Genomic DNA, 120,715 nt, shown 5'->3' on the forward strand with positions numbered 1-120,715 from the left:
GGGATCAAGTCCCATATCTCCATGCAGGGAGCCTGCTTCTCCCTCTGCCTGTGTCTCTGCCTCTCTCATGAATAGCTAAATAAAATCTATTTTCTATAAATCTTATTTATTTATTCATAGATACAGAGAGAGAGGCAGAGACACAGGCAGAGGGAGAAGCAGGCCCCATGTGGGACTCGATCCCGGGTCTCCAGGATCACACCCCGGGCTGCAGGCAGCGCCAATCCGCTGTGCCACCGGGGCTGCCCCAACTAAATAAAATCTTAAAAAAAAAAAAAAAAAAAAGTAGTATCCCGGGGGAAAAAAAAAAAAAACCTAAAGAATGATTTTGGTCTTTTTCTTGTAGAATCCATTCTTCTTCTTTTCTTCCTTTTTTTTTTTTTTTTTTTTTTGTAGAATCCATTCTTGTAACTAAGTTAAAAAAACAAAGCAAAACATAATACCAATCTAAGCTTCCCCCGCTCCCCAAAGCAGCCCGAAGTCACTGGATCCGCGGCCACGTAGGAGCCTCCGGCGGCGCCGAGGCTGGAGTCCCCGGGGACAGGCGGAGGCGGGGCCGCGCGCGTGCGCTCTCGTCCTCCAGGTCTGGGCAGGAGCCCGGTCCCGAGGAGCGGTCGGTCCGTCCCTCGAGGACAGGTTGCCCCGGCGCTGCGGGCCCGCTTCCCGGGGCGGGCGGGGCGGGGCGGGGCGCGGCTGCGGCTCCTCCCCTGCTCGGCTGCGGCGGGGGGCGGGCGCCGGCGGAGGGGGCGGCGGCTGCGGCGGGGAGCGCCCGGGGAGGGCCCGGAGTCTTTCCACGTTTGCAAGCGCCGCGGCGCGCCCAGCTCCGACCCGGCCCCGCGAGCTCCGCGCGCCCTCGCCGCCCCCGCGCCCCCCGCGCCCCCCGCGCCCCCCGCGCCCTCCTCGCCCCCGCGATGGCGCCCAGGGCCCGGGGCCGACGGCCGCCGCCGCCGCCGCTGCTGCTGCTGCTGCTCTGGGTGACCGGGCAGGCGGCGCCCGTGGCGGGCCTGGGCCTGGACGCGGAGCTGCAGGTCGAGCGGCGCTCGGTGCCCGACGAGTGCCCGCGCACCGTGCGCAGCGGCGACTTCGTGCGCTACCACTACGTGGGCACGTTCCCCGACGGCCAGAAGTTCGACTCCAGGTACCGGCCTCCGCCGCAGCGGCGCCCGCCCCCCGCTCCCCGCTCCCCGCTCCCCGCCCCCCGCTCCCCGGGCAGGCCCGTCCCTCCCGCCGGCCCTCCCCCGGCCCCGCCCCCGCGAGCCCCGCGCCCCTCCTTCCCCCGCCTCCCTCCACCTCTCGGGTGACCCTACCTGCGCGGCCCTGGTCCGCCCGCCCGGGCCCGAGCCTCGCATAGGGCCGGGCTCGGAGGGCTTGGAACACGTCCCGGCCTTCCTGTCCTGCCAGCGCGGCCACACAGGGCGGAATGGCCCCTCTGCAAACACCCCCCCCACCCCAAGAGTGAATGTTGATGTCTGTCTGCCACCTCCCTTTACGGGCCCCTCCGCGGGCCCCCTGAGCCAGGTGATGCCTGGTCGCAGTACGGGATGATGATGCCGATGACGGTGGTGATGAGCTGCTGATGACAGAGCATTAACGTCTGTGGAGCTATTGCCCTGAGCCAGGGTAGCGAGTGCTCTCCCTACAATGAACTTATTCAGTTCTTACAACAGATCCCTTAGTTCTGTTGCCACTGAGGTGACTTGAGGCCAGTGGGGCTAAGGAACTTGTTTGAGTGGAGGCCGCGACCGGAAGACCCTGACAGTCCAGGCCAGAGCCTGTGCCTGCTGGTACTACTGCCCTTCGCTTCTTGGCTCTTGGGCTTGGGGTGGTCCAGAGCAGGTCTCTCAGCTTTGCCCCAGGGGCCCTGGACTATGCCCAGGATTCCTTCTCTCTCTGCCCCAAGATCACACACCAGTACCTGTCCCCAGCCTCTCTCCAGTTGAGCGTTAGGGTTAGGAGACCTCTTCCGCCAGCTACCCTCTGCTCTCCTCCCCGAGGCTTTGTTACCAACCCAGGTCTGTGCCTGCGCGTCTCTCCATCAGTGACCAGTCTAGGCAAAGACACCGTTTGTTGAGCCTCTGCTGTGTGCCCTCCGCTGACCTAGGCTCACTCCAGAAGTTATCTTCCTAAAGATTCTTGTCGCCTCTCTTGCCTTTTTTGGAAATTCCAGACAATGAATATCCAAAAGCTGTTTAGCATGCTAAGTGATACATAGCAAGTGCTTAGAAATGGTCTGTTGTTTCAGTTGTCTTTTTTTTTTTTTAAAGATTTTCTTTATTTTTTTCAAGAAACAGAGAGGCAGAGACACAGGCAGAGGGAGAAGCAGGCTCCATGCAGGAAGCCAGAGGTGGGACTCGATCCCAGGTCTCCAGGGTAACACCCTGGGCCGAAGGCCGTACTAAACCGCTGAGCCACTCGGGCTACCCCCTCTGTTGCTTTTTTAGAACAGCTTTTTTAAATATTTTTTTTTTAATTTTTTTATTTATTTATTTATGATAGGCACACAGTGAGAGAGAGAGAGAGGCAGAGACACAGGCAGAGGGAGAAGCAGGCTCCATGCACCGGGAGCCCGATGTGGGATTCGATCCCGGGTCTCCAGGATCGCGCCCTGGGCCAAAGGCAGGCGCCAAACCGCTGCGCCACCCAGGGATCCCTAGAACAGCTTTATGTATCATTCACATGCCATACAGTTCACCCATTTAAGGCATACAGTTTGGTGGTTTTTAGTATATTCATAGATTTGTGCAACTATCACAACTATCTAATTCTAGAAAATTCTCATCACTCCAAAAATGCTGGACCCATTAGCACTCACTCCCCTCCCCTCCATCAGTCACCACTAATCTACTTTAGATCTTTATGTGGAATCATAATTTCTGGTGTTTTGTATCTGGCTTTTTTCTGTTAACGTGATATTTTCAGGGTTCATCCATGTACCAGTACTGCATTCCTTTTTCTGGTTATATAATATTCCGCTGTGTGACTGTGCCATATATTGTTTGTCCACCAGTTGATGGTCATTTGCATTGCTTATACTTTTTGGCCAATGAACATTTATGTACCGGGTTTTGTGGGGATATATGCTTTTCTTTCTGTTGGATATGTACCTAGCAGTGGAATTGCTGGGTCCTATGGTAATTGTTTAATTTTTTAAGGAACTGCCAAACTGTATTCCAAAGTGGCTTCACCGTTTTACACTTTCATCGCCAACGTATGAGTGAGTGGTCCTAGTTCTCCACATTCTCCCCCAACAACTGTATAATTGTCTATCTTTTTTATTCTAGCTCTAGCTATCCTAGTGGTGAGCAGTGGTGTCTCGTTGTGGTTTTGGTTCACATTTCCCTCATGACTAAAGATGCTGAGCATCTTTTTGTGTGTTTATTGGCCATTTGTATACCTTGTTTTATTTGCTTCTTTAGTTAGAAATAAGGAAGCATTTCCTGCTTGTGCTGTTGGTAATTAATAATTCCCACTAAAACACGCTGTGTGATTGTTTTCTACCCTCTAGTTGTGGCAGCCACTGTGAGGCAGTGTGGGACAATGGAAGACATTATCACTACCATCCATTCAGCAAATGTGTGTGTAGTGTCTGCCCCAGAAGATGGTATCTTTCCCTGTCCCTACAGCTTATAGTCCAATTACATAATGTGATATGTACAGAAACAATAATAGCGTACACTTTGGTCTCTCATGTAGAGTTTACACAGTTTTTACCGTGTACCTTTTGATGTATGAATCCATTTACTCTCAAATTCATTTAACCTCACAAGACAATGAAGGAGGTACGTCAACAACAAATGAAGAAACCAAGGCTCAGGAAGTTCAAGTAATGTGCTCAAAGGACCTGGCTACTAAGTTGTAGAGTGAGGCTTTGAATTTAGGCAGTGTAGCACCAGTCTATGGTTTGAGGTTCATGGTCGGTGCATATATATATATATATAATGAAAGAAAGGCAAGGAGCTGTGGAAACACACAGAAAGCTTAACTATTTGTCGTAAGGGGTTGGAGAGAGGGAGAGTGGTCAAGATGGAGTTCTAGGATTGCAAGGATAAGACCTGAAGATGATTAAAACTGACCAGGGCTGGAGTGCCTGGGTGGCACAGGTGGTTAAACTTCTGATTCTTGGTTTCAGCTCAGGTCCTGATCTCAGGGTCAGGAGATGGAGCCTCACATAGGGCTCCACGTTCAGCTTGGAGTTGATTTGAGATTCTTTTTCCCTGTCCCTAAGCCCCTCTTACGCATGCTCTGTCTCTAAAATAAATCTTTTTTAAAAAATTTAAAAATAAAAAAAAAGGGGGATCCCTGGGTGGCTCAGTGGTTTAGCACCTGCCTTTGGCTCAGGGTGCGATCCTGGAGTCCCAGGATCGAGTCCCGTGTTGGGCTCCCGGCATGGACCCTGCTTCTCCCTCTGCCTGTGTCTCTACCTCTCTCTCTCTCTCTTTGTCTATCATGAATAAATAAATAAATCTTAAAAAAAAAAATTTGACCAGGGCTGAGCTGAGAGGTGAAGGCTGTAGAGGGAAGAAATGATGTGCTGGTGGAAGGAAGAGCCAATGTAGAGGCCTGGCAGTGGGAGCGTTGTGTTGGAGGATGTGAAAGCTGTTCACTATGGCCTGAGTTTAGAGTGAGAGTAGGAGAGTGACCAACAGGGTAAAGGAGAGGCCAGAGGAGGCTGGAGAGGAAGACTTGGGCCCAACTTTGAGAGATCTTTTCTGCTTGGCTCTGGAATTTGGATTTTATCTAGGAAAAGGGAAAGCCATTGAAGGATTTTATTTTATTTTTTTAAGATTTTATTTATTCATGATAGACATAGAGAGAGAGAGGCAGAGACACAGGCAGAGGGACTCCATACCGGGAGCCCGACGTGGGACTCAATCCCGGGACTCCAGGATCGCGCCCTGGGCGGAAGGCAGGCACTAAACTGCTGAGCCACCCAGGGATCCCCATTAAAGGATTTTAATCAGGGGGTTGAGAGATCAGACTTTTCTGTGGCTTCAGTGTGGACAACTGAGTGGAAAGGGCAGGACACACAGTAGGTGTTTTACTAGCATGAGTTTTCCTCTAGGGCCTCCATTCCTTTGGGAATTTATGAAGCATGAAGGCACAACTATTCTATTCCTGCCTGAAGGGCTTAGGGGAGGAGAAATCTAAGGTATTTTGAGTTCTGGCTGCTGATTTGGAGGTTTTGCTCAGAAGAAAACAGCTGTCACCTTGACCAGAGTCATAAGCCACAAAGAGCTTTTCCTCTCATAGAGCTTTCTTCCTGAGTCTCTGCCTGGCATTTGGGAGCAGTTAGTATCTTTTCAGCTTTTGGACATTTGCACTTGCCAGGAGGCCCAGCCCGATAGTTCTTGGCCACTGCCTTGGACCTGGTTTCATTTTATTTTGGAGCCTCCATGGCCTTGTTAAAATGCTCCTGTGGCTGCTGCTCCAGACGGAAAACAGCAGCTTCCCAGCTACAGTTTCCAGGGGGCTCCTGCTCCCACTATCCAGCTCTTGGGAGCTCTTTGTCAGCCATTCCCGATTCAGCTTTTTTAGGAGTTCCATAGGGTTCCTAGCAAGAAGGGCAAGGGGGGCAGTCTGGACAGTCTTTCTGTTTGCTCTATCTTCCTTCTAATGACTGAAGTTGAATGTGTTCCTGTTAGCAGGCAGAGCTAGCATCCGGTCAGCATATTCACAGCCTCCAGGCTTGTCAGCAAGACCCTCAAGGTCCTGGTGGTCAGTGAATATTATTGTGTGCCTACCACATGCCTTGTTGGGTTGGATGCTCCAACACAGTGGTGTTCAAACTATACATGCATCACAGTCACCTGGAGAGCTTGTGCTACACAGTTCCTGAATCAGTAGGTCTGGGTGGGGCCTGAGAATATATTTGGCTTTTCTAAGTTCCCAGGGGATGCTTTTGCTGCCGGTCTGAGGACCACACTCAGAACTATTGCTCTAAAACAATCAAAGACTTATGAACAGAGGTCTGCTTAACTTTATATGTGTATTTAGTCATTTATTCATTCAACAAATATTTGTTGAGTATGTACTGTCAACAGCTGGTGGGTATTGGGGAAAGGGGTGTTAAGGCTCACCCCTTCTGCAGGATTGGTTCTGAGAAGAGCCAGGGAGCTGGGCAGCACCCCCGATGGAGAAGTTAAGTAGTAACAGGGAGACTGGCCCGGTGGTGACATGGCTTACTTAGGCGAGGCGCTTTTACCATGTGAATCTGCATAGCAGCTCCTCCTATGGAAAAGCTACATGGGGGATCCCTGGGTGGCTCAGTGGTTGAGCGCCTGCCTTCGGCCCAGGGTGTGATCCTGGAGTCCCGGATCGAGTCCCAAATCGGGCTCCCTGCAGGGAGCCTGCTTCTCTCTTTGCCTCTCTCTCTGTGTCTCATGAATGAATAAATAAATAAAATCTTAAAAAAAGAAAAGAAAAGGTATGTGATAAAAGGGAAGTTGCTGCTTGTCTGTTAGTCCAGTGTGGCTCTGCCAACTTTAGGAAAACAGCCTAGCCTCCAGGCAGTTCTTACTAGGGTATCTTGAGGCCATTGGCATGCTTACTAAACACCCTGCAGGGGCACCTGGGTGGCTCAGTTGGTTAAACATCCGAGCCCTGGTTTTAGCTCAGGTCATAATCTCATAGGTGGTGAGATGAAGCCCTGTGTTGAGCCTGGTTGCTTGGGATATTTTTTCCCCCTCCCTCCCCCTCCTCCTCTGTTGCCACCCCCCATGCTTGCACGCTCTCTCTTTTTCTCAAATAAATAAATAAATAAATAAATAAAATTTTAAAGCCTGCTGTCTTTAAAACAACAGCAACAAAACACCTTGTGAAGACTCAATGGCATTGCTTTTATTTTATTATTTATTCATGAAAGACACACACACACACACAGAGAGAGGCAGAGACACAGGCAGAGAGAGAAGCAGGCTCCACGCAGGGAGCCCGATGTGAGACTCGATCCCAGGACTCCAGGATCACGCCCTGGGCCAAAGGCAGGCGCTCAACCGCTGAGCCACCCAGGGATCCCCAGGCATTGCTTTGAATATTCAATTGTGGGTCATTGCGAGCGACTGCGCATTCATATTGAGTATTTAATTTGGTTATATTTTACTGGCTGAGAACTTATGTAGAATAAGATCTATAAAGATCTTTTAAAAGATATTTTAACTTGTGCAGCTGCTGAAAAACGAAGATCCACTACGGCATTAGAATGATTTCACTTTGCTTTGCAGTTTTTCTCATAATGATATCTTAATGTGCCAAAGACCATCGAGGCCAAGGGCTCGCATCTCGGAGCCTGATCCTCTGTGGAGTTAGAATGGATGTGTTTCCCTCCTCTGCTCTTACTCCTTCCTCTCTTCTCTCTCACCTTCTTTCTCTTTTTTAAAAAATTTATTTATTTATGATAGTCACAGAGAGAGAGAGAGGCAGAGACACAGGGAGAAGCAGGCTTCATGCACCGGGAGCCCGACATGGGATTCGATCCCGGGTCTCCAGGATCGCGCACTTGGGCCAAAGGCAGGCGCCAAACCGCTGCGCCATCTAGGGATCCCTCGCCCTTTTTCTCTATTGCAACGTTCTTCTTTCCAGCTGGTAGCCCATAGCTAGTTTGCCACTTCATTATGGACTTGCGTTTTCCGCTTGCCATGGCTCATTAGCAGCTGGACGAGGTGGTGGTTTGGGGGAAACAGTCTGGGAAGCCCAGAGTCACCTGTGAGAGAACGTGGTGTGGGGAGTGAGGTGGGAGCCAGAAAAGTCAGGTTTTTCAAGTCTGTACGTGAGCTCAGGCTCAGTGGTAGGACTCAGCCAGGAGCGGGTGTTGAATCTTACCTGGGTCATCTCAGAGCTGGGCTAACAGCTAGGGGGTGAGAGCCTGCTTTCGTGCATTTCATGCAGGTTTCAGTCCCATCCACTGATGGCTCTGGCAGGACCACAGGCCTGTCAAGCAGGCCCCAGGTGAGCCAGTCATCTGAGTTGGCCTGAGACGGGACCAACTCTCAGGCACCCCAAAGATGGTTCCCATGCCCAGTGAGCTGCCTCTTTATTTTTTTTATTTATTTTTATATTTTTTAAAGATTTTATTTACTTATTCATGATAGACATAGAGAGAGAGAGAGAGAGAGAGAGAGGCAGAGACACAGGCAGAGGGAGAAGCAGGCTCCATACCGGGACCCCGACATAGGACTCGATCCCGGGACTCCAGGATCGCGCCCTGGGCTAAAGGCAGGCGCTAAACAGCCCTGAGCCACTCAGGGATCCCGAGCTGCCTCTTTATTACTTTGCTTCCCAGCTGTTAGGAATTCTCAAAACATGGCAGTCTCTTTAATGTTCAAAGAATGAATTCAGTCTAATGTATGGCATCATGAATACAATTAACGATACTGTACTGTATACCAGAAATTTAACTATACTTTATTTATACTTGAAATTTACTGTCAGGGTAAACCTTAATTTACTATTAGGGTAAACCTCACCACAAAAAGAAAGAAAATGGTAACTGTGTGAGGATATGTTAATTAGCTTGATTGTGCTGATTATTTCACACTGTATAAATGTATCATACACATATACATATATCAAAATACCAGATTATACTCTTTAACTATATGCAATTTTTATTTGTCAATTATACCTCAATAAAGATGGTGGGAAAGTATTGTATTAACATTTATTTGTCTAACCTGATTCTAAAACTGGCATATAGGGCAAGCTGATGTGTCCTCTCATCGCTGATCAGGACTTCAGTTCTAACCTCAGGGCAGTTTTCTCTCCCTTCTGAAATGGCCATTTCTTTGTTGCTGGATCTGAGAATAAAATAATCTCAGCAACAAGTAGTATAAACACACATAAATTTTTGTCAAAAGTTTTAAAGTTAATTAAAAAAATAGTACCATAAAAAATAGTACCATATATTTTGCATATGTTCGGAGTTTTAAAAACCAGTTAAGTAATTCCATAAAGCTTAAAACTGTAGTCGCCAAGCTGCTAGGAGTGGGGAAGGGGCTTGGAGTGGGGTGGAGCTGTAGCTTGGATGTTTTCAAGCTCCAGGCTTCCTTCTGCCCCGGCGCCTTCCACGCTGCACCTCTGCAGGCAGGGAGGCACACGGCTCTACCTGTGGCCAGGTCTCCTTTCGCTTCCCCTAGATTCTGTTTCTTCCCTACTATCTCAGATCCTACACTTCTCTTTCCATTCCGTCTTCCCAAATGTTGTTGCCAGCACTGGTCTCCTCTGTTTCCCTAAGTTGTGTTCTTTTGTTTTTCTTTTTCGTGAAGAGGAGCATAGGAACTTGGAGAAGGAATGGGCTTTGGGGACTCTAGGGAGGAAGTACATTCAGTTTGACATATGTTCCTTTATCTTTAATTTATTTTTAATAGTTACTTATTTAGGTAATCTCTATACCCAATGTGGGGTTCAAACTCATGACCCCGAGATCAAGTTGCATGCTTTTCCAACTGAGCTAGCCAGGCTCCCCATGACATATGTCCTTTTAAAAGTTCAGGGGGATCCCTGGGTGGCTCAGCGGTTTGGCGCCTGCCTTTAGCCCAGGGCGCGATCCTGGAGTCCCGGGATCGAGTCCCATGTCGGGCTCCCGGTATGGAGCCTGCTTCTCCCTCTGCCTGTGTCTCTGCCTCTCTCTCTCTCTCTCTCTCTCTCTCTCTCTCTCTGTGTGTGTGTCTATCATAAATAAATAAATAAATCTTAAAAAAAACAAAAAACAAGTTCATCCTCGGGGTGCCTGTGTGGCTCAGTGGTTGAGCTGTCTGCCTGTGGCTTGGGTCATGATCCTGGAGACCTGGGTTCGAGTCCCATGTTGGGTTCCTCACAGGAGCCTGCCTCTCCCTCTGCCTGTGTCTCTGCCTCTCTCTCTCTGTGCCTCATGAATAAATAAATAAAAATATGAATAAATAAATGAATGATATCATGAATAAGTAATAAAGTCCTAAAAAATAAAATAAATAAAAATAAAAGTTCATCCTCACTACAGATTGAAACCTATGTTTAGAAATAGAGCCACGGGGGCGCCTGGGTGGCCCAGCTGGTTGAGCATCTGCCTTTGGCTTGGGCCCTGGTCAGGGCCTTGGGTTCCAGCCCCTGCATAGGGCTCTGCTCAGCGGAGAGGCTGCCTCTCCTTCTCCCTCTGCTCCCCCTCCCCCACTTGTGCTCTCTCTCAAATAAATAAAATCTTAAAAAAAAAAAAAAAGAAAGAAAGAAACAGAGCCACAGTATTTATGCTTCAGGAATGCAGCCACAGAGGTAGTTACTCATCCTGGGGAATAGGCTGCAATCATGTGTGCTCATGGATAGACAGTTTAATGACTTGGATATAATGGGTTTTATGTAATGTCTCCTGTCTTAGTGATCCTTGGGCTGGTAAACCTGAAGAGCATCGTCAGGGAGTGCTGCAGCCACTTCTAATCACCGCCTTGGGGCAAGGGACAGTAAAAGTGTCAGGGACAGCAATAAAAGGGTTTATAGCAGTGAATGAGCAGGGGAGAAAAATAAGCTGATGGAGAGGAAACGGGGGTGAGGGAGTGGGGGTAGGGGTGGGTGTTGAATGTGCTGGATGATTTCCATTTACCTTTCCAGGTCTCCTCTCCACTGATCCACTTGCTTTTTGCCCTGTGAGGCTACACGTGCATAGTATGGGTTATATCGACGACCCGTCTGTTGGGTTGAGCCAGGGGGGCATCACCAGGAGATCAGAGGGAGGAGGGTGAGCTGGAGATCTTTTTTTCCTGTCTCCCTACCTGTAGAGCCTCCACCATCTGTGTCCCTAGACTGGAGGTCCTAGCTAAGCTTTGTCAGGTGGCCCTGAACCACCACCTTCTCTGCCCCTGGATCCTTCAAGCCCTGGGTTGACAGTAGCACTCCTGACTTGTCCCCAGAGGTACTACATTGTCCCCTGTGTTCTCTGCACCCTGCACACTCCTTTACACTCCATTACACTTTCCTGGAGCGGCCTAGTTTGGGTGTATCATCTGTTTCTTGCAGGACGTCAGATGGGACATCTGCAAAAGGTGTAAATCAGCTAGATACTGGGACAGGCTCTATTAAGTGCTTATTCCAAAGCTTGCAGAAATGATTTTCATAACCGGTCCTGGGCTTGACGCTGTGTATGAATTTGTGCCAGTTGTGCTGATCAGCACAGATTTACTCATAGAGCACAGAATGGTTAGTTTTGCAGATGGTCAGTTTTAAGCAGGAGATAAGACTAGTCTTGCATTGAGAGTTCTCAAATATTTTTTAATAGTTTTGCATTATTTTCTTTAAATACACATTGTGTGTTTTTTTTTAACAGTTCTTTTTTTTTTTTTTTTTAATTTATTTATGATAGTCACACACACAGAGAGAGAGAGGCAGAGACACAGGCAGAGGGAGAAGCAGGCTCCATTCAGGGAGCCCGATGTAGGACTTGATCCTGGGTCTCCAGGATCTCACCCCTGCCAAAGGTGGCGCTAAACCACTGAGTCACCAGGGCTGGCCAGTTTCTCACATGTTAAATTATGACTCTTTCAGAAAGGTGTTATTTTTGTTTGTTTTTACCACTTTGCTTAGGTTGTCATAGGAAGATATTAATACTGCAAGGCAACAACAGGTTTTTTGTTTTTGTTTTTTTAAAGATTTTATTTATTTATTCATGAGAGGCACAGAGAGAGAAAGAGAGAGAGAGGCAGAGACACAGGCAGAGGGAGAGGGAGAAGCAGGCTCCATGCAGGGAGCCCGATGCGGAACTCGATCCTGGGTCTCCAGGATCACGCCCTGGGCCCAAGGCAGGTGCTAAACCACTGGGCCACCGGGGCTGCCCTTGTTTTTGTTTTTGAAAGAGAGAGAACACAAGTGGAGGGAGAGGGAGAAACAGGCTCCTCACTGAGCAGAGAGCCTAATGCTTGCGAGGCTTAATCCCAGGACCCTGGGATCCTGACCTGAGCTGAAAGTAGACGTTTAACCGACTGAGCCACCCAGGTGCCCTGGCAACAGCAGTTTTTATGTACTACCTGGGGCGGGAGGGCCATGTTGGGAGGTGAAGGGTCAGACAGACTTGGGTCCTAGCTGCTTTCCCACTTGGCTAACTTTGTGAGCTTGAGAGATTCACCTCCAAGGAGCCTGAGCATCAGAACCTACCTTGACGTTTTGTATGATTAAATGGGGTAGCGTGTGGAAAAGCTTAGTCTGCCGCCGTGCCTGACACATAATAAACATTCTCTAACTAGTAGTTATTATTAAAAACTCATTACATTTGGGAACTGTGGGATTAGGTCTTTAGCTCCATGATATCACTCTGTCCACGGGTACATTTTCACTGACTGGTTTCACTAAGGGAAGGACTAATGGTGGATCACTAAGGGAAGGATGCCAGGGTGGATCAGCGGTTGGGCATCTGCCCTTGGCTCAGGGCATGATCCGGGTCCAGGGATCTAGTCCTGCATCAGGTTCCTCGGGGAGCCTGCTTCTCCCTCTGCCTGTCTCTGCCTCTCTCTCTCTGTGTCTCTCATGAATAAAAAATAAAATAAAATAAAATCTGTTAAATTTGGGAACTGTAGGGCAGCCCGGGTGGCTCAGCAGTTTAGCGTTGCCTTTAGCCCAGGGTGTGATCCTGGAGACCTGGGATCGAGTCCCACATCGGGCTCCCTGCATGGAGCCTGCTTCTCCCTCTGCCTGTGTCTGTGCCTCTCTCTCTGTGTCTCTCATGAATAAATAAATAAAATATTTTAAAAAAAATTGGGAACTGTATTCCGGTTCCATGGATGAAAGACTTACTTATAAAGTGGTTTCCAGCCTGTGCATTGTAGCTCTTTGCACATGTTCTGAACCTGGGGTGTCTTTGAAGCTTCAAGTTCTGGTTCATTGTTGGGTGATGGTTCAGGGCATGGCAAGTCCCCAGCCGAGTGAAATTAGAGAGCTGGCATTCCAGGGGGGCAGGAGGTGGAGGGTGGAGGTGCTAAGCTGTCTTGGGCACAGAACTGACCATGTGTTTTTGTCCTCTGGCTTGCTGACCTGAACTTGGAATCTTGCTTTCTTTTCACTGACCTAGCGAAAGGAAGGCTATTAAAATGAGTTGTAAAACTTGGAGAAGGAAGCCAAAAAAGGAGCAGGCCTGAGGAAGCTGCCCTGATCAGTGGTGAAGTAGACAGTGTTGCTCTTCCAGGCTGTTGGTTAGGGAAAATGAGGAGGTAATTTACCAAGTGAGGGGCAGCACATCCTAAGGAGATAACTTTGAACAGCTCTCTTTTCTTTCTTTCTTTCTTTCTTTCTTTCTTTCTTTCTTTCTTTCTTTCTTTCTTTCTCTTATTTTATTTTATTTTTATTTTATTTTATTTTATTTTATTTTCCTATTTAAGAGAGAGAGAAATGTGAGAGGAGGGACAGAGGGAGAGAGAGAATCTCAAGAAGACTCCAAACTGAGCATGGAACCCAATATGGGGCTGCATCCTACGACCCTGAAACCACAACCTGAGCCCCAATCAGGAGTGGGACACTTAACTGACTGACTGAGCCTCCCAGGCGCCACCCCCCAACAGTTCTTAATATTTTATTACATGAATATTACATGGTCATTTTGAAAATGAAGAGAGTATTAAACCACCTGAAATCCCCTACTCCTAGATTATCATTGGTAATGTTTTTGTGTATCACCTTGTGGATTTTTTTTTTGTATGCATCTATATGTGTAAATTCAAAATCGAATTATTGTATACTGGGGCACTGTAACCTGCACTTCTCTGTTACTGTATATGTCCTTCTGTGCCAATGGATATAAATCTGGTATTTTTAAATGGCCATAGAGCATTTTATTCTATGACTTTGCCTTAAAGGCCACCGGGGCTGCCCTTGTTTTTGTTTTTGAAAGAGAGAGAACACAAGTGGAGGGAGAGGGAGAAGCAGGCTCCATGCAGGGAGCCCGATGCGGAACTCGATCCTGGGTCTCCAGGATCACGCCCTGGGCCCAAGGCAGGTGCTAAACCACTGGGCCACCGGGGCTGCCCTTGTTTTTGTTTTTGAAAGAGAGAGAACACAAGTGGAGGGAGAGGGAGAAGCAGGCTCCATGCACCGGGAGCCGACCTGGGATTCGATCCTGGGTCTCCAGGATCACGCCCTGGGCCCAAGGCAGGTGCTAAACCACTGGGCCACCGGGGCTGCCCTTGTTTTTGTTTTTGAAAGAGAGAGAACACAAGTGGAGGGAGAGGGAGAAGCAGGCTCCATGCAGGGAGCCCGATGCGGAACTCGATCCTGGGTCTCCAGGATCACGCCCTGGGCCCAAGGCAGGTGCTAAACCACTGGGCCACCGGGGCTGCCCTTGTTTTTGTTTTTGAAAGAAGGGTTATACCGATGCTTATCAAATTAGATTTGCTGGCAATATTCAAAGAAATTAAAAAATTCCAACTCTGCAAGTATAATTAGTGAAGACATTTCCTGTATCAATAACTCCTTTACAGGGTGTTTTTGCTTTCCAGTGATATCACTCTGTCCACGGGTACATTTTCACTGACTGGTTTCACTAAGGGAAGGACTAATTTATACTTTTCTTTTTCTCTACCTCTTGGGTCTTTTTTTTTTTTTTTTTTTTTTATTTTTTTATTTATTTATTTATTTTTTTTTCCTCTTGGGTCTTCAGCTATGACAGAGACTCCACTTTCAACGTGTTTGTGGGAAAAGGACAGCTGATTGCAGGGATGGACCAAGCTCTGGTTGGGATGTGTGTAAATGAGAGGCGCTTTGTGAAGATCCCCCCAAAGCTTGCCTACGGAAGTGAAGGAGTTTGTAAGTTTTTGTTCCATTTTGTCAACACATCTGCAGAAATAACCAGAACATTTATTTTTTTTAAATTTTTATTTATTTATGATAGTCACAGAGAGAGAGAGAGAGAGAGAGAGAGGGGCAGAGACATAGGCAGAGGGAGAAGCAGGCTCCATGCACCGGGAGCCCGACCTGGGATTCGATCCTGGGTCTCCAGGATCACGCCCTGGGCCAAAGGCAGGCACCAAACCGCTGTGCCACCCAGGAATCCCCTAACCAGAACATTTAAAGGGTATTCACGCCGACCAGAGAATCTTCAGAAGCTTTAAATTGAGGAAAATGAGAAGCAGTGAACATACATAGCAAAAATTTCATCTTTGGTTCATTTCTTCTAGATATTAACACAGGTGTATCGAATGTCACCCTTGTTGAGAGGAAGACAATTTTTTCTCATTTGGAGGAAAAAGGGAGGGAGCATGGTCTGTTTCTTAATTGTTTCGTGACCCCCTTGAACACCTAGGCAGCATTGTAGGTCTTTATTTGTCTGGCCTGAAAGGCAGCAGCTTCTCAAGTGTGAATTCTCTTTAATTTTTAGCTGGTGTGATCCCCCCAGATTCAGTTCTTCATTTTGATGTACTTCTGATGGATATTTGGAACTCTGATGATCAAGTTCAGGTTCACACTTATTTCAAGCCCCCCAGTTGCCCTCGGACCATCCAGGTATCTGATTTTGTAAGGTACCATTACAATGGAACGTTCTTGGATGGGACACTGTTTGATTCAAGGTAAGTGCCACCATTCATGGTAATATTGGTGAAATGCTCGTTAGTTCCTTCTATCTCACTTGCTTTCTATGCCCATGGAGACACCAGAAGAGAGACTCTTCTCAACTTCCATCAGTGCCAACTCCTTTACTTAAGGCTTTTGGTTGATGCTTCATGCTCTGTAAAGCCAGAATCAAAATTTTAATACATTTCATAGAAATGTAAGAAAAATGTTTATCTGAATAATAGTATCTTGAGAACTCGTCATTATGTGAAGGGCCCTATTTCCAAGTAGGTTGATGCATTTTTTTTTTGCATCCATTTTTATAGTTTTCCCATGGAAGGAAGAGGGAGAGGCTGAAAGTATATGAAGCTATAGAGAAGTACCAGGAGTAAGGTGCTAAGCTAGAGAACAGTGAACCCTTTGGGGTTTCCTGTTATAGTGTGTTTGGTTAGAGAGAATAGCGGGCTTAGTTTTGTGAATCACAGTGGTTTAATTACATGATTTTCATTTCTTCTAAATTTGAGGACTTCTGCTGTCTTTCTTTGGGAACGAAGACCCAAAAATGCTGGTCTTCAGGGATGGGTAGAGTTTCACTGTTGAGCTGTGTATCTAAAACCTTATTGAGAAATGAGTTGGAAACACCTTCATGGCATGGAACTTCACCCCTTTCTCATTGGCTTTCAGTCATAATCGCATGAAAACATATGACACATATGTGGGCATTGGCTGGCTGATTCCTGGAATGGATAAAGGGCTGTTGGGGATGTGTGTGGGGGAAAAGCGCATCATCACCATACCTCCTTTTCTGGCCTATGGAGAAGAAGGAGATGGTAAGTCTTTCTCATTCTTCAAGCTACTCTCATCTGTCCTTTTTTTTTTTTTTTTAATTTTACTTTTCAGTAATCTCTATATCCATTGTGAGGCTGGAACTCACAACCCTGAGATCAAGAGTCCCATGCTCTTCCTGCTAAGCCAGCCAGGCGCCCTTCATTTGTCCTTATTTTTATTGCTGTGATTAATTCAGCTTACCACATGAAACCCACCAGATATTTTTAGTCTAGACTTGCACTATCCAGTATCGTAGCCACTAGCAACATAATGGCTATTTATATTTAAATTGAAGATAAATTAAAATTAAGTAAAATCTAAAATTCTGTTCCTTAGCCACACTGCCACATTTCATGTACGTAAGAGGCACATGTTACTGAGGGCTCCTGTACTGGACAGAGCAGTTACAAAGCATTTCCATTACCATGGAAAGTTCTGTTGGGCAGTGCTAGTCCAGATCATCTACCATCTCATCACTGAATTGTGGAAACTTCTACTTATTAATGGTCATTGGCATTCATAAGTAAGCATCTGCCACTGCCTCCTAAGCTGTAACCTTGGGCACCAACCTCTCCAGCCTGTATTTTCCCATCTATGAAATGAGATTTGAACTAGAAAGTCCAAAGGTTGTAGATCTCGAGATAACAATTTAGTATATGAGGCCAGAATTGCCGTCCCCCCCGCCCGCATTTGTACCTCTGTGGTGGATTTTACCTGTGACATTAGTTCCCTGCGGACAGATGTAAAGCACAATGTGAGAAAAAAACATTAATTTGAACTAGTGTCATTTTCGCAGAGAGAAAACAGAACATTGGCTTGTAAATGGAGTTTTGCAGTTACTCATATTTTAATTTCTGGCATATTTAATCACATGGACAGGCTAACACAACAAAGAGAACTTTCTGGTATTTAAATAAACAGATATCTGTAGTTAAGAATTGAATTGGAAACATAATGCATTTAAGAAGTTTACTGACTGTGGTACCTGACTTATAATAACCCTAACATAATGTTTCCCAAGCTATGTTTGGCTCTGTATGTCTATGGATCAGGAGGAGAAAGGAGGAAATGCAGCTCAGCCTTCTTTCCTGTCCACCTCCACTTTTATTGCTGGGGATCTGCAGTTTCTTTTCCTTTTCTTTCTTTCTTTCTTTCTTTTTTTTTTTTAAGATTTTATTTATTTATTCATGAGAGACACAGAGAGAGAGGCAGAGACACAGGCAGAGAGAGAGCAGGCTCCATGCAGGGAGCCCGACATGGGACTCGATCCCGAGTCTCCAGGATCACGCCCTGGGCCGAAGGTGGCGCTAAACCCCTGGGCCACAGGGCTGCCCAGCAGTCAGTTTCTTCAAAAAAAAAAAAAAAAAAAAAAAAAAAAAAGCAGGGGTGGGGATTCCTTGCTAAGAGAAGAATAAAATTTGAAAGCAACTGCTGTAAATATGTCTTAATTCTCCCCTCATCAAGACATTGTGTTATTCTGATACTCAAGTGGTCTCATCCTTAGCCAGTGGAAGGTCATTTTCCTTGGCTCTCAAATCTTTTTGACATCATCCAGATGCATACATCATATGTAATAAAACTAGATGCCTGGCCTTATTTGAGGAATATTCTTTATTTATGTTAAATAAACAACATGTTATAAATAAACTATTTATTTTAAATATTTATTTAATACTTTAGTACTGTGCTCAGCTATCCAGGTATGACTTTATTTATTTATTTGTTTACTTGTTTATTTTAGAGAGGTTGGGGAGGGGTAGAGGGGGAGAGAGAATCTTAAGCAGGCTCCATACCCAGCGCTGAACCTGACGTGGGTCTCCATCGCACAACTCTTGAGATCATGACTGAGCCAAAACCAAGAGTCGGATGTTTAACCATCTGAACCATCCAGGCACCCCATATATATTGTATGATATGGAAATTTTATCTTGATAAAATTGTTATTAAAAAAACAGGGAAGCCCCAGTGGCTCGGCGGTTTAGTCCCGCCTTCAGCCCGGGGCGTGATCCTGGAGACCCGGGATCGAGTCCCACGTCGGGCTGCCTGCCTGGAGCCTGCTTCTCCCTCTGCCTGTGTCTCTGACTCTCTCTCTATATGTCTCTCATGAATAAATAAAATCTTTAAAAAAAAAAAAACAAAAAAAAACCCCACAAATATTTGGGATGCCTGGGTAGCTCAGCAGTTAAGCGTCTGCCTTTGGCCCATGATATGATCCGGAAGTCCCGGGATCCAGTCTCACATCGGGCCCCCTGCATGGAGTCTGTTCCTCCCTCTGCCATTGTCTCTGCCTCTCTCTCTGTCTCTCATGAATAAATAAATAAAATCTTAAAAAAAAATTTCAATTAGTATATGATAATGTTAGAAAAATTTTAAGCTCTACTTTTAAGGCTTTCTTTTTTCTAATAAATGAAAAAATACAGAAAAGTACAAGATTCATATTCTATCACACACACACACCCATACACACACTTGGAGGATTGACCACACCTTACATTCCAGAGACTGACTCAGCAGCAGTTTTCAGCAGATTTCATTGTTTCCCTGAGGTGAAGGGGGGGGGTGATGGGCTCTGCCAAAGAACCTATTGAAGGAGCTCAGGCCTGTTGTGCTGTCATTCACTTGCCGGGTCTACTCCTTTGCAAAGGTATATTGAATGGCAAGAATGTTGAGGTAGGTGGTTTGTCAGTTAACTTCCTTTATCTCAAAGTACTGAATTGAGTTATTTATTGGTTGATGTTGATCCTTGCAAGAAGAGCTAGTACCCAATAATCTCTTCAGGTAGATTATCATTTTGTGTATATTCACTAGGTCCCCACTGTTGGGAACATCCCAAAGAAGCAATACCATCCAGAAGTGGGATAAAAGGAATTTGAGGATTTATATTTTGCATTGTGGGTACCATTTTTCCTCCCTCTTAGCTAGCTTTAATTTTATTTATATCTTGTTTTAGATGCACTTAATAAATTGAATTTTTGCATTTTGCGTCTTCAAAACATTGGCTGATGGTTCCACAGAACAAGTCTGTGTAATATTCTGTAGAATCAAGTCCAAGGTTTATGAATCAAGTCCAAGGAATCAAGAATCAAGTCCAAGGAATTTATGCCTGTAAATGTCTGTGATTTGCATTTGTACACAGACAGAAACCCACAGAGGCATGTATTTGGGTTTTCATGTGGGTGCATAACCACCTACATAGAGCCTTGATTTGTCAGCACAAGCATAGAAAATACAGTCATGGTAGTCTTGTGTGTCATCAATATTGGTTTGCTCCTTTTTCTGAAGAAGTTAGGCTTCAAATTATGCCCGCCAGTGCATGGTTGGGCACCATAGACACGGTGGTGGCAGAAATAGTTGAACACCAGGGGGCCACCCAACATGTGAAAGAACGTTTATTTCCTCAGCTTGGAAGCTTTAAGGAATGAGTAACACCAACACAGTGGGAGTTGAGTTGTAGTTAAAAGCCCTTCCTAAATCTCATGTCCTGATTTCATCATCTTCCTCCATTCTACTCTAGGGAAAGACATTCCTGGACAGGCATCTCTGGTGTTTGATGTCGCTTTATTGGACCTCCATAACCCCAAGGATGGCATTTCCATTGAGAATAAGGTAGTCCCAGAAAACTGTGAGCGGCGAAGTCAAAGTGGGGACTTTCTCAGGTATCATTACAATGGCACCCTTCTGGATGGCACCTTCTTTGATTCCAGGTAAGGAAACTACTGGAGCCTTCACTCACCAGAGCATCTTATTAAAGATAGTCTACCTCTGGCTGGACCATGATCTGAACTCTGTCAATGCTGATTTGTAGTTAGTATTTTCATCTCTAGCATAGATTGTTTTCTGACATTGAATTCTTTCAGAGGCTGTTAGAACGGTCTCCTTCTTGGAGCCTGTGGGATATAAGTCTGCAGGAAAACGGGATAGACTCAGCCTACACTCCCACCATTCCTTATACCTTGTTCAACTATCCAAGTAGGGAGCCAGCTATGGGATCCAGGATGGGAAGTGGCCAGAACTGAGGTCTGGGTGGTCGGAAGAGGGGACAACAGACTTGGTGCCAGGAAAGGTGGGTTCTGGTCCCGGTGTGTGGTGACTTTGGACGGCATTTGACCTCCCTGAAATTTAGTCCTGTGCCCCTGATCCTCCCCCGCACCGCGCTCCCCCCCCCCCCCCCCCCCCCCCCCGTAATTAGCACCTTTCTCAGAGATGGTTAAAGAGATAAGGTATGTAAAGCAAGCTCTGTGAACTTCAAAGGCTGCTGGATGAGACAGGTTGAGTGCTTGTGGCTTCCTTCCTGATGCTGCAAAGGCTAATTACCATGCCTCTGTTGTTATTCAGTCCTGTTTTGCCCTTGTACAGGTGGCTGGAGCAGGCGGCAGGCAGCTTGCTATGTCTTGCTCTTTCAAGTGGCATGTGCCCTTGGGAAACCACCTCTTCAGCTTCCTGTAGAGCAAACAGGTAGAGACAGCAGCCTACCTGTCTCTCTGAGGTAATAGACTTCTGATTTCTTTAGTCATCCAAAATAGTACAGAAGAATTTTTATATGGCATTATTTTGCTTGAATTTTTTTTTAAGATTTTATTTATTTATTCATGAGAGACACACAGAGAGAGGCAGAGACACAGGCAGAGGGAGAAGCAGGCTCCCCACGGGGAGCCCGATGTGGGACTTGATCCCAGGACCCCAGGATCATGCGCTGAGGCAAAGGCAGACGCCCAACCGCTGAGCTACCCAGGCGTCCCATTTGCTTGAATAATTTATCCTTCCTGTTCTTAGGGTCTCTTCCTTTACAATTTTCATTTGATCTTTTTGGAAAAAGTAATAGTCACATGGTTCAGAATTAAAACTCAGTGTGTATTAAGATATGTCCTATTACTTGGCCCTGCCTACCTTCCATCTCCCTTTTCTCTAGCCACTTGGAATTAACTTTTCTTTCTTTCTTTCTTTCTTTCTTTCTTTCTTTCTTTCTTTCTTTCTTTCTTCCTTCCTTTCTTTTCTCTTTCTTTCTTTCTTTCTTTCTTTCTTTCTTTCTTTCTTTCTTTCTTTCTTTCTTTCTTTCTTTCTTTCTTCTTCTCCTTCCTTCCTTTCCTTTCCTTTCCTTTCCTTTCCTTTCCTTTCCTTTCCTTTCCTTTCCTTTCCTTTCCTTTCATTCATCTCTATGCCCAAAAGGGCTTGAACTCAAGACCCTGAGATCAAGAGTTGTACACTCCACCAACTGAGCCATCCAGGCACCTCTAGAATTAACCACTTTTATTAATGTTTCTTTTTTATTCTTCCACTGTGCGTTTTTTTTTTTCTAACGCAGATATACACAAATACAGATGTGTTTTTTTTTTAAGATTTATTTATTTATTTCTTCATGAGAGATAGAGAGAGAGAGAGAGAGGCAGAGACATAGGCAGAAGGAGAAATAGGCTCCCTGCAGGGAGCCGGATGCGGGACTCAATCCCAGATCCTGGGATCACGCCTGAGCCAAAGGCAGATGCTCAACCACTGAGCCACCCAGGCGTCCCAACACAAATACAGATGTTATCTTATTTTCTCCCCTTTATAGTATATAGCAGATGGAATACACCACCCTGCCTCTTCCTTTTTATTTGTCCATCTTGGGATTTTTCCATATTGATATATAGAGAGACAGCTCAGGTTTTGATCTCACAGTCATGAGTTCAAGCTCCTGGGTTGGGATATGTGCTTGCGTGGAGCCTACCTAATTAAAAAATTCATACATATACAATTTATACTGTACACATATAAGAGAGATTATTTGTTTTTTATGTCTGCATAGTGTTTTCATTGGGTGAATATTCTCAATTTATTTAACCATTCCCCTACTGATGAACATTTGAGTTGTCTTTATTTATTTATTTTTTTCTATTGCAGAAAACATTCAGTGTGTGCATGTTATTTATTACCCGTTATTTATGAGCTTGGTTCTGTCCTTTATTTCTTGGAATTCTATTTCTTTTTTTTTTAAAGATTTTATTTATTTATTCATGAGAGACATAGAGAGAGAGGCAGAGACACAGGCAGAGAGAAGCAGGCTCCATGCAGGGAGCCCGATGTGGGACTCCATCCCAGGACCCTGGGATCACGCCCTGAGCCAAAGGCAGATGCTCAACTGCTGAGCCACCCAGGCGTCCCTGGAATTCTATTTCTAATTAAAAGACCATTTTTTCTAGTGTGCACCAGATTTCTTTCCATATTAGAGGAACCACAGGGTGCCTGGGTGGCTCAGTCTGTAAAGCATCCAACTCTTGATTTTGTCTCAGACTATGATCTCAGGGTGTGAGATGGAGCCATGAATTGGACTCTGTGCTTAGCAGAGAGTCTGCTTAAGAGTCCCTGTCTCCCTCTGTCCCACCCCCCCCCCAAATAAATAAATAAAACTTTAACAAAAAAATAAAGGAGTGACAATTTTATTAGGTTTTAAAAATGCTTTCCACTTTAGTGCATTGGGATCTAGTCCATCCTAATGGCTACATAATTTTCTATTATATGGATGTGCCTTAATTTAGGTAATTAATCCCAGTTGTTTTCTTTTTTATTGTAGTTGACATACAGAGTTATATTAGCTTCAGGTGTACAACATAGTGATTTAACAATTCTACACGGTACTCAGCACTCATCATGATATGTTAGTCACCATCTGTTGTTTTCTTCCTTTTGACAGTCTAAGTAGGGCTTCAGTAATTATTTTTGCAGCTAAATCTTAACGTGTAAGATTGTTTCCTTGGGATAAATTTCTAGAAGAATCTTTGGGTCAAAGATTATGTGTATTTTTATAGTTTTTGATATACACAACCAAGCTGTCCTTGGGGAAGCTTTTATTCCCCAACACTCTAAAAGAGCTTCATTCCCTCAAACTCTCTCAACACTGAGAATCATATTTAAATAATTTTTGCCAATTTATAGGAGAAAAATGGATAGTTTTATTTTTTTAAAGATTTTATTTATTTATTTATTCATGAGAGGCACAGAGAGAGAGAGAGGCAGAGACACAGGCAGAGGGAGAAGCAGGCTCCATGCAGGGAGCCCAACGTGGGACTCGATCCCGGGTCTCCAGGATCACACCCCGGCTGCAGGCGGTGCCAAACCACTGCGCCACTGGGGCTGCCCTGTTTTTTAAAAGATTTTATTCATTTATTCATGAGAGACACAGAGAGAGGCAGAGACACAGACAGAGGAAGAAGCAGGTTCCCTACAGGGATCCTGAGGCGGAACTAGATCCCAGGACCCCGGGATCACGCCCTGAGCCAAAGGCAGACACTCAACTCCTGAGCCAGCCAGGCTCTCTTAAGTCTTCTTTTAAAGTTATTCAGAGTGCTCTACAATTCCCGGCCACTGTGCCCCTGAGGCGGTCATCCTTTGGCCGTGTTTGAGGTCATGGTGGAACGGACCAACTCTTTCACGACAGGCTTTTTGCCACCTCTGCACCAGGTGGGGGTGAGGAATGAGTGCAGGTCCCTGGGTAGCAGACGTGGCGTGTGAAGTTTTATTATTTTATTCTGGAAACATCTGGCTTTGGGGAATTGATTCCTGTCCTCACCAAACTCACAGGAATCGGATTCAATTGGCAGTTGATACAAAGGCTGGATCTCTCCACTGAGCAGAATGCTTGGGCCTCCTGCCCATGGCACTTGGGAAACCCAAGTACTCCCCAGAAGGTGGCTTGGTGAGCAGGGATTACAGTAGGAAGACTTCCTCCGGGCCCTGGTAGAGACTGCAGAGTTCAATTTTTTTTCTGTGTATGTGTTACTTTCCTGGCAATCCAAATATCCATGCCTCATATGTACAGATATTCTCTGCTTCAGATACTGGAACGTTGTCTTGTGACACATTCTTAGTTTCTAAGAAGGTCCACCTTTGATGCTTTTTTTAAATTAACTTGACATGGTTACCAAGCACAGTCCAATTTACATTAGCTACATTTCTGTGTGGCTGCGTCTTGTCTGGTGCATCCCATCCATAACCTGACCAGACCAGAGGGTTGGAGGCTTGTTTCTGGGAGTGGTTTTGTACCCAGATGCTCCCACACTGTGTGTGAGTTCTGGGGAGTGTGGGTTCCCAGGGAGCATGTTTCCAGGCTGTGTCCTCACAAACTAAGCTTCACCCTCTTCCAGGGTCTGGAATCTTCCTGCTGCCTCTCATGCCCACTAACATGCACAGCTGCTGTGGTGTCGCTTGTGAGGAACCTTTCTGTCCTTTCCTTCTTTTCCAGCTACTCACGGAACCGCACCTTTGACACATACATCGGGCAGGGCTACGTGATTGCTGGCATGGATGAAGGTCTACTTGGTGTCTGCATCGGAGAGAAGAGGAGGATTGTGGTCCCACCTCACCTCGGCTACGGAGAGGAAGGAAGAGGTGAGTGCTGGCTGCTTCCAGGCTGCTTCCAAGCAATCAGGGCTTCTTGAGAGCCAGAATGTGGAACCTGATGTCCCACTAAAGACTTGAATGTCCAAATAGCGTTGGTTTCTAGAGATGCTCTATTCTTTCCTCTTGTCCCCACTGCCCGATTTCCTCTTGGAAAATTCTTAGACCTGTGCCAAAGTTGAAAGAACTAGGAGTCAAACTCATAGATTCATCAGCTGTTAACAACTTGCTGTTTATTTTTTCTCTCTAATTACATTTTTTGTTTGTTTTTGTTGTTGAGTCATTTGAAAGTATATTGCAAACCTCTCCCCTTTTTTGTTTTTGTTTTTTTTTTAAGGTTTTTCATTTATTTATTCAAAAGAGACAGAGGTAGAGACATAGGCAGAGGGAGAATCAGGCTCCCTGCAGGGAGCCTGACACGGGACTCGATCCCAGGACTCTAGGATCACACCCTGAGCTGAAGGCAGACACCCAGCCACTGAGCCACCCAGGTGTCCTTGGTTTTTGTTTTTTAACAGTTTTATTGAGATGTAATTTATGTGTCATAAAATTTACCCATTTTAAGTGTACAATTCTGTGAGTAGTGAAGATTTATTTGTTTTAGGGAGAGAGAGAGCACGAGCAGGAGGGGCAGAGGGAGAGGGAGAGAGAATCTCAAGCCGACTTTGTGCTGGGCACGAGCCCAATGCGAGGCTCACTCTCAGAATCCTGAGATCATGACCTGAGCTGGACGCTTAGCCAACTGAGCCACCCCGGTGTCCCAATTCAGTGACTTTTAGTAAATGTGGGGAGTTGAGTTAACCATCACCTCAACCCACTTTGAGAACACTTTGTCACTCTAATAGCAACCCCCTTTTAAGCATTATACAAATGATACATGTTGACTTTAGAAAAAAGAAAGTAAGGATAACGAAAGAAAACAAAAATCTTCCATTATCCCACCAGGCAGGAATAAACATTGAAATGTGGTAGGTGGGATAGCAGCCCCAAAAGATGTCCCCGTCCTATCCCTGGAACCTGTCAATATGTTACCTTACATGGTGGAAGGGATTTTGCAGATGTGAGTAAGGTAAGGATCTTGAGATGGGGAGATCATTCTGGATCATCCAACCAGGTGGTCTTGATGTACTTACAAGAGCCTTTGTAAGAGGGAAGCAGGAGGTCAGAGGGAGGAGAAAATGCTGAGCTGCTGGCTTGGAAATTGGATGAAGGGGCCACAGGTCAAGGAATGAAGGCAGGCACAGGAAGCTGGAAAGGCGAGGAAGCAGATTCTCCCCTGATTCCTCCACGAGGAATGCGTCCCTGCCAACCTTGAATTCAGAATTCTGAATTCAAAAACCTTGAATTCAGAAAATTCTGAATTCAGAAACCTTGAATTCAGAATTCTGACCCTCCAGAGTTATGAGAATAGATCTGCATTTTTTTAAGCCACTAAATTTGTGGAAATTTGTTATACTAACAATAGGAAACTAATACAACCGTGAAGTGAAAATACACATCCACCTCCACTAATAAATACTAACAAAAATGGGATTACCTAGGGACACCTGGCTGGCTCAGTCAGAGGAGCATGTGACTCTTGATCTCAGGCTTATGAGTTTGAGCCCCACATTGGATGTAGAGATTACTAAAAAATAAACTAAAAAAATGGGATTATCTATACATATTACTTTGTAATTTTTCTCTTTACCTAATTTGTTGTGAACAAGTGTCTATGCCAACAGGTATTTTTTTATGGTTGCATAGTATTTTAAACCATATTTCCCTCTTAGGTTTTTCACTCACACATATAGGCATACTTCATTTTATTGTACTTTCCTTTATTGCGCTCCACAGATAGTATTATGGTTGGGTTTTTTTTGTTTGTTTGTTTTACAAATTGAAGTTTGTGGCGACCCTGCATCAAGCAAGCCTATCATTGCGATTTTTCCAGCACTATTTGCTTGTTCATGTCTCTGTCACATTTTGGTAATTCTTGCCATATTTCAAACTTATTCATTGTTATTATATTTGTTATGGTAGTCAGTGATCAGTGATTATGACTCTGAAAGCTCAGATGAGGGGCGCCTGGGTGCTTAGTGGTTGAGCATCTGCCTTAGGTTCAGGTCATGATCCTGGGGTTCTGAGATCGAGTCCCACATCGGGCTCCCTGCATGGAGCCTGATTCCCCCTCTGCCTATGTCTCTGCCTCTCTGTGTGTGTTTCATGCATAAATAAATAAAAATTTAAAAAAGCTCAGATGATAGTTTATATTTTGTAGCAATAAAATGCTTTTAGTTAAGGTATGTACATTGTTTTCGAGACATAATGCTATTGCACACCTAATAGACCACAGCATGGTAGAAACAAACTTTATAATATGCACTGGGAAACCAAAACAATTCACCTGACTCGCCTTATTGAACTATTCACTTTATTGCAGTGGTCTGGAACCAGACCCACAAAATCTGAGATATGCCTATATCATTTTTTGCTAACCTGCTTAGGAATAATTGATACAGTATTAATTTTGCTTTTGTATTCTTTTCACTGGTGAGCTTGTGGCTGGCCTGGCTGGCTGTACACATTAATTTTGTTCTTCTGACTACTACTGATATATGTGTCTTCAGAATTTTCTTAGTAGGGTCTATTCAGAGGATCTAGGAGGTATCAGGTTGGTTGGAAGCTAGGGTGTACCGTGGAGAAACATTTTTTTTCTCCCTGACCTAAATTTCTTTCTTTTTCTTCTTCTTCTTTTTTTTTTTTTTGAGTAAACTCTACCCCCCAGTGTAGGGTTTGAACTTACCACCCCAAGATCAAGAATCACATGCTCTCCAGGCTGAGTCAGCAGGGCACCCCATTTAATTTCTGATGTGTAAAGCCATATCAGGTCACATCTTGAGACACATTCAATAAACCTTGCTTCATTTCCTGTTTGTCTAGTGTCTTGATGCTCCTTGGTTTTATATCATGTAAACTTCTACTCAAATACATACAGAAATAGACAAATATTTTCTGAGTATTCAGGCTTTGTTATGCCCTCAGGATTAATCCTTCGTTTCTCTAAAAATAATATATTAATGGAAAACATTTGCTTAACGTTTTTTTCATTTTGGCTTTCTATCAAGTATGTGACAGAGCTCTGCAAAGAATTATATAAGGCTCTGGGAAGCATCTGAAGACTCATAAATTTTGTGGGCATGAGGCTGCTTCATCCCAAATCATATGTTGTTGTGGGGGCAGGGGCACTCTGACAAGGACCACCCAGGTGCTCTTGCACAGGGGCGGGGTGGGGGGGCACCTCTGTCTTCTTTTGATTAGTGTCTCCCTGGCCTCCTTGTGGGGTTTGCATAGGACCTAGTGCTAATCCATCAGGAACTGACCCAGAAAGGGTGTCAGGACATGGAGGACATACCATGGGGCCAAGCATGAAGTAAACAGTGAATAAATACTTGTGGAAGGAATGAAATGCTGGGCTCCCCGTGGGGTTCTCCAGCTCCATTCTTGGCATTTCATTTTGTTGAGGCCATTTTTCCCCCCACAGGGTTAGTGGAAGGAGGGAGTAGGCCTTCTGGAAAGGCTCTGGCCCACTCCGCTGCCTACTCTGTTCCACGGGGTCAGCTCTGAAATTAGAATGCTTGGCTGTGTTTACAGTCCTAATGGGGAAAACCGATTCTGTCCGAGGGATTGTGGAAGCATTGCTTCCTCACGTTCTGTTCCCCAACTTCCAGATTACCTTCTAAGCACTCTTAGATTGGGAATGTAGGGTTATCATGATAATTAAATAAATCAAAACATAGAAAGCACTTAGAAGAGTGCTTATTACTTTCTAGGCATCCATTGTGTGTGTGTGTGTGTGTGTGTGTGTGTGTGTGTCAGAGGGCAACCAAGAAATGGACACAGAGAAGTATGTGGCAGGGGTGGGGGGCGGGTGTTGGTGTATATCTATCTCTCTTTGAATTCTTCCTGTAGCTGTGCTGTTTTCTTGAACAAGTTCTATCTGAGTTGGTTTTCTTATCTGTAAAGTGCTAATGAAAGTATTATGCATCCTTGGTTATAAGTAACACTATTTTTTAAAAAGATTTATTTATTTATTTATTTATTTATTTATTTATTTATTTATTTTAAAATTTATTTTAGCACATGTGAGTGGGGGTGGGCAGTGGGGGAGGGATAGAGAGAATCTTGAGCATAGAGCACGACGGTGGGGCTCGATCCCAGGACCCATGAGATCATGACCTGAACTGACCAAGAATCGGATGCTTAACTGACCAAACCACCCATGTGCCCCCTTAGTAACACTATTTACAAAAGTTTTATATTTCAACTTCTCTGAAATGATCTGGGTGTGTTTAATCATTGGTGCATATGTTTAAGGTGTCCCCTTGCCCTTCTCCAGCCCCCTGAGAAGCTGTCATTAAATTCATGGAGCATCTGCTAATCCTGGACTTAGGGTAATACCCCACAAAGTGGCTTCAGGAATTTAATGAGAGAGTATAGGGGGCGCCTGGCTAGCTCAGTTGGTACAGCATGCAACTCCTTTTTTTTTTTTTTTTTTTAAGATTTTAAAAATTTGAGAGAGAGCACAAGCAGAGGAAGTAGAAGGCAGAGGCAGAGTGAGAGGGAGAAGGAGACTCCCTACTGAGCAGGGAGCCCAATGCGGGACTCCATCCCAGGACCCTGGGATCATGAAGAGCTAAAGGTGGATGCTTAATGGACCGAGCCACCATGTGACTCTGATCTTGGGGTTGTGAGTTTGAGCCCCCGCTGGGTGTGGAGATTACTTAAAAATAAAGTTTTATTTATTTGTTTGTTTATTAAAAGATTTTATTTATTCATGAGAGACACGGAGAGAGAGCAAGAGGCAGAGACACAGGCAGAGGGAGAAGCAGGCTCTATGCAGGGAGCCTGATGTGGGACTCGATCTCGGGTCTCAAGGATCACACCCTGGGCTGAAGGCAGTGCTAAACTGCTGAGCCACCTGGGCTGCCCTAAAAATAAAGTTTTTAAAAAATGAGAGAATGTGTGTGAAAAATACTTTGGTAAACTGTAAAATGCTATTCAGATGTGAGATAACGTTTTCAAAAGTGGAGATGATGGAAGAGAAAAATATACTAATAGTTTTTTTTTTAAGATTTTATTAATTTATTCATGAGAGACACAGTGAGAAGAGAGAGAAAGAGAGAGAGAGAGAGGCAGAGACACAGGCAGAGGGAGAAGCAGGCTCCATGCAGGGAGCCTGATGTGAGACTCAATCCTGAGACTCCAGCATCACGCCCTGGGCGGAAGGCAGGCGCTGAACCACTGAGCCACCCAGGGATCCCCTATACTAATAATTTTGTTTAGAACAGAAAAGATGTGTTATAAGAGTGTTATATGAACTGTTAGATATATTGTATCATAGAGGAGTCTATATGGGCCAATTTTGGCTGGGAGCTTTTCCCCTGTGACGTTTCTGTTAGTTTCTCTTGCACAGCAGTAGCTGTCAGCTGATTTTCTCATCTCTTAACTTCAGTGGGAGCCAGGTGAGCCTTAATTTGGCTGCGTTTAGTTTCCGCATCTGTGATGAACTTAGCTATACATCTTTCAGGTTCGGCGATCCCATGGGGCTGTAGCTCAACGTCTTTAACCATTGTTCAAACTGTGTTCTATAACTGGCTGCATGACCCTGGGCAAATCTGTGCCTCAGTTTCCCCATGAGTGTTAGGTTACTTCTAACAGCTCTTCCAGCTTCCATCTCTCAGTATTCTCTAGGTTTTTAATTTTTATTAAAGATTTTTTATTTGTTTATTCTTGAGAGACACACAGAGAGAGGCAGAGGGAGAAGCGGGCTTCCCAGGGAGCCTGATGCAAGACTCGATCCCTGAACCCCGGGATCACCACCTGAGCCAAAGGCAGACACTCAACCACTGACCCACCACCCAGGTTCCCCTCTCTAGGTTTTCCTATCGGCAGTCCCGGGAGGTTTGTGGGAACGTACCTGGTGACACTGGGGTCCCTCATTCATTGCCTGTGTCTGACCTTTAGGGAACATCCCTGGTTCGGCCGTGCTGGTGTTTGACATCCACGTGATTGACTTCCACAACCCTTCAGACTCCATCAGCATCACCTCCCACTACAAGCCCCCGGACTGCTCCGTGCTGAGTAAGAAGGGGGATTACCTCAAGTATCACTACAATGCCTCGCTTCTGGATGGGACTCTGCTGGATTCCACGTAAGGGCCCCTGGGGACAGGAGGGGAGTGAACTTGGTGGATAACAGCCATAGGCTCCCATGGTTCTCCTTTGCTCTTCATCACATACTGGTTGAGGGCGTTTCTCTCCATGCTTCCCCACTGCCTGGAGCTAGCTGATATCACTACTCAGGTGCATTATTCTACAAGTTCCCTATGAATGGTCTCACCTTGCTTCTGTGAAATTGTCTTTCTGAAAAACAGATGTCATCTTCTAACTGCTGTCTTTAAAAATTAACCCACAGCTACATTACAAACTCCATAGTCTAGCACATTAGGCTCTATTTGTCAACTCCATTCTGCTGGACTGGTCTCATCTTCTGCTAGGTGGAAGCTTTTGCCTCCTAGGTTTCCATGTGCAGTGGTGCAAGATGTGCACTGCTTAAACCCTTCTTTCCAGCCAACTTCTGCCCTGGCTAAGATGTCCTCCCTTTTCCAAGTCTTTCCTTAATTCCTAGGAAGAATCAGCTGCTCCCACTTCTGTGTCTCATGTTTTTTTTTGTTTTTGTTTTTTAAGATTTTATTTATTTATTCGTGAGAGACACAGAAAGGCAGAGACACAGGCAGAGGGAGAGGCAGGCTCCCCACAAGGAGCCCCATGTGGCATTCGATCCCGGACCTGGGGATCATGCTCTGAGCCAAAGGCAGATGCTCAATCGCTGAGCCACCCAGGCATCCCTGTGTCTCATGTTTTAAGTTATTATTTAACATAGTTATTTATTTTTAGTTATTTATTTTTGTTTCAATCTCTGTTGCTGGTCTGAATACCTTAGAGAAACCCAACATGTTTATTCATATTTTTATTCTTTACACCTAGCCCAGAGCATAACTAATGCAAAGGGAGCATTTTATAAATGTTAACTGAGATGAATCTGATATTTTATTAATAGGAATCAATAGTATAAACTAGTATCATTAGCCAGTTTGGGTAAAAAGGAGCTTTACGCTTATGTTTCTAAATCTTTATTTTTTTATTTTTTATTTTTAAAAAATTTTTATTTATTTATGATAGTCACACACACACACACACACACACACACACACACACACACAGAGGCAGAGAGACAGGCAGAGGGAGAAGCAGGCTCCATGCACCGGGAGCCCGACATGGGACTCGATCCCGGCCGGGTCTCCAGGATTGTGCCCTGGGCCAAAGGCAGGCGCTAAACTGCTGCGCCACCCAGGGATCCCCAGTTTCTGAATCTTTAGATGTAGTTGTATGTTAGTAAAATATTCTCTTCTGGGAAAGAAACATTTTCAGCCTTTCTTTATATCTCCGTATAAGTACATCCATTTTCTTACAGAGCCTGACTTAAGATTCCTAAGTTTGGGCTTGGGGAGAGAGAATGGCTTCATGTAAATAAGTATGTGTTGCTGCATTTATGCTGCGTGGGGAGGGCATTCTCTCCCTCCCGCCCCTCATTCTCTCCCTCCCACCCGCCCCTCTGCCTTCTAGTTTCAGGGGACATTGTGTGTGGCTGGTGAGAGCCAGACATGGAGTTGGAGCCCTAGGGACATGCTCTTCAGAGCATTCTCTCTGCTGCTATGAGAGCCTGTATACTAATGGATTCCTGTTTTTCATCAGATCTAGAAATGTGTTGATTATTAGATGCATCATTTTATGCATCTTTAAGATCTGCATAAAAATGCTGCCCCCAAATTAACATGATGTTAATGATAAAGTGTATCCCAATTACAGAGAGGTTAAAATGTGAAAATACATGCATTATAGAATCAATGAACTATGAGCTTCTGGGGCTCAGATATACCAGGACCTCTTTTATAGCAAACCTCCTTGCATTAGTATTAGAAGCTTTTGGGGGGCAGTGGAGAAGAAGCATGGCTTGTTGTTTGGGGGATCAAGTGACCATATGCATGTGAGAATGATCCACAAGGTTAGAGTAGTCTGTAAGGTCAATGGCTTGCTGTCCTTGCTCTTGCTAATGCCCATATTCTTATCTGGGGCTCTGACTCTGGGGCAGGGGGTCAGAGGAAACGGGGGTGGGGGTGGAAAGTGAACAAAGGAATTCCTTCCCAGTGGGTTCAGGATATGCTTCTCATATAGGGCGGGGGAATCAGCCTTCCTGCCTTCTCATGTTTGGCGGATTCACAACATTCCCAAAGAGCATCCGGGAGCCACGCAATGTTCCTTGGTCTTATCAGACTCCACCCTCTACCACGAGAGTCATTTGTGGTCCCTGTAACTATTCTGCAGAGTAACATCCGGCATCCCTGCTGGTCTGGTCTGAGTGTGGCTTCAGTATCAAGGGGAAATGGGGCCTGTGGTAGGTGTGAGGTGGGAGAGGAAGGGGGTGAGACCTGCCCCACCCCGGCCTTCCGGCCTTCCGTGGGCTCTGTAAACAGGGAGGCAGGTGCTGCTGAAGCTGGCTGCTGGGAGGAGGAAGGGGACCATGGGCGAGAGCCAGAGGGCGGCAGGTGGGGAGCAGGAAGCCTTCAGCGGCTGGGCCGTGGGAGTGTGCGGAAAGAATGAGGAGAATGTCAGAGGCAAAACTGGCAAAACAAACAAATAAATAAATAAAAATAAAATAAGTAAGAGGTTGATCTGAGGGGGAAAAAAAGAAATACTTAGTGGGGCACTCAGAGGTGACCCGGGAAAGCAGAGACATTTGCTTGGAGGATTTTCTTCATGTGTGTTTAAGTTGGCCTCAGACTTTGGTAGCGGAGAGCTAAAGGGGTTTTTGAATATTCTGGGAGACTGTGAAACAGAGTAGTCCCTGGAGAAAGGCAGTGCCAGGGTGCCTCCGCCTGCTGACAAAGAAGGAATTGTGCCCAGGCTGGAGGGCGCATCCTGCTCCCTCCCACAGGCCTTGGGCCAAGGCCTCCCGCGCCAGAGTGGACTTTGTTTTGACTTTGTCCCAGGTTAGACAGGTGCAAACCCTGGTTTGGTGTGTCGGTGCCTGATGACCAGCTTGAGGAGGCAAAGTGGCGGTAGCCCTGCACCCGGGGGAGGCTGGGGAGCCTAGAAGGGGCTGTGACCTTGGGGGGCTGTCCCTTGCATGTTGTCGCCACCTGGGAAGGGCTCCCCATGGGGCTCTGAGGAGCTTGGAGAGGCTTTTCCAGCCTGAGATTGAAGAATATCTCCATTGTTTGTCTTTAGGAGGTGGGGGAGCACACTGCGGTACGTGTGGAAACATTTATTTTCAGTAGTGACCGAGGTGATAGAGCCACCTTTGATTTATGTGGATTTCCCAGGGACCGTGGACATCCAGGGTAATTTAAATCATGGCTCAAGTTAAACTTTCAGTTATTTTCCTAACGTCAAAACCTATTACAGACGCAAGCATTTCACATACTCCCGTTTACTGAGCTCTTTGTATTTGTTCTCCCCCGTGCCAGCATGGCCCATTATTTACCACTGAGAATACCCCTGTGAGGTAGCTACTATTATCTGCAGTTTATAGATGAGGAAATGGAGGGATTTCACGGTCCAATTAAGTGGCAGAAGCAAGATTCAGACTCAGGTCTTGCTAAATCCAAAACCCAGGGTCTTAACTACAAATTTAACTTAACTTACAAATTTTTAAAATTCTCATGAAAATTCCTTACTAGGATAGTGATTAAAATATTGGGCACCTGGTGGCTCAGTCGGTTAAGCAGCTGCCTTCAGCTCAGGTCATGATCCCAGGGTCCTGGGATCAAGTCCTGCATCAGGCTTCCTGCTCAGTGGGGGGTCTGCACCTCCCTCTCCCTCTATCCTCCCCCCCACTGCGCTCCTGCTCTCTCATGCTCACTCTCTCTCTTTCTCAAATAAATAAAATATTTAAAAAAATAGAAAAGTTGTAAGAACATTACAAAAAACTTCTTTCTCCCTGGAATCATTGGGGTTGCCACCATGATATCCCGCCACCCCGAGTACTTCAGTGTACATTTCCTACAAATACAGACATTCTTCTGCATAATTTAACACATACTTCATAACCAGAGTTAACACTGATATGTTATCATCTTTAATCCTCAGACCCCACCTAAGTTTTGCTAGTTGTTCCCATAAGGTCTTTTATCCTTTATAGCAAAAGGATCTCACTCAGTATGCTCCAGTGTTCTGGAATGGCTTCTTGGTCTTCCCTTGATTTTCTTCACACTTTTGAAGATTATAGGTTCATTATTTTGCAGAGTGTTGCTCAGTTTGGGCGTGTCTGATGTTTTCTCCTGATTAGACAGGGGTTCTGTATCTTTGGCAGAAAGATCACAGAAGATATGTGTTCTTCTCATGAAAACACTCAAGGACCAGTGGGTTGTTGACCTAACCAGGGACTCCTCTGTTTCATTTTCAGGTGGAATTTAGGCAAGACGTATAATATTGTTTTGGGATCCGGACAAGTTGTGTTGGGAATGGATATGGGTCTTAGAGAGATGTGCGTTGGAGAGAAACGGACAGTGATCATTCCACCCCACCTGGGCTATGGGGAAGCTGGTGTGGGTGAGTAAGCAACAGCATTACGGAATGCTTGGGGCATATTCACAATCTGAATGTTGTGCTTTTGGGGTGCCATATTTAGAACCACAATATGCTCCTTCCATTTGTTATTATTATTTTTTAAAGATTCTACCTATTTGGGATGCCTGGGTGGCTCAGTGGTTGAGCATCTGCCTTTGGCTCGGGGCATGATCCCAGAGTCCCGGGATCGAGAAGTCCCTGCTTCTTCTATTTAAAACCCAAAGAATCAGGGCCATCTTCTCCAGTATTTTATGCTCCAGCTCTCTGGAGATGGAGGAGATAGGAAATACTAACTTATAAGAAACATACACTTTGGATCAATTTTCTCTTTTTCACATTTTTAAAATAATTGTGAGTATACTGTCTGTTAGGGGTACCTGGCTGGCTCAGTCTGTGGGGCATGTGACTCTTGATCTGAGTCGTGAGTTTGAGCCCTATATCTGGTATAGAGCTTACTTAAAAAAGAAAACAAAAACATGCCACAACTGCCTGCTAGTCCCCCTGGTCTAAGAAGAAACACAAAAAATGTGCACCCTACATGACTAAGTAATATTAATTATAAATAATTATGACATATAATAATTTCAAATAAGACATTATATATATGTGTATATATATATTCACATACTCATATAATTTCTTTTGGGCCCATTCTGTATATACTGTTCTCAGATTTGTGTTTATATCATATTTTAGCTCAGGATTTTAAGGCATGCTGTATTATTTTTAAGGTTCTGCTCTAGGATTTATTGAAAAGTTCTACAATTGTAGTCTCTATTAGTGGCTTTCAAACTTTTTTTCACCAAGACATACAGTAAGAAATACATTCCAGGGATCCCTGGGTGGCGCAGCGGTTTGGCGCCTGCCTTTGGCCCAGGGATGCGATCCTGGAGACCCGGGATCGAATCCCACATCGGGCTCCCGGTGCATGGAGCCTGCTTCTCCCTCTGCCTGTGTCTCTGCCTCTCTCTCTCTCTCTCTCTCTCTGTGTGACTATCATAAATAAATAAAAATTAAAAAAAAAAAAGAAATACATTCCATGGGGGCACCTGGGCGGCTCAGTCGGGTAAGTGTCTGACTCCTAGTTTCTGCTCAGGTCATGATCTCAGGGTCCTGAGGCGGAGCCCCGTTTGGGCTCTGCTATCAGCAGGGAGTCTGCTTGAGATTCTCTCCCTTTCCCCCTACCCCACATGTGTGTGCACACACTCTTTCTCTCTCTCTCTAAAATAGGTAAAATTTAAAAATCTTGGGGAAAAAAGACATTTTGTCTCCCCATCTGTATTACACATTAACACACAACTTATACGTAGGTACATAGACATTTAGTTTTACATATAAAGTTATTAAACTCAAGTTCCATAAAACCATACCTATCCTTTGTATGTGCAATGTACCCTTATCTATTTTATTCTTTAATTAAAAAAAAATGCTGGTTGATATCCTGTAAACGGATTTCATGACTCACTAATGGTCACCATCTACAGCTTGGAAAAAACCACTTGCTGGCTTAGAACTTTCTTGCTCTCACAAGAAATGTTCGCCATCCAGGAGGCAGCTGGAGCCCTGGTCGGGGGGGAGGTTCAGATGGGCATGCTTGCCGTCTGGTGGCACTAACACTGTCCCCTCCCCTGTTGGTGAGACAGATGGAGAAGTTCCCGGCAGTGCTGTCCTGGTGTTTGACATTGAGCTGCTGGAGCTTGTGGCCGGTCTGCCCGAGGGGTACATGTTCATATGGAATGGCGAGGTGTCCCCCAACCTCTTTGAAGAAATCGACAAGGATGGTAATGGAGAAGTCCTCCTCGAAGAGGTAACTGACTTTGAAGGAAGCAGGACTTCTAGGAGCCCGGGGAGCCTTCCTGGGGCAGGAGATCCGTTCCGAGTGTGAATGCTTATTTCTCGTGATGATGGTAACTGCACACGGTCGTGTACCACGCAGTTCTATACACACTCTCTAAACTGAAGCTCACAATTCCTCTTTGAAGAAACCGAGGCCCTGAGAGGTACAGGGCTTGATTCCAGGGCTCATAATTCAATTCTCAGTTCCTGGGTGCTCACTGTGTGCCTGCATTGTGCTGAGTGTTTTTCACATATATCATCTTGCCTGGCCCTTGTGGCAGCTGTGTAATCACCATCCCCGTTTCAGAAGAAGCAGCTGTGCCCAGAGAAGGTAAAGGACTTGCCCAGGGTCATGTCGCTACCCGTGGTTTGAGGGAGGCTACATACGCCTGTCTTGATCATCTAGATCCTGGGTGGTTTCTTCTGCAGCAAACACCCCGTCGTGGAGCGGGACAGTTAGAGTCGCCTGTCCTGTGAGACCCTGCTGAATGCCACGACTCTGCCCACCTATCTCTGCTTATTCAAGGCCATGGCTCCAGCCTTTTCCACTTTCTCTCTCATGTCAGTCACATTTTCCCAGCTACTGGATTGTTCCCATTAGCCTAAAACCATGCTATTCTTTTCCCTTCTCTTGGTGCATCTTTCCATTTCTTTTATTTTTTTGCTTCTTTTATAGCAAAAATGTCCAAACTCTTTTCAACCCACTCCTGTCAGACCTTTGTCCCTCCATGTCACTGAACCTGGTCTTGCTAAAGTGACCGGTGCCTTTCAGGTTGCTGCAGTCAGTGGTCATGTCTCATTCTCCTTGTACTTGGGCATAGCTAACTGCTTTGCAGGGTGCCTTTTCCCTGACTTCCAGACCACACATTCTTGGTGTTCCTTCTACCTCACGTCTAAGTCCTTCTCAGGAGTCTTCAGGTTGGAGTGCCCCAGCCTGAGTCCTGAGCTTGTTGTCTTCCCCACCTTATGTCACTTTTTGGGTGTTCTCACCCAGTCTCAGTGCTTTGTCATCCATAGCCCCATGGCTTCCAAACTTGTAGCCAAGACTGGAGTCCAGTCTTCTCTCTCTAGAGACAATTCATACATCTAACTGCTCACCTGATAGCTTCACTTTTGGAACCCCTGATACCTCCCTCCCCTGAACTTGCTTCACCCAAAGCCTTCCTCATCTCCTTTGATGGCAACTCTGTCCTTCCAGTTGCTCAGGCGAGAGCACTCAGTAATCTTTGACTCCTCTCTTTCTCACATAGCCTATCATAAATCCACCAGGAAGTCATTCTAGCTCCATCTTGAAAATGTATCCAGAAAAAAAAAGAAAAAAAAGAAAATGTATCCAGAACTGACCATTTCTCACTATCCATCTAACTCTGCAGCCTCGTGGTCCAGTGCCTGCTGGCTCTGGCTTGGGCCTCTATGGTCTTCCTGCTTTTGCCCTTGCCCCTCACAGCAGCTAGAATGATCCTTCTAAAACTTAAATTGGATCATGGCTTAGCTTTGTCTCACAACACTGCAGAAGCCTCTGTTTCCAAAGTCCTCACGGTGGCCTATAAAGGCCCCACAAAGATTCTCCATGACCTGCTCAGTGTAACCACCACCAGCCATGCTCCCCCCTTGGGCCTTTGCTCCAGCTGTCTGCTCAGAAGACACTTCCTGGATAACTGTTTGGCTCGTTCCCTCCCTTCAAGTCTTTGCACGAGTCTCCTTTATGCATTGGTGTTTTACCCTGACAGATGGATGGGGACCTCAACCTGCTTCCCTGCCTGTACTCTTGATCTTCCTTGCTTGGCTCTAATCTTTTGTTTTCTAGAGCATTTCACTTTCTTTTTTTTTTTTTTTTTTTTAATTTTTTTTTTTTAATTTATTTATTATAGTTACAGAGAGACAGAGAGGCAGAGACAGAAACAGGCTCCATGCAGCGGGAGCCCGATGTGGGACTCGATCCCAGGTCTCCAGGATCGCGCCCTGGGCCAAAGGCAAGCGCCAAACCACTGCGCCACCCAGGGATCCCCAGCATTTCACTTTCTAACTTAATATGTGATTTACTTATTTTTATTTATGTTCATTTCTAATTGTGTGTTTCCCAATCTGATATGCTAGAATTACAGGGGCAGGATTTTTTTTTTTTAAAGATATCAGGGAACCCTGGGTGGCGCAGCGGTTTAGCACCTGCCTTTGGCCCAGGGTGCGATCCTGGAGACCCGGGATCGAATCCCACGTCGGGCTCCTGGTACATGGAGCCTGCTTCTCCCTCTGCCTATGTCTCTGCCTCTCTCTCTCTCTCTGTGTGACTATCATAAATAAATAAAAAATTAAAAAACAAAAAGATATCTCTTGAGCAGCCCCAGTGGCCCAGCAGTTTAGCGCCGCCTTCAGCCCAGGGTGTGATCCTGGCGGCCCGGAGTTGAGTCCCACGTCGGGCTCCCTGCGTGGAGCCTGCCTCTCCCTCTGCCTTGTCTCTGCCTCTCTCTCTCTCTCTCTCTCTCTCTCTCTCTCTCATGAATAAATAAAATCTTTTAAAAATTAAAAAAAAAATAAAGTTATCTCTCTAGGATCTTGAATGGTGCTCAGCACACAGTAGACAATGTTTTTATTATATGAATGAATGAATGAGTACAGGCAGCAATGTTCTCAGAGGCTCAGGTGGTTAGATCACCCTTTGATGGAGAACTAAGTGTTGATTGGGAAAGCACGGATAGCTCTAGTCCCTGCCGTGTATTAGCTGCCTGGAACCTAGGGGCTCCTGGAGTTATTAGCCAGGGGTTTTCAACCTGCATCTAAAGAAAAAAACAGGTGGTACACCTGTAGCTCTTCTGTAGCTCACAGAATTTTTTCTGTTTTGTGAGCTCAGACCCCAAATTCTAGCCTCTGGACTCCCGATGCCCTGGGGATGCTCTCTCTGTTCGGGCTCTGTTCGGGCCCGGGTTTGGCAGCTGTGTCTCATGGTCTGTCCTGTTCCCTGTCTCTCCAGTTCTCAGAGTACATTCATGCCCAGGTGGCATCTGGCAAAGGGAAACTTGCTCCTGGTTTTGATGCTGAGATGATTGTGAAGAACATGTTCACCAACCAGGACCGGAATGGAGATGGAAAGGTCACGGCAGAAGAATTTAAACTCAAAGACCAGGAGGCCAAACATGATGAACTCTAAACCTGACTCGGGCCACTTGTGTGACACCAAGCCCCCTGTCGTGGCAGAATGAGAAGTGAGGGCGCGAGGGTCTCTCAGAAGGTGAATCGTCCACAAGTAGCAGATGGTCACATAGTACCTGGGGCATGTCAGGGATGGGTCGATACACATGGTGAGAATTTTAGGCCAAATGCCAGTGATATGAAACAAAATTGGTGCGAGGTTCTTTAGCAGGGGCTGCGTAGAGGTTGAAAAGGTTGTACTGTTTTGTGAGCCTTTCAGGTAGTTTTGTTGTTAAAGGAAAATAGTGTCATACAGAAGTAACAACCATCTTGGAGGGAACAGAAGTGTCCAGAATAGCCACATAAAGAGGATTAACTTTTTTTTTTTTTTAACTTGCTGGTGTTTTAAAAAGTGTTCTCCAGATGAGCAGAAAAGACAAGGGGCATGTCCCAGCAGTATTCCCCCAAAGCCCCCAAAACTGTATCAGTGGCCTGTATAGGCTCTGGTAATGCCCAGCTTCCACCTTCCTGCTACACACACACACACACACACACACACACACACACATGCTCTGTAGTCAGTTGTGCCTACCTATTGTGGTCTTCCAATTGGCTGAGTAACTTGAAGTTAAGAAAATTAGTGGACCAAACAAAAGGCATCGTGGGCTACGAGTAGAGCATTTGATTCTGTGTTTGCCACGCAAGATTATCTGCTTCACTGTTTCTTATTCCCATTGCTCTGTCCTCCCTGAATCTTTCGATCAGATAGATATGCACAGGGCTGGTGGCTGAGCCACGCTCCAGAGTATCTCATTATGACCGAGATGGAAATGTCACCCCAACAGGTAGATGAGCATAAACAAGGAGACATATTTCCACTCATTCAGTCCTGGAGGGGGAGGTGCTCTACAGCCCAAGGGTGTCAATCTGTGTAGAACAAGGACACTATTACCTGCCAGCCTTTCCCCATGTTATGCGGTAACCACCTTGCTGCCTTACGTCCTCTGTTCCAAGTGGTGGTGGCATCCACCCTGAAGTAATCCATGGTTTTCCTTTTGAAACTGCTTTGTTTTACTAATTTAAACTGTTTTGTACTGATGTAGCTCTGAGATAGTTCGTGAAAATGCTGTGCACTCATTCAGTGGAATAAATGTTGGAAAACGGATCTTTTCATATATAAAAAAAATTGAATAACATCAGGTTTTGTGGAGTTTTATTTGAAGGCCAAGAGGAGCCCATGAGAAAACACCTTGATTATCCCTTGAGAATTCCCTTGATTAAAAACTCGAGGACTGCATCTCGTTAATTTGAAGGCATGTAAGGTCCGGGATACAGGGGGTGCGTCAGTTGGCATCCTCCTGGCAGGAAGCACGCCCTCCTGTGGGACTTTTGAAGAGAAGCTACCTAAAGGACTTTACAGAAGGGTGGGCAGGGCTCAGAGACCTAGTAAGGAGGTCATGACACCTGTTGGAGAGCAAAATAAGAGGCCCTTCTCCCCCTGGGCCTGAAAGGTGAAGGGGAGCCACAGCCATGCCCACAACTGTGGCTGGCACCACAGCAGAGCAGTGAGGGCAGAAACACCCCATTCTCTGTCCTGTCACTGGTGCCCACTAGCTGAACCCAATCTAAAGCTGAAGGAAGAAGAGGCTAGGAGCTGGTATTCTTGGAGGCCAGCTTTTTGGGGTGCGGAGAAAAGTGGAGAATGACTATAGGGGTTGGAGTCAAAGCAAATGGAGAGTAACTGGCAAACGTATAAAGAAAAATGTATGTTTTTCTAAAAGCAGATGTTACTATTTACTCTGCAGAAGCAACCTCAGAGACTCTACGCTTCTGGAAGGCAAAGGAGATGACTGCCATGGCCTTCCTGGCTGCTGCTGTCATGGTAACTAACGTTCCATGACCTGTCTTCTACATAGCACACCGTCACTCAAGATTTTCTGTTTCATAGAATTCCTTCAGTGTACTAGATAGGTTGTAATCTAGCTAAATTGAATTGCCCTTTGGAATGCATTTGGCTTATAACACCTCATTATCCTTACACATCTCCATGAAGATAAAAACCTGATACTTATTCTCTGCCCCGGATTTTTAGTTGTTCCTGTTTGGATTTCTTCACATTTCTTCCTGTTTGGATTTCTTCAAATCCTGTTTGGATTTTCTTTGGTAGTGGAGATAGGTTGGCTGAATAAAAGATTTCTCTGAGGAAATTAAGGACTGTGGGCCCCAGAGCTTCAAGACTAGAGGGATTTTTTTTTTTGAAGATTTTATTTATTTGAGAAAGAGACAGCATTATTTATTTTGAGAGAGTGCAAGGGAACAGCAAATACCCACACACACACCAGCTGAGCAGAGTGCAGCCTCACATGGGGCTTGATCCCAGGACCCTGGGGTCATGACCTGAGCTGAAGGGAGATGCTTAACTGACTGAGCCACCCAGGTGCCCCTTGTTTTTGTTTTTAAACTCTGCTGGCCCGGCTGCTGAGCTGAAACCTTAGTCTCCTCTGGCCTTCAGACTTAGATTCAATACTGGCTCTTCTTGGGTCTCCAGCCTGACACCTGGGTTTTTGTTTTTTCCTTCTTCAGCCTTACTGAGGTGTAATAAACAAATAACATTATAAGATATTTAAAGTGTACATGATGATTTAATATAGTATGCTTACTTCTGAAAGGATTTCTCAGATGCCTGAGTGGCTCAGTGGTTGAGCGTCTGCCTTTGGCTCAGGTTGTGATCCCAGAGTCCTGGAATCGAGTCCCACATCAGGGTCCCCTCAGGGGGCCTGCTTCTCCCTCTGCCTAGGTCTCTGTGTCTCATGAATAAATAAAATCTTTAAATTCTCCCTAAAAAAAAAAAAAAAAGATCTCTCCCACTTAGCACTTCTTTTTTTTTTTGATGAGAACATTTAGGTTCTACTCTCAGCAAAGTTTAAAACTATACGATATAGGTCACTATGTTACTCATTAAGTCCTCAGACTTTATCTTATAGCTGAAAGTTTGTGCCTTATCGACCTCTATTTCTCCTATCCCCCAATAACCACTTTTGTATTCTATGACTTAAGCTTAAATTTTGTTTTAATGCCACATATAAATGATACTGTGTAGTATTTATGGTTCTCCACATGGGGGTTGTTGTTGAGTGCTACCTGGGTGCTTCCATTTTTCCTGTTGCTAAAGAGGACATTCAGTAATCTGTGACTACGTCAGAGGCTTTAATCTCTGGAAGGACCAGCTGCTCAGATGGCCTCACTTTAGAATGCTGCTCCAACACTTGTTTACATTTGCATTATGATTGTAGGTTACAGCTATGCCAGCAGGAATGTGAATGCTCATCAGGGAGCCAAATATAGGGTAGAGATGCCGCAGAGCATTTCTCTTAATCATATCTTATACTCAATTTCTGTGTTGCTGCTTGAGGCTGCTTGGATCTCTTGATAGAACGGCTGTTCACAAGCTACAGATTGTGACCACCTAACTTCTGACTTACACATATTCTGGACTTCAGGCTCTAAAGATGACGTAGGTAACTGATGCCCAGTGGGAGAGTAGAGTATCTCAGGAAACATGACATATGAGTAGGCATGTGACCGGTGTGCTTAAAACGCCACTAGGCTACCTTGCAAGCACAGGCAATCTGCATTATTTTGTTAAAACCTGGTGAGTTTTGATCTCTTATTACGGAGGAGTTTATAATATCTTTCAAAATTATTACTTAAAAGACAGAAAAAAATTTTCATTTTGGCAGGAGAGCAAAAGAGTCTATATAATAAGTGTTTACACATAGCACTTCAATGTCTTCGGTTTCTAGGAACAAGTTTGCTTTCTTTTTGTATGTATGTATGTGTATATTTGAGAGAGAGAGACAGATAGCATGAGCTGGGGTAAAGGGAAAGGGAGAGAGAATCTCAAGCAGACTCTGGGCCCAGTGCAGAGGCCAATGTGGGGCTCGATCTCACAATCCTGAGATCATGACCTGAGCCGAAACCAAGAGTCAGACTCATAACCACCTGAGCCACCCAGATGCCCCAAGGTTGCTTTCTTTGAAGTCTTTTTCCTTGGCTTTCTTGGGGATCTGCATCTTTTTATAAATCAGTAATACCACTCCTTGGGATGGCTGGATGGTGGCTCAGCAATTGAGTGTCTACCTTTGGCCCAAGGCATGATCTTGGAGTCCCAGGATTGAGTCCCACGTCAGGCTCCTGGCATGGAGCCTGCTTCTCCCTATGCCTGTGTCTTTGCCTCTCTCTCTGTATCTCTCATGAATAAATAAATAAAATCTTTTAAAAAAAAGATTAAAAAAAGAATACTGCTCCTTATTTATTGCTAGCTGCAGGTATAAAACTTTCATGCTTATTAAAATAAGCTTATTAAAATAATGTGTTTGATTCCATGTGGTCTTGGCCATTAATGTTGGAATTCTTAAGGTCAAGGCATTCCTTCCAGCTTACACTGGCCATATTCGGATCTCATTTAAATGCAGACATATAATGCATGAGTCCAGCCAAAATTTCTCCTTTAAGCTCTGGTCTATTTGTTATCTTCCCTTGTTTTCCTTACAGGCACCTCGAACTTTGCATGTCTAAAAGAGAATGCACATTCCCACTCCCTTTCCAACACCCTCCACCCAAGCCTGCTCTTCTTTCTTCCCCCACCCCCATTTGCTTAAATGAGACATCTGTGAGACCCTTCCTCCTCTCTCACCCTACACATTTAATCCAAAAGCAAGTCTTGTCATTTCTAAACCTAAACTACTGAAAATGATCCACTTCTCTCTGAATCCTACTATAATTACTAGTTCAGGGGCACTTTGGTGGCTGTCGGTTGAGCATCTGCCTTTGGCTCAGATCATGATCCTGGGGTCCTAGGATGAGTCCCACATTGGACTCTGCTCAGCAGGGAGCCTGTTTCTCTCTCTTCCTCTGCCTGTTGCTTCCTCATATGCTCTTTCTCATTCACTGTCAAATAAATAAAATCAATTAAGAAAAATTTTGAGTTCAGACTTCCGCAGCAGCGCCTTGATTCACTGGAGTGTATCTGCCTCAATGAATCTTCCACATGTCAGCTAGTGTGATCATGGCAGTCCGCTGCAGGGAGAAAAAAACCAAACTCACGACCTACAAAGCCCTGTGTCATCTGGCACCCTCACCTCCCATTCATTATTCCATTCTTCCCTTTGCTCAAAATACTACTAAACCAGTTCTCAGTTCTTTGAACTCCTAAAGTTTTTTACTCCAGACCGTTTTCCCTCTTCCTGGAATGTTTCTGCTTCAGTTCCACACATGGCTGGCTCCTTTTCCTTCAGGCTTTGGCTGAAATATTATCTCCTCAGAGCTTTCTCTGGCTACCTTATCTAAAACAGGATCCTTGTCATTTGTGTTGGTTTCTTTTTTTAAAAAAATATTTTAAGGGATCCCTGGGTGGCGCAGCGGTTTGGCGCCTGCCTTTGGCCCGGGGCGCGATCTTGGAGACCCGGGATCGAATCCCACATCGGGCTCCCGGTGCATGGAGCCTGCTTCTCCCTCTGCCTGTGTCTCTGCCTCTCTCTTTCTCTCTCTGTAACTATCATAAATAAATAAATTTTAAAAAAAATATTTTAAAAAAGATTTTATTTATTTATTCATGATAGACATAGAGAGAGAGGCAGAGAAGCAGGCTCCATGCTAGGAGCCCGAAGCGGGACTCAATCCGGGGACTCTAGGATCATGCCCCAGGCCAAAGGCAGGTGCTAAACGGCTGAGCCACCCAGGGATCCCTTGTGTTGGTTTCTTCACAGTATCTTATTTATAATAGCCTACCTCTTTTTTCTGTCTCATCCATTAGGATGGAAGCTACAAGAGGGCAGGAAGCATGTGGAATGTGTTCATTATCGTGTCTCTAGAACCTAGCCCGTAGTAAGGACTTCAATATTTGTTGGACGAGTGACTGTTCATTTAATCAGCCCTCACCTCGAGTTCAGGCCCCACTTTAGAGATGAGGAAACCAAGGCATAGAAAACTTAGAAACTTACTAAATGTGGGACACCTGGGTGGCTCAGTGGTTGAGCATCTGCCTTTCGCTCAGGTCGTGATCCTGGGGTCCTGGGATCGAGTCCTGCATTGGGCTCCCCACAGGGAGCCTGCTTCTCTCTCTGCCTGTGTCTCTGCCTCTCTCTCTCATGAATAAATCAATAAAATCTAAGAAAGATGAAGACGAAGAAGACGATGACGACGACGAAGACGACGACAAGACGAAGACGAAGAAGACGAAGACGACGACGACAAAGAAATAATTTGCTAAATGTCCTAGAGAGAATCTAAGACTCATCCAGGTTGGACGGACTTGAAGGCCTGTGACTCACACCTCAGGCATTTTTATCTTATCTATTAAAATTGTACTGAAATATTGGAATAACTATAAAACACAGCAGGACTGGTGAATCTTGAGTTAACCCTGGCCAAGTTTCAGGATTATTCAGATCCCACATATCTTTTCCTCCCTGATTCTCCATGGGGTATGCCAAAGAGAGAACCCTGAACCCAAAGTCTCGTTAAAAAAAAACCCTTTAGGGGATCCCTGGGTGGCTCAGAGGTTTAGCGCCTGCCTTTGGCCCAGGGCACGATCCTGGAGTCCCAGGATCGAGTCCCGCGTCGGGCTCCCGGCATGGAGCCTGCTTCTCCCTCCTCCTGTGTCTCTGCCTCTCTCTCTCTCTTCTATATCATAAATAAATGAATAAATCTTTAAAAAAAAACAACCCTTTAACAACCTGCCTAATCAACTCTGGTGTCTACTAAACATCCCGTGGGATGCAGAGCCCTTGCAAAACCACTCTCGAATAAACTAGTATCTCTGACAATTGTTTTTGTTTCTCAGTTTCATCAAAATCGTTCATCTCAGCAACGAAACTGCTTTACCTCATAAAGTAAACTTCAAAATTGAAAAAAAAAAAACCCACAAAAAACCTAATTGCTAATGCTAGATCCTTTAAGAGAATGTGGTAGTTGCTACACGCTGCCAGTGTTCACTAAGGCTGCAGAAGAGCTTTCCGTTTCATCCATCCATCCAGACTGTGCTTATACTTTTCTGGATGGGTCATAGCTACCAATATTGAATACTTGTGCTTAGTTGTTCTAAATGCAAATATCAAACTTAAAAGCATACAGTGGCGTTAGTGAGTACATGTCACACTCACAATGAAATATCAAGGATGTATTATTACCTTCACTTTACAGATGAGCAAGCTGGGACACAAGGTTAAATAATGTGTCCCGACCACAGCTACCGAGTGGTAGAAAGAGGATTCAAATCCAGACAGTCTGACTCTATAGCCCATTTCCTAATGGTGACACTGAACTGTTCTGAAAACTGAACTTGAACACAAATTATTTTAAGCATCAATAGAAACAGGGGCGGTGAGATGTGACAGTGTCACAGGTATGTAGTAGAAGCAGCAGGGGCCTTGGCTTGATAACCAAGTTAGATAGAGGCTAGAAGGGGCTATAGAGACTGCATGCCCTCAAGGCCTTCATTTTATAGGGAGGTGCCTGACCTATAGTCTTAGTAAAGGGTTAGGCCATGATGAGAACAGAGGTCATAACTTCAGTATTCTTTACATTTATGCCACGCACTATGCTTATTTGCAGAAGCATGCTATAATTGTAAAACAGTCAATACAGCAAACTCTAATAGCAATATGGGATAAAAAGCTATAATCAGATTAGAAATTCCCAACTCAAGCAGGGAATAGTCTACTTTTGGCCACTATAAACTCTGTTTTATTGTTTATTATAGAAAAGAGAGGTAGCAGTAGAAGATAAGAATGGGCTGCCCCAGGGAAAAGATTTTCATTGCAAGACCTTGCCTACCTGCCACATCAAATTGTACTAGAGACTGCAGACCGCACTGGATGTCCAGTACTAGTTGGAACATGCTCTGTATCACAGCTCAGATGCTTTAAGAATTAGCAGCTTGTAGACTCTGGAGTGAAATAGAGTCAGGGTCAAATTTATCAATGGCAAGTCTAAACCTTGTGGAAACCAATTATTGGGCAGCAGAAATTTGGAATGGGAAGTCAGACTGAAGACAGGAATGTTGGTTCCTAATTTAGCATACTCAGTTTTAGTTGACAGGAGACCCAGCTACACTTTGTTCCCTGCCTGTGGCCTATTTCTGAAACTCCGAGACTTAAAGTACTCTCTTTTACCGGTACTTTCAATGAGGGATAACGATTTTCCCAGTCCCCACCATTTTCTGAAGGGTTGATTCATTTCTTCTGCAACTATCTATCCTTAAACTTTTAATTTTAAGTTTAAAAATATTCACTCTAAATAGCCATTATGACCATGACACTTGGATTCATCCCACAGCCCCCCACACCCCCCAACACACACACAGGAAAAACACAGCAGGTGCTTAATAAATGTTTGTTGAATAAATGATTAATAATTTTCTTGACAGTACAATTTAAAAAGGCTTTGTGTTTCATGTGTATCATCAGTGCTTCCATACAGAACATCTTGTAATGATTAGTGACAGACATGTGGATACCAATGTTTTTTTTCAAACACTGAGTGCCAATATTTTCTGGTTAATACTGACTTTCACAAAACGAAATAACCAAACATAACACAATTTAAGGAGATGGTGATATCATCAACATAAGTCACCCAAATTACAAAAATGGCAACACTTAAAATCATGCACATTATTTCACCATTTCATAAAATTTCTTTTTAAACTTATACAAACTCTCCCAGAGTAAAAAGTTTCCTCAAAAACCTCATGATAACATTACAAAATTCACTCTGGAAATGCAGGGAGTTATTTTTCAAATTTTGGCTTTATGATTTTCTTTTTAAATCTGTTAAAAAATATAGTTGAGGAGTGTGTTGAGAGAAATGAGGAAAAAAAAGGAGCTTCCAGTTGATGGATTCAATATGTCCAAAAATACCTCAGTAACAGAGAGAAAAAACTTTAAAAGCAATAACGCATTATAAATAGAAGTCTTTCAGCAAGATGAATAGGTGAGCAGTTCTTGCATCAATTGCACCCACAGATGAGAGGTCTTCTTGAAGAATGCTTGTTTATAGAATCTTCTGTAAGATAGAGTTGGCTACATCCAATGACTCGTCTTTTACTAGAACAATGTCATAAGAGTCCATATACTTTTCTAAAAGCTCATCAACCTAATCAACAACAACAGAAAAATTAGATGGATATGCAGGAAGGAGAAGCAAATAGTTTCAGTGTTAATCTCATTGTTAGGTTCAATCTTTTGGGCAAAATGTAGTAAATTTAATTTACTTTCATAAAACTTCTGAAATGAAGAAATAATTTCAAACTTTTAAGACTCATGGACATAGAAATTATCCCACAGGGTGGCTTTACTTCCAAAGTCATTTCTCTCTAGGTAAGTGGTTCTCAACTGGGGAGACTGTGCCCAAGCAACACCTGGTAACATTGGGGACATTTTACACTCTCATGATTAAGGAACGGGAGAGGTTTCTAGTGGGGAGAGGCCAAAGAAGCCATCCCAGTACCGACAGTACACATGTGCATCCCAACTCCCTTAACTACACCAAAACAAAGGGATAAAGAGCAATCAAAATGTCTTTAACTACTTTCTCACACATGTATAATTAACAACTGTCTATTAAGTTCCACCCTTATTTTTCTTACAAGAAAATTAAATGACAGATCTATATACTTACTCTATCGTTTAGATATCCAATTTTCAGGATATGTTCAACGTTGGCTACTCCATCTGCCATTCTTATGTCCCCTTGGGAATCTCCCAGCAGAATGATGTTGCTATTGTCTTTTAGTCGATTGAAATATTCTGTGTTCTTCAAGGCACCATCATGTTTGTTAAATACATGAATTAGTTCGCCTTTAAATCCTTTTAGCACCCCCTATAAAAAAACATAAATTCTATTTGTTTCTTTTTCATATTCATGATAAGTAAGGAGGGTTTTGAGAAGTTAATGACTTTCTAGAGACTACTTTAAATGTCAAACACAATAAATTGAAAATCCAATCTTTACTTTTCATTTGATTCCTAACTGGAAATGTATATCACAATGTACTGGTTTTTTTTTTTAACATTTTTATTTATTTATTCATAGACACAGAGAGAGAGAGGCAGAGACACAGGCAGAGGGAGAAGCAGGCTCCATGCAGGGAGCCCGATGTGGGACTTGATCCTGGGTCTCCAGGATCACACCCTAGGCTGCAGGCGGCACCAAACCGCTGCGCCACTGGGTCTGCCCCTACACTGTACTGTTTTAATTAGAAGAGCCTGTTCAAATAGTATCAGTTCTAATTCTTTTTTTTTCCACCTATGGATGTTGTCTGAATTCAGAGTGGCTGCATTGAATTACATTAAACAAACTTTTTCTAATTTTAATATTAGTCTATAGCTTGGGAAGCAAGAGTTTAAGAAAAGCATATTATTTTTAAAACATGGACATGTATATAACACTAGGAGATGATGAGTCCCACAGTAGGCCTACTGAGTGACCTAGTTTAATGAATATACATTAAATAATAAACAATTACATTTACATGATTAAATATATTCAGATTTTAATAGTAATTATGAAGAATGATTTGCTGTTCTTACATTGTCATCAAAATCCATGAAATTGGACACTACTGTGATGTTTGGGTGATAAACGCCAGCTTGATGGATCACCTCCTCTAGTATATCACCAATACCAGCCGAAAATATGAACACAGGGATACCATATTCTTGAAGTTTATCAAAGAAATTCTCATACCCTTCCCTGCAAGATGGAGGTAGGAACTGATTGTTAAAGAGGAAAATATATCTCCTTTTCACCTAGAAAAAAAAAGTAAAACATGTCTACCTAATTCCATGGCTCATTTATATTCCCTTTTCAGATAATCCCGAAAAGCATGGTTATCCAAGTCTATGATAACACAAGTGCAAGTTTCTCAAACAGTCAACTCTTTGCATTCCTTTTAATTTTTTAAAAAATATTTTTATTTATTTATTCATGAGAAACACAAAGAAAGAGAGAGGCAGAGACACAGGCAGAGGGAGAAGCAGGCTCCATGCAGGGAGCCTGACGTGGGACTCAATCCCAGGTCTCCAGAATCATGCCCTGGGCCGAAGGCGGGCGCTAAACTGCTGAGCCATCTGGGCTGCCCTCCTTTTAATATTTTTAAGAGTACAAATTAGATGATTTAGATTCAAATTAAATATGGATATAAGTCTACAGTTCACAGTTTACAGCATTTAACAGCAAATAATGAACCACATCTTGAAAAACCAGACCCTGAAAAACCCATTTAGGGTGAACTGGTGAATTGGAGCACTTACTGCTTGCCATCCTGCTCAACTACTTTCTCTTAGAAAAGCAGAGGAGGTAGGAACTAAGCTGCATTCTCTTTACATCTGGCATCTCTCCTACCTAAAGTATAGCAGCTGTAGGTAATATTATCAATCTAAGTTTCTTTCCTTTTTACTCTTCCTGGGTTACAGGTTAAGCTACCTACAAAGGAATAAAATACTAGCTGTCCTCACATGCTTTCTGACATTTAATGCTTCCTCTCCTCCTCCTCCTCAGAAGTAGATCACCTTAAAATGTAGCATCATCCAAAAAAAAAAAAAAAAAAAAAAAAGAAAAAGAAAAGGAAAAAGAAAGAAAATAGAAAAAAACATGGCCTCATCATATTTACCTAATGAGTTGAAAAATGTTAGAGGTGGTAACAGAAGAAGCTTAAAATATTTTTATCTTATCATTCATGTGTTACAAATATTTTTATTGTTTGCTAAATCATATTTCCTTTCCTAGAGATAGTTTTCAAGGAAGTTTGAGAATACAGAAAGTAGATTCATGTAACTTCATAAACAGGGTACTGAGCAAAATATTTTTTTCTTGATTTATAAACCTTTTTTCTTGATTTATAAACATTCTTTTTATATTTTATGTCTTTCAAAAGTGTTGTTAAAAATTTCAAAATGGTCTTGGTTTCATAAATTTCTAACGTTGGTCTTTAATTTCTTTTAAAGTATTATTTAAGAATCTCTACACCCAACATGGGGCTTAAACTCATGACCCTGAGATCAAGAGTCATATGCTCTTCCAAATGAGCCAGCCAGGTGCCCCTACTCTTGAAATTTTCAGTGTGGAGAAAGGAAATGTAGATTAGAACTTAAATTTCGGGGTGTGTGAGTGGCTCAGTCGGTTGAGCATCTGACTCTTAACCTTAGGATTATAAGTTCAAGCCCTGTTTTGGTTCATGCTGGGCATGGAGCCTACTTAAAAAAAAAAAAAAAGTTTTTTTTTAAAATTTTATTTTGAAGATTTTATTTATTCATTCACGAGAGAGAGAGAGAGAGAGAGAGAGAAGTAGAGACACAGGCAGAGGGAGAAGCAGGCTCCATGCAGGGAGCCCGACCCAGGACTCCATCCTGCATCTCCAGGGTCACGCCCCGGGCTGCAGACGGTGCTCAAACCGCTGAGCCACCAGGGCTGCCCAAGAAGAATTTAAGCTCCATAAAGCTCTTATACCCTATACTAGGATCTAATATGTCATTCTAAATTCCTTACCTCACTCTGTTCTATGGCAGGTGGCATATTTCGGCTGTTTCTTTATGCAATATAGTTATAGATTATTTTAATAAAAATACATATATAAGTCTACAGACAATTAACAGCAAAAAACACCCAAGAAACTTACTTGAGCATAACGTCAGATTCTGCTACAATTTCTTTAAGTTTAGCTTTTGGTAAAGCCTGTTCAACAAGCAAACCATGTGATTTAGTATACCTGGAGTTTATGATGAAAGAAAAAGAATTATCAATTAAAGCAAATTAAAACTACCATTTTCATTAAAAAGCATTCTTCAGTGACAGATAATGCAGTATTTCATTCATACTTTGGACTTAAATTTCAGAAATTTAAATTCATTGCTAATGAATGTATGTCCTATGTGTCTCAAAATGTAATAGAACACGTTCTTACTGCATTTCCCAGTTCTCTCCAAAGTCTCAGTTTAAATCTGTTAATAAGATAAAGAACGGATACTACATGTAAACCTTTCCTCAGTCTACAGATAAGGAGGCATAATCATTTCTCTGATTACAAGAAGAATTAGAGCAAAGCTGTTTGTTTCACGTGTTTGTAGTCTGAATCATTGTGAAATACCTAAGTACTGAAGATGCTAACCTAGTGACAAGTTTGATATATGGATGCTTTATAATCATATCAAAACACTTATTATAATCACTGCATCTCAGTAAGAGACCTTTAGAACCTCTCCACCTGATATCCAGAAGCCCTTACACTTAGAATATTCCTAAGTGACCCTCCACTCTGGGTCTGCTCCCCTCAGGTTAGTGAACTCTGCCAAGGAAGCTTATATTATTGCTAGAAAATTCTCATTACTGGACAGTCCTTTTTTCATTATGCTGAAATCAGTCTTCTTGAAACTTGCAAGTCTACTTCCAGCTCTGTTTCCTCAGGTATGTGGCCTCAATCCAACTTTTCAACATTTTGTAGCATCAACATTAAGTGTGCAAGGTATTCAGGATAGGTCACAGTATAAGGAAGATAAATAATATCAATCTTGGTCTCTTAAGATTCTAAAACCACAGTTGTTGCTTCTCAAATAACAGCTTTCTCATTTACGTGAAATCTTCCCCAAATGGAATGGTTCCAGTTCCTGGGACTTTCTTAGTGGACTCCTCTGGCACATTCTAAGTTTGTCAACATGTCTCTTAAGAGCATTCTCTCTAGATTCAACTTTAGTGTGGTCTGCTTGGAAGGCTGCATTTCCATTAATGCAATCAATACTAGGGGGTCCATTTCTCAGCAACTATGTCCACCTGCAGGCTCCTACTCAGTTCAGTCGATTTAAATCCCAATTCATTTTCTTTACACATTCAGCTACATTTTGTCCATATACTTAAAAAAAAAAGTGCTTGTTTTTAATTTAAGGCTTAAGCACAGGATTTTAAATTTATCCACACTGACCTTCATCTTAAAAAAAAACAAGACAAGACAAATTCTAGACTGTTAGAGTGCTTAGGAAATTATAGTTCATTTTGTTATATTTAATCACTGCTCTCACTGGATAATTTATGCATTTATTATATACAGTACAGGGGGAAAAGAAGCCATTAGTTGTAACTGCAATGTTATTTTATTATATTTTTAACCCTCCCATTGCCTGATACACACTTACCATTCTACCATATAGGGATACTTCTCTTCCATGGTAAGAACAGGATCAATTTCAATAGCATAATATTTTTCCTTTAGTTGCAGTAACTAGAAATAAATGAATAACTTAATCATGAGGATGACACACTTGTCCTTCAACTGCTTAGTTTTACAGAAAGCAAAATGATGTAAACAAATGGTTTCCATTAACTGTTGTTGAAGATTAGAGCATGAGTACCTAGCTAATGCATATATCAAGTGAAGAGATCTTTGTTGATCCAGTTTACATGTAATAAAATATATCTGCAAAAAACCTCTTTTTTTAAGTACTTTCTGGTTAGCAATTCAGCAAAACTAATAATCAAATTATTAGTACAAAAAAAACCCTTTTGTTTTCATATGAAAGTATTAAATTTGATTCACCTTTGGTGTCCTGTGTGAACACAGACACAAACAGATACTCAAGGATAGAAGAGAACTGAGGCAACATTCTAGTTGATTTAAAGGAGCAAAACCTACACAAAACCAAAGTACTTTTGTTTTAATGTACAGCCGAAGTTAGGACACCAAAATATTTTGATAATCAATTAAAAGTTTTTATGTAAATTTTATTGTTTTTGTTAAAAAGTTAATTTTTTTCTTTAAAATAATGTATACTGTATATAACCCACACAATAAAACTAACATTTATTCAGTGTTTGCTATGTGTGATGTATGGTTAGAGGCACTTTATATCCACTGTTTGTGTGAATGAACCTGAAGAAATTCTCAGGCAAAAAGGCTAATGAGGTCTCCAAGTAACTCTGGATTACTGTTAGTATTTACCTTTTTTCGACATTCATCTGTAACCAGCTTACTGTTGTCAATGACATCTGAAGAGTGAAAGCAAACTAGCATTAAAAGTAATATTCTGAATGATGCTACCACTACTTTAAATGACTTACTACTTTTCTTTATTTTATTTATTTATTTATTTACGATAGTCACACAGAGAGAGAGAGAGAGAGAGAGGCAGAGACGTAGGCAGAGGGAGAAGCAGGCTCCATGCACTGGAAGCCCGACGTGGGATTCGATCCCAGGTCTCCAGGATCGCGCCCTGGGCCAAAGGCAGGTGCCAAACCGCCGTGCCACCCGGGGTTCCCAACTTTTCTTTTAAGTTTAAATGTCAAGTCCACTAGCATGGACACTACAACTCTTGGTCTAAGTGCTATAATACACGTGGCATTCCTAGAAAAATCTAATGGTTTTAAAATCTAAACTTTGTTTTGTTTTGTTACAATTTTATTCATGAGACACACACACACACACACACACACACAGAGAGAGAGAGAGAGAGAGAGAGAGAGAGAGAGAGGGAGAGAGAGAGAGGCAGAGACACAGGCAGAGAGAAGCAGGCTCCATGCAGGGAGCCCGACGTGGGACTCAATCTTGGAACTCCAGGATCACGCCCTGGGTGGAACGCAGGCACTAAACCGCTGAGCCATAAGATCTAAACTTTGGATCTAAAGCTTTTTTCCTACATTTGAGAGTACTTCATTAGAAATTCTTCAAAGAGTTACTGGGTCAAAAGGTATGATTTCTATTAGTCTTAATATAAATTATCAAAATGATTTCTCAAATTACATATGCACCTCCAGTAAATGAGAGGCCTTATACCACTGCTTCTTTGTCAAATTGAAGAGTATTATTTTTAAAATTCATTGCCAAGTTTGGAAAACAGAAAAAGTATCTTATCTGGCAACACATTTTAGCTTGATATTTATTTAATCACTCTTAAATTTATATATCAACAGCAAAAAAATCCAGTAACATTCTCAGAAAACCAGAGTGGTTGATAAATGCTATTTCTTTAGGTTAATCCAATGTTTATTTATTTATTTTTAAAAGAATCCACGGTTAAGTGGACCCTACATGTTTCTTTTTTTTTTTTTAAGGATTTTAATTATTTATTCACGATAGACACAGAGAGAGAGAGAGAGAGAGGCAGAGACACAGGCAGGAGGAGGAGCAGGCTCCACGCAGGCAGCCTGCGGGACTGCCTGCGGGACAATGTGGGACTCAATTCTGGGACTCCAGGATCACGCCCTGGGCAGAAGGCAGGTGCTTAAACCGCTGAGTCACCCAGGCTGCCCCTAATCCAATGTTTAAAATCCATGTAAATATTTCTTGAACAAATAATGAACCGACCACATTTGGAGAAAAATTTCAGAAGTCTTCAATCTGCAACCAAAACCATACTTGAAAATAGCCATTTTGGGCAGCCCAGGTGGCTCAGGGGTTTAGCGCCTGCCTTGGGCCCAGGGCCTGATCCTGGAGACCTGGGATCGAGTCCCACGTCGGGCTCCCTGCATGGAGCCTGCTTCTCCCTCTGCCTGTGTCTCTGCCTCTCTCTCTCTCTCTCATGAATAAATTAAAAAAAAAAAGAAAAAAGAAAATAGTGATTTATATAACATGGGGGGAAAAATCCTCAAAATATAAAAAGAAAAAGGCAGGTTTTCTCACTTTCAATGTCCAAACAGAAGAAAAAAACCCCAATCTCATAGATCATATAGGTACGAAAAGATCTTAAAATAAGAATTACTTTCATGAATTTGTTTATGAATGCACACTTACAATGACATGTTGGGCATCTTTTCCCTTCATAGGAAAATCTACTCAGTGTCATATCAAAGTCTGTTATTATCTGTAAAGAACGGGAGAAAGATATTATGGAACACACAGCCACCAAGGCCAGACATGTACTGCACCCTTTCTGGAGGTACAGGACTATGCTCAATCCCTGACCTGTTCCAAGCCCCCCGCCCCTCCGCCTCGTGCCTATAGGTCATTCTTTCTGCATTCTGTTTTCTAATGCAGCTCTCTATTGAGAACAGCAGCCCTATCTCCTGCAACTGCAAATTCCTGTACTGATTAACCAGATTTTATTTGGTGGCAATGCTAGGGTATCACCTTATAGTTATGTCCTGGGAATCACCTTAAATTACACAGTGATACCTTAAGTGCCCTAGCATTGTCGCCAATTAAATCTGATTAATTGATATAGAATTTTGTAGTTGCAGGTGATTGGGCTAGTGTTCTTGATAGTGTTCTTGAAAATGCTGCACAATTTCAACCCACCTGGTCAATGTACAAAAATACAGTGCAGGCAGTTAAACTCTATGAAGCTCACAATTAAAAAGAAGGACATTGTCATATACTACAACATGGGAACCTTGAGGGAACATTATGCTAAGTGAAATAAGCCACTTACAGATGGAAAAATTATGATTCCACTTATGTGAGGTATTTAAATTAGTCAAACTCATAGAAGCAGAAAATAGAATGGTGGTTGTCATTGGCCAGGGGTTGAGGCGAGAAGGAAATGAGGGGTTGCTATTCTATGGTTATACAGTTTCAGTCATACAGGGTGAGGAAATTCTAGAGATTGGCTGTATAACAATTCACATAGAATTAACAATACTATACGCTTAAACATTTATTAAGAGAATAGATTTCATATTACATGTTTTTACCATAAAAATCCCATTTGTGCAAAATAAACTATATGAAGTTCTTATACTATTACATTCATTTTTTAAAAAAGGATTTATTTATTTGAGAGAGAGGGAGAGAAAGCACATATGTGGGGGGCGGAAAGCAGAGGAAGAGACTCTCAAGCAGACTTCCTGCTGAGTGTGGAGCCCAATAGGGGACTTGATCTCAGGACCTGTGAGATAGCTAAAACCAAGAGTCAGCTTCTTAAACCAAATGAGCCACCCAGATGTCCCAAAACTATTACATTCTTGATTTAACTTGCTATTTAGGTAAACTCTAACAATGAATGAATGATACTGACACGATAGTTTACCAGTTCTTGAAACTTAGGAGAATGGGTTAAACACTTTTCTCAAAGATGTTTTAAAAACATTTAAAAAATAATTTTTTTTACTGAATATCCAGATTATTAAATTTGCATTTAAGACATCCCGCTAAAAAAAGAGAGAATTAAATAAAAAATCAGTTACCTCCTAATAAAGCACATCTTAATATGAACTTGATTTGAAATTTGAATTTGAACATTATTGTTTTATTTATTTTACTTTACTTTTTTTTTTTTTTTTTTTTTTTAAGTAGGTTCCATGCCTAGCATGAGTACAATACGGGGCTTGAACTTATTAACAACCCTGAGATCAAGACCTGAGCTGAGATCAGAGTCAGATGCTCAAACAACTGAACCACCCAGGTGCCTCAAATTTGAGTATTTTTTTAAAAGATTTTATTTATTCGTTCATGAGAGAGAGAGAGAGAGAGAGAGAGAGAGGCAGAGACACAGGCAGAGGGAGAAGCAGGCTCCATGCAGGAAGCCTGATGCGGGTTTCAGTATCAGGATTCCGGGATATTACTCAGATTTTAAGCAAAATATGAAATGAATAAGTCTCTTGAACATTAAAAATAAAGACTTAATCATAAAGACTTCTTGATAATTATTCACCTGAAGTTTGGCTGCTCCTCCCTTAATAAGACCACAGATAATTTCTTCCACTCTTGCAGGGTTCTTGATTCGAACTGAACTTCTTTGGAATTCAGGCATCTAAAAGATAAAAGGAAGTTAACGATTTTTAATCCTCTTTTCCCAGGTTCTTTTGATTCCAAGCAGAAGCTTATATTAAGATGTAAAAATGTTGAGGTATTATTTTTTTAAAAAAGCAAATCATATCAAATTACCATTTATACACATAAAAAATTTGGAAGCACATCAACAGTTTCCATCTGGAACATTCAGACAAAATTGTATTTGTAATATATTATCAGAAAGTATAATTCTTCTAATTATAAAAATCATGCATGGTTACCACAGAAATAACAGAAAAAAATATAAAAAGAAAACATGGCTAGGAATTCTACTACCTGAAGTAAACAAGTAAACATTTAAATTTATTTTCCCTTATTTTCATTTCTATGATTACAAACATGGATGTATATGCACATAGTTTATCTCATTCTCATATATTTTTTCATTTGACTTTTATTTTATTTTTTTTATGATAGGCACACAGTGAGAGAGAGAGAGAGAGAGAGAGAGAGAGGCAGAGACATAGGCAGAGGGAGAAGCAGGCTCCATGCACCGGGAGCCTGACATGGGATTCGATCCTGGGTCTCCAGGATCGCGCCTTGGGCCAAAGGCAGGCGCTAAACCGCTGCGCCACCCAGGGATCCCTTCATTTGACTTTTAAAACAATATTATTTCATACAGTTATAAAAATGAGTTTAGCAGAATTCACTAATAAAAATAAAGCCCTAGAGTGGAATGGAGAATAACTGAGCTTTGTGATAGTTTTCTTGTAAGATCTTTCTGCTTAAGGGGTGCCTGAGTAGCTCAACTGATCAAACATCCGACTCTTGAACTCAGCTCAGGTCTTGATTTCAGGTTGTGAGTTCAAGCCCTGCACTGGGCTCCACACTTGGCATGGGGCCTACTTAAAAAAAAAAAAAAACAACCAACCAAATACCTTTCTGCTTAAGATTTAGCGTACATATTTACCTCTTAAAAAAATGTAAAAAAAAAATCTTAGCAGAAAGGTAACAAATGTTACATGATTATTCCCCAGAAGTGTACCTTTATAAAGGTAATTAAAATATATTTTAAATAATTTAAGTAATTATATATATTATATATGTAAATATATTTAACTTTATATTTAAATATAAATATGTTTAACTTGAAAAAGTGCTTCAAAAAGAAAAAAGAAAAGGTGCTTCAAGATCTTTGTTACTTTATTGTATCATATCCCAAATAATTTCATTGTTCTTGGCATAAATTTTACAACAGATTTATTTCAAGTTAAGACAACTACTAAAAAGTATGAGACTACCAGCATGAGACTCTTGATCTTGGGGTCTCGAGTTCAAGATTCAAGTTGGGCATGGAGCCTACTTAAAAACAAACAAACATGTTAGAACACCTGGGCTTCGGTAGCTACTAGGCTGGTTTATTCAGGAATTAGTGCTCCTCAACAATTTAATGTTAAATATTGGTTCTTTCTTCAACCCTATCACAGAGAGAATGAAACTGATCAGAGTAAAATGCACAGGCACAGTGCTCTTACAGCATGTGTACAAGAAGACTGGGGGGAAGGAGATTATAGGGCATTTAATAGTTTCACAGTATAAGAGACATTAAGGTTATATACTGGTTTATACCCAGTAACTTTTATTTACTTTATATGCTATTATTCTGGGTATGTTACCACCGTTTTTAACATACTTTATGTGTATCACAGACATGGTTATGAAAAATTTCCTAACCTTATAGCTCTGCTCCAAGAGTGAGCTGAGTCTCTTGGAGATTATGCTGTCTCTGCATAATAGACAAAATTAGAAAATTGGAAAAAGGCTAAAATGTTTTCCTAAGACTGAAAGATAAATATGGAAGTGTATGGGAAAGAGAAATGCTAACGTTGAAATTTTCTCCATGAATGAAAGATGCTACCATACACTTAATTTAAAAAACTCATACTTAAATAGCATAGGATAACCAGCAATACAACTAGCTTTTATACAGTGATTCTTCTAAGTTAACTGGACTTTAAAGGTATCAATAGAATAATGATTAGCTAAATATTTATTTTACAGCAATTTTTCAAAAGATGATAAAAGCATATGGCACTTATTCCTACATTCCTTTTCTTCATTCATTAATCCACTAACTTGCTTAACAAATATTTACCTGTATCTACTTTGCATCAGACACTAGATGCCAGGGATATGATGATTAGCAGTTACAAGGTTTTCCTGTTGAGTTTTAGAAACCGTAGCTGTTTTGGAATATCACTTCTATAGCTCCCTTACAAATACCTTAACTAGTTAATTAGTTAAGTTCATCTCCAAACAATTAAATTCTGCTCCCCCACCTCTGCCTTAAGTGGCAGATGCATAGTAATTAGCATATATTTGACTTAATAACTAACCCATTACCAAAAGCAACAGAAGATGTTTGTCACTATATTTTCACCAAGAAAATTAAATATTTTTTCAGTGTGTCCATACTGACAAAGATGTCCTGTCTCATGCAAATCATATCCTACAATACATTAATTAATTTTTAAAAATATTTTATTTATGAGAGACACAGAGAGATAGTGGCAGAGGTACAGGCAGAGGGAGAAGCAGGCTCCACACAGGGAGCCTGACATAGGACTCAATCCCAGGACTCCAGGATTACGCCCTGGGCCGAAGGCAGGTGCTTAACCACTGAGCCACCCAGGGATCCCCTACAATACATTTAATTAAAAAAAAAAAAAAAAAAAAAAGAACAGCCATAGTTAAATAGGATAGGATAACCTGTTTCAGATGATGGATAGGAAAATATATCAAAGTTATGCTGGTTTCCACTAGGTTAACAACTATCAGATTGGATTATAATACCAATAGGGCCTGAAAGACAACCAGGGGCTGGAAGCATTGATGTACAACATGAATGTACAACAGCCATTCATTTTCTGATAAATAAGCAGTGAATACCCAAATAGCACCTGAGTGAAGTCACAGTGATAAAACAGTTGAAAGAGCAACAGAGAGCATGATAGGAAAGCAAACACAGGTACAAGAAATTTTAAAATGATAATTATAGCTATTTCGGGTTATATGGTAATATACTTACACTGCCACCCCCCCCCCCTTCCATGCTACACATACAATGTCACCAAAGTATATCATAAATACTTCTCAGCAACTTGAGATTTTGGGCATTTTACTCAAATATTTTAGAATGTAACGTAAGAAATGTATTTTTACAATACAACATGAAATGTGTCAAAGAATGTCAGAATATCAGAACATTAAGAACTATACTGCAGGCATATACATTTCATCATACATCATATACTTTTGTTACCTCCTCAGATCCCTTTTTCTGGATTCCTCTTGGAAAAAACCACACTAGTTTGGTAGTACTTAAAATAATGATACTTCAAGTCTGAAGGGCAAGTGATTTTGAGTAGTCGGAAACTTCTCAGTTCGATTACAGCAGAATTTTATGGTAAATAAACAGGGGCTAAAAATGTCCATCATGGGATCCCTGGGTGGCTCAGCGGTTTAGCGCCTGCCTTTGGCCCAGGGCGTGATCCTGGAATCCCAGGATCAAGTCCAACATGAGGCTCCCTGCATGGAGCCTGCTTCTCCCTCTGCCTCTCTGTATCTCTCATGAATAAGTAAATAAAGTTAAAAAAAAAAAAAAAGATAAAATCTTTAAAAAAAATTAGCTTTAAAAAATAAAAATAAAATAAAAATGTCCATCATTTGCAAACAAAAGAAAATAAATTCATTTTATAAAATGCTAAAGGAGCAAAGCTTTCCTGATAAGAATCAGAGCATTTTTGGTTGACTAGAGCTAAATCTGACTTAATACTAAAGATGATTAACAAAACCCTACAATACATATATTCTGGCTGTAAAATGCATTTGTGCAGATGGAATGAACTCCTAATCATTAGTCTACTTCCATCACCAAAAAGCAATGATTTCTGGGGCACTTGGGTGGCTCAGTGGTTAAGAGTCTGCCTTTGCCTCAGGGCGTGAACCTGGGATGAAGTCCTGCACTGGGCTCCCTGCATGGAGCCTGCTTCTCCTTCTGCCTGTGTCTCTGCCTCCCTCTGTGTCTCTCATGAATAAATAAAATCTTAAAAAAAAAAAAAAAAAAAGCAATGATTTCTGAAGAAGTTGATTCAAGGTTATATAGTTTTATTCACAACTCTACAACAGTATTTGATTATTTGAGATTATCTTGCAGATATATTGCGACAGGATATCACAGAGTATCTGCGTGGGATAGTCACAAAATTGTCCTAATGATGTTTACCTGTATTTCTCTGAAAATGGCTCACATAAAAATTAGTTTAAATGACCTATGGGTAGCCTGAGTGGCTCAGCGGTTTAACGCCGCCTTTTGGCCCAGGTCACGATCCTGGAGACCCGGGATCAAGTCCACATCGGGCTCCCTGCACGGAGCCTGCTTCTCCCTCTGCCTGTTTCTCTACCTCTCTCTATCTGTTTCTCATGAATAAATAAATAAAATCTTTAAAAAAAATAAATAAATGACTTAAGGATCTTTGTCTGTAGTTCTCAGGGGAAATATATATTTTTTTTGGTTTTCCGATGTTCGTATCTGGTCCAAGCAAAAGACTTCATTAACTACGTTGGTACAGAGGAGTGGGGACTACAATTTTCATGTACTTACATAAAAAGTACAGATCCAAAGCCACCTATTCAGATTGGTATGTTCACTCACATATATGGATGATTCTACAATTTATTTAGAAGATTATGCATTACTAAAGTGTAGTGATAGCCAATTCTCCCTGCCTACCACATTTTTGTCTCCCCATCTCCACATTAAGGGAGAGTAGGCCAAACTCATTCATTCAACATACAGTCATTAAGTATAAGGCAGCTCTGTAAGATACGGAAAGGTTTTGGTAAGATAAACATCTTAAACTCAAGGCACAATGTACTCTTACATGGATTGTAATACAGGAGCCCAAACAAGTAATACATTGCTCAGATGTCCAGATAAAACGTAAGAGGAACAGAAGAAACTGAGATTACTTCTGCAAGGGCCAAAAGAGGAAGAGCCAACTGAGTTAGGCTTTCAAAGAGAAGCAGGATTTGTATATGCTGAGATCATGAGCCAAAGTTCAGGGTCAAACGTGGGAAAAAGATAAATAGCTCTGCCTAGAACTTCAGTGTATGTGGTGGAGAGAGATTGTGTGTGTAAGGTATGGAAAGAGATTTGGAGCCAGATTATGAGAAGTTAAGAACATCTTTTTTTTTTTTTAAGATTTTATTTATTTATTCATGAGAGACACAGACATACACAAAGAGAGGCAGAGACACAGGCAGAGGGAGAAGCACCCTCCATGCTGGAAGCCCAATGTGGGACTCAGTCCCGGGATCATGCCCTGAGTCAAAGGCAGACGCTCAACCTCTGAGCCACCCAGGTGTCCCAAGAACAGCATCTTAAGGAGCTGCCAACTTAAAAGATATACCAACATTTTAGAAAAGCGAACTCCAATGTAAAAACTATGCAACTTAATGCAATGATAGTAAATATATATACATATATATATGTATGTGTATATATTTATGTACCATCTAGGGGCTGGTTTTCCTTCAACAGTCTCTTTGTGGGTTAACTACAGTGCTACTTACTTCCAAAGAGACATGTTAGAGATGGGACCCAAGTAACACCCATGTATATGGTAGGACATTCCTACATCACTTGTATTCGTTTTGGTTAAAAATCATCAACTCAAAAAAAAAAAAATCATCAACTCACACACACACACAAAAGTTTAAATTCATGTAACTTTACATATCAGAGATAAATTTCAGTGCTAATCATGCAATGGAAGCAGAGATCATGCTGATCTATTAAGCTGAACCAAATGAAACTGCCAACATTGGACTATTCAACATAAAAACGCACAGCAATTTCATATGTTCCATCCTAACAGCAATAACTACATCGATGGCAGCTTAATCAGCACTTTGAGGCATCTTTCACCTCCTGTCACATGCTGGATGAGGACAGCTAAGCTGAACAAGAGATTTATTAATTGTGACACAAAGCTGTTTGCATGCTAAGTCATGTTCTGGTTTTTGGGCTCAAATGAAAAGAAAACTAGAAAGAAAGAAGAAGAAAAAAATACAAGAGAAGAGAAAGAATGGCAACAAAACAACAAAGAGAAAATATAAAGTGATCATGGGGGCAGTTGTCCTCTTTAAAAGAGAGGGAAAAATTGTGATTTTTAGGATTTTACCACTGTGAATATGGAAAACAGATATAATTTTTTTCTAGACATACAAATAAATGCGATTTGCATAGTTAAAAGACTCACTAACATAACATGAAATTGACATTTACTGAGTGCTTACTGTGTGCTATTAGGCACTTTACATACTTTTTCATTAAATATGAATAAGAATATTTCATTTACAAGATGAATAAGGTATGAAAATCCAATGTATGCCATGATGACTATAGTTTATAACACTCTATTGTATAACTGAAATTTGCTAATAGAGTAGAATTTGAATGTTCTCCATGGCCCCCCACCGCCAAAAAAGGGTAAATATGTGAGGTGATGGATGTGTTAACTAGATGGGGGAGGTGATTCACAATGTATATCAAATCTCACATCATCACACTGTACACTTTAAATGTCTCACAATTTTGTTAATTATATCTCAAAAAATCTGGGAAAATATGAATAAAACACGAGTTTGGTGGTTTCATACAATTTCTTAAAGGTGAGATTGTCACCCTCATGCAAGGGTATCACAGCTCTTAGAGACTAAATTAACAGCTGAAGTCAGTTCTGACTCCAAAGGCTATATTCTTCCTTCCTCATTCCAATGGCAATAATGCAATGAACTCTAGTATTATACAAGAAGTTTTTAATTTTAAAAATTTAAACATTTGTCATTTTAATTCAGAAGTTAACGCATCTCATGCTATATAATTTGTGTTACTGCTGAGCAAGGAAAATTTAGCACAAAAAGGAATGGGATAACCATTTTACATGCTGAGAAACACTAAGACACATTGTATTTCAAGCAAAAAATTTTTTTCTAAGGTAAGGTGAAATCCAATTATACAAACAGTTGAGGTTCTATCGTGTATCAACACTGTGAAGAAAGACCTATATAAAGGTACAGTCCCATAATTAATGATCTGTTTAGAGACAAAGGTAAAAGTGGTGAAGGTTCACCATTAATAAATGGAACTGGAAATACTCAAATACCCACCATTTTCACATGTACAGCAGAATCTTGATTAGGCATTTCTTGGTTATCCAATCTTCTGGATTTCCCCAGGTGATGTCACAGTAAAAGAGAGAGAAAAAAAGTACACGTGACGTATATATATTTCAGTCTGTTCCTGTAGGTTAATGACATAGTAAGGTGGTATTTCTGGTTTGACATAAATACGAAGGCACCTCTATTTCTTACCTAAGAAGCTCAGCAAAGATTTCCTCTCTGTCTTACAAAGTTTGGAGTTAAAAATTTTGTATGAAAAATTTGCGCTCCCCTATAGGAACTTTTCTTTTTAATAGTGTTTATTTTTTTAAAGATCATTTATTTATTCATAGAGACACACAGAGAGAGAGACAGACAGACAGACAGACAGACACAGGCAGAGAGAGAAGCAGGCTCCATGCAGGGAGCCTAACATGGGATTAGGTCTCCAGGATCATGCCCTGGGCTGAAGGTGGCACTAAACCGCTGAACCACCCAGGCTGCTCTGTCAGAACTTATAAAGTGTTGGGACACCTGGGTGGCTCAGTGGTTGAGCGTTTGCCTTCAGCTCAGGGTGTGATACCGGGATCTGGGATAGAGTCCTACATCGGGCTCCTTGCATGGAGCCTGCCTCTGTCTCTGCCTCTCTCTCTGTGTCTCTCATGAATAAATTTAAAAAAAAATTAAAAAAAAATACTTATATAGCATTGATAAGATTTAAGTAAAGAGTTAAAGTGAAGTTTGTAATTGTAAGAAAAAGCTTTATTTACAAGAATATTTTATCAACATTTTCTCTAAATAAAAGGATGAAGTCTGTGGGAAAATTATGTAACATTATTACTGAATCAATGAAGGAAGATATGAATAGAACATAGAGAGAAACATGATGCACATAAGCCAAGTTTAGTCTTCAATTTTCCCATATTAAACTCTAATTTTGTGAAATGATGTGACTTCTATCTGAGTTAGTATCTGAATCTAGCAGTGTCTGGCCCAAAATAAATACGTGATAGTTTTAATTAAACAATCATTTTATGGTTTGGGTGGGATTTAAACATATCAATTTGTTAAACCAAAAGAAGTAGTTAAAAAAAATATCTCAATAAAATAAAATCTCTTATCACTATTATTTTTTCTTTTCTTCTTTTTTTTTTTTACTATTCTTTTTTTTTCATTTTTGCAGTATTGATCTTATTGAAAATTACTTACTTTTGTTCCTCAATGACTTTACTTTTATTTTAGACTAGGTAAGTAAAATTTTTTAAGAAAAGCAGTTTTTAAAAAGGGCAACTTTATTGAAATGGAAAAACAACTTTTTCTTAAGAGTTGGACATTATAGGGGTGCCTGGGTGGCTCAGGTGGCTCAGGTCAGGATCTCAGGCTTGTGAGATCGAACCTTGCAACAGGCTCTGTGCTCAGTGTGGAGTTTGCTTAAGACTCTCTGTCCCTCCCCCTGCTCTCTCTCTCTCTCTCTCAAATAAATAATCTTAAAAAAAAAGTTGGACATTAGATCTATGTTCTTTATAATTAAAATGTATTATAGCAGATACATAAAATGTTCTCAAAATCTAAAATTCATTTCTCCCCTTGCATTTTAAATGCATAAAATGGGAAATGTCTTATAAAAAGGTATTCCTGTCCCTCCCCCACCCCGCCACTCAGAAAAGCTAAGTTAATGGTCTTATAATTGATGGCATCTTAGAGCTAAGTAAGCAGTACTTCCAAATAGTAAGATAACTCAATTTTTCACATCTAAAAAAAATAATCTAGTATCTACAGAAGTATTTATTTATCTATATACTCTATATAACTCATAAGTACTTTGATCACCACCCCTAAAACGTAATTGTAGTGGTGGTTTGAGGGTTAGTAGTATTATTTTTTATTTATTTTATTATTTTATTTTATTTTATATTTTATTTTATATTTTATTTATTTATTTATTTTTTATATAGGAGCCTCCGGCCCTTGGAGGCCATGCTGGGGGCGTGGCTAGTCTTTTATTTTATTTTTTTAAGATTTTATTTATTCATGAGAGACACAGAGAGGGAGAAGCAGGCCCCATGCAGGGCATGCAAGGATTCAATCCTCGGGACTCCAGGATCACACGCTGGGCTGAAGGCGGCGCTAAACCGCTGAGCCACAGGGGCTGCCCTGGTTAGTAGCCTTTTAGAGGATTGTAGTCAAATTAAAGTAACCCTTCCTTTTTGTCAATCCTTGATCTTGAACAAAGAAGATGCCATAGAAGTTGTTTATAAATCTGTTTCTTCAGGGCACCTAGGTGGCTCAGGGGTTGAGTATATCTGCTTTTGGCTCAGGTCCCACATTGGGGTCCCTGCAAGGAACCTGCTCCTCCCTCTGCCTGTGTCTCTGCCTCTCTCTGTGTCTCTCATGAATAAATAAATAAAATCTTTTAAAAACAAACAAACAAAAAAACCCATCTGTTTCTTCATTTACAGGAACCAAAGCATACAATATGCTTATGGTTTTCCTTTGATGTTTAATATCTGAACAGGGGTCTATATTTCTCAGAAAGCACTATTTAAATAAAACCATTTTGGGACGCCGGGGTGGCTCAGTGGTAGAGCATCTATCTGCCTTTGGCTCAGGTTGTGATCCCAGGGTCCTGGGATCGAGTCCCACATCTGGCTCCCCATGGGAAGCCTGCTTCTCCCTCTGCCTGTCTCTGCCTCTCTCTCTCTCTCTGTCTCTCATGAATAAATAAATAAAATCTTAAAAAAAATCAATCAATCAATCAAACCACTTTATCAGCTTGGAAAAGAGGAAGAAGAATGTGGAAAAGTACTATAGAGTTTGCAGAACATCTGAAAAGCCCAAAGAAAAACAATTCAAGCAGTGCAGAATACATTTTAATATCTGGGGATCTCAAATCTTCTTGTTACACAGAGCCAGGCAGCCTAATTCCTGTTCCCACCACCAACAAGTTTGGCTCATTTATGGTTATGAAGAAAAATAGAAAAGAGGGGAAAAAAATCCACCGTCAGTAAGTAAAAAAGTAACTTTCTCATAGTCTCTATGTGTTTTCTTTAAACGAAACACAAAAACAAAGAGTCATCAGAAATTTGATAATGGCAAATTTTAGGGCATTATTTTTGATAAACTAATAGTTCATGGATACTATGCAAATGTCAACTGAAGGTCTTTCATTCTTCCCAATCTTCACCGGCAATCTGACCAGAATGTATCCTTGTTCGGAGATAAAGTGATCACATAAAATGATACTGTTGTTCCAAAGCAAAAATCACCCCATTGTCTCTATCATTACAAAAGTGTCAGGAGTAAGGCATAAATGCCAGCATTCTGGCACTAATCTAAGGAAGACACTGAAAATTAGGGCAGGGTATTTTTAAACCAATAGACTTGTAAACCTATACTTGGTATATAATGTTCTGGCTCACTCTGCCAGCGGTCATCTGTTGCAGATGCTTCAGGAGAAGGGCTGTTGGAAACAACACATCAAGTGTAGAAGACACATTCAAAAATAGAAAATGCCAGCCTTGGAAGTATGAACCGTCTTCATAGGAAGTTTTGAAGTTTTAAAGTCTTTGGAATTTTTCATGTCGACTAGAAAGCGTGGAAATGGGAAAAGAATTACTGTGTGTGCTTTCACTATGAGGTTAAGTGTTCATTACACAGAATATGTAGGACAAAGCTAAAGACGGAAGCAAGAGGTAAGAACTTGACTGGAATAGCACAAAGTTGTTAACAGAAAAGTTTTAGCGATTGTGGTATCTATCTCCTTCTGAGATCATTAACTTAATCTTGAAAAGATATTAATCAAATCAATGACTTAAAATTTCTATGTCTACATGAAAAAACTTTACTTGCCTTTATCTGAATGCAAATTGAATATTTTTAAATATCCACCTGACTCTGTCTTATGTGAAAGTGAGAAAGATTATGTTCACCAATATCATTGGCTTAAAAAGTTGTGATTCTGCTTCAACTGTGATACTTGCAGAAACAGTTACACTACACAATAAGGTAATGAAATTTTGAATGGTAAACTGTATATTACTTACATAAGAAAAGGGCATGTATTACTATAATTTGGACAGGGTACCGGCAACAGTATTAAACTTCCAAATGAATCCATTTTTGTTGCATTTTTCCAGCAACTGTATTACTTGACCTAAGCTTATATTTTTAATAATGACACTTTCTTAGGGTGATTAGCACAAGAAAAATCAAACATAAATTTGTCATTTCAGTAGCATTGTAAATCAGTTTCTTGGAGCATTTAAATAATTCTCCCTAATTAGTCTTTCAAGGCAGCAGTGAGAAAAAACAAAAAACAAAACCCAAACTGAAAAGTGAAACTTTCTCAATACAGACGTAAGACAAAAATGAAACTGAATATTCTCAGGTCTTTCCTGAGCCTGTTGGGCCGAAGAAAAAAAGATAGGAAGGGAAGAGAAGGAGATAAAAGAGAGGAAAAATAGATTTCAAAGACTAGTTATTTAAAAATTGGCAATTTACACCACTTTTCTTAGGCAGTAAAACTTGGCTTCTTAGTCAGAATTTGATGGATACTTAAAAAAACACATGGTTTCAGAACTTAGAATTTATTCATATGTCCTCTCCACCCCCACTGTCCTAATATCTAATAGCATTTTTCAAGCTGAGTAAACCAAGACACATGGAAATTAAGTAATTTATACTGATTACACTTAGGGCACTCTGAGTTCTGTCCTTGAATTTGTCCTAGAACAACAGCACAGGTGGTAAGCAATATCTAGAGATGCAGGGCTTGGATATAGACTGCCAATAAAAACCAAATAAACTGCTTACAGAAATGGTCTGCAGCATTATCTAATTCTCCTGATTAAGAAAAAAAACTATAAAAAATAAGGTAAATTCAATTATTTAAATCTAAGCCACAACATTCTAGGGTTTTATAGTAATATATGTCTGAACCATAATTTTCTTTTTTTTTGAATCATAATTTTCAATGTACAATTTGTTAAACTTTAGAGACTATAATCCAGCTTTTATCAATTCATAAAACATATCATATAATCCTATTCCATAGTATCTTAGATAAAACACACACGCACAAAATAAAAATTAATTATTACTAGGCATTATATATGATTCCAAGGCATAATATATGGTTCCCAGTCCTAGGGACACAAATTTATGTGGCAATCAGCAAAACTGAGTCGCAGAGCAACTATATGAACAACAAAATTGGATCTTACAGTGTTTTTTTTTTTTCCTTTGAGATTTCTGAGGGTACATTGCTTTTTCTCAATATTTACATATGAAACAAGAAGCTCTTAAAATTAGATCCTTTAAACTGTAATTTCTAAGACCCAAGACACTGCAAAGTTTTACATATTCATATCTTTGTAAACTGTGAAGTTTTACATTATACTGCTTTATTCTATTTTTATTTCCTTAATTTGTATTTTTAAATGCCTAAAATTTCAACAAGATACTGAACCAAATAAGGGTCAGATAAAGAGAAGCCAGAGAAACTTCTTTGTTGACATGAGCTGTACACACTTACCCTGCAGGTAACCGGACGAGCTATGCCAGCGAAAGAAAATTCTTCCTGTCTGAGAAGCACTAATATAGCACAAGGTGCACCCGAGGGCGGTTCCAAAAGCCTTGGCTAAGCTCTATGCAAAAATGGTCTTGTGACGCATTACTACACAGTGCTTCATTATGCTCTGGGTGACACTTGCTAGCTCTGAGCTACTCACCGGCCAGTCTACAGAAAATGATCAATTGAAATAATGTGACAGTTCAGAGAAGGTAAATCTGTATTATTAGAGCTGGCAAACAGCTCTGCAAGAAAACTGGAACTTCCATATTAATACTTAAAATACTCCCCTTCCTCATCCTGTTTTTTGGCTGTCAGTGTACTTGTGGTATATGTATCTTTCTGTATGAATATTATATTTCAATACAAAGTAAAAAAAAAAAAGTAGGTTTTGTTTGCTAGGGGCTGGGGGGAGGGGAATGGGAGCCACTGCTCAATGGGGACACAGTTTCAGTTTGGAAAACGAAGAATTCTGGGGATGGATGGTGGTGATGGTTGCACAATGTCAGTGTACTCAATTCCACTGAATGGTACACTTAAAAACAGTTAAAATGGCAAATTTTATGTTGGTATATTATAGTCACAACTTTAAAAAAGGTTACCTCATTTAAGACACAGGAGAAAAGACATGATGCATCTAAGTGTGGTCACTAGAATGTTAAGAGCCTTTATTGATTTTAAGGTTTTTCTTCATATTGCCTACACTGTAAATTTTATTTGCTAAAAAAACCTGAATACAAACAATGAAAACTAAGTTTTAAGGTCAGAAGACTGAAAATGTTACTTTCCTGTTAGAAATAAAAACAGTGAAACTGTTGTGAAGAAAAATATTTTTAACTTTTAAAGAGAACCAGGCTTGCTTTTAACCCGAGTAGCAGGCTGGCAATATGCTAATACCATATGTCAGGGCCTGATAGTTAAGTTACGCTACGGGCTCTCTGGGAAGCTTTATCATTAGGAACACGAGGAGGCTATACTTACATAAATATTTATATCTGCCTTTTCTCTTTGCTCAAGAGAAATCAAACCCACATAGCATTTCAGTAGTCAAACTTTGTGAAGTAGCATACTCTGTTAAAAACAATGCAAAAAAATGTTTAAATGATTTTTTCAAAGGTCACTAACAAATTATCCAAACATGGTACCTACCAAAGGTTAAAAATTTGGCACTGCTGTCTTATTTTAATAAGATAAGAAGACTTAAAACAAAACATTCCTCTACCAAGAAAATCATTTATATTCTACTAATAGAGGCTCAAGGGCTACCAGGTGATCCTTTTTGAAAATACGCCTGTATTACGTATGAATACGATGACTTAACTGTCCTATAATATATTAACATAAGTAGCAATGATAAGAATTTTAAAGCTAGCACTTAGAAAGATGACTCAAGATAAATCATTCTTAACAACATAAAGAATGCTGGAGTCAGAGTTGTTTTTTGAAGAGCTATTTAGAAATATTATAAGCTTCAGAAATATACATTCCCTTTGACATATCAATTTTATGTCCTGAGAATACTAACTTAAGGAAATAAGGCAGTACACAAAGATTTAGTTGCAAAGATATATTCTATAGACCTTTTTTTTTTTTTTTGAGGCCCAGAGTGGTGCCCAACACAGAGCTCAAATTCATGACCCTGAGATCAAGACCTGAACTGAGATCAAGCAAGGGATGCTCAATTGATGGAGTCACCTAGGTGCCCCATAGACTGTAAGCAACCTAAATGCCCAATATCTAAATGTTCATTAATATGAGAGGTGAATATATTGTAGTATACACATAAAATACAAGATTATACAGTTCCCAAAAAGGATTATTATAAATAGCTAAAATTTATTGTACGTTTACTATGTGTTAGATACTTCTAAGCACTTGACATACCTCATCTCCTATAACACTCATAACCCCAGAAGGTATGTGCTATTATTGTCCTCATATTTCAGGTGAATAAATTAAAGCTGTAGCTGAGAAGTAGCAGAAATGTGTTCAAACTTTCTGACTTCAGAATCCATGCCTGTAAATCACTGGGCGGGGTCTATGAGATGGATATTTACAGATATACTCAGGATACATGATTTACTATTGAGTGAAAAAAGTTATGAGAGTATCAACAGCAAGAGTTCAATTTGGGGGGAAAATTCTTTATACAAGCATTGGAAAGTCTAAAATAGAATATATATAAGACAGTATCAGGGATCCCTGGGTGGCGCAGCGGTTTGGCGCCTGCCTTTGGCCCAGGGCGCGGTCCTGGAGACCCGGGATCGAGTCCCACGTCGGGCTCCCGGTGCATGGAGCTTGCTTCTCCTTCTGCCTGTGTCTCTGCCTCTCTCTCTCTGTAACTGTCATAGATAAGTGAATTTAAAAAAAAAAAAAAATAAAGGATCATGATTTGTTTCAACACATTCTGACTGCTATGACAGGTTTCCTTAATTTAAAAAAAAAAAAAGAAAAAAAAAAAAAGACAGTATCAGATGGGATTAAGGGGCTATTTTTATTATTTTATTTTTTGAAAGATTTTATTTATTTATTCATGAGAGACACAGAGAGAGAGAGAGAGGAAGAGACACAGGCAGAGGGAGAAGCAGGCTCCATGCGGGGAGCCCGATGTGGGACTCGATCCCGGGTCTCCAGGATCATGCCCTGGGCTGTAGGTAGCACTAAAACCACTGCGCCACCGCAGCTGCCCCTATTTTATTTTATTTTTTATTTCTGAGTTTTATAAAATGAGTTCCTTAGGAAACAGAAAATGGCTTATTACAAACATTACAGTAGTAGCATCAACCATGTCCATAATCAGAAAAGAAAGTTAAAAATAAAGTAAAACAACCAGAGTCAATCATGGGTGGGTAAATTGAAACAGTACTTCTAAAGTGGAGACAGAACAAGGAATTCAGCCAGTTGGCTCTATAACAAAACAAAATACAGCATGAAAAGAAACTTGGCTAGTATGTTATCAAGGGGGTGGAAGATGACTTTGGCTCTGTGGGTGTTCTGCTCTGCTAGCCCAAGGAGAGAAGAAAGGCAACAGGAGCATGGTTCCCTGCCTACAGGGAACTTCTCCCACAAGATCAGTTACACCCAGTGTGCATATGTGCTTGGGGTGGGATGGGATGCCTGGTGAGCAATCCTTTCAGGAGGGACCAACATTTTTCAAGCCCTTTTCTTACCCTCTCAGAATTCCAGAAGCATGCAATGGCCTTTTTATATACTGTGGGACCAAGGGCAGGCTGCCCTAAAATGGCTCACTTTAACATACAGATTATTTTGAGTTAAAAGCAATCAAGACCTAGCAGATTTAGGAAAAGCTATTTACCCTGACCCTCCCACCCCCCAAAAGTGCCTAAAAAGAATTTAGATAAAGGACCTGCTCCAGGAAGAGAGCTATCCCCATAGATAACTACATTATGCTATGAATTAGGTATAGTAGACAGAGAAGAACCTAGCAAGGCCTCTAATCAAAGCCCTCTCTTGGTCCCACCATTTCTAAGTGACCCAACATATATTTGTTTACCAAACACTCTTTTTCATTTTTCCTGAGGACTGCATTCCTTCCCTTTGAAGACCCAAACCCCTACACCCCCTTCTCCTTAGTTCAGAATGACATACATACCTCATTTTGCCTGATAGTCTTCAGAAATTCTATGTCTTTGTGGATTCCCTATATGTATGCTACTAAATTGGATTTTCTCCTGTTAATCTGTCTCATATCAATTTGATTCTTACTCTAGCTAGAAGGACCTTGAGGGGACAGGGTATTCTTAATCCCTGACAATACATTCTCTTTATTCAGTAAAGCTTTATGAGAAAGAGAATACTTCTCTTATTTATTGATAAGGAACCTAAGGTCTGGAAAAGTTACTACTAATGTGACTATTCTCGTTATATCATGCTGTTTCTAAGCAATGATATACACATAACTTACATGATAGGGCTAGAGATGTCTGTGAATAAGAATAATGTTTTGAGGGGTGCCTGGGTGGCTCAGTCGGTTAAACGACTACCTTGGGCTCAGGTTGTGTTCCCATGGGCCTGGTATCGAGCCCTATGTCCAGCTCCCTGCTCAGCAGGGGAGTCTGCTTTTCTCTTACTCCCTGTTTCACCCACCTCCTGCTCATGTTTTCTCCCTCTCTCTCAAATAAATAAATAAAATATTTAAAAAGAAAAAGAATAATGTTTTGAAACGATGCCACGAAAAAAGAACAAGGACACAAATACAAAGTATGGAGTAAAAGAAAATGAATTTTGTTTCAAATAGCTCTAAGATATTGTGTTCTGTTTTTGAAAGGGAATATAGAAGATTTAGAAGTTGTAAAGAGGCTCTTTTAGCAGCACAATGAACTGTGATCTCTGGAATCAATGACTGGCCCTTGTCCTGAGTGTCTTTACTCTTCCTCATGGAAACAGAAATCACTCATAAAGCTCTGAAAGGAAACTCTATACCTGCAACTGACACACCAAAGAGCAGGGAACTTACCATACAGGACTCAAATCTTTGGAACATTTTTCTCCCCTTTTAACACTGTAACTAGGTGTCTTTATCAGTGGAGAAAGAGATAGCCATTGGTACTTCTGAGTAACCAGCTACAACTATTTAGATAGTTTATTCAATCAACTTGAAAAGCTAAAAATGATCACTTCGTATTTTGCCATTAAAAAGTTTCTCAAAAATTTGAAATGAAAAAAAAAAAAAACGAACAAAAAGCCCGTTAAAAATCAAATCTACCCAGTTTATTTTTTTACAGATGGCATTTTTGTTTTAAAGATTTTATCCATTTATTCATGAGAGACACACAGAGAGAGAAAGAGAAAGGCAGAGGCACAGGCAGAGGGAGAAGCAGGCTCCATGCAGGGAGCCTGACCTGGGACTCTAACCTGGGTCTCCAGGATCAGACCCTGGGCTGAAGGCGGTGCCAAACCGCTGAGCCACCAGGGCTGCCCTAGAATATATTTTTAAACTTCAATCTGAACTTGACTGACACCTAGGAAATTATTCCAAACAAAACAATAAAATCACATAAGGAAGCCCATTCAGTAGTAGGTGAAATGCAATACTCTCTCTATAGACTCTTGCAAAACTTGTTCCTGCTAATTGCTGTAATTGCTGTATGATATATACACCAGGTGATTCTTTTAAACATGCAAAACATCCATTTAAACATCTGACTTCCCTTAAAACTTCTCTAAAGAAGGCAACAGTCCGCTAACTTCAACACTGTGACTGTCCAGAATTGAAGCAGATGCTACCAAGGTTTGTATTTTTAATTTTTAAGTTTATTTTTTAAATTCATGTTCAATTAGCTAACATGTAGTACATCATCAGTTTCAAATTAGGTTCAGTAATTAATCAGTTGCATATAACACCCAGTGCTCATCACATCATACGGCCTCCTTAATACTCATCACCCAGTTATCCTATCCTCCCACCCACTGCCCCTCCAGCAACTGTTTCCTATAGTTATATGAATATGATTTTATTTTATTTATTTTTTAAATAATTTTTTAAAAAGATTTTATTTATTTATTCATGAGAGACACAGAGAGAGAGGGCAGAGACACAGGCAGAAGGAGAAGCAGGCTCCATGCAGGGAGCCCGAAGTGGGACTCGATCCCCGGCCTCCAAGATCACACCCTGGGCTGAAAGCAGTGCTAAACCGCTGAGCCACCCAGGCTGCCCTATGAATATGATTTTAAATGTTTAGGAGCAAAAATAGAGATGGAACAATGATTATTACATTTTGGGGAAATGAACAGGAAACAAAGATTTTCTGTAAGTTCTTATTTAAAATCATTCTAAAAACCTATCCTATTAGGTGATTACTAGTGAAGTTGATTGCTGCATTTATGAATTTGTACACAAATATGCAAATTGAGGAAAACCTATGATTCTAATCTAAATGAATTTCTTTAAAAACTCTGCAACAATCTAGGATTAATTTAATTTTCAGAAACCCAAATTAGGTTCTTCAAAATAGTTTATATCTTTTTAACTTAAAAAGTAATAAATTCAGGGGATCCCTGGGTGGCTCAGCAGTTTTAGCGTGCCTGCCTTTGGCCCAGGGCGTGATCCTGGAGGCCTGGAATCAAGTCCCGCATTGGGCTTCCTGCATGGAGTCTGCTTCTCCCTCTGCCTGTGACTCTGTCTGTCTGTCTGTCTGTCTCTCTCTCTCTCTCTCTCTCTCTGTCTGTCTTAAATAAATAAATAAATAAAATCTTAAAAAAAAAGAAAAAGTAATAAATTCTGTAGTTTAAACTCCTTTAGAGGAAATGATATTTATGTTGCAGTAGGTAGGTCAAGTTCAAGAAACCTGGGTATAATACAATACCATAAAGAGAATATTTCCTAGCTCTCCTCTCAAATGCACTATGTTCTAATATTTCAAGGTGCTTAGCACTGAAATCGTTGTTTCCATTTTATTATATCTGGACCTCTATGCCCAAAATGGAATAAGAAAAACTTTGTTTTAGTTTTGGACTCCTTCCATATCACACAGTTGGTATTCTGTTTTTGAAAAGAAATAGTATTGTTTAGGATCGCTACTTTGGTATGGGTCACATTAAAAATGGCAAAAATGGTTATGCTATTTAAACTTTTATTATTGGTGTATTATAGCCAATACCTCTAAATAGAGAGTACAAAGACTTAACTTACTATCTTCTTTTTGCTATGCCAGATAAACTCATTTTAAAAATAATAAGGTAAGAAAATGAAGAAGTAAGTTATTTGGAAAGAGATTCAAGTTCATAAATGAACAACTTGTAGTGAAGAATTACTTGAAATTATATGTAGGATGAGTGAGTGATAACTTGAATTTTAAAAGTATGTAAATAGAAGAAACCTTTGTATGTTAAACCAAAGCACTTAATTTAACCTATACAAAGTCTTGGTAACATATATTATGTCCAACAATGGAATGTGTGCTCATCAGAATAGAACTTACAAAAATAGGTTTATCAGAGAATGGCCTTCAAAGTGCTTTATGTCAGGTGTCATGGGGAGAACTCTTTCAAACTTTTAAAGAACAGATGGCCCCATGCTAGATAAATTGTTTAACAACACATAAAAAGAGGTTAAGCTATCCAATTTCATTTATGAAACTAATTAGTATAGAATCCTGAAACAAAACCCTGTCAAAAATAGTACAAAAAGAGGAAACATAATCTAAGTTCACTTATGATTATAGATACAAAAGTCCTAAATAATAAACCAGTAACAAACTAAATTCAATAGTACAGATAATCATTGAACATGGCTGAATCAAATATATTATAAAAATCAATTAACAGTCATCACAGAGGAATAAAAGGATCCCAGGTGACTCTGTTTTCTTCTTCATACTCTTTGGTATTTTCTAAATTTTCTGTAATCTATATTATACCCAGAAGAAAACAAATATTTTTAAAAGGTTACATGTCCCAAAATAAAAAAAGCAGAAGTACATATAATGCTACTAGATCTCTGGACAAAATGGACACAGCATATGTTAAGTTATGTTTATGAAGGTAAAATGAAAATTATTGGGCACCTGGGTGGCTCAGTGGGTTAAGTGGCTGCCTTCAACTCAGGTCATGATGATCCCAGGGTCCTGGGATCCAGTCCAGCATCAGGCTCTCTGCTCCTCAGGGAGTCTGCTTCTCCCTCTGCTCCTCACCACCCCTCTCTGTCTAATAAATAAAAATATTTTTAAAAATTATCTATGGAGTCAAAATTCCACCTTACTACTTTTTCTGGAGTAGCTTTCCTCATTCTTTGTCTGGGAGGATAAACTAATGAGTAAGCTACACAAATTAAACAACATGCGATATTCTCCTCCCACTCTGGATATCGAATGAAGTCATAATGTGTCAATGAGGAGTCATATACAAATTAAGCTCTGTAAAACATTATAAAGTATTAGTACATTGGTTTAAAGAGCAGTTTAGGTGGGTGGGGAAACAGGCTAAAAGGACAAACGGGATTAAGAAGTACAAACTTCCAGTTATAAAATAAAGTCACAGAGATGAAAAGTAGAGCATAGGGAATATGGCCATCATGATTGTAGTAACTTTGTATGGTGAGAGGCGGTGACTAAACTTCATGGTGAGTAATGTGTAGAAAGAAGTACTGAATCACTATGCTGTACACCTGAAACTAATATAACATTGTAGGTTACCTATACTTCAATAAAAAGAACAGCAGCAATAGCAGCCATTTAAAGATCTGAAAGGAGGGTCATAAATACACTACCCAAAAATGAAAGTGAGAACAAAAAAACTTGGAAAAATACATTTCTAACCTACTTTTAACAGTTAAAATTATTTTATAAAAGCCCTTGCAAATCAATAAAAAGAACTTAGACAATTTAGAAAATAAAATAAATGGCCAATTATTTTCAAAAATTCAGCTCCAGAAGTAATGAATACTTAAAAACAACAACAACTATCATTTGGCAAAAGGAAGAAAAAAAAAATGACACGTATTCCCAGGAAAACAGGGAGCTAGGTACTTGTATATACTGCTGGTGGAAATACATACTGGTACAACCTTTTCAGAAGGTAACCTGGTAGCACATTCAAAAGTTTAAGATTTGTGCATGCTCTTTGACCCTGCATTCCTCTTAAATAGTCAAGGACTTGCACAGATGCAACATGTATGTTTACTGACCCATTATTTATCATAATGAAAAATGATAACCAATCTAAATGTTCAACAGTGAAGAACTTGCTAAATTATGATATATATGATATAATAACATAAAGGAATATAATATAGTCATGGAAATAAGTGTAAAATTAGTAAGGAATAAATTAATAAGTGAATAATCTTGGGGCTCCTGGATGGCTCATTCAGTTAGGTGTCAGCCTTCAGCTCAGGTCATGATCTCAGGGTTCTAAGATCGAGCCCTTCCTCAGGTTCCCTGCCGGGAAGCCTGCTTCTCCCTCTGTCCCTCCCCGCCTCCTGTTCTCTCAAATAAATAAATAAATAAATAACCTTTAAAAAATTAAGTGAATAATTCTTATTAAAAACAATGTTACAGGGCAGCCCAGGTGGCTCAGCAGTTTAGCACCACCTTCAGCCCAGGAGCCGGATCCTGGAGACCCGGGATCAAGTCCCACTTCAGGCTCCCTGCATAGAGCCTGCTTCTCCCTCTGCCTGGTCTCTGCCCCTCTCTCTCCCTCTCTCTGTGTCTGTCATGAATAAATAAATAAAATCTTTAAAAATAAATAAATAAAAACAATGTTACAGTATGATCTCCTGTCAGAAAAAAACAATATTTAGTAGTTATATGCATAAAAAAACAATGGAGTACACTTACTGAAATATATGGGTTTTTTGGGTGGTAAAAATTGATTACTTCATTTTATTTATCTAGATTTAGTAATTTTTTAAAAAGATTTTATTTATTTATTCATTAGAGACAGAGAGAGACACACAGAGAGAGAGAGGCGCAGAGACATAGGCAGAGAGAGAAGCAGGCTCCATGTAGGGAGCCCGATGTGGGGCTTGATTCAGGTAATTCAGGATCATGCGCTGGGCTGAAGGCAGATGCTCAACCACTGAGCCACGCAGGAGTCCCTAGATTTAGTAATTTTTATATCAGCAATAAAAAATAATCAAGGGAAAAATGAAACTTAAAATAGGTAAATAAAAAAGGAGATTTTTTTTCTTTTTTAAAAAGATTTTATTTATTTATTCATGAGAGACACACACACACACACAGAGAGGCAGAGACACAGGCAGAGGGAGAAGCTGGCTCCATTGCAGGGAGCCCGATGTGGGGCTGGAGCCCGGGTCTCCAGGATCACGCCCTGGGCCAAAGGCAGGTGTTAAACCACTGAGCCACCCAGGGATCCCAGGAAGATTTATTCATGAGAGGCACAGAGAGAGAGAGAGACATGAGCAGAGGGAGAGGCAGGCTCCTTCCGGGGAGCCTGATGTGGAACTCGATCCCAGGACACTGGGATTGTGACCTGAACTGAAGGCAGTCGCTCAACCACCGAGCCACCCACGTGCTCCAAAAAGGAAGAAATTCTTTACAAAAAGCTGGATCTTAATTCAGGTACTCCTGAGTCCTTAATTTTTAAAACTTCCCTAAAACTGAGTCACATGACTAAAAATCCACACACATGAACCCCATGAATAAATTTTTAAAAATCTATACTGGGGCAGCCCCGTGGCTTAGTGGTTTGGCACCGCCTTCAGCCCAGGGCATGATCCTGGAGGCCTGGGATCTCCCCTGCATGGAGCCTGCTTCTCCCTCTGCCTGTCTCTCTCTCTCTGTGTCTCTAATAAATAAATTAAAAATCTTAAAAAAAAATAAAAATAAAAATCTATACTGAATCATATGATCTATGCTTGTTGAAAGTGTATTAGGGGGGTTTCAAAAATCAATCAAATGATATAGAAGTTTAATCCTTTACAAAAAACCATGTTTCTGATATGACTTTAGCAAAATTAAATTTCAGTAACTGAAAATGCTATAATTATATACGCCAAGCTTGTAAGTATGCTACTCAGGTCAATTTAACCACCTACAAATTATGATAGCAGGCAGGCAAGGATTAGGCCCCAGGATGCTAGGTACTCAGGTTAAAAACTGTTACTCAGGGACGCCTTGGTGGCTCAGTCAATTAAGTGTCTGACTTGGGCTGGGGTCATGATCTCAGGGTCCTGGGATTGTGCCCTATGTTGGGCTCTGTGCTTATGGGGGAGTCTGCTTCAAATCTTTAAAAAAAAAAAGACAAAATTGTTATTCAACATGAGATAATGCTGAACATTCCTCCTTTCTCAATCTTTTTAACTTTAAGAAGGAGTTCAAATCACCAATTATTTAACGAAAGAAGTTACTTTATCTGCACTATGTAAGCCACAATATTTATAAAACACAGAATAAGTGGATAATCATGGAACACTAGATAGATTTCCCCACCCTACCAGAACTAGGGCCACGTGACAAAACCATATACATATACATGAATATCTCTATATACATATTATATATATATATATATATACACATACAAATATATGGTACATAGTTGTACACAAAAGATGAAATCAAATAAAAATATTTAATTAGCTTGGAAAGAGCCAAAGTTTTTAAAGATCAGCAACACAATAATACTTCATTAAAGCAATTGTTCCCAACTGAGAAGCAAGCTTTCCTTCAAAGCATTAGAGAGCTAGAATTGTAGTGCTAGCTCTGCTACTTACTAAGCTAGATCCTAAACAAATTAATAAAAATTACAACAATTTACCAGTTGGACTGTGTTTTTAAGGATTAAATAGGGTCATGCACAGTGAACTTGGCCATAAGTAGACACCCCAAATTTTAGTTCCTTTGCTCTGGTTAGCAGAGAATAGGGCAGTATCCAACTAACCCAAATATGAATCAGTTTCTAATGGTTTCCTAGTTCTAGTCCCAGTGTAGCCCTGTTTTCTTCTCTTTTCTCCGCCCCCCCCCCCCCGTTTTCTTAATGTGACTTCAGTAGGTTCTATTTTGTAACATTTCCTAATATTGCAACGCTTAGGTTCTCAAACTTTTCCTATCTTCGTGAAAATCATTCCCTTAGAACACTGGGACAGAGAAATCTAGCTAAACTGATAAACTGTTCAGGGAGAAGACTGTATAAGAAGGTAATGATTTGTTTGTTTTTTTGATGATGGTGTTCTGAACCCAGGCCCTGAGTGGGGCATTTGAGGTAAAATAAACGAGAGAGCTGTGCCATGACAAGGCTTCAGAGATAAAGTGGGGACAGGAAGGATCCTGCGGGAACCCACATCATGTTAAACATGTGACTATCTACTTCCACCCACTCATAAGCAGGAACTTGCCAAACAAATTAAGCAACCTTCCAATCAACCACTAAACAACTCTGTAATCTACCAGCACCTTGAAAATGAGGAAGATAAACAACATACGTGGAAGAGAGACAACGGCATTTAAATCCATAATGGCAGAAAACTATCAAAGTGGTTTAAATTTTATAGATTAGGGGATCCCTGGGTGGCTCAGCAGTTTAGCGCCTGCCTTTGGCCCAGGGTGTGATCCTGGAGTCCCGGGATTGAGTCCCATGTCGGGCTCCCTGCATGGAGCATGCTTTTCCCTCTGCCTGTGTCTCTGCCTCTCTCTGTGTCTATCGTGAATAGATAAATAAGTATTCTTTTTAAAAAAATAAAAAATAAAAAATTTTATAGATTAATAGTTTGTAGAGGAGGAAATATACTTTCCCCTGCACCCTTTTATGTTCTTTGCTGAGGCCATCCAGCCCATAATAAAAAAGATTAGCAGAAAAGAAATCTTTAATTTCACACCTATAGGAACTCTCACAAAAATATGGGAACCCACAAAGATACAGGACCGGAAGGCAACCAGGCAACTGAGGCTTATAAAGCATCCTGAGCTAAGGAGAAAGGGGAAGAGGTGTGGGGCTCCAAAGGTAAGGCAATTCCAGGAAAATGAGAAGAGCAATGTTTGCCTTCATGCAGGTAAGTCTCTCAGGTAAAAGAGTGATCTCTGGTAATACCTCTCTTCGTGGTAGGTGCCCCCTTTCTAAATTCTTTTAGAATTTAGTAAAGTAAATTTAGTAAAGGTAAAGTAAAAAGCTCTTCCTGACCCCTCCAGGTCTTGATTGCCTTCAGCTCACAATAATCCACATGCCAAAGTAGCACACTTTCGGGTGATAAATTCTGTTCTCCTTCAGGTTTACACAACAGTGAGAGAGTAAACATAAAAATGCATAAATGAGCTCTTCCCCTAAGCGGCCGAGGTGACCTCTGGAAATGGCTCGCTATTTGCTTGACTCAGAAAACCCTACAAAATCAAGCAAATCAAGAGGTTCAAATCTTTGGGGCAGCCCAGGTGGCTCAGCGGTTTAGTGCTACCTTCAGCCCAGGGCATGATCCTGGAGACCAGGGATTGAGTCCCATGTTAGGCTTCATGCATGGAGTCTGCTTCTCCCTCTGCCTATGTCTCTGCCTCCCTCTCTGTTTCTCAAAAAAAAAAAAAAAAGAAAGGTTCAAATCTTCACGTTCACTTTAAGAACACATATGAAACCATTCAGGCCATCAAGGGTATGCATACCCAAAAAGCCACCATGTATTTGAAAGATGCCACTTTGCAGAAACAGTGTGTGCCATTCCATGGCTACAATGGTGGAGTTGGTGGCTGTGCCCAGGCCAAACATGGGGCTGGACACTGGGTTGGTGGCCCAAGAAGAATGCTGAATTTTTACTGTACATGCTTAAAAATGCAGGGAGTAATGCTGAACTCAAGGGTTTATTTATTTATTTTTTTACGATTTTATTTATTTATTCCTGAGAGACAGAGAGAGAGAGAGGCAGAGACACAGGCAGAGGGAGAAGCAGGCTCCACGCAGGGAGCCCAACATGGGACTTGATCCCAGGTCCCCAGGATCAGGCCCCGGGCTGAAGGTGGTGCTAAACTGCTGAGCCACCCTGGGCTGCCCTGAACTCAAGGGTTTAGATGGAGATTCTCTAGTTATTGATCACATCCAGGTGAACAAACCCCTCCAAGATGCAGTATAGAATTTACAGGGCTCATGGTCGGATTAACCCATACATGAGCTCTCCCTGCCACATTGAGATTATCCTTACCAAAAAAGAGCAGATTGTTCCTAAACCAAGAGAGGAGGTTGCACAGAAGAAAAGGATATCCCAGAAGAAGCTGGACAAAAACTTATGGCCTGGGAGTAAATTCTGCATAGAATAAATGCAAATTTAAAAATGCATAAACGAGAAAGATAATTTAGAAAGCTAGCACTGAGCCACAGCAGAGAGAAGTCTGCCACCTGCTGACACAAAAATGGAATTGTGTAGATCTCCCTGATTGCTCTTTTTAGGTTTCCCTGATTGCTGTTTTTAAAGCAAGGGAAATCTCAGGTAGGTTTCATGACATTAGATTTCAAATAAGTTACTGTACTGAAGAGATAAATTACAACCCCTAATTTAAAAGAGAATAAAGATTAAAATGGGATTTAATATTCTTTATAGACTTAATTCAGTAACTTTAAATAATGTGATGTCTGAATTACTTTAGAAGCAAACAAAAGAGAAATACACAGAAATGATTTAACATAAACTGTAGGGAACATTGAAACTGCTATGATGAACTAAGGATAATCCAAGACACTTTGCAAAAATTATAAAATCTGTAGGGGAGATAAACAATTTTTCCTCTATCCTTCTAGGTTCTTGGCCAAAACTCTCCTATAATTAAAGACATTAATAGGAGAAAAACAAGCACAAATTTAAAAACACGCATACCTCTTAAATACACGGGAGATACCCAGGGAAACGAAGTTGCTCTCTGAAATGGGCTAAGCTATTATCTTAAATGCCATCTCTAGCTAAAGAAAAAAAGAAGATGGTATATTCTGGGATTACAAATCCTGTTTCTTTCCAAAGCCTACAGATTTCACCTCTGCCAACCGTCAATGTTCGTCCTCTTCTTTCTCCTGCTCCTATAGTAGTCTAGGGCTTCATTCTCTTTAATCCAGGCTTATTTCAATTCCTGCTCCAGAGTGAGAGAATGCCACGCCAACATATGCCTCTTTGGCATGAGGATTATTTTGAGCTGATTATTTCAGAGAAACAGTAGACACAGGAGAAGTTCTGAAAAGAGAAGTTCCCTTATGCAAGGGAAATTTACACTTACAAAGGAAATCTCCATTTCTACGTGTGTCTCCATCTCTCTACCAAAAGAGAAGGAAGCAAAAGATGAAGAAAGCGCCACGAACTCAAATCAATGGAGAGTGCACTGAAATCCACATTATCAACTTTTATTCAGGTTTACCATCTTTTCCTCCTCCCACCCAACAACAGGCCTCTTCCATGCCCTTCTTTTTTTTTTCATGCCCTTCTTTTTGTGCTTAGCTGTAGATGGTGTAATTTTAACCCACCTCACTTTTCCCAAGGTATCTGTCATGTATACGTGTTAATAAAACTTACTTGTTCTCTTGTTAACTCTGTTAAAGGGTCCCCAGCACAGAACTTGGAAAAGTAGAGGGAAAAAGATTTTTTCCTCTCACTCCTTGACTCTTGATTCTAGTTATGCTAATTTAGTGTACTTCAGCTACAAGATTGAGCAATTACAATGTATTCCAGATCTTACCACTTTTAAAAAATGAGTATCACACTCTCAATGGCTCTTCAGCAAGCTAACTATGGACACCTCACTACTGATAATACAGATGTTTCTACAATGTGGTCCCAAAACACTTTTAAAAATGTTGCTTTCAATTCTTTAAAAAAGATATATGTGCCATGCTATTTCAAACAGTGTACAACATTAAAGAATAAAAGAGCACAGGTCTCCTCTTCCCTAATCTCATCCTCCCATTACTAGTAACAACTACACTTCTACGTGCAGTTTTTTAAGATTTTCCAATGACATACAAGCACAGACATGTGTATCTGTCTCTTAGAACCATAACTGTTCTACAATGTGCTTTCCCCCCCTAGTTACCACCGTCTTTCGAACTTTTTAAAATGCTAATTCATACAGATTTACATACATTTATATATATATATTTTTATTTCAAAATTTGATTTTTTGAGAGAGAGAACTCACACAAGCACAAGCAGGGGGAGGAGAAGGACAAGCAGACTCTCCACAGAGTGGGGAGCCAGAAGGAGCACTCAGTCCCAGGACCCTGAGATCACTGATGTGGGAAAACAAAGGCAGAGGGAAAATAATTAAATTTCCTTACTACCTTCGGCTCACTGACAAGTCCTTGAAACAGGCAGAGTGACTTTGCTCTAGGAACTCAGATGCCTCGATGTTAATACTTTGCTAAGGGCAACTGGCAATCTTAGCTCAACCCCCAGGATCCCGTAAGTCTACTTTAACATATAAAAAATTCCTTTGGAGGGCAGCCTGGGTGGCTCAGCAGTGTGGTACTACCCTGGGGTTTGGCGCTGCCTTCAGCCCAGGGTGTGATCCTGGAGATTTGGGATCAGGTCCCACGTCGGGCTCCTTGCATGGAGCCTGCTTCTCCCTCTGCCTGTGTCTCTGCCTCTCTCTCTCTGTTTCTCTCAAGAATGAATAAATAAAAATCTTAAAAAAAAAATTCCTTTGGAAACTTCCTTTATCTCTAACACTACCACCGGCCCCCCCCCCCCCCCCCCCCCCGCCAAGATATATGTTGGTAGTCATTCTCTAAGCATATGACCCACCGGTATACATCTGAAGGGTCTCATGACTCAGGTTTCATTAGACAGTAATAAATGACCTTTCCCAACAACAGCTAGCCCCCTCAAGGTCCTGGAACCTTGCTTCCAAAATTCCTTAGAGACTTAAGCTACCCCTAACCCCTTTCAACTTGAAAGCATCTAATGGGCCACTCCTCATGACCCCTGTGCAGCTCTTTTTGCCCACAGGGTCCTATCCCCGTGCTTTAATAAAACCACCTTTTTGTACCAAAAATGTCTCAAGAATTCTCTCTTGGCTGACAGCTTTGAACCTTAATGTCTTTCCTATATCAATGGCATGAGCTGAAGTCAGACACTTAACCAACTTTCTTGTTTTTAAAGCTGCATAATATTACACAAATGCACCGCAGTATAATTTATTTAACTGATATATATATACCGCCTTCAACAGAATAAACACAAGTGCCCATTTTTCTATATCCTTATCACTCAGATTTCTCTCTCCACACAGTGTCTGGCAGCCCCCAATTCTGACTATTTGTGAGCAATTAAACTCGATTTTTTATTTATTTGAGACTCGATTTTTAAAAAAATATTCTATTTATTGATTTGAGAGAGGGAGAGAGCAGAGCAAGAGAGAGAGAACACGAATGAGAGTAAAGGTCAGAGGGAGAGGGAGAAGCAGACCCCTCCACTGAGCAGGGAGCCTGACATGGGGTTCCATCCCAGGATCCTGAGATCATGACCTGAACTGAAGGCAGATGCTTAACTGAGTTAGCCACCCAGTTGCCCATTATTGGATTTTTTTTGGGGGGAGGGGAAGGGGACTTTTTTTTTTTTTAAACAAATTTTGCAAACTCTGTCATTTTGCTGGGGGCAAACTTTTTTTTTTTTTAAAGATTTTATTTATTTATTCATGGGAGACAGAGAGAGAGAGAGAAGCAGAGACACAGGCAGAGGGAGAAGCAGGCCCCATGCAGGGAGCCTGACATGGGACTCAATCCTGGGTCTCCAGGCACACCTTGGGCTGAAGGCGGCGCTAAACTGCTGAGCCACCAAGGCTACCCAAAAATTTGAATTCTCCTATAGTTCTCAAACTTTAGCATTCATTGGAATCACCTGGATGGCTTAACATAAAAGGGTCTAAGGATATGATGGTTTTTATCTAGAAAAGAGACTCCTTGGATACATTTAAAATATAGTATTGGGCCCCTGGCTGGTTCAGTTGGTACAGCATTTGATTCTTGATCTCAGGGTCCTGAGTTCAAGTCCCATGTTGAGCCTTGAGCTTAATTAAAAACAAAACCAAACATGTAATATAGTATCTGGTTCAGGAGTAGCTCCATCTGTTGTGTAAATGAACTCACAACAAAAAGCTTAAGGAAAAAATTTTGTAAAAAGAACTGTTTCAGGAAGAATTCTGGCTAATGTGAAAACAGCTCACTAGATAAGAGCTCACACTTGTTGAAGCTGAAAATGTAGTTAAACTTGTTGCATGAGGATAATACACAGGAAACATGACACGTGATTTACAAAGACAAAGTCATATGCCTGATACAAATATCATCATACTTGCAAATTCAAGATGATCTTGAATATAGTTTTGGCAATGTTAAGAGTTTAATATATTCCCCTTATTTTACAATATATTCTATTTAGACTGATCAATCATGATTGTTACCTTTCAAACACCAAAGCCATCAATCATTACCCAGTGTACTCTCCGTTGAATTTCACATAGCTTTCCTTGCGATCTCTCACAACATTTATATTCATTTATTGTAGAAGTACTGTTAATAATGTGGAGAACAAAGGCAAAAGAAAAAAAATAAACTTCCTTATAACTTACAGCCCATTGATAAGTACTTGGGACAGCAGGGTGATCTTCCTCCAGGAACTCAACTGCCTCAATGTTCCTACTTTGCTAAAGGCAAAAGACAACCTTAGCTTGGTGTTAGCCCAATCTCCAGGATCCTGTACGCGTACTTTAACATATGAAAATCCTCTATGGAAACTTCCTTTATCTCTACCCCTATGGCTCCAAAATACATATTAGCAATCATCCTTGAAGTATATGGCCCACTGATATACATTTGAAGGATCTCATGACTAAGGTTTTAGGACAGTGGTAAATAATCTTTTCCTAACAACAGCTCAAAGTCCTAGAAACCTTGCTTTCAAATTCCTTAAAGACTTTGGCTATTCCCTAACTCCCCTCCAATATGAAAGTATATAATCAGTCACTCCTCACAATCCCAGTGTTCTTTCTGCACATGGGTTTTGTCCCTGTGCTTTCGTAAAACCACCTTTTTGCACTGAAGAAGCCTCAAAAATTCCTTCTTGACCATTCTCTCCAAATCTCAACATTTCGTATCATCAGGACTCTATAGTTTTTAGGTAGTTGTGACACATAATTGGGAGACTAGCTTTTAAATCTCATTAGCATTGTACGAAGGCAATAGGGATGTCTCAAGAACTATTCAAGACTAGGTATTTCAGGTGTGAATAAATAAATCTTTACATTTGGGGTGGACAGAAGGGCAAAGCTATTCCAAGTCTGTATTCTTTACTGCTGTATTACCAAGGACTTGTAACAGTTGGAATACTCTATTTTTGTACCAGCCATGTGACCACCAGTAATACCAGATTATATATATCTGGTTTTTATTTTATCAAATATTAAATCAATTTACTGAATGGCAAATGATATGGGAAAGGAATAGGGACTATGGTATTATAACATGGTAGACTGCTTATTACCTAATTCCTCCCTTTCTTTTCTACTAATAGAATCTCAGTTTTGTTGGAGGGTGGCCATTTGCTCAGCCAAAAAAAATTCCTCAGCTTCAGTTAGGGTGGCTATATGACACTGTTCTCTCCAATGACACGTAAGGAGAAAATTCTGCTTTATTGAATGGAGTATCCTCCTCCCTGGAAGATGGAAGGTTGGCCAGAACTGCAACAGCTATCTTGTGACCATGAGAAATGCCAACAGAATTTCAAAGACCTCTGTCTTGATATCCTTGTACTCCCTAATTAATACCAGCAACTGCCTATTTTTTGGACCTCTTATTAGAAAAATGTTCATTGGTTATATTGATTTTAGGTCGCTATTTCTCTTAGGTGCAACTAATAAAAGAGACAATAAAAGGGGGTGCCTGGGTGGCTCAGTATGTTAAATGTCTGCCTTAGGTCATGTCCTGGGGTCCTCCAGATACAGCCCCACCACAGCAGGGAGCCTGTTTCTTCTCCCTCTGCCCCTCACCCCCATGTGCGCAAGTGTGTGCACGTGCTCTCTCTCAAATAAACAAATAAATACAGTCTTAAAAAAGAAATATGTACCAATCTAGGCCCTTAAAGAACACACACAACAGTGAACAGTACAAGATAGTATATAAATTGCTGCTTTATGAAAAATCATCAGGAAATGCCACAGGAGTTTGGGGAATATGCTTCACAAAACAAATGATGAATTAAAAACACAGTCCTAAAAGGTCATAAATCTGAGTACTGATATAAATTAAAGTTGGGATACACAGATATTTTTAAAAGCCTGCATAATAGCAGTGAGCCACTAAAGCAGTTGTTTAAATCTTGGTTCTCCGCCCTCTCCTTTTTCTAAATATAGACTCAATAGTGGGCTTTCCACTTACTCAGTATAGTACCCAGAGAACATTTGATGTTATCTTAAAATAGAAGAAAGGAAGGAGTTTTTGTTAGAAGTTTATCTCCAGGAAGGAAAACTCACTCAAGTTTCAAAAACAGCATCGGCTTGTAAGGAATAATTGTTGGTGTTTATAAGGAACCCATAAATAGTTGAGATGTGTTTAAATTAGAAATGGGGGCACCTGGGTGGCTCGGTCAGGTAAGCATCTGCCTTCTGCTCCTGTCACGATCCCAGGGTCCACAGGAATGGCTGGACTGGTCAAGGAGGACACAGAACACACAGGCTGAGGCTCACTAGACAGGAATGGTTGCTTATCATTCAAAAGCCTGTAGGGGCCAAGGTCAGGCCACCCCAAGATGCACCTCCCAGGCATGAAGATTATTTTGAGCTGAAGGCAATTAAGACCCTGTGGGCTCAAGAGAAACATTTGTTCATCCTTTAACTACTTAGAAGAACTCTAAATTGAGGTTCTTTCCCAGAATAAGGAGAGATAAATTTTACCTGAGTGACCCAACTGCACATCAGGCCAAACATCTGCTCTTCTTAGTGCCCTGCGAACCGTTCCTTTCCTCTCAGGTCCTCGATCCCAACTCCCTTCTCCTTAGTTCAGAATGACATGTACACCTTCTTTTGCCTGTCTGTGGAATTTCCACATCTGTGTGGATGACCCATACGTATGCTATTAAATTTGATTTTCTTCTGTTAATCTGTCAGTTGATTTTTTTAATAGATTCTCAGTCCAGCTAGAAAAACCTTTAAGGGGTCACAATTTGGCTCATAACAATTATTTATATCTTTAAAAAATCCATAGAATGTTGAATTTATGTAGTAGACATTAAATTAGGAATCTTCCGGGCAGCCCGGGTGACTCAGTGGTTTAGTGCCACCTTCAGCTCAGGACCTGATCCTGGAGACCAGGGATCGAGTACCACGTCAGGCTCTCTGCAAGGAGCCTGCTTCTCCCTCTGCCTGTGTCTCTGCCTCTGTGTGTGTGTGTGTGTGTGTGTGTGTCTCATGAATAAATAAATAAAATCTTAAAAAAAAAATAGGAATATTCCTGTTTCAATTCAATTCAGTTCAGGGGTGAGTATCCTACCAAGATGAGGAAAGGAAAATGGAGAGAATTGGCTCCATGAATCCTGGGTCCTTACCCACCTAAGGAATACAAAAGGGTGAAATGAGTGAAGAGGGTGACTGGAAGAGCTGCTGCTGTGCCCTCTGCCTCCCTAAGGGAATGGGTACAGTGGAGCGCTACCTTCTCACCAAGTAAGAGGGCCCTTTCATGAGGTCACCTGGAGAACTTGAAATGTGTTTTCTGCAGAAGACTGAGGCCTGACCCAAGCTATAAAAGATATTCAGCGGGACAGAAGTGGGTCTGCTATGCTCCACCGGCAGCACATACACTAAAATTGGAATAGTAAGAAAATTAGCATGGTCCCTGTACAAGGACAACATGCAAATTCATGAAGTTGTTCCACCATTTTTATAAGTGAGAACATTGTACTGTATAATTGAAGTTTGCCGAGAGTAGAACTTAAATGTTTTTAAGTGTTCTCACAAGCATACAAAGATAAATATGTAAGGTGATGGGTTTATTAATTAGATGGGGGCATCCTTTCACAGTGCATATGTATATCCAATCACAATGTACACTTTAAATATTTTATAATTTTGTCAGAACTCTATAAAGTTGAAAATTTTTAAAAGCAGCTTTGCTGTAACTGCCTATACTCCTAGAGTTTTCAGAGCCAGGGGTAAGCGAATGTTCCCACACAGGAGGGAACGAGCCAGAAACCTATTTCTGTCTAGAACATAAGAGCCACCTGAGAGGAAGGACTTCACAAAGGCAAGAGCCCGTATGGAGTGGATCACTGAAAATAAATAATAGAATAAAATAGAATAGGATAGAATAGAATAGAAAAATAGAATAGAATAATAAAATAAAATGAAATGAAATGAAATGAAATAAAATAAATAAAATCAGGCTGAGGTGGACTGGGGTGGCAAAAAAATTTAACTGCCCATATTATGGGGATACAGTGAAAGAAGACAAAGTCAACTTTAAATTCCTTGCAGGCCCAGAGAGCACAAACCTAACCAGTCAAATAAGAACTCTCATTTTGGGGTGCCTGAGTGGCACAGTTGGTTAAGCATCTGACTCTTGCTTATTATCAGGTCATAATCTCAGGGGACTGGAGATCAAGCCTCTCCTAGGGCTCCTCATTCAGGGTGGAGTCTGCTTAAGACTCTCTCCCTTTCCCTCTGCCTAGCCCCCAATACATCTATGCACATGCTCTCTCTCCCCAAAGAGGTTAAGCGTCAGACTCTTAGTTTCAGCTCAGGTCATTATCTCAGGGTCCTGGGATGGAGCCGTATGTCCGGCTCTGTGCTCAATGAGGAGTTGGCTGGAGATTGTCTCTCTCCCTCTCCCTCTGCACCCCCCCCCCCCCGCCCAATTACGCTCTCTCACTCGCACGCTCTCTCTAAAATAAATAAACCTTTAAAAAATCCTCTCATTTTGGTACTTCCTCAGCAAAAGAAATCCTTCCTCTACCATATTAACCCAAAAATCTAAAGCAATGGCTAGTAGAGGAAAAAGAAGCAGTTGGGAAAGAGAGAGCTTGACTACTTCTCCTCTCCCCTTCCAGAGAGCTAGGGAGGGGAGGAGCCACCTGCAGTAAGCCATAGCTTTGGAGTAGTAAAGAAGTCTGTGTTAGGATAAATTGTGGGGCAAAAACCGCAGAAAAATCTCAGTCTTTTAACACACAAAAAAAGTTTATTTTTCATTCACACAACGTCCAATATGGGTCCAGATGACTCTCCAGAGCAGCTGTCCTCTACGTGCTGGCTCAATATTTCCAGGCTGCTTTGATACTGTGTCATCTCCATATCAACATGATTCTGCAGGGTTTGCTCCAACAGGAGAGACTATGGACAACTATGCACCTGTTCATAATTACACTGGCCCAGAGTGGCCATATCCTCTCCAGCCAGAATAGCAAAGCTTGGCCAAATACAAGAAGGGGAGGAGAGGGGAGGAGAGCTAAAAATCCTGGTGGGTACTAACATCCATCTAGAAGTCTCACCACAGAATTCATATGGAATTCATGCATAATACAGGACTAGACACTGGTATTTACAGAAATGAGACTGACTTCTTGTGATTATAATAGACTGTCTTTTACCTGAGAATGAGCAACAGGTCACAGGCCTACCAGAGTTTTCACCAGCGGGCAAGAAAGATTACCACTACTGAATAAATCTGAAAGGGGCCACAAGAAAGAGAAATAAAGTTGTGTTCTAGGGCGGCCCTGGTGGCGCAGCAGCTTAGTGCCGCCTGCAGCCTGAGGTGTGATCCTGGAGACCCAGGATCGAGTCCCATGTTGGGCTCCCTGCATGTAGCCTGCTTCTCCCTCTGCCTGTGTCTCTGTCTCTCTTTCTCTCTGTGTCTCTCATGAATAAATAAATAAAATCTTTAAAAGAAGAAGTTGTGTTCTATTTACATCCCTTGCATCATGTCACTCCACATACTAAATCACATCTTTAGAAGAGATCACAGAAATCAAGTTTAACTCCATTTTTCATAATAAAACCTTTAATCTTTCTCTGGCTTAAAGATTGTAATTCTAGCTTTTTTTTTAAACCTTATTTATTTAAGAGAGACACAGAGAGAGAAGCAGAGACACAGGCAGAGGGAGATGCAGGCTCCTGCGAGAGCCCAATGCAAGACTTGATCCCGGGACCCTGGGATCATGCCCTGAGCTGGAGGCAGACACTCAACCAATGAGCCATCCAGGTGTCCCATGTAATTCTAGTTCTATATGTGAGGCTAGAAATGTTTGTTTTCCTCAGCCAGCCCCTTGTGTTTATTAAATAGTCTAACTAAATGAAGTAATTATCTTCCAAGAATGTAATTTAACTTTCTAAACTCCCCAGGGAAAGATCTATTTTCAACTTAGTTTAACAGCAAACAGAAGAGTGACATATATAGATGAGCCTTAAATTTAAAAGTCATTTCAATCTTTTAATACCTTGAATTAAAATATGTGTGTGTACATATATTCACCTTTCTAAAACAACTTCAAAAGCACAAATTAAACATATGGGATTTTGATCATTGGAAAAGCTGATCAATTTGTTATCAATATATATTCTTTAAAGATTTTATTTATTTATTTGACAGAGAGAGAAAGCAAGCACAAGCAGGGGGAGAACAGGGAGAGGAAGAAGCAGGCTCCTCACCAAGCAGGGAGCCCAAAATGGGCTCAATCCTAGATCCCTGGGATCATGACCTGAGTCGAAGGCAGATGCCCAACCAACTAAGCCACCCAGGTGCCCGTATTATCAATTTATTAGAGGCGTTACATTTTCCGTCCTAAAAGACACTAAATAAATTTTCTGGATTAGTTTCTGGAATTAATACAACAGAACAATAAATTCTAAGTTACTGGACTGAGAAATAAATGTAGATTTGGACAGCCAAACACAAAATTTAATAAGAACAAATAAAACCCACTTTTCGACTGAATGATGACTAAAGGAAAACTGAGATTCTTAGAGCAGGAGAGAAGTTCTGTGTCTGATAACAGTAAGACAGGAAAGCTAGCATTCATTCATAAATTTAAAAACTCTTCCAAGATTTCTCCTAATATAATCCAGAAAGAATAAGACAAATTCTTATAAACAGCATATGTGTCAATAAACATACATACATACACATTAGGAATGCTTTTACTTTAAAATAATTTCCTTTTTTTGGGATCCCTGGGTGGCTCAGCAGTTTAGCACCGGCCTTCAGCCCAGGGTGTGATACCGGAGTCCCGGGATCGAGTCCCCCATGGGGCTCCCTGCATGGAGCCTGCTTTTTCCTCTGCCTATGTCTCTGCTCTCTGCCTCTTTCTCTGTGTGTGTGTCTCTCATGAACAAATAAAATCTTTAAGAAAAAAAAAGTTTAAAAAAACAAAAATTAAAAAATAAAATAATTTCATTTTTGAAAGTGACTGCATCATACACCCAGAAAATTGAAAGGAGTTTCATGGGTGCTGTCCTAATGCCCTGATGATTGACCACATATATTTTTAAATTCTCCTCTTTAGAAGCCACATTTAGTACTTAAATTTGTACACTGTTATTTTTTAATCACTAACACTTAGTTTTATTTAGTTTCAAGCACCGGGTTTTTATTTTATGAGGAAAAATTATAGTTCCTACTATTTCCCTAAAATTTTATTAGATGTCCCCTAACTTGTGATAGTTTGACTTATAATTCTCTGACTCTACAATTGTGAGAAAGTGACATCATTTAGTAGAAACTGTACTTTGAATTCTGATCCTTCCCTAGGCTAGCAATGTACTGTACAATATTCTTTCCTGATGCTGGGCAATGGCAGCAGCAGCCTTAGCTCCCCAGCCAACCACCCAATAACGAGGATTAACAGGCAGCCCAGGTGGTTCGGCAGTTTAGCCCCGCCTTCAGCCTGGGACCTGATCCTGGAGACCCTGGGAAGGAGTCCCACGTCGGGCTCCCTGCAGGGAGCCTGCTTCTCCCTCTGCCTGTGTCTCTGCCTCTCTCTCTTTCATGAATAAATAAGTAAAATCTTAAAACAAAACAAAAAAAAAAAAAAAACAACCATTACACTGACAACCTTTCTGTACCATACAACTATTCCATTTTCCCTTTCAGTACCATATTCAATAAATTATATTAGATATCCTACACTTCATTATAAAATTGGCTCTGTGTTAGATGATTTTGCCGAACTGTAAGCTAATATAAGTGTTCTGAGCACACACACAAGTACACAAAAGTGTTCTGAGCACATGTAAGGTAGGCTAGCCCTATGATGTTTGGTGGGTTTTGTTAAATACATTATAGACTTACTGTATTTTTTTTTAAGATTTTATTTATTTATTCATGAGAATACACAGAGAGAGAAAGAGAGAGAGAGAGAGGCAGAGACACAGGCAGAGTGAGAAGCAGGCTCCATGCAGGGAGCCCACCGTGGAACTCGATCCCAGGTCCCCAGGATCATGCCCCAGGCTGCAGGCGGCGCTAAACTGCTGAGCCGCCTGGACTGCCCATGAGCCACCAGAGCTGCAATGCCCATGGATAAAAATCAACCAGGTAAAAAACACTGAATTCACCATGTATCATTCAATATTAAAAAGTTGCATGAAAGACATATATGATAACATTTCCCTCTCTTACTACCTCATTCTTCAAAGCCTACATTTTGTGTTGGGGTGGGTTTTTCTGCCTGGCAGAAAACTAGCAGTAAGTGCTCAAGCTTTGTTCCAGAACTTTTTTACTAAGAGTAACTAAAAGCCACAGAGGCAACAGGTCCTATCTGAGCAGGCATGTCTGATTAGAATGGTGAGTTAATAAAATTGAATAACAAGTGATAAGTGATGGTCAACAGCAATGAGGAAGGACTTAAAATTTGCAAGATCCAGGAGAGGTTGAAGAAATTCATTCCCAAATACAATTTATCCCAAATACTAGCTTCATTTGTGCAAAATTCTACTGTATGTGTATCAACTTCTTTACACGTTTGGCAATCTTGATTTTTTTGGTCCAGTTTACAAACACTGCAAGCCATCCTTACTGGGAATAATGAGAGTAGTTTTTATGATGAAGACTTTAGGAGAGAGACAGTTGAGAGAAAATAATACCAGTGGTTAAAAATTATGCCCTACTAGTGTTCACAGGGGAAAATGACTAGGATATGAAACTGGCTGAGAGTCTGTTTTGGTACAATAATTACAACTACTATTTAATAAGCAGTTACTATGAGCCAGATACTACTAAATGTTTTACACTTAACTGTTTTTATACATAATTCTGACACCTCACACCAACCATTCTCTAATACAATTCTGACACTATCTAGAATTAGTATCTGATCCCACATGGTAAGGACTCAGTCCACAAGTCTGTCCTCACTTTCAATGCCAGACACAAGTCCCAGGTTGTCATCCATACTTCTGATGGACCAGTCGTAAATTTGAGGATTCTCACAACCTTCCTCCTCAGGTTCCATAATCTGTAAGAATAACTCACAAAACTCAGGAGAGTGTTTTACTTACAGGTTTCATATAAAGAATATAATTCAGAACAGTCAAATGGAAGAGAAGCACAGGGCAGGATATAGAAAAAGGCGTAGAGAGCTTCCACGTCCTCTCTAGAACACACCAGCCTCAAGAATACACCTTAAGGTTTTCACAAACCTGGAAGCTCTCCTTTAGAGGTCTTTATAGAGGTCTGTTATATAGGTAAGATTGATCAAATGAATTACTGACCAGGTGATCAGCTTGAACTTCAGTTTTTTCCTTGTTCACAGAAGTGGGGGGGGGGGAGGGATGCTGAAAGTTCTAATCCTCTAATGAGGCCTTGATCTTTATGGTAACCAGCCCCCATCATGAAGCTATCTTGGGGCCCCCAGCTACCAGTCCACCTCATTAGCATACAAAAGATACTGTTAACATTTCCCAGAGTCCAAGCTTTTTAGGAGCTGTGTGGCAGGAACCTGGGGCAAACACCAAATATTTATTTCTTGCTGTACCAGAGATACAACAAGCAAGAAAAATCTAAGAAACTGTCACAGCCAATATGAGATAAGGATACATGATGACTAAATGTATGTGGCATTCTGGATGGAACCCAAGGACAGAGAAGGACACTAAGTAAAAACAAAGCAAGGATATTTAAAAATGTATGAATATTTGTTCAATTAATTTCAACAAATATACCATACTAATGTGAAATGTTAGTAATAGGAGAAACTGGTTGGGACTCTGTACTTATTTGCTCAATTATGTTATTAAGTTAAAATTGTTCCAAAATAAAATTTAATAATGCAGTACATTGACAATGAAAAATGGCTTATCTCTGAGCTCTAAATATCTCTTTTTAAAGAAGATTTATTTATTTATGGGGCAATATGTGGGGGGGGGGGCCACATGTCCAGGGGGAGGGGCATAGGGAGAGAATCTCAATCAGACTTCCCACTGAGCAGCTAGGAGCTCAATCCCACAGCCCTGAGAACATGACTAGAGCAGAAACCAAGAGTTCATCACCCAACTGACTGAGCCACCCAGGTGTCCCTGAGCTCTAAACATCCTAAGCCATGTCTTCTGACAGGCTTCCTCTGTGTATTTATCTTGCTGTCCTACAGGACATTTCAGCTGTAGCATGCACATCCCACCAGCCATACCGCTGTGTATTTTTTTTTTTTAAAGATTTATTTATTCATTTATTTATGATAGACATAGAGAGAGAGAGAGGCAGAGACACAGGAGGAGGGAGAAGCAGGCTCCATGCTGAGAGCCCGACGGGGGACCGATCCTGGGACTCCAGGATCACGCCCCAGGCCAAAGGCAGGCACCAAACCGCCAAGCCACCCAGGGATCCCCACCTCTGTGTCTTTTAACTAAAAACTCTTAAAGCAGTGCATAATCTAAGCCCAGTACCAGAAGTCATTTGTTTACCTAGCCAGTAGGAGTAGGCCCACCTTGCTTAGGTAGTTGTTGTTGGTTCCATTACTTTTGATGGGTTTAAGCTATGTCCACTGGATATTCACAGGTTTGTAGAGATTCTCTAAGGTGGGGGTTTGGAGGATGGAGTGGGAGATGGGCAAAACACGGCCCCTAACACAGAGTTATTAGATAAAACCTGGATTTGAACCCAAATCTTCAGACTCCCAATCAAATGTTTATCCCATTTGAAGAAATAGGCGATTAAAATTACAAGTTAAAAGCATAAAAGTCAGGGTGCTTGAGAGGCATAGTCGGCTGAGCACTGACTTTTGGTTTCAGCTCAGGTTATGATCTCAGGGTCATAAGATCTAGGCCCAAGCTGGGCTCTATGTTCAGTATGGAGTCTGCTTAATACTCTCTCTCCCTTTCCCTCTATCCCTCCGCACTCTCTAAAATAAAGAAATAAATATTTAAAAAAATAATAAAAAGTAAATACATAAAACTTTCAGTTTTTCCATTTAAAAGCTACTGGCAGCTGCACATATATCACAATTTGAATTACTATAACATTATGTATACTTATGTATATGAAAAGATTGACTGATTCCTATACTACAAATAAGTAAAGTTGGCCTGCCTGATGGGCTTTCATTATTCTTCACAAAGATGACAAACTTTTTAGGATGGTATCACAGTGGGATTTTATGAAATAATTGATTTTTAATTCTACTTGGTTTCAAAAAGTGATATAACAGACCAATCCACAGGTTACGTGCATACTAAGGCATGGCAATTAGTTGTCGCCCCTCCCGGACATGTGGATATAAATTCTTGGTTTGAGGCAAAAGTTCTCAAAGCAGGACAGCAACATAAACAAAATACAATTTTTTGAGATAAAAACATTTGCTGCTTTACCACCTAAGTGGAGAAAAAAATAATAATAACCCAAGAATAATTTAATTCTAGCAATAAACAAAACCTAGGAATATTATTGGCACATGAGACATGGGAGTTGACATTTCTTTTACTATTAGTTATGGGAACATATTTCTGTATTCAACCCAGGGCCAACAGCAACCAAGAGGGCAGTATCTCTGATCAATGAAAACATAACTGAGGCTGAGTATTCTATCAACCTAAAATGATTATTATTTAGTATGGTAGTAGACTGTCAACTTACTTTTCATAAATATTTGACCCCTGTGTTCATGCGTGTAGCACTTTATTGGGAGTAAACATGAGATCATGCATTCCAGTAAGCACATTAGAATGCAACTCCTGAGTAACTTGTCTTTATTAGTGGATTTTAATAAAAACAACAACAGCAACAAAACCAAACTAAAACCAAACCAAACCAAAACCAAAAACAACCCCGCCCAACTTTGAAGCAAATATTGCTTGCTTATAAAGTACCTTAAGGGTCTTGAAACGCTCATACAATAAATTTGGAAATACATTTCTAAAATACTGTTATGCAAGACGTTTGGTGAGGGGGTGGGAAACGAACACAAAGATACTTCCTGGCAGTTTGAGACAAGAAGAAATAACATGCAAATACAAAATAAACTACTCTGAACGCCAGCGGGGTTAACCGGCATCCTTTCAAGCACTGAGAGGTTACACCTTTTCACAATCTAGCTCATTCTACCCGGGGTGCGGAAACAAACTGTACGAATTGGATTAGTCACAACCGTTTGGCTGCAGAACCAGGCAGCAACCTAGCCTAGAACGTTCCGTTTATTTCTTGAGAAATGGGCTTTGCTGCAGGAGGTGGCTTGTTTCCTAATCACCTATTTGCTGCCTTTCTGCTTCGAATGGAGACGCAACAAAGGACAGAGGGGGGACACCGTGGAGGGTCCAGACCAGGTCGGCGGTGCACGGAGTCGCCGCTCGCGGGGTGAACGGGTCCCCAGGGTGCTCTCAGCCTTCCGCCAGCGCCAGCCCGGGAAGGTGAGGCCGGATGCAACGCGCTGCGGCCCATCAAGCGCTCGGGCACGCGGAGCCCTGCACTCACCATCTCGATGATTTTGGTCTTCCGCCCTGTCTTCCTCTTCAAGGTGAATATGTACTGGGCCAGCACCACCCCCGCCACCAGGACGCACACACTGGCGCTCGCCACCGCGCCCATCCTCGCCACCGCCGCCCGGTCCATCAACAGGGTGTCCTGCGCCTCCCGCTCGGAAAACAGGTCGCGGGACTGCTGCGGCGGTGCGCGGAGGAGCTCCGACGCCCAGCTCCGCGGCGGCGCTGCAAGAGCCCCGCCCCGCCCCGCCCCGCCCCGCCCCCCCCGCGCGAGCCCCGCCCCCGCGGGTAGCCCCGCCCCGCCCCGCGCGCTGACACGCGGGGCTCGCAGGCGTGGGGGGCGTGGCCTGCGTCCGCAGCGGAGGCGGGAGGCTGGTGTTCCTCGGAAACCACCTCTGAGGAACTGTCGAAGGACCCAAGCCCGCCTGGTATTAATGGTCTCTCTCCGCTCATGAGGGCCGAGGAGTCCTTCCCTCCAACTCCCCTCAGGAGAAATCTGGTTTCAACCAGACCGAAGCAGAAAAAGTCTTCGCCTTCCACCCTCCTCAGCCCCTGCTGGACTACAAACCCCAGAAGGCGCCGGCAGTGGTCTGCGCAGCAACAGAGACAACCTGCGGTAAAAGGGCCACCTATACAACGTGAGGTAATATTTGCAAACCCTCTTATCTGCTGAAGGATTGCCGTCCAAAATACCTGAAGAACGCCTACAACTCGATTTTTTTTTTAAAAAGGGCAAAAGACTGAAAAGATGTTCAGCATCGCTAACCATCAGGAAAATGCAAATTAAAGCCGTAATGAGATACCATTTCACACAAATTAGGATAACCGATGTAAAAAAAAAAAATTACAAGTGTTGGTGAGGTTGTGAAAGAATAGGAACTCTTGTGCACTGTGGTTGGAAACGTAAATTGGTCCAGCTACAATGGAAAACTGTAGAAATTCCTCAAAAATTGGGACGCCTGGGTGGCTCAGCGGTTTGGCGCCTGCCTTCGGCCCAGGGTGTGATCCTGGAGACCTTGGGATCGAGTCCCACGTTGGGCTCCCTGCATGGGGCTTGCTCTCTCTCTCTGTGTGTGTATGTCTCTCATGAATAAATAAAATCTTAAAAAAATAAAATAAATTCCTCAAAAATTAAACACAGAACTGCCATATGATCTAGCAATGCCAGTACATATCTAAAAGAATTGACAGCAGGTACTCAAAGAGATGTTAACACTTGCATGTTCATTGCAGCACTATTTATAATAGCCAAAATGTGGAAACAACTGAAATGCCCATCAATATATGAATGAATAAAGAAAATGTGGTATATACATTAGTGGAATACTATTCAGCCTTTAAATTTTTTTTTTTATATTTATTTATGATAGAGAGAGAGAGAGAGAGAGGCAGAGACACAGGCAGAGGGAGAAGCAGGCTCCATGCACCGGGAGCCCGACGTGGGATTCGATCCCGGCTCTCCAGGATCGCGCCCCGGGCCAAAGGCAGGCGCCAAACCGCTGCGCCACCCAGGGATCCCTCAGCCTTTAAAAAGAAGGAAATTATGCAGTGTTGGACACACCTCCGGCATATTATGCTACGTGAAATAAGCCGGTCACAAAAGACAAATAGTTCGTTATTCTACTTATTCAAGATAGTCAAAAGTAGAATGGCGGTGGTGAGAGTTGAAGGAAGACGGGGAGTTGAGTGTTTCAGTTTTGCAAAATGAAAAAGTTCTAGAGATCTGTTATACAACCATGTGTCTATAGTTAATAGTACTGTACATTTTCAAGTGGATAAATTGGTAAATTTTGTTTTGTACCATACTTTTTTTTTTAAAGTGTTATGACAGAAGGGGAAAGGTGAAGTTAGGCGTTGTCCCTTCCATCACTGTGTTGTCCCTTTTCTTCTCCATCCCACTCACTGGGTCTTTTATCATTTCTTCCTCTTTGTAAGCATCAGGACTCATTCTCCCCTGCCTTATCTCTTTCTTTTTTTAAAAGATTTTATTTATTCATGAGAGACACACACAGAGAGAGAGGTAGAGACACCGGCAAAGGGAGAAGCAGGCTCCATGCAGGGAGCCTGACATGGGACTGGATCCACGGTCTCCAGGATCAGGCCCTGGGCTGAAGGCAGTGCTAACCTCTGAGCCACCTGGGATGCCCGCCTTATCTCTTTCAAGGGATGGATGTAGTTTCCCCTGCTTGTCTCTAGGGGTAACACCTAGGGATTCAGGGAAGGGATCCAGGGAAGCTCCGTGGAGTTGGTGGCGCTGCCTAATGAAGCTGTCTTTTTGCCGGGGTTGTGGAACAGGTTGGAGGAGTGAAAGAATGAGAGGCAGTAATGAAGCTAGACGGTGTTTTTCTGTGCACCCTCCGTTCTTGATCTCATTGTTCCATCCCTAGAACCCTGGTGGCAGTTCTTAAAGGGAAATTTGTGGAGAGAAGGTTCTTAGAAATGTAGAGCAGGGCCCACCTGATTAGCATCTGGTAAGACAACAAGTCTGGAATTAACTATTGGTACATAAATGCCCTTTCTGTGTCTTTTTTTGTGGACAAGATTGATCCTCTGATGCCATAAAATGATTTCAGGAGTATTGAGTGATCAGTTTCTTAGGAAGGATGTTAGCTTTTTTGTTTGTTTTAATACAAGCACAATGTATGTGAGAACCTATAAATATATCTGAGAAAAAGATGACAAAATTTTTTAAATATTCCATTGAAGAATGGTCATGTGGTACTTGAGCATCCTTCCCTATGGCTCCCCAGCAAATGGTAAAGCAAATTCCAGCCTATGATTGAAGTTGGATATGTATTAATACTGTCAGTTCCATCTTGAAGCCAAAAGGGAAATCTATGTTTAAAATTTTATTTTTTTTAAATTTAAGTAAGCACTATACCCAATGTGGGGTTTGAACTCATGACCTTGATATCAAGTCACTGGCTCTACCAACTGAGTCAGCCAGACACCCCTACATTGTGATTTTTAAATCTACCAATTTCTTAGAAAATTAATGGTATGAAATCTTCCAACAAATGAGATTTTGTGGTTTCTACCATTACCACTGTAGTTTTTTATTGGATTAGAGAATTAATTTCTTACATCTGAATGCAAGAAAAGTTAATTTTACATCAAAAGAATAAATTGGTAGCCTGGTGGAATGTGGATAATGATATAAATAGAATAAATAGGAATATTGACTTAAAATTTCATCTCCTTTGACTACCTTTTAAGTTCCACTAATTTCTGCCTTATTTTTTTACTAATGGCTTCATTATTTGTGACTCTTTGTATGTACTCGGGCTAATGCCGTGGAATACATCTGAACTGGAAGTTTGGTTGCTGCAAGATTCTTGAATATTGGTTGGAATAGGTTTGGTAATTTTGTTTCAGTTTTATTTTATTTATTTATTTTTTAAAAAGATTTATTTATTTATTTATTCATGATAGACATAGAAAGAGAGAGAGAGAGGCAGACACACAGGAGGAGGGAGAAGCAGGCCCCATGCCGGGAGCCTGACCTGTGACTCAATCCCGGGACTCCAGGATCACGCCCCTGGTCAAAGGCAGGCACTAAACCGCTGAGCCACCCAGGGATCCCCTCTTGTTTCAGTTTTAAATTATACTAAAAGAGTACAGGTGATTTGAAGCAGGTCCAGGGAAAACATGAGAATATCAGTATTGATTCTGGGTGTTCAGAAGATTCAGAGTGACATAGGTGATATTTGAGGCCGGAAAGTTGGGGAACTTTCTGATCTGAGTTGCAAGGGAATGATGTATCTTTAGTGGTCCAATAATATCACATATTACAATATTCCTATGCACCCAAGGGTACATAAATGAGAATATGTGCCATTTATGAAATTCCGTTACTTCTCTCTCAAATTAAAAAAAATTAATAAAGGTGCATTTTAAGGGTTTATTACATTTGTTTAAGACTCACTGCCAGGGCAGCCCCAATGGCCCAGCAGTTTGGCGCTACCTTCAGCCTGGGGTATGATCCTGGAGACCCGGGATGGAGTCCCACATCGGGCTCCCTACATGGAGCCTGCTTCTCCCTCTGTCTGTGTCTCTGCCTCTCTCTCTCTCTCTCTCTGTGTCTGTCATGAATAAATAAATTTTTAAAATCTTTAAAAAAAAAAAGGAAAAAAGACTCACTGCCAGGGTGCCTAGGTGGCTCAGTCAGTTGAGTGCCTTCAGCTCAGGTCGTGATCCTGGGATTGAGCCCCAAATCAGGCTCCCTGCTCAGCAGGAAGTCTGCTTCTCCCTCTGCTGCTTCCCTTGCTGGGGTTTTCTCTCTCTCTCTCTCTCTCTCTCTCTCTCAAATAAATAAATAAATAAATAAATAGATAGATAGATAGATAGATAGATAAAAAAAGACTCACTGCCAGATCTGAAGTTTAATTATCTGCTTATTTATATGGTTATTAACACAATTAGCAATAATGACTGATGCAAATGTTTTTCAGAAACTCTTCCATAAATGTTCATATTTATTACACGTTTATTTATCTGTATTTTTTCATTGGTTCCACCAAGACATTTTTTTTTTAAAAATCTGACTGATTTCTTTCTTCCTAGCATAGAAAAGACATTGGTTAGAAGTGTCTTGGAAGTAAAAACTTCCTTACTTCATTTTTTTTCTTTCTTTTCTTTATATATTGTTTAAATGTTCATTTTGAAATAATTTTAGACTTTCATAAAAGTTGGAAAAAATGGTACATAGAATTTCCACGTGCATGTCTCTTTTTAAAAATTATTTTATTTTTTTAGAGAGGGAGAACATGCCCAAGTGAAGGGAGGGGCAGAAGGAGAAGGAGAGACAGGGAGAGAAACAGACTCCCTGCTGAGCATGGAGCCAGATGTGAGGCTCTATCTTACCACCCTGAAATCACGACCTGAGCAGAAATAGAAAAAAAAAAAAGTCAGACATTCAGTGACACCTCCCCCCCCCCCCCCCCAGGGACTCAGGCTTCCCCAGGAACACTATTTTACAACTATATCTTATTACTATAGCACAATTACAAAATAAGTTAACATTGGTACAATACAGAAACTCAGTTGTACATCTTACTTGGATCTTACCAGTTTCACAAGCACTTTGTTTTGTTGTTGGCATATAGTTCTTTTTCTAAAAAATGATTTTATTTATTTATTTTGAGAGAGAGAGAGAGAGAGAGAGAGAGAGGGGAGAGGAGGCAAAATCAGAAGCAGAGGGAGAGGGAGAAGCAGACTCCCTGCTGAGCAGAGAGCCAGATGCCAGGCTCCATCCCAGGACCTGACATTTAACCAACTGAGTCCCCCAGGTGTTGGTATATAGTGCTAAGAAATTTTGTCAGGTGAAATCATCATCAGGATTAGGATACAGAACAGGATCCAACAATAGGATCCAATACCATTCCAAAGAAGTTCCCTTGTATGACCACTTTATAGTCACATCTTTACCCACAACTCACTCCTGGAAGCCACTGATATATTCAACATAATGTTCTTAGGCTCCATCTAAGTTCTGTGTATCAATGCTTCATCTTTTTTATTGCTGATTTGTATTCCATGGTATGGATGTACAGTTTTCATCATTTACCCATTACACAATGAACGACATTTGTGGGGTTTTTTGTTTTGTTTTGTTTTGATTCTTGAACGTTGCTTTTGAAAAACAATGAAAAGGAAGCAGCATCAAGGATTAAAATTCATTGGGTACTTACTAAACAATGCCAGGATGAATAGTTTTAATGAACTCTATCTTCGGCCCCACTTCTTCTCCCCTCTCTGGAGGCCAAGGAGTGGGACTGAAAATTCCAACTCTCTAATTACCAATTTTGCCTTTCTGGTGACCAGCTTTCATTTGAACTAACTAGAGGTTAGATCCTAAATCACTATATTAGCATAAACTTTCATGCGGTTCAAAGGCACTTGTTATGAATTACAAAAGATACTCTTTTCACTAAGGAAATAACTAGAGTGTTTATGAGCTCTGTGCCAGATACCAGAGATAGAGATCATATGTATGTTTTTCTTATACCACATGCCATGGATCTCTAACAATAACAAAAAATTATAAGAATTAGGATACTGATACATTACGAGAGTCCCATTCAATAATTAATAATTATTCCTGTCCATTTTCCTTTCATATGAAAATGTCTCCCAGGGCGAGGCTTCTCAGGTTGGTAGTCTTGCTTTCTAGATCTTCAGTGTTTTTTTGTTTTTGTTTTTTTTAAGATTTAATTTACTTATTCAGAGACACAGAAAGAGAGGCAGAGACAGAGGCAGAGGGAAAAGCAGGCTCCCTGCAGAGAGCCTGATGGGGGAATCCATCCCAAGAGCCCGGGATCTTGACCTGAGCCGAAGGCAGGTGCTCAACCACTGAGCCATCCAGGTTCCCCTAGATCTTAAGTGTTCTAAAACTAGAATTGGCTTCACCCTTTCAGGCAACTAGTATGTATAACAGAACTAAGAGACAAGGTTATCTTTTATTCTGAGCCTCTTTCCAGGTATTAATTTAATATTGAATTTCCTTCATTACACAGTCTGTTTACTCATTCCTTTATACTCAGCTACTATTCCTTCTTCTTGCCATTTATAACTAAACTTTGACCTTCTGAAGGAATGTTAGGTTGGATCACTGTCCTGGCCTGTATTGCAAACAGCAATACTAGTTTAGTAGGTACTTCCCATCAGTCCAGTCCCATTCACACACGGTATGAAGATGCCTCAGCCCCTCCACCCAACCTAGTAGTCTTTAAGCTTTAGCAATCACCCTTAGTCTGAGTGACTAATTAATTAAACCTTTCTTTGATATGTCTATAGATTATGCATTCTTACCTAGAAAAAGAACAGGGCTAATGATTCTGCATGCCACCAAACCCTGTTGCATCACTCCTGGGTGCCAAGGACCCACACCTTTTTGCATAATGCCCCTGGGCACTAAGGAACCAGATCCCCTTGCACAACTTCAAGCACTGTGATAACATTTGTAGTTGGAGTCTGTAGTGTGCACATAACTGAGAAATGTTACAGACCACTGCACTCCCTTAACTGATTAACTTCCCTAAACACCTATAAAAATCTCTGGGCTGGGCAGAAACCTCAGAGTTGGCCTTTGGATAAATGTACCTCCTCTCCAGGTGGCCAGCCTCCCGAATAAAGCTCATACTCCTTTCCAATCAAAACTTGTCTCTTGAGTATAGGCTTTTTGAGGAAAGGGCAGCCGAACTTTGGTTTCAGTAACAGGTAGGGTTACATAGGTACAAACCTAGCAGGGTATTTTTACCACTAGGTAATATAGCTACATTCACTGTTAACCTCAGTTTTGCCAGAGTAAAACCCTTCCCTATCAGGCCCTTAAGGAATTCTGATATAATAATTTTAAAATATAGCTCTAGGGACCCCGGGTGGTTCGGTGGTTTAGCGCCTACCTCTGGCCCAGGGTGTGATCCTGGAGTCCCGGGATCCTGTCCCACATCAAGCTCCCTGCATGGAGCCAGCTTCTCCCTCTGCATGTGTCTCTGCCTGTGTGTGTGTGTGTGTGTGTGTGTGTGTGTGTGATGAATAAATAAATAAAATCTTTAAAAAAATAAAAATAAATATAGTTCTAGTTTCTTGCTTACGAATCATCCTTGCTTGGGGCACCTGGATAGCTCAGTTGTTGAACATCTGCCTTTGGCTCAGGTCATGATCCCGGGCTCCTGGGATCAAGTCCTACATCAGCCTACCTGCAGGGAGCCTGCTTCTCCCTCTACCTATGTTTCTGCCTCTCTCTGTGTGTCTCTCATGAATAAAAAATTAAAATCTTAAAAAAAAAAAAAGGAATCATCCTTGCTTTCAGTACTTGTAGTTGCAGCCCCAGTCCTGTGACTACTGCATCAGGTAAAAAGAAGGCTGAAGCAGTATGAAGAAAGAAAGTATATAGTTTGTATCAGAGTTCTCTCTCCTTGAGAAGAATTGCAAAGTCATACCAGCATCCTCCCTCAGAAGCTCACAGCCAGAACTACCAGAAAAACAAATGAATCTATCTAGTAGAGACACTCCCCTTTTATCTTGAGCATAAGCAAGCATTCATGAAGATTTGTAAGCCAGTCCTTCATGCCTATCTTCCTTCATACCCCCTGATTAAAACAACCAGTTTCAACTGCTTATTCTATCAAAGTTCAAACCCTCTATCAATGTTTTACTGAGGACAGAATCTTGGCTATATTTATTTATTCATTCATTCATTCATTCATTCATTCTTTGGTAAGTCAGCTCTATGCTCAATGTAGGGCTTGAACTCACAACCCCAAGATCAAGGGCAGCATGCTCTACTGACTGAGCCAGCCGGCACCCCTCTCTTTGCCTATTTCAGACATTATGGGCTGTATTTTTCTTGGTCTGAAAAAATACGATTCAGTGGTCCAACTTTGGTGTAATATCCTCTGTTCAGATTCTCTTAAGGTACTCTGATATATTTGCTTCGAACACTGGATAAGCAAAGTCTAGCCCCAATACAGTGTCCATTCCTATCAAGACCTATTTGTAGCCCTCTGGGGCTACTGGCATGTCTCACTTGCCTGCCATGTTCAAGGCCTTCCCACTGGGAGTCTGACACATAGCTCTCTGCAGTCTCTGACTCTTGGTTGGCAAACAGACAGTTCTTATTGCTACTTCATACCTCAGAGGGTGCACAGGAATATATAGGTCTACATTCAGCTCATCTCTGCATTGCTGTAGTCCTCTCAACATCCACTCATTTAATCCACCCAGGAGGCCACCATAAGCAAGCACACTGAAGAATCCACTTGTCAATTTCAATCACTTTCAGAACTTGGAACCCCCTGGCTTCAATAAGTTCCTGGTTTTGCCCTCCCCTAGCGTGCACTGCTTTCTTGGGAACCAGAGGTTTTATTTTATTTTATTATTGTTATTTTTTGACCAGAGGTTTTAGAAGTAATTTCTGTTGTCCCAGAATAATTACTCACGTTGGGGGTGGCTTTCAGACTATGGATTAAGCTGGGACTAACCAATATTTGAGCTTGGTCCAGTATCAAGTTCCACTCCAGTACTCTTTTATTTTCATTTCAGCTGTTACAACTGACAACAACCAAGGTATTGTATATTTCACATTTTTCTTATTAGTCTGCATATCCTTATGCATCAAGTGAACCAACTCCCTGGGAATTGAGTACATCTCTAAATTGCACTGTTACCTTTTAGTTTACCAGGACAGATGCTGCTCCGTACTATAGGTGACCATGTGGTCAGTCAGGAATCAAAGACTGCTCATCACTACCTTTTTATGCATTCTCTTCCCAAACTATAGGTTTACCTAAGCAAAGGAAGTTCTAGTGAATCTCACCTTTTTAAACACCAAATGTATATTTTTAAAACAATAACCAATTCTCTGACACCAACTAGGTTCAATTGAATTGGACAATTCAATTCTGACACCACCCAGAGTTAGTACAGATCCTTTAACACTGCCCCCATTTCGGAGGCCAGCTTCAAATGGGGTGGGCAGGCCACCAAACTTCTACCCACCCAACTACCAATTTGGGGGTTCCCATTACCTCCTCAGGTTTGCAAATTCACTAGAACTTACAGATCTCAGTAAAGAACTTTATACATATTTACCAGTTTATTTTAAAGGACACAACCAAATGGAAGACATGTCTAAGAAAAGGTATGGGGACTGGGGATGGCATAGAGTGTCCAGGCCCTCTCTTGATGATGATCTTCCCATCATCTGGCATATATATAAATAACTCATTTTTCTTCATTCCATTTCTCTTGCCTATTATGAAGACAGTCAAATTCAGTGGAAGGATACTCAAAGCTTTCTCAATTTCCTGGTTCAAGTTTGTTTTGTTTTTCCCACTCAATATTCAGCAACGTTCTCCTCTGAGAAGGTAGAGAGGGGAACTTAAAAGTTCAAACCCTCCTATCTTGTTTGGTCTTTCTGGTGACCAGCTTCCACCTTGTAGTTATCTAGGGACCTCACCCTTCTCTGGAGAGAGGTATAGGTTTATGTTGCTTCCTACATATTAGTTGCTGGAATTCAAAGGAAAATTTGAGGTTTTGCTTAATTTTTTAAAAACCTATATTTGGTGGGGGTAGAGCTAGTAAAAATATTTTGAACTAAGAAATTTTATGTCTAATAATAATTTGTAACAATAACCATATTCTGGGAAGCCTGAGTGGTTCAGGTTGAGTGTCTGCCCTAGGCTCAGGGTGTGATCCCTGGAGTCCCACATTAGGCTCCTCCTTGCATGGAGCCTGCTTCTCCTCCCTCTGCCTATGTCACTGCTTCTCTCTCTGCCCCTCGTGTGTCTCTCATGAAATTAAAAAAATAAAAATAAAATAACCATATTCCTTTTTGTCGGAAATAAAAGCCAACTGTACCAGAATGCATGAATTATGCTGGCTTATTGGTTAGCTATAAAAGTTGTTTCTTTTTTCATATTATGGAATAAAAGCAACACATACCACCCTATCATTTTCTTTTTTTTTAAATAGTTTTTCTGAAGATATTATTAATTTATTTGAGAGAGATAGGATAAGCAGGGTGAGAGCTAGGAGATGGAGAGGGAGAAGCAGACTCCCCACTGAGCTGGGAGCCTGACTTGGGGCATGATCCCAGGACCTGGAGATGATGACCTGAGCAGATGGCAGACGCTTAACCATCTGAGCCACCCAGGATCCCCCACACTGTTCTTTTCTTATATTAATTGCTTCTGTATTAGTTTGCTAGGGCTTCCATAATAAATACTACAGACTGAGTGGTTTAAATACAGTAATTTATTTTTTCATAGTTCTTATGTCTATGGGTTCAAGATAATAGCATAGTTTTGGCAGGTTTGGTTTCTTCCATGGCCTCTCCATGACCTGCAGGTGGCTGCCTTCACACCCTGTCCTCACATTATCTTTCTGCCTGCAAATGTCTGGGTCTTTAATCTCAATCTTCATATAGGACTACCAGTTATGCTGGATTAAAGCCTACCCAAATGATCTCATTTTACCTTAATTACTTCATTAAATGCCCAACTCTAAAATACAGCCACATTCTGATCTCCTAGGTGTTTGACTTCAACATACAAATTTTAAGAGGACACAATTCAGCTATTAACACCTTCTTTGCATCCTTGTATGTTTGTTTTTTTTTTCTTTCAATGTTTAGTTTCCTTTAATGACCCCCATCTCCCTGAAGGGCAGGTACAGGCAGCTAGGCGATGATGACAAGAGATGTTTACTTGAAGATCTTGCCCTGATTGAAGGTTTTGCCCACATGCTGGAAGGCCCCCTCCCAGGAAAAGTACTCTCGAACCAGCGTCTGGGTCTCCTCGCTGCCAGGATCCAGTTTCCGCCACGTATAGGACTCGTAGTCCACCTGCCAATCTGGACTCAGCGGAAAGGCAAGCTCCTGGCCTCGGAAGACCCAGACTCTAGAAATGGAGCTGCTGTTGTTGGTTCCAAAGAGGATGACACTGGCAAAGGCATTCTTCCTCAGCTTGTCCAACCTTTGGAACATTCCAGTGATGAGGTTACAACTCATAAAGGTCTGAGTGAGCTCCTCAGGGAAGTGGTACTCAGCGTACCACAGGGACCAGCCATCCTTATCGAAGTGCTCCCAGAAATACGGCAGTGCCACAGTGAGAGTGTCCTCATTGGAGTACTTGCGCTTAAATTCGTCCAACACAAAGGTACTCTTGGGCAGGTGAGCAAAGGGGTCTTTGGCCTTTGGCTCAGCAGCCAGTGCCTGCTCACATTCAACCATTTCCTCCTCGGGAGCAGGGGCAGCAGCCTTCTTCTCCTCTTTCTGCTCAACCTGGGGCTTCTGCTTCTCTTCCCAAGAACCCTTCTCTTTCCGTGGGGTGTCTTTTTTAGGTTGGCTCTCTGCAAACCTTTTAGCATCAAACTGGGCCATCTTCTCACAGAGTTTCACCTCCCCCAAGACAGCCCGGAACTCGGGCTGGTTAATGCAGGTAAGGAACCAGCGGTTGGTATTGGGGAAGGCCTGGCGGAAAGAAGGCTCCAGGACCTGTTTATAGAGCCACAACAGGATGCAGACAACTGTGATGTCAGTCACACGTTCGCCCACCAGAAAAGTCCTCGTCTTCAAATGAGTATCCAGTAGCCCCAGAATTCGCCTCACTTCCTCCTTTGCATTCTCTGTGGCCTGCTTGTTGTGGTGCATGATGCCCAAGGTAGGAAACACCCAGGTACTAGCTGGGGGCACTATGTCGCTATCAGCAAAGCTCACCCACTGCACCACCTGGGCTGCTGCCTCTGGAGTACTTCCCTGCAGCTCCTCATTGCTCACATAGTAGGCAATGGCATTGCTCTCAAACACACAGAATCCATTGTCACCCTCAAATGCTGGAACCTTGCCAGCAGGAAATTTACGGAGAAATTCAGGGGTGCGGTTGGTTTGGCCAAAGTGGAAGTGGGGCGGGTGCGGAGAGCACGCGGACCTGAGCCCTGCTGTACTGAGCAGCAATGAGAGCCTTGAAGGCCCTCCAGTTTTCAGGATATGTGTACAGGGTCCCGGCCACCATGGTGATTCTGCAGAGAAAGGGGGTAGCTCCTTGTATGTTTTTAAGTAATCTTTAATATATGTTAGTTTTGTATCATCGTTATTTAAATTTTGCAGTTGCTTTTAATAATTTATGGGCATATGCTTTTTTTTTTTTTCTTTTCCCAAATGCTCAAGGTAGTTAGGTTGAATCCAGAGGGCTCTTTGGCTACTAATAAAGCAAACTGATAACAACTCTATGGTTCAATCTATATATAAACAGTCCATTTTTCTTCAACCATTTCTCTTGCCTATTATAATGAAAATATGAAATCAGAATCTAGAGGAAAACTGAAAAGAGAAAATTATATAGGAAAGAAGAAGAGTAAAAGAGATTAAACTGCACTGAACACCTAATACATTATTTCAAACGGTAATCTGGACCCTGAGGTTCCACCAACAGAAGGTAAAAAGACCTTCTATTCAGAGGGTATACTCTGGGGTTTTTCAAACCCCATACCCTGCCCCCAGACCTAATGATTGTTAAATATTGTGGTTCCCCAACTATTTGGCAACATAAAGTAGTTATACCTCAAAAATACTGCCAGAGAACAATTTCAAACCTACAACAGCTCCATCTGATTGGCTGGGTTGGAAACACATTGTCAAGATCACATATTGTCTATTCATACATGTCTAATAGAGTTTCTTAACTGCTGTGCCACTTGTGGAGTTTAATAGTGTGCTGGAGATTGCTTTACCTAAAGGATGTGAACAAAAATCATCCCTTGTACATATCCTAACAACAACAAAAGTCTTCCGTTGAGAAATAAATGTGTGATAGATACAATGGAAATCGAGATTTAGGAGTGAGCAATATGCTAGTTGTATTTGAAGCCCTGAGGATGGTTGAAAATACAGCAAGAGAAAGTGGAATCAAAGAGAATAAACCTAAGGACCATAACAGGGAGAATATGAACATTAAAGAGAAAATTTTGAAAGAGAAGCCAGTAAAAGATTTTGAGGAGGGTAAACAGAAACAAACAACCCCAAACAAACAAGAAGAAAGGCAGGCAGACAGGATGTAGAACCAGTTGGGCTAGTACCTGGGAAGCAAGGTTTAGTGACATAAAGACTGAAGTTTAAATGCCTTTTGGCAGCAAGTGGTTCATTAGCGTCCTCATCCTCCTCCGTACTCGGTAAAGGTGAATACATGGGCACAATGGTAATAAAATCTAGATTTGTAGTGAGCGAAGAAGTGGGAGGTGGGGAAGACAGAGTGTTTATGACCATTTCTGAAGAAACTTAGCTGTGAAGGGAAGAAGGGATGATAATGACTTGGCTCTGTATAAGTAAAGGGAAGTAGGAAAATACTGCTTCTTTCATTAACCAAAGCAATATAACAGTTATTTGCCCAATTAACACCGATTCTCTCCTCTTTCTTCGTCACAGTATCCCATCATATTCCAAGTAACATACCCCATTAAAAGACAAGAGCTCCCAAACATCCTTTCAGCTGTAGGTAACCATGAGATAATAATCTGATATTGCGTGTATTTTCTAGTATAACTTCTTAAGAACAAGACTGATCACAGAGCAGAAGCTGCTGTGGGCGCTTCTGCTTTTTTTTTTTTTTTTTTTTTTTTAATCCTTTTGCGTTCCCTCCCCTTGCTTTGTACTTGGAACAGGCATCTTGGATCATGAGGAAGGAAGAAGGAAGAAGAAGGAAGCCAGTGCTAAGGATTTTGGAGTAAAAAGAGAAGAGACTGGGGGTACTCTGTGATGCCAGATGTCACCAAACCAGCACTCAGGCAGTCCACCTCCAGAGTTTTTTATGTGAAAGAAAATCTTTATTCTCTTTCACCCGGGGCAAATTCTGTCAAACATAATTTCTACCAAATAATGCAGACACCCATTTCAAATTTCCAACGCTCCCTGCAGTCTTATTCCTGCCCTCCATTGAAAAAAAATCAAGGTCATCAGATGCTAAGGCACTGAAATCCCTGCCTTCAGGACTTCATGTCCCTCCTATGTGAGTAACTTTCTTCTGTCCAAGGCAAAGCACCGCAACCAGGCTTAGCTAACCTCACACTGCTTCCTCAGAACACCCTCCTAACTAACATCCCTTCTCTCTCCTCTGTAGGTAACATCTACCCATCTCTCCATTCTGGCCATAAAGATACTGAAATCCCTATCTTTAAAAAGCCAAAAATTTTTTTAAAAACTCACAAGCCTCCTTCCAACCCCACGATTCCCGTTAACCACTCTCCTTTCTCCCACGTGCAAAGAACAGCAGAGTCGGGCAGCCCAGGTGCCCAGCGGTTTAGCGCCGCCTGCAGCCGGAGGCGTGATCCTGGAGACCCTGGATCGAGTCCCACGTCGGGCTCCCTGCATGGAGCCTGCTTCTCCCTCTGCCTGTGTTTCTGCCTCTCTCTCTCTCTCTGAATGAATAAGAAAAAACAACAACAACAAACAAACAAAAAAACCCCAGCGGAGTCCGTGTGTGCCAGCTTCCCGCTCAAACTGCCCACCTACCGGCCCACGGGCGGCCTCCCAGGCCCTCCGTCCCTCTCTCCCGACCGAGAGCGCCCTACCCGCCGGGGCCTCTGCACCCCGCTTTTCCTGTCCGCAGCGGGAAGCAGGCTGGAACACCCCCCCTTGTGCATCGCCTTCCCTCAGGCCTGCGCCGTCCAGGCCGCCTTCTCCCTCTCCTCCTAGGTCCGCTCCTCTCCCTAAGGGTCAGGGCTTAGGCCCAAGGAGGGAAGGACGGCAGGAGCTCCGAGGAGGGGACAGCAGCTATCCTAACGCACACCCTCGAATGGAAGGGCCGGCCTGGGAGAGAGGGGTCCTCTGGAAGCACCAGCACCTGCGCGTCCCCGCGCTGCAGCCAGCCCCGGGCAGAAGAGGGCCCTGAGCCGCCTCAGGTGCCGGCCGGGCCCAGAGCGCATGCGCGGGCCATCGGCGGGAGGGCGGCGCCTGCGCAGTAGGCGGCACGTGCCCGCCAGACGATGTAAGGGCGGGAGCCGGGCCGCAGGGCGCCAGCCTGTCCGCGTGGCGGAGCCTGCTCGGGGGCAGGTGGGTGTGCGGGGACGCGCGTGTGGGGAGCGCGGAACAGACCGGCCGCGGGGCGGGAGACGCGGGGCTCGGGGCGCGGGCTCCCCGGCCTGGGAGGGCGCGGGGTAGGCACCTGGCGAGGCCGGGCAGGACACGCCCTGGAGAGGAGCTCCCGGGTCTGCCCAGAGCGTCGCGCTGCGGCCTGTGCGCTCCTGCCGTGGCCTCCGGGCCTCAGCCGCCCTCCTGCCGCAGCGGCGGCTGCTCAGGAGCCGAGACTTGCTCCCGCTGGAGGGGCCCCGCCCGCGGGCGGCTCGGCCCAGGGCCTGGGGCGGTGCAGCCCGTGACCCCGAGGCCAGGCGAGCGGCAGAGACGGTGGGGACCCCGCCCGCAGGCTTGGGGTTCTGAGCGGGAAGCGGACGACGCCCTCCATCGCGGCGGGACGCAGCGCTGGCCTCGCCTGAACGCCGACACCTGTTTTTCAGCCCAGAGAATGAACTCCTCTTCGGAAAACAGCGCTCATGTTGGGGGCGGCACCGCCAGGCCGTTTCTCTACGTGCACGCGGTGGGCCCTCCGCCGTACCCGAGTCCCTGGTACCAGCATCTCCCCGGTAATCCGTTCTGTGTTCCGGGGCCAGGTGAGGAATGTGAGGCGGTCGGCGGGGGGCGGGGTGCGGGGTGCGGGGTGCTCCCCCTGAAGCAGCGCCGAGGTTTTCTGACCCCTCAGTCCATGACTTCTCTTTCCTCACCCTCCTGCGCGAGAGATTATGGCTGCATACGGGGCAGGGTTTGAAGTTCACCTTAATAGATAAAATTTGGGGGTCCCTGAGGGGCTTAATTAAGCATCTGCCCGTGGCTCAGGTCAGGATCTCAGGGTCCTGGAATTGGCCTTCATCTGCTCCTTGCTCAGCTGTGAATCTGCTGCTCCCTCTCCCTCTGAGATCTCTCTCACTCTTGCTTTGTCTCAAATAAATGAAATTAAAAAAAAAAAAAAAGTAAATTTGAATTCTAACTATATGCCAGTTATTTTGCCAAATACTGGAAGTAGGCTCTCTCATCTGACCTCAATCTCCTGAGCTAGGTATTATTGCTGTCTGTGCTTCGCAAATGAGAGAACTGAGGTTCAGAGTCCAGGACTTGCCCAGAGTTACACAGGAGTCAAACCAAAATTTTATGTTATGAGACCACTCTGATAGAGGCACCTTAGAGCTCCTAGTCCCTATAATTTTTTCAACAAGGTCTAAAGATTCTAAAAGCTGTTACGGTGTGGTCCAAAAAAGTACTTTGGGGGAAGAATGATGAGTTAAATGTTTGGGAGGTAGACATCTAGGATTTTATGCATTACGGAGTAGGAGGGGGCTTTAGGCAGGGCAGATCCATAGGGTGAGTCTCCCCTCAACTCTGGTAAAGATTGCTAAATCTACTCTTGTTATCTTACTAACGATAAAACGTATACGTTATGCAACTTGTTTTCCAGGTAGAAAACTAGGTGTGACAAGGACTGCCTGTTTTTATTTATTTATTTGTTTGTTTGTTTGTTTGTTTATTTGTTTATTTTTTAAAGTTTTAAAGGTTTTATTTATTTATCTGAGAGAGAGAGAGGGAGAGCCCATGTGAGGAAGCAGGCAGGGGTGGGGTTGGAGGGGGCAGTGGGCAGGGAGTGGAGGGCCAGAGGTGGAGAATCTCAAATGCTGAGCTCCAGGCAGGGCTCTATTCCTCTGACCCTGAGATCCTGACCTGAGCCAAAATCACGAGTCCAAGGCCTAACCACCTGGGCCACCCAGGAGCCCTTGATGAGGGGTGCTTTTGAGTTGGTCATTGCTCCTGGCTTTTTTGCTTTGCATACTAATGATTCCATCCTCCCTGACTCTCGGCAACTGCTAATCTTTTTATTGCCTCCATAGCTTTGCTTATTTCTGAAAGTTAGATTGGAATCATATAGCATGTACATTTTCTAGATTGGCTTCTTTCACATAATGTGCATTTAAGGCTTTTTCTTTTCATAGTTTTGCAGATAATTTTTTACTGCCAAACATTTCATCATCTGGATTTATGACACTAGATATCTACTTACCTACTGAAGTATATCTTGGTCTCTTCCAGGTTTTGGCAGGGGTATGTTTGGTTTTGAAAGAAAACAGCAGACCTTCAAAGTGACGGTACCATTTTTGCATTCCCAACAGCAGTGAACCAGTTGCTGTTGATCCTCATCTTCACCAGCGTTTAGTGTTAGTGTTTAGGACTTCAGCCATTCTAATACCTAGGTAGTGGTATCTCTCTCTCTCTCTTTTTTTTTTTTTTGTAGTGGTATCTCATTACCTTAGTTTGCATTTCCATGATGACATGTGGAGCATATTTTAATGTTTATTTTCCATCTGCATATTTTTAAGGTGTCTCTTAAGGTTTGGCCTATTAATGGGAGTTTGGGGTTTTTTTGGTATTAGGTTTTTTTGGGTGTTTCAGATAACAGTTCTTTATCACATGTATTATACAAGTATATTTCTCCCAAATAAAAGTCCCATGGAGTTTTTAATCTTTTCAATTTGTGTACCTGTAAATGGTCTGTCTTTTGACTTGACAGTGTCTTTTGCAGGTTTTGATTTTAAAGAAGTCCAGCTTGGGGTGGCGGGGTGGGGGATTAAAAAAAAAAAAAGTCCAGTTTGTCAATTCTTACATGGGTTGTGGATTGGTATTGTAGCTAAGTCATCAGTATCCCTAAGGTCATCTAGGATACCTCTTCTCTTCTAGCTCTCCTAATTTCTGCATTTTACATTGAGATCTGTGGTCCATTTTTTTTAAAATTTTTTATTTATTTATGATAGTCACACACAGAGAGAGAGAGAGAGAGAGAGAGAGAGAGAGAGAGGCAGAGACACAGGCAGAGGGAGAAGCAGGCTCCATGCACCAGGAGCCTGATGTGGGATTCGATCCCGGGTCTCCAGGATCGCGCCCTGGGCCAAAGGCAGGCGCCAAACTGCTGCGCCACCCAGGGATCCCTGTGGTCCATTTTTGAGTTAATTTTTGTGGTGGGTGTTTGTTTTA

General features: G+C 41.8%; 2 protein-coding genes, 1 long non-coding RNA gene, 1 other non-coding gene and 1 pseudogene across 6 annotated transcripts; 3 read left to right on the forward strand and 2 right to left on the reverse strand.

The window, feature by feature from the left end:
• Nucleotides 1-723: 723 nt before the first annotated feature.
• FKBP9 (FKBP prolyl isomerase 9) lies at nt 724-41,521 on the forward strand. Its single transcript, XM_041728035.1, has 10 exons — nt 724-1,138; nt 14,603-14,748; nt 15,320-15,509; nt 16,177-16,322; nt 19,835-20,024; nt 24,539-24,684; nt 30,700-30,886; nt 35,200-35,345; nt 37,007-37,170; nt 40,168-41,521. The coding sequence occupies exons 1-10, from the start codon at nt 912-914 to the stop codon at nt 40,342-40,344; spliced, it is 1,719 nt and encodes a 572-aa protein (XP_041583969.1). The 5' UTR covers nt 724-911; the 3' UTR covers nt 40,345-41,521.
• A 7,184-nt stretch (nt 41,522-48,705) lies between these two features.
• NT5C3A (5'-nucleotidase, cytosolic IIIA) lies at nt 48,706-102,387 on the reverse strand. Of its 3 annotated transcripts, none has more exons than XM_041728011.1 (10): nt 102,143-102,247; nt 66,274-66,328; nt 58,961-59,059; nt 57,103-57,172; nt 55,315-55,361; nt 54,512-54,597; nt 53,005-53,094; nt 50,918-51,080; nt 50,007-50,207; nt 48,706-49,481 (listed from the first exon to the last, which is right to left on the reverse strand). In XM_041728011.1, exons 2-10 carry the CDS (start codon nt 66,307-66,309, stop codon nt 49,380-49,382), a joined length of 894 nt encoding a protein of 297 aa, XP_041583945.1. In that variant the 5' UTR covers nt 66,310-66,328; nt 102,143-102,247; the 3' UTR covers nt 48,706-49,379. The 3 variants fall into 3 exon arrangements, with proteins under 3 accessions (XP_041583945.1, XP_041583944.1, XP_041583943.1); XM_041728010.1 differs by lacking the exon at nt 102,143-102,247 and adding an exon at nt 71,798-71,882; XM_041728009.1 differs by lacking the exon at nt 66,274-66,328 and having other exon boundaries at nt 102,143-102,387.
• LOC121474864 lies at nt 68,948-72,204 on the forward strand. Its single transcript, XR_005983562.1, has 2 exons — nt 68,948-69,956; nt 71,805-72,204. It is a non-coding gene; the product is annotated as an uncharacterized LOC121474864 (long non-coding RNA).
• Nucleotides 93,034-93,138, forward strand: LOC121475193. The gene has a single exon (XR_005983659.1). It is a non-coding gene; the product is annotated as a U6 spliceosomal RNA (small nuclear RNA).
• Nucleotides 102,388-113,319: 10,932 nt separating the features above from the next.
• LOC121474722 lies at nt 113,320-114,680 on the reverse strand (annotated as a pseudogene).
• Between the last annotated feature and the right edge of the window lie 6,035 nt (nt 114,681-120,715).

This window comes from Vulpes lagopus, chromosome 13, assembly GCF_018345385.1.
Source record: "Vulpes lagopus strain Blue_001 chromosome 13, ASM1834538v1, whole genome shotgun sequence".
Taxonomy (NCBI): Eukaryota; Metazoa; Chordata; class Mammalia; order Carnivora; family Canidae; genus Vulpes; species Vulpes lagopus.

Coding starts and splice junctions, on each gene's coding strand:
- FKBP9 (XM_041728035.1), top strand. CDS start 912: ATGGCGCCCAGGGCCCGGGGCCGACGGCCGCCGCCGCCGCCGCTGCTG. Junction 14,749..15,319: donor CTACGGAAGTGAAGGAGTTT/GTAAGTTTTTGT, acceptor TTTAATTTTTAG/CTGGTGTGATCCCCCCAGAT. Junction 24,685..30,699: donor CTACGGAGAGGAAGGAAGAG/GTGAGTGCTGGC, acceptor TCTGACCTTTAG/GGAACATCCCTGGTTCGGCC.
- NT5C3A (XM_041728009.1), bottom strand. CDS start 102,280: ATGGACCGGGCGGCGGTGGCGAGGATGGGCGCGGTGGCGAGCGCCAGT. Junction 55,362..57,102: donor AAGATGCCCAACATGTCATT/GTAAGTGTGCAT, acceptor TTCACTCTTCAG/ATGTCATTGACAACAGTAAG. Junction 54,598..55,314: donor CAGATGAATGTCGAAAAAAG/GTAAATACTAAC, acceptor ATTTATTTCTAG/TTACTGCAACTAAAGGAAAA.